We start from the raw sequence: 144,179 nt of genomic DNA on the forward strand, positions 1-144,179 counted from the left end.
GCTAGGCTCAGTGGTAAACTCTGCAGATCGGCGCGGGGAAGAAACTGAGGGATAATGTCGGCCTTTAAAACTGGGTTTGAAGGAATATTCTATGGAAATGATGTAAGAGGGAAATTTTCTACAGATGAAGAGTGATGTAAAGGTATGATCTTCATGATGGGAAAACACATGAGGTTCAATGTAGAGGTCCTCCAGGATTGAGGAACGGGGAGTATAGGGACAGTGAAAAAATGTTGTGCAACACGCCCTTGGGCCGATTCTCCGAATCGACCCTTGGGGCCGATTCCTAGAATCACCCTCGGTAGGTGAGGGAGAGATTTTGGGAATCACCCCCCTTGCTTGCTGGGGACGATTTTGGGAATTGACCCAGGGGTGATTCTGGGAAGCTACCTAGGGGTAATTCTAATTATCGCCCCCAGCAAGCCAAGTGGGGTGATTATGGGAAGGGGTCGATTCTAAGAATTGACCTCGATAAGCCAGGGGAATGATTCCTAGAATCGCCCCCTGGCCTACCTTATGCGATTATGGGAATCAACCCCTTGGCAAGGCAAGGGGCCGATTCTGAGAATCGACCCTTGGGCAGACCAAGGGGTCGTTTTGTGTTTTTCCCAGGGTGGGTAGGCCCACGACTGGGTGTGACACGACACTAAGGCACAACGACCCCCTAACAGGGGGCTTGCCAAGGGACTGGGGACAAATGAAAAAATAAATAATTTTTTTCTAAGGAATGTTTTTTTTTTGTTCCCTATATGAACCTAACATCCAACTTGTCATGGGGGTTGATGTGTATATTTCTGATCTTTTTTCGCTTTTAGATTTTTTTTGTTTACTTAAGTTATTGGTTTTTTTGTAATTTACTGATTTATATATATGTGTATATTTTTTGCAGGAAAATGGCATCAAGGAAGATTTATGTGAATCTTTCTGGACCAAAGACTACTAAAACTAGAGGTGGATCCTAAAAAAATATTGCTGAATGAACCAAACCTCAGCTAATAACTACAAATCTATCAAGTGCCTCAAAGGATAAGAAGTTGATTTCTTACTGGAAGAAATAACAAGAAGTGAAACATACATAACATATATGGTTTGTGAAAGATAGAGAAGGTGAATAACATCTGCAGATATATCTATATGTTGATATCCCTAACGATAGTGGAAGTTATGAGGTGCTGGGAAAAGTACTAGACATGTGTTTGATACCGGATACTGAAGTTGTTTATGTACTTACAAAACTACCCAAGTCACATGACAAGATTATATATCAGTTTGCATTGTCAATGTATGACACGACAAATGAATCTACAAAGATGTGTAAACAAATCATAAATGAGATTACACAAGATCTCATAAGTATTTCTATTTATATTTATGTGTTTTGCGTTATTGTAACTGTATCATTATATCTTTTATAACTTAGTTTTTATTGACATATGATATTTTGTTTGATAGAATTTTATTGAAAATATTTCAATTATGTTGGGAGGCATTTATTTTATAGAGAAAGATATTATGAATGTTGTTAGCATTTTCTACTCAGGGTCAGAAGAAGATATGGCAAACAAGCAAAAAAAATTAATTCATGATGCTACAAAACTACATCCAAGGGATCAACAAAGAATGCCTATAGTGGATAAATATAGCAAAGCTAGACATGTTATTTTTGAAGAGGATGAAGTTGAAACTGAAGCTGAAGAATATGTTGCCATTATTGAGGATGAGATTAGAATTGATGTTAGAAAGGAGAAGAGCCATAAAAGACCAAAAGTAAAAATGCCCAAGAATGTCTTTGTTCTAGTTGATGATGAGGATGTTACTTATCTAGAAGAAAAGAGGAGGAAGAAAATAAAATTTGATCATTCTTAAAAAGTCAAGGACATCAATGAAGATCCTAGTGAAAATTCAAAATAAGGTAGGGAATTCATTACACCAGGAGCTGATTTAGAGGATGGTATTCAATTAAAACAAAAAAAATGCCATTCAACATAACTTGACAAAGACAAAATTAATTGAGGGTGGTTGTAGATTTCAGCTTAATGTGAGACAAATATGTAAGCCAAGTGAAGGACAACTTAAATATCAAATTAGAAATCCATGCCACCTGCATGTTCACAAGTTGAAGACATTGATGAGTTACAGTCCATATGCTCATGTGGTTGATTATGTGCTTCTTGTTGATCCAGTTCAAGTTTCCAACAAAGAAGCATTTGAAAAGTCAAAATATAATTATTATGTGATTGGGAGGATCCAATCTGTATAAGCTCAAAGGAAATTGATGGAGGAATATCCCAATAACCCACATTTTGAAACAATGAAATGTATCATTTATGTTGGTTTATCAGATACAAAAGCAAATTTATTGGCATGGGATCATAATACAGATAATGAGTATAATATGTCTATGAATTTCATCCAAAAGGTTAGATTGATTCATAATGAATTTGAAAAAAAATATGGTGGGGATAAGACAAAGGTTAGTCTAGAATTTCAGAAGGAATGTTGTATGGAAATAGGCTATCAAATTGAGGAAAAAATAAATTCAAAAGGTGAAAAAGTACATTATGATATATTCAGAGGTATTGATAACATTTTCCAGTTGGCATTTAGAACTGGAGAGGTACGAGAATTGATTAATGAGATTTTTAGCATGTGGGAGAACATTGGCATTAAAAACCAGAAGGTCAAAAATCCTAAGCCATTGATATGTAGCAGTAGTAAATCAGGTCTTGAAATGAAGCTACTTCCAGAAGATATGACTATCACACCTTGGAGAGCATTTCAAGGAGTGAAGGATGAAAAACTTGTCAAAACAATATTATCTTGTGTGAAGGGCAATTATCAATGGACAAAATGTGTGAGGAATTTCAAAAGTAATTTTGTTGAATTATTTTTACTTATTTTTAGATTATAATTTTATTTTAAATATAACATATTGTTGTTGGTAGTATTTTTTATACATATCATTATATTAACTTTTTTTACTTTATCTATTTAGTCACAAGGTTTACATGAAAATACAAGAACAAATGGTTAAATTGTTGAATGAAGATAGTTGGGATGATGTTGTACGTAACTACCCAGATTCAAGTTCTACATCAACACTAAAATATTTTTATCTTGAATTTAAAAAGGTATGTTGATTTATACATTCATTTTTGTTCATTTGTATACTATTTTTATTTTATAACTTATACATATATTTGTTTATTTTATTAAAGATGAAAAAGGATGCAAATGGAGCACCAAATAGTTTCAGAAGCTTTATTGAAAAAATTAAGATCGAAAGACTGAGAAAGAAATGTCTTAGTAATGTTGAACTTTATCCAACTCTTACTCATTTAATTTGGAATGGGCTTGACACTATTCAATATCAAATAATACAAGGTGATTGTGAAGACATTTTTAAACTCATACCTAAAAGGGATTATTCCCTAGTTATTACAGATATGCCCCATGGTTTCAATATCTCAAAAATTGACTATGATAATGACCCTTATACTTATCAAACTCTTAGTAAAGTGGTTGCGGGATTTGTAGAAGTCACATCATCACCATTATGGAGATTTGTGACATTTAATTTAGACACACAATTGGCAATGTTATTGACAAGCTTCAAGGGGAAAGCAAACTCAAGGATGCAACTTACATGGTAAGATATTGAAATTGTATGTTTGATTAATGTTAAAAAATTCATTTATGTACAAGTTAATTGAACTTTTACTATTTCATGTTACAGGAAAAAGTCAAATCTTATTAATTGTGAAGATCAACCAATTATAAGTGATTGTGAGTTCATCCATGTTGAAAGTTGGACAAAAGATGATAGCTATAAGTCTATGCTTCTTAATCGAGTAGATGGAAAGAGTCATAGCCAAGTATTGGTTTATGATGCTGTTGTAAAAAAACTAACATATGAAGATAAAGAAGCAAAATGAGAGATAGTTAACATTTATCAAAAACCACAGTCATTGATTAACTATCTTATAGACTTATGTTCAAATGAAGGAGATTGGGTTCTGGATTTATTCTCAGGCTCAGGTAAGTTTTATTATATAAAATTGAATTTCAATATCTTCTTTCTTAATTTATATGTGATTATACTAATTTACTTCATTATTTATTTTTTGCTTGATAATTAGGTACAACACTAGCATGTTGCCTACAAAAAGGAAGAAATTGCATTGCCATTGAAAAAGACCTAGTACAATGCAAATTTATTCAACAAAGAATTAATGCTCTTCAATTTCTTCGAGATGCAATGCAATAAATTGGGTTGAGGAAAGAAGATTTTAATGAATCACGTGCGGAAAAAAAGGCAAAGGAACCTCAACCACCATTAGATGGAATGATTGGAAATGCATACATTGGGAGATTCACAAAAATCAAAGATCCATCAGAAGAGGAAAATGAGGAAACTGAAGTAGAAAATATTGTGGAAGAAGAAAAAGATGAAATTCTAGAAGATGAAGAGTTTGAATTACGTGGTATTATTGATTAAATTTAAGTTATGCTGGGAAATCAAGCTCATTTTTTGTAACTATTAATTAGTTATACTTGTAATGTTTTGACTTCGACATTTTATGAGAAGAATAAGTATTCAATTAATGTTGTTACATGTTCAATATTTGTATTAGGTGATTTTCGCTTTAATTTTTATGTGAATCATTATTTTTTGAAAAAAATTGTGATTATTATTATTTTTTGACATGAAATTCATTAAAAAAACTATTATTTAACCATTTCTTGTTAAAATTTTCCTATAAAAATTGTGATTTTGATATGTCATTTCAAGCAAAAAATTATCAAAATGTGTATTTTTTTGCTATATTTATGTTCAAAATGTTTATTTTTATGTCAATTGTTAAAAAATATTGTTTTTCTAGAGACAATTATTGGATGTGCATTGAAAAATTAATTAACGTTATATAAATATGTAGAATATCAAAACTTTAAAATATCGACCTTTTTCTTTAACTATGTAAAAAAAATAAATATCTCACTACAAAAAAATTAAAAGACAAACAAAAAAATATGAAGAAGAAGACTACAAAAATTGTTAAAGTTAGAAAATAATTATTCACAATTAATACATCAGAAAATTTAAAGTCAAAAAAAAAGTCTTCTAAAAAAGGGGCCAAATGCAACATCAACACTTTTTAAAATCAGCCTGCAAATCACTAACATTCTAAAAAATAATGTATATAAAAAAATTTAAAGTGTCAAAAACTATGTTATATATTCTGAATCAACAGTTTTCAAAATCGGTTGATTTTTTTTCTACCTCAAAAAAAATGGTAATTGTATCAATTCTCGTTTCAAACTTTACGTTGTTAGTGTTAGAAGTTGAAATTTTCTCCCTCATTATCTCGCATGTGAAATTTTTTTGAGCCGAAGTTCTGAGGTAGCTGGGGTCAAAATTATGGATTGTTGCTGGGGGCTGAAATGTTGAAGCTGCTGGGGGTCGAAGTTCTGAATGGTTGCTGAGCTATAGCTACTGAAAAAGAGACTACCAAATCTCGTTGAATCATCTTGGAAGGCTGAATTGGTGGAGGAGGAAGGTATTTTGGGTCTAAGGTCTTGGTCTATCTCAATTTGATTTACGGGTGGAAGAGTTTGATTGAGTTTTCCCCTATAGAGGGGTTTTAGCCCTAGCCGAGAGCCTACATCTGGTGTCGCTGATCTTCATGTTTTTGTTTTGATAATTTCTTGATGATACAAAGATAAAATACGAACATTAAAAAAAATAATAAGAACACAAGTAATTATCAACATTAAGGAAATATTTTTGCCTTTCTGATTTTCTAACATGGTATCAGAGCTAAGGTGAAGAAGGAAGAAATATACAACTTGAAGATCTATTGAAGAAAACAAGATAAAAGGAAGGTGATTACGGAAAATGATTATATAAGGAGAGAATCCTACCATCTATAGTAACTATGTCAACTATAATGAAGGGAGAAAATAAGCTAGAAGGAGCCTCCAACTATAGGGCATGGAAAAATATGACAGATATTATCCTCACTAAGCACAAAGTTTTGGATTTTGTTCAAGGGAAAGTCAAGAAACCTATAGATGATGAAGGAAAGGAGAAGTTCAAAGAAACTGAAACCTTGGCCATGAATTTGATAGTATATGGATTAAAGCATAACCTAATTCCATGCATATCCAACATAGAATCCACTTAAGAAATGCATGAATCTCTTTCCAATTTATTCACCATCAAGAACATTGGTCAAATAGCTAGCCTCAAGAATGAAGTAAGGAAAATAAGGATGAAAAGAGATGATACCGTGTCATCGTATTTTGTAAGGATATATAGAATAAGAAATGAACTCCAAGCGATAGATGAAGTAGTAACAGAAAAAGAATGTGTAATTTCTGCTCTTCTAGGTCTGCCAAAATCTTGATGTGCTTTTGCTTTAGGAATTGGTAGTTGGAAGAATACTCCAACCTTTGAACAAATGTGGAATGCATGCAGTCAAGAAGAAGCGCGAATATAATTAGTAAACAAGAAGGAGGAGGATGAAGAAGACAACGCATCTAATGCATATTCTTCTCATCAGAAGAAGAAAGGAACATTCAAGAGGTTCATTAGACCAAGGAAGAAAGTTGACCTATCCAAGATTGAATGCTACAGCTGTCATAAGATGGGTCATTACAAAGGTCATTGTCCTGAAGATCTAAGGAATAAGAAGAGAGTAAGATAACATGTAGATGTTGCTGATGAAGCTCCACCAAAGAAGAACAAGATTGAAAAATATGAAGTCAAAGACATATTTTCCAAATACTCTTAGGGAATACTATCCATCACATATCTTTCTATCTTAAGTTTTGCAATGTTTTCTTTTATGATTTTATTTCTAGAGTTTGTAGGTCTAATATGTCTTGTTAGAACAATGTTTGAATTATTTTGATAAGTTGTAGGTATCCCTCATGAATATTGGATTAAGAGGGAGACTTCACCTTTTTACCAAAATATAAGTATCTTTTTCCTTGTTTCCTCTTTTATGTTTGGTTTCCTCATCATATCGAGATTAATTTGTATTTTATGCTAATAACATTTTATTTATGTTTTCATTGGTTAGGAAATCTTGAAAAATAGACAAAGGTTATGGAGGAGACTTCAAAAGAAGACTTGAATCAAGAAAGAAGTTGTGTTGCAAAGGAAGCCCTTCAAGAATTGAATTTCTACAAGGTTTGATAAAGAACAACTCAAGGTATGTCTTAGACTATAAGTTGTGTCACCAGGGTCTCTCCATACAATATGTATGCTCATTCTCTTTTGAATTTTTCTTTACATTAATAACATCATTATGTCTAGGTTTTGAATCTTAAATATTCTTATTAGGGTGATTAATCATTAGATTGAATCTACCCTCGTTATACCATCTCTTGTTATTCTTCTGAAACCCTAACTTTTAGGGTTCACTATAAAAACCTAGCCTATTATTGCTAAGGGTATGTCAATAATGAAACCCTAGTCTACTTAGGGTTGTTGATAAATATAGAATGTATGATGAAATCCTATACTTTTGATGTTTAGGGTTTTGATAATGTCATGGTGAAAAACCTAGTGCTTTAGGGTTTGTTGTTAATGTCTAGGTTATATATTGAAACCATAGATCTTTAGGGTTTGGTAAATTAGGTATTATGATCAAAACCCTTGTAATAACTAAAGTAAGATCCTACGAATGAAATCCATATTCTTCCACATGATTGAAAACCTAGTCTGGTCAAAATTGTTGTATATCTAACTTTGATGTATTGCTGTTTGGGTTTACCCTATAGATAATGATATGAAATGCTAGTGCATTCTAGATATGTACATGCGAGTATGCAAATTTAATTGTTGATACACATGTTTTAGTTTTTAAAATCTAGGGTTTGTAACAAAACCCTAGTAGAGACTGATATTCTAGGATGTCATGATATTATTTTTGATATAGCTTTGATGATAAATTATAGGGTTTACAACATACCCTAGTAGATTATGACATATTTTTTTAACCATAGATATATATTACTATGATTGGATTATTAAAGTTTTGTGATGAAGTATAGAGTTTATGACAAAACCCTTGAAAGAATTTGAAGTCTAGTATGTAAAATGATGTGACCTTTCTAATTATGAACCTAACTAGGTTTAGGTATTTGATGTCTAAAGTTTGAATGTTTTGAAGGTTCCATTATAATGATATGGTTTTGATATAGTTAACTTCATACTTCTATATATTTGTATTTGGTTGTACTTGCTATTAAAATTTTGCAGATAAACAATCTTCAAGATGCTGAAGATGTTTTAAATTAAAGATGATGAAGGAAGATGATCAAGATGATCTTGATGCCATGAGAAAGAATGAACCCTTGAAAGGATAAAGGTACTCCGATATTAAAGAAGGAAGTTGTTGATCACCCAAAGTTGAGAGGGAGCTTGGATAGAAGAAAAGGTATATCTCCTCGGTTAAGAGGGAGAACATATTATGATAGTCACAAGTAAATACCTTGAAGAAAGAATGAAATCAAAGAATGAATTAAAGTACTACAGATGGATTTGCAAACAAAGGATCTGATAAGTACTAAGGCTGTATTTGGTGCTACTGAAGAAGAGAAAGAAAAAAGATTCTGACAAGCTGTATTTGGAAAACTTGATGTTGATATGAGTATTATTAGAATGATTGAGGACCCTAAAGGTTTGTGTTTACATGAATATATATTGAAATTTTATTACTCATTGGGGTTGTGATTGTGTGAGATTTCTCTGTAAAAAGATTGAACATTTAAAGCATGTTTGGAGTAGTGGATATATATCTGATTTAGTTGATAGGGAGAGATGAAGCATATTATGGAAAGATGCTTGGGAGGACATGTAGCCAACCTATGTGTTGAAGCATATTATGGAAAGATGCTTGGGAGGACATGTAGCCAACCTATGTGTTGGTCATGGAGCTCTGACCTTGGATACACATCTAGATCCCTAGGTTGGTGATAGAACTTAAAATCTTGATGATGCCTATAGTGGCTAAGTCTTGAGTTCGCATTATTCCACTACAAGGAAAAGACATTTTAGCGTAGGGTTTTGCGGAAGCCCCTATAAAAATACCCCAAAAATCCATCACTATCGTAGGGTTTTGCGGAAGCCCCTATAAAAATACCCCAAAAATCCATCACTATGGAGGTGGGCGGGTAGATGTTTTAAAAGATGTTTTTTGGACAATGCGTCTAAATTATAAGAATGCACCGATGCTTTACTATCCATACAAGCACCGATGCTGCATGTAACATGGCGCACTCTGGAAAATTTATTTTTATAAAATAAAAAAAACACGATGCACTAAATACCACAATACATCGGTGATTGAATCGTCGATAGAACCAATGTCCTTCATATATTCAAACATCCTGGTTCATACCACTAAAGAGCACCACTATAGTTTTAAATTTCAGAAAAATGTCGTATCATTTTCCAACAATGATCTGGTGTGGTAAACTTATCAAAATGCCCCAGGGCATCTTCTAAAGCTCACCGCTAGGGGTTTTTAATTTCTAAAAAAAGAGCGGTGCTATGGTCAAAACAAAGCATCGATGCAGTACCTGTATATAAATTCCCAAGGGCATCTCAAGAAAGCACCACAATATTTTTTAGTTCAAAAAATGTGGTGCTTTTGGATATATCCCAGACTAGTGCTTTTAGAGAAACACACAGAACGAGGGTTAAATAAGAAAAACCCTCTTGGTCATAATTTTCATTTTTACCATCTACAGTGCAAGAGAGATCTAAAGCACCGGTGCCACTCTTTCCACATCCAAGCACCCTGACATTGGTGCCTCTCTTGCTCACCATCCTTTCGCATCGTGGTCACTGTATGAGTTTCCAATTTTTTCAAACCGTTCTAAAGTTTGTTTTTCTCCATTACATGTCCACAATGCCTCCCCGACGACCAAATGTCTGGGTCATTTCTATGTTTCTTTCTAATTTAATTTTTTAGCGAATTATAATTGCAAAGTAGGTTAAATTTGCCACTATTTTTGAAAAAAAAACATTTAATCGCACGGTGTGCTTGATATGTTCGTCTCGCATCGACAATGGTGCGCCCTGTAAATTTATAGGGTGCACCACATTTTGATGTGTGAACATAACACACTACCGTTGTTGCGATGCCTTTTGTAAATGAAAATGCATTGGGAAACAAGTGTGCCATACCACTATCGGATGTTAAATTTGTGAACCAACAATGATGCACCATACTTATGTGCACACTGATATCAGTGCAATTATATTTTAAAGTGCATCGACGACGATGCATGTCTATGTTTTGAGCGCACCGATGATTTTTTTTTTAATTGAAAGTTATTTTTCATATTTATAAATAAATGTTTCATTTAATAAAGAAAAAATGTATTTTGTGTACGAGGCTAATGTATTTTATATGCCAATCATGTAGCAAAGATGTCAACAAAGGGAAACAAGTGTTCCACACCACTACCAGAAGTTAAATTTGTGAATCAAAAACAGTGCGTCATACTTATTTTCACATTGATATCGGTACAGTTATAGTTTAAAGTGCACCAACACCGGTGCATGACTTTGTTTTGACCACACCAGTGATTTTTTTATATTTTTAATTGAAAGTTACGTTTCCATATTTATAAATACATGTTTCATTTAATAAAGAAAAAATGTATTCTATGTATGAGGCTGATTTATTTTATATGTCAATCATGTAGCAGGGACGTTAATAGAGGGAGCAACAGTAGGAGCAGGAGCAACAACAGGAGCAGGAGCAACAAGTGGACCTATATAAAATGGTCCGAACATGACAGAACAAAGAGAATGAGAGGAATTTATACCCTCGCCCTATTACTGTAGTGACCCAAGAAATCTTGAGGAATGTAGGCCTCCTCAAGTACTATGATAAGGATACATCCCTGAAGGCGCACTCTGTCTTATTGGTGCATCTGATCCGCCAATGGAGTGCCCAGGAGAAGTATTTTCATCTCAGCCTTGGGGAATGGTATAGGTCCACTAAGGAGACATATACTTTTTCATTGGAATATCCAAGAGAGGAAGGATTTTCCCCAGTTCTATTATGCAACCATCTCATAGAACAGAAGAAGAAATAGATCAATGACTTCAAAATAAGCCTCTTAGAGGGGGCAACCTCGTTTACAATTCTTGGATGATACAAATGACAAGACCTCCTTTCTATATATAGGAGTCTTAGGGGTCACAATATAATCAGAGCCTACATAACAATAATATTGTAAGGGCACAACAATAATAATAGTGGGCTTCTATGGGGCACAATAATAACAATATGGGGACTGCATGGGCACAACAACATAATAAGGGGGTTGCACTATTAACAATGAGGGTATACACTAGTATTATAGGGACCTAACAAGTTCCTTGATGTCCCCCATGGGGTTACAACTGAGAGTAAACTTGTTTACACTCAGAGATATGTTGGGCTTCATGCAATCCACCCATCAGATTTTCAAGTACGTGGTGGATAGCTACATATTTCTTCTTTTGCTGCATAGGAGGTTAGGTGTCTCTCATTATTAGTCACCACCATTGCACACTGTAGTAGTGATGTGAAATGCATTAGTTTCCCTCTTTTGTATTATGTTGATTCTTTGATTTAGGTGCCATGTTGCAGATGGCCTGCCATTTTTTGAGGCAATTTCGCATGGCTTCAGATAGATGTCATACGTTGAGATATGGGACGGAGACCTTCCATTTTGCTTCCGAGATTTTATATTTATTTTTTGAGAGGTTTCCAGAGAGTAGGCCTACATTTTATTGTCATCCTCATAGGCTAATCACTGAGGTCTAGATGCACTTGTTGGGTAGATGACTCCCAAGAGGGGCTCGTCGGAGTATTAGCCAAGATTTCTCCCGAGGCACTAGTGCTACTGGCCAGTGAGGATGACCATGTGTTTTTCGTGTTGGTGTTTATGTACAGAATTGATTGGAGAGGGTGTTGCAACATATTCTTCGTAGTGAATGAGCCTTCATATGATGGAGGTGATATTAATGTTTTCTTTAAATTAATCTAGTTTCATTTTCTTGTTTTAATGAATTAGAATAAAATTTATTCTAGCATGTTCTTTAACTTGTTTTATTAAATTGTTTAATGAATTTGTCTAATTATTTTTGTGTACTATATATTTTATAGACATCGACTCATTTGATGGGGACATGCCTCCTCCCCCACCGCCGGATGGAGGGGATGAGGAGTTGCGTGAGGCCCAAGAGGGTGAGGCACATCTTCAGGGGGGTGTGGGTGTCCGGTGCCATAGGGATTGTTTGCGATTTTGAATGGAATACTGCAACAGATTGAACGAATTTTTGGTTTGGATAGGAGTCCGCCTTACAAAGCTTCGAGATATCAATGCATGTATGATGTTTGTGGATCTCTATAGGCACTGTCCGCGTGAGATGATGTCTCTTATGTGGCATATCATTAGAGATAGTAGGGGAAATGACAACGATGAGGGATGTAGATCGACATCATGAGGTGAAAAATACATTAGGTGAGGATGGTGATGATGATGATCAGGTTGATGATGAGGGTGGTGATCATGATGCTTCTTGTAACCATCTCTCCCACATCTATCCACTTTCACCAGCCTGCTAGGGTAAACATGAGAGGAGGAGCCGCCATGAAATGAATCAACCTCCCAAGTGTAGTTAAGGAAGTGTACATTAGAGTAAATTTTGGCCTAAAAGTGCCCATTAAATTTTCATGTAATTTCCATGTCATAATATGTAAACCAATCAAAATCCTTTAAATTTAAAAAGAGGTAAATGTAAATATTTTGGAGGGAAAAGAAGAAAAAATGTTTTTTTTTTTTTTAATTATATTTTTGACCTATCTCCTCATAGGTTTACTCAAATTTCAACTGTAGACACTCATTATATGCCTCATTATGCATACTTTTGAGAAGACCCACATTGATAAAAATTGAAGATACATTAAAAAATGTGTTTAACACTTTTTTTAATGTATCTTCAATATTTGCCAATGTGAGTCTTCTCAAAAGTATGCATAATGGATACTCATTGGATGCGAAATTTAATTCCACATCCAATAAGTGTCTACACTTAAAATTTGAGTAAACCTATGAGGAGACATGTCAAAAGTACAATTAAAAAAAGTCTTTTTCTTCTTTTCCCTCCAAAATTTATAGCTCTTATTTTATTATTTTAACTATTATTTTATTATTTTTCCTTAGGAGGCCACTTTTAGACTGAAATTTCCTCTAATGATTGACAAATCGAAACTTTATTGACCTTCCTCAGGAGTTACAAGACCCCCAAGAGCTAAAGAACCATTCTAGGTGCTCAAACCCTAAGCCGACTTTCCTTTTTAGTGATCTGGTCTCCTAGTTGCTTGCATAACAAGGCAATCCAGTACCTATAACCCTCTAGTCGCATGGATAACCCTACCTCCTAGTGACTGCAGTCCAGATTTCCCAGTTCCAAGCGTGCAACCCTAGAATCTGAGCCACTTTTTAAGGGCTAGTATCCATACCTTTGCCCAAAACTCAATAGAAAATTCTGGAATGATGAATGAAATAAGGACAAATCCATTAATGAAAACTTAGTGAAGAACTTGACCTATCCAGGCCTAACAATGAAAGACATTTCATCAAACACATTGTGAACATGTAATCTACATGTTATAAATGCATATTTGATTATGGGGATCTGATACTTATATGAGAATCATCAAGAAGGTCTAATGCCCTCTCATAAGAGCTGCAATAACATACATTAGGTCATGTGTTCAATAACCAATAATTTACCAATCAAAACATGATAAGATCCATAGCTAAAACCTGTGATAAAACCATGCTTATAACCAACATATAACTAGAGTATAACAATGATAAAACAACCATCAAAGCCATATAATAACAAGTGTAAATACTCATGAAATACAAGAGGAAAATAGCTCTTATTAACATATGCAAAAGTCAACCAAGTTAGGGACTTCCACGTACCACTCGAATATAGATTGGGGTGAACCAAATCTCTCTTTCAATTGATCACCCCCATGCCATATTCCAAGCATGAATGTGGGATTTGAGGGAATAAACCAAGCAAAACAGACTAGGGCTTACAGAGGCCAAACCACCTCAACCCTCAACCAATGGTTCCACCTCACAGTCAGACACCACTAACTATCACCAGATATTTATCTACCCAAGCTTTCTAGGGCTCTAGATCATTTGTTCCAACTTGAATCTAGGACTACTAACTCAACCCACAGTTGGCATAGGGCTCCAGAGAATTTTTCCAACCAAGGCTCTAAGACTAGTAGCTCAACCCACCAAGGGCTCTAGAGCGTTTTTTCAACCAAGGCTTCTAGGACTAGTAACTCAACCCAAATTGTTCTAGGGATTCTAAAGCATTTGTCCAACCAAGGTTGTAGGAACTAGTAACTCCACCCAAGTTGTTCCAGGGATTCTAGAGCATTTTTGCAACCAAGGCTCCAAGAATTAGTAACTCAACCCACAACCATAATAATCATGAGCACCAATCAGAAAACAATTGAGTGTGAAACTCACAACACCATGGCTATCTAAGAAATGGGAAGACTAGGAAGATAATCCTCCATGCTAATGACAGATCATAACCAAATAACTAAATGCATATACCATGCATTCCAAAACTAGCAAGGAAATCATTCATGCAACATGGTGCCCGTAAGGAAATCTAGCTGTAGCCGCTGATCCCGCTATCCCCTTGCACTTACCTGCTTTTCCTTTGCCTTCTTTCTCCAATCCAATGAAAACTAGAGTGCTTCAAGCATGCTCCAACAATGTTGTAACACCCTACTCCCACATTTACCCAAGTTAACCGGCTCGCTGGGGTAAAAAAGTGAAGAGGGGCTACTATGATGTGACTCAACTCCCCATGTATATTTTAGGAAGTGCAACTGATAAAGCCAAACCAATATGACTTTCCACACATGCTACAAAACCTTTAGGACTCAACCAACCCTTCCAGGTGACCAACCCCTGAGACAACTTGAAATTTCATTGATCTAGACCCCAAGCCACTCCCATGACAAGCAATGCCTGTGGTTGAGGCCTTACAGGAACTCCCACAACAAGGCATGCGAGTGATTGTGGAATTTTTCAGCTAGTTTTGAGCCAACGACTCCAAATGCTGTGCCATTTTTTCAGGGTCAGGATTTAGGCCACTGCCCAGAACTTCAAGAAACTTTTAGAAATGATAAATAAAAATGGAATAATGCTACTAATGCAAACACTTAATTAAGTACTTGATCTTAACCGTACTAGCCATGATAGGAATTTCGTCAAACATGTCACAAATATGTAATATATAGGTCATAAAAATAGATCTAAGCATATGGGTCTCATACTTATCTCAGATTCATAAAGAAGCATTGTTGCCATATCACAATAGCTGCATTATCAAGTATTAGGTCATGCATTAATTTTACTTTCAATTACTAATAAAAACATGATGAAAACCATACATCAAATCTACCATAAACATACTCATAACCAACATATAACCAACAAAAATAACAAGGATATAACAACCATAAGATTCACATATAAGCAAATACATTTACACATGAAATACCAAGGAGAAATAACTCTTATTAATGAATTCATAGGCCAACCATGGTTGGGACTTCCACGAACAACTCGACCATAGATTGGCTGAGCCAAATATTTCTTTCAACCAAACACCCCTGTGCCATATTCCAAGCATGAATGTGGGACTCACAACAAAACCAATCTAGGTTTCCTCAGGATTTACCATAACCGCCACCGTATCACTAGGCCCTAAACAAGCATGGATTCGAACGAATTTTCCACCTACATCGTGCGTGACTTTCTTGTCTCCTAGTCTCTGGGCTTTACTGTATATCTCGCCATACAATGGTCGAGGATTCCTAGGATTAATCAAGACTCCACCCTCTAGGGTTTATCGTATATCTTTCCATTCAACGGTTGAGGATTCCTAGGCCTGATTGAGGGCACACACCTCTAGGATTTACCATATATCCCACCATACACTAGTCGAGGATTCCTAGGCCCACTAAGGCACACAAAATTCAACTTTACCGTAATCCCACCTTCTCTAGTCTAGGGATTCCTAGGCCTTGTGTTCTTTCTTTCAGAGACCACCTCACTCAGTTTCGAAACCATCCAACAATCCAACTCAACCAAATACAAGAGAACCCACCACACCATGGACATTCAGAAATGGCAAGGCAAGGCTGGAGAACACTGTCACACCTGGAAAAACCCATGCCAATGACAACAATATAACAAATACACAAATGCATGTACCATGCATGCCAAATATAGCAAGGAAATCACACATGCAAATTGATACCTATAAATAATCCCACTGTAGCTGCTAGATGCTACTCTTACTTGCTTGATCTTTGCTTTCCTTTGCCTTCTTGGTCCTTCCTTTGCTTTCCTTGATTCAATGGTAGAATGCTCCAAGAATACTCTAAGTGTCCAAGAGTATGAGAGAGAGAGATCGAAGAGAGCTCCAAAACTAAAGTGGCAAAAGGTTACCAACTGATCCTTAGAAGCCTTTTTACTAATGAGGCCTCTAATTTCTTCAATTTTCCATTATTTTCCTTCAATTTCCTCCTCACATGCAACCTGTGACCTTTCATCTTCCTTTTCTCCTAATTTCCTTTATTTTCACAAATAAAACGCCAATTAATGCCACTTTGCATTTTCAAATCCTTTGTCATTGCCTTTGCCAATTTCCTTTAGCCATAATAATCGAAATGAATAGATTGTCCAACATTCAACTTGGAATATGTGTCCCATGGCCTTGGTCTTATTTTTCCTTTATTAACTTTATTACATATATTTTTAACCAAGGCTGTTACTGAACCCTCCCCGTTGGGGAACATCGTCCTCAGTTTTCAATGACACATATAAACTAGCAAACCACTGAAAACAAAACATACTGCCTATGGAGCTTTATAACCAAGCTCGTTGCAGTATTTACAATGACCATTGCTGAAAACATGACAACCATACTATTTACTAGAGATTTATAACATAACTCAGTACGATGTTTACAATAACAACCACATATAATTATGCACATGTTCTTCAACCAACAAATAATCATACTATTCATGGAGCTTTATAATTCTAGATTGATATAGTATTTACAAAAAGATACAAATATACACATTTTTTCAACAACAAATAAAAGGATATGATACCCGCCTCAACAAAAAGGGAATCTAGAGGCTCACACCTCCACCCTCAAAGTAATACCAGGATTCACCTCCTTCCCAGAAAGTCCAAAATCCATTGTCAAAATCAAATCTACATCCAATGTCCAGTGCTACAATCCTGCACCATTTTGCCCCCTAGTGAAAAGTTACCAGCTCTTTGATCCAGGGCACACTCCTAATGTGCATCTGATTCCATCAACAATGCTAATGACCAAAAAAAATCCATCCGTGGCCTTCCATTCTCTGCTACAGAGTCCCTCAGGCAATCCAGTCATCCCTTTTGTGGAGTCACTCACATTCCAAGTTCCCTCGCATTCCCTATCTCGAGCGATCCATCCCTTGGCAAGGTTTCCTTGCATCGAAAGGTCCAAAAACCAAAGCATATCCCTACCTCAAAACCATCATACCGGTCATAAAATTCTCATGGAGACCAATGGACACTATTGAGTACTAGTGTCCCACAATGGCGCTGCTCCTGAATGCATTGTTCCAATTCCTTTTGCTGCTACTACTAATTATTGCAATCAATTTCAATCACTGAACTGGGCATTTTCCATGCTTTCCTGTACCAAGAACATAATTTCCATTAGACTCAAAATGAATTGAAATAAATTCAAATCATACCTCATTGGTAGCTCCTCAATAAGGTACACTTGCAACTCTGTTTACTTCATGTCACAACAAGTGATGAGCCTAGGTATTGCAACAATAACGCTGCAACTCCTAAGGCCACCAGCTTTACTTATCAACCTGGGGTTCGTACAAACTTGGAGGTGACAGTGCTATATGCACAATTAGAAGTGAAGGTCTTACATGTTGTCACTATTTGTCTGGCAAGGGACCCTAGGGGTTCTAAGACAAACTTCTATAGAGTTAGAAGAAGCTTAATTCTTTGATGGAAGGAGAGCAAAACTATTCTAAGAGAGAGCTACTCTACTGCAGTAATGAAGAAAACATCATGAAATACTAAACTTACACCATAACCTAACTAACCAATTAAACAACTATGCTAAGCAAAATTGCTAAATTAACACTAACCTAATGCTAATTAGCTAAGTTGCAGAAGTAAAGAGCATCAAAACTAGACTAAGGTGTAACAAAGAAACTTAGGCTAAATCGAGTTTCAAGCAGAAAAAGCAATCGAAGGTCAAAATTAGTGAAAGGAAGACGTGAGAGATCAATAATGCATAAGAACCATTGGATCAGTCAGGTGAAAAGTAGATGAACGATGGAGATTGGATCACAGGAGGTTACGTAGATAGATGGGCGAACAAGGTTAATGAAATGATGAATGACTGAGGTCTTATTGCGAAGGCTTAAGCAACTAGATGGATGAACAGGATTTACGCACACGATGAACAATGGAGATCATATTGCACGGGTTAAGTCAAAGATAGATGGACGAGGCTAACAAGAGTGATGGATGGCTGAGATCTTATTGCACGAGTGAAGTCAAGAGATGGAAGATGGAGATCATATCACAGGGAAAAGAAACATGTGGAAATGAGGGATCGAGTTTCTAAGGCAGTAAGTATTTTCTTGCGTGCCCTTCAAGCTATAAGTAGTTTTTGGAAATTTCACATGATTAGCCTTACTGTGTGACACGTAGCACAAGAAAACCAATTTTCTTGTGTGCTCTCTGGTAGATAACGTTCATGCACTAATTTGCGTGACATTAATCAGGTGGGGTTGATCAATGGTGGAGATCAGCCAAGCTAGTTGGCAATCAGGTGAAGCAACAACCATCAGATTAGGAAAGGTAGATCGACGGTGGGGACTTAAAGTTCATAAAGTGAGTGGTGGACTCCATGTGAGGTAGCATTTGGAGAAAATAGTGAATCAGACGGTGATTGTGAAGGTTTGTTGGTGATTAGATGGTGATGAAGCGATGCATGAGGAACGTGCTGGAGGTAGTTTCAAATGAAAATGACAGAGAGAACTAGTGCGGGTGAACAAACAACTACTTTAAACAATGAACTCCATAGCCCATGCGAGAACCAGAGACCTGTGTTTTTGGGGCTGCTGAAGGGTCTTTGCCTCAAGTCATGGTCCTAGAGGGAGGAGATGAGGTCGAGACACCTGTGCACAACCTGATAGTAATCTTTTCCTCTAACTAACCTGTGAATTAAAAAAACACAAATGGAAGTAAACTTAAATCCAATGCAGCTACTAAAGAAAATGAGTAGAAACAAGAAGCTATTCAAACAAATGAATATAACCAGAAAGCTACTTCAACAAATGAATCAGAACCAGAAAACTACTTGAGAAAATGAATCATCAAACCATGAAACTACTTAAGCAAATATATAAAACAGAACTCATATGCTAGAATATATGTACAATGAAGAGGAGCTTTGGCTTCTTGGGTCGTGCCCTAACCCAAGATGTTAGGCCCCTATACTACTAGTGTAACCCCTTATTGTTATTAGTATAACCCACTTATTATATTGATGTACCCATGTAGTGCCCATATTGTTACTATTGTGCCCCATAGAAGCCCACTATTGTTATTATTATGCCCTTACATTATTATTGTTATGTCGGCTCTGATTATGTTATAACCCTTTAGACTCCTATATATAGAAAGGAGGTATTTTCATTTATATCATCCAAGAATTTTTCATTTATGTAATGTAAAGGAGGTTTCCCCCTTGAAGAGGCTGAATTCTAAGGCGTTGATCTATCTTTTCTATCTTTTCTTGTGCTGGTTTCATAACATTTGGTATTGGAGCTTTGGATTCTAGGGTTTCGCTGCTCCAAACAGGTCATCGTGGAATTTTCGCTATAACTTTTTTTCTGTAACGTTTCAGAAGTCGCAAAAAAACCCATTTGAGACAAAATCGTGCTGAACCTTGGGTCCGAATTTCAGAGCTTTTTGCGTGATATTTTCGGAGATATGATCTGAGGAAGTTGGTCTTTTTGCAGACTCCTGAATTACACTCAAAACGGGTGACTTGGGGAAAATCGTCATAAATTTCTTTCTGAGAATCGGATTGAAATTTTGTAAGAAGGTACAGAAAGAGGACGGACTTTAGTTTTCTTTTATATATTTTTCAGAGTCAAAGGTTGAAACAGTGACACGTGGCACTTCATACAAGTTCGCTCTACTGAACTAGTCTATAATCAGGCCACTGCGGGAGATTGTGCATAACTTTTTCTTGGAGAATCCAATTTGGATCAGACTAGTGGCATTGGAAAGAGGACACAGAAGGTTACTATAGGTTGAAATTTCAGAACTTAAAGATCCAAAAGTACAGAGTTACAGTTGTTTCAAGGTCGAGCTCCTAAAATCAAGAAAAAGAAAGATGAGGAAGTTTGATGGCAAGGATCCAGTAAATTGGATACTTCAGATGGAGCAATATTTTGATCTACATGGTGTACAACTGTTACAAAAGGTATGTATTGCATCTTCATATTTAGAACCAGATCAATTTTTATGGTACAAAGGGCTTTTTTCTCGTAAACAACTTGTTACGTGGTCAATTTTCATGGAGGAAATGATAGCACATTATGAGGATACAAAGAGCAACACCTTCTTTAGAGCAACACCACAACAATTGGAAAGAGTAGAAGGGCTTTGTGACATAGTGGAAAGCAAAATTATGGAAACCAGGAAGTGTATCCCTCACAACTATAAAGATGGAAGTGTTGTTTCTCCTAGCCTTCCACAACCTACAAGGGTTACACCACAACAATTGGAAGAAAAAAGAGAAAAAGGGCTTTGTTACAATTGTGATAACAAATGCACTAAAGGTCATAAGTGTGCTGAGAAGAAATTATTTTACATAGAATATGAAGAGGAGGAAGAAAAGGATCAAGAAACATCAAAAGAAGAAGATATACGCCAGGACCCCACCCTAGAGAAAGAAGAAATGAATCAAACCATATCTTGTAAAGCATTGGCAAGAATTACCACTCCTCAAACTCTCAAGATAGAAGGACATATGAAGAAGAAAAAGGTGCAAGAAGTGAAAGATCACATCGAGAAAGAAGAAATGAATCCAACCATATCTTGTAATTCAATGGACGAAATTACCACTCCTCAAACTATCAAGATAGAAGGACACATCAAGAAGAAAAATGTTCAAGAAGTGAAAGATCATATCAAGCATCAAGAAATGAATCCGACCATATCTTGTAAAGGACTAGAAGAAATTACCACTCCTCAAAAGATAGAAGGACATATCAAGAAGAAAAAGGTTCAAGTAGAGAAAGATCACATCAAGCATCAACAACAAGTTCTCCAACTTTTAAAGGATAACGCCACTTCGGTGCAAAATCAAACGAAACAACAGGTAGATCAACATCGTAGTGAAAAATGTTTTGATGTAGGTGATTGGGTATTTTTACTGCTACATCTCAAGCAAGCTATTTATGAGAAGGAAACGTTGGCAATACTACATGCACTTAAAAAATGGCGACCTTACCGAATGGGAAGACTCTTCAAGGATGAGGATGTGGAAGAATTGTTTTGTGCTATTTATATTATCCAACCAGATTGGATAAACGAAGCAAGGGATGAATGGAAGAAGGACGAAGAAGTATGGCCACTTATTCAAAAGTTGCAAAAGATCCCAATTCAAGCAATATTGCCAGAAATTGAAGAGGAAGGAAAAATCATATTGGAACCTGGAGCAGTTGCAGAAACAAGAACCCGACAGCTACAAAATCGATCAATTTCAGAGTATCTCATCAAGTGGAAGAACTTACCCGCTGAGTATTCCACATGGGAGGACAAGAACTTTATACAGAAGCATCAAGAACTACTCAAGTGTTGAGGACAACGCTTTTTGAAGGAGAGGGCATGTTAGGCCCCTATACTACTAGTGTAACCCCTTATTGTTATTAGTATAACCCACTTATTATATTGATGTACCCATGTAGTGCCCATATTGTTACTATTGTGCCCCATAGAAGCCCATTATTGTTATTATTATGCCCTTACATTATTATTGTTATGTCGGCTCTGATTATGTTATAACCCTTTAGACTCCTATATATAGAAAGGAGGTATTTTCATTTGTATCATCCAAGAATTGTTCACTTATGTAATGTAAAGGAGGTTGCCCCCTCGAAGAGGCTGAATTCTAAGGCGTTGATCTATCTTTTCTATCTTTTCTTGAGATGGTTTCATAACACAAGAGCTTCAGCCCTCGGAGTTAACTCAGAGCTGGCTTAAACAAAACTCATTCTTATTAGAAAAACCATGGATTACAGAGCAAACTCTCACAAGTCTTTGCAGCTCAGAAATAAAACAGAGTTTTACAAATGAAGTCCGAATCCTACTGAGGTCCTAAGCCTCTCTATTTATACATTTGAAGTCTCTAATGACTTCCTTCCCATTAGGGAGGCTTGGCCTCTAACTCAAGAAAAATTGGTTTGTGTCACTTTCACTTGCTCGATTGTCTTTTAGTCTTCAATGTGATGGCTATGTGCACTTTGAACTGATGGTGGAATATTCGAATGGAGGGGTAGTAAATGAGGAGGATTTACCTCCTATAGTTACTCTCCCTTGTCCCATTCGAGTCTTTACCAAGGTCTTTTCCATAGTTCTTTGCTTTTATCCTTTCTACCTACATTTTCCTTGCTTTTATCCTTTATTCCTGCATTTCATGCACATTAGACCACAAAGCAACATATCCAACTCTAACTCATTTCATAAACAAAATATAATCAAAAGTATGCAATAAGTTGTGAGAATAGTTGGTTTGACTAAGCTAGGAGGTGAATTAAGGCTAATTAAGTCCCATATAATTGCTCAATGATCAGGCTCGTCAACAGGTCAAACTATCTCTTGACCAAATCATCATGGATACACATATCGCATCAGGTTAGCTAAAAACACAACCATCATGGATCAAAATCATGAATCACATGCAATATCATAAACTAGTATCATAGATCACATATAACCATCATAAATAAGAATCATAAATCACATGCATAATAAAACTGAAATAAAATACTAATACTTATCCTTTAATCAATCATTTGTCCTTTTCATACCCACATGACATTAGTTGCCACACTTGGAAAATACCGAGTTCCTCTTATTTTCTTCAATCATGTACACATAGATACAATGTACATCACACGCATACACCCACACATAGTGTACAACATCGCACAATACATGCACCTACAGATGTCATGCAACATAACACATACAACTACATCCAGTGTACAACACAATACATAGACCTACATCTATCATACGACACAACACATACACCTGTTGGCATTATGATATAGGTGTTGTCCTTGATGACAACTCACTCAGATGAAAGATCACAATGCAGCAGGTCAACAACAAAGAATTACAGATCAGACTCCAAAAAATGAAGAAAGAGAGGTATACGTAGGTTCACCTTGTCCAAGCTGCGTATACACGTAGGTTTACTGAACAAAAGGAGTGTATACGTACACATGCATGTTCATAGAAGGAAAAGCGTGTATATCTTAGAAAACCAAAATTTTTTGGTCCAAGGTATTTGACCCAAGGTAATTAGTCCAAGGTATTGGTCCTAAGTAGTTTTGGTCCATGGTATTGAGAAAGGCCTAAAACTATATAAGGAGGAGAAGAACATTTGGCCAGTGTGGTGCAAGGATTTGAATATCTTATGAAGTGTTGAATCATATATGTAGGTTGATGAGATTTTGATGGTTTGCTTGATCTGATCTAAGGATGCACCTATATGGCTGATGAAGGTTGATGGACGGGGATCATAAAGGCTTAAAAGTATTATCATTATGGGGTTTGATCTTGAATAATCTAGATTTGAATACTAACGCATGTTTTATTTTGTAAATATGATGATCTGGGGATGACTAAAGTCTGAAATAATTGTGATGTTTTAAGTTAGAATTTACAGATCTGTATGCAGGTTCGCTTTAGTAAAAGAGCGTATACATGCTGGTTCAGCATATCAAAGTAGCATATACTTCATAAATTTGAATTTGCAGATCTGTACGCTGGTTCCTTTTGGTAAAAGTGCGTATACACGCTAGTTCGACACATGGAAGTAGCGTATACCTTATGAAGTATGTTTCAGTTGTTTCTGTTTGCTGTTGCAGAGTTCTGGGTTCTGCTTTGGGTTCTGGTGACAGTGTTCTGAATGATCAGAATGATTGATTGTGATTTGCTACAGTGATGATGGGTTGTCAAGTGATTGATTGATTCAGTTGTGGTTGATTCAGAAAGTGATGATTGAGTTTCAGTGATTGGTTGATGCAAATGTATTTGATGGTTGTATTATAGTTATGATTTTCTGAGTTTCAATGTTGTTGTGGGTCCAATATGAAAATTGGATGAAAGGTGGCCTTCAGATTGTGGTGTTTTGTTCCAAGAGTATCCAGTCTAAAAATTCATGAAATGTGGTCCCTGGTGGAAGACTGTAGTTTTTCTGTAGGCTAGCACCTATGTACTAGTAAACATATTGGCTCGTACAAGAGCTAGGGGGTTGTAGCTCCCTTCCAGTAGTAGCTAGAGAACGAGAGAAGGTTGTAGCCTTCTGCGGGTGGGTGCTCGCGTATTGGTATGAGTCTGCACCAGTACAAGATTGTAAATAGATTTTCTTATTATTAAAAGAAGACAGAGACGACAGTAGCAGGTGGTTTTTACCCACATTGGGTTTCCACCCTATATCTTGTGTTCAGGTGTGTTGCTTATGTGTGATGCTTTATTTTGCTTTTATTGCACTGTCTAATAAATATCTGATATACTGGTTTAAGCCCAATACATGATAAATTGTCTAAATCAAAAGTTCTCTTCATATATGTTGGTTGCTTTAAGTACAGTCGCGTGTACACACCAGTTCACTTCACTGAAGTAGTGTATATAAATCTGTTTGGGAAATTAATTTATAGATTTGATAACACTGGTTCACTCCCCTCTCAGTTTTATTTGCAACAATTGGTATCGGAGCAGGTCCTTCATAAGATGCTTGATTGCTTGAAGGGAGATCCATCATCATGAATAATCAAGAAAGCGTGGGATCCATCACACCGCCAATCTTTGATGGGAGCAACTTTCTTTATTGGAAAATAAGAACCATAGCCTATCTACAATCTCTTGGAACGTATGTCTGGGAAATTGTTGAAGGAGGATATACAAATCTAACAACAATCCCTACAGATACGGAAGGTAAAAAGCAATATGAAACCAATGCCAGAGCTGTCAATACTTTATTGGGAAGTCTGTCACAGCCAGAGTTTGTCATGCATCTCAAATCAGCCAAAGAAATATGGGACAAAATCATTCTGAGCTATGAAGGAGACTCTCAAGTAAAACGTGCTACACTTCAAACTCTCAGAATTCAGTATGAAACTCTTAAGATGCACAATGATGAAAGTATAGGTAGTTACTTCTTACGTATATATGAAGTTGTTAATTGTATGAAGAATATGGGTGAAGAAATAAAGAAGTTACCTTAGTTGAGAAAGTTTTGAGATCCTTGTCTGCTAAATTGAATCAAAAGTGTCTACCATAGAAGAAAAACAGGATCTGCAAACTATCACTATGACACAGCTTCACAGAATATTAACTTCCTTTGAGATGAGAAAAGGAGGACCATCAAATATGAGAGAAGCCGCATTTAAATCTTTAGCAAAAGGAAAGGAAGAACACAATGAATCAAGACATATTTCGGAAGAAGAAGATGAGGTAAACTTTGTCAAGAAGCTTCAACGGGGTTCCAGAAGATTTAGAGGTAAGCTACCTTTCAAATGCTTTGCCTGTTGCAGAGTCGGTCATTATTTTGCCAAATGTCCTCATAAAGATAAATATGAAAAAGGAAAGGAATATGCAAAATGGAATAGAAAACAAGTTGTAAATAAAAGGAGTTACTATACTCATGAAGATAGCGATGGTTTATCAAATAGTGATGAAGATGAAAATAGCAATGATTATAGACTTCTAATGGCTTATGATGATGATAATTGTTGGGATGCTTTAGAAGAGGATGACCTTGATGAAGAAATCTCTAAACTCAAAATCTATTTAGAAGAAAAGAATATGATTATAGATACCTTGACATACCCACTTGCTAAAAAAGAAAAACACAATGAAAAACTAGAATGTGAAATTGTGGGTCTAAGCAAGGATCTTGTGATCCAGGTGGATATTGGTGGCCACCCGCTAATTCCACTTGGATCCCCTCTAATGCTTCTTACAATTTTTTTTCAGTTTCCTTAATTATAGCACAGTTTACTATTTTTAGCAGTTTTTCGGGTCCTAAACTTCCGGAGCCGTTTTGAGGCCCTAAACGACGTTTTTTGGGAAATCCACTTCTAGCAATTTTTTTGATAAAAATCGCCTTTTTCGTTGTAGTCCTCGGAGAGATCTTTCCAACGGGCTATCATGCACATCAAACGGAGATAGTATGACCAATTCACGACCCCGGGAAGTTGATGTACCAACTTACCCAAAAAACGGGGCCCATAATTTGGCGTTTCATCTTCTAGGGTTAGGTTTTGGAATGTGAAGAGTTTTCCATTGTTTCTCAATAATAAATAGGCCTTCGAGCCTCATTGTAAGACAGTTCAGAGGCATGTAGCCACCACATCTCTTCTCAGAGATAAGCTACCATCGCCCTAGCTGGTTTATTTCCATTTCTGTTTGTAAGCATATTTCAGTATTTTACAGTAATGAATTGAGGTATTATTTCCGCTGCATATCTGTCTTTATGGTTATTTCTGTATTTTATTGCGTTCCTGTTTAAATCCGGATCAGTGGTATCAGAGCGGTCTACTTTTCTTCTCTGTTTTTCTTTGCATGTCCCCAACGAGGTCAGGATATAAGGAATTAGGGCTTGAACTGGTCGAACCTTTGCAAGACCAGCCTCGCAAATCTCGACGGCCTCCCATGGCGGATGAAAAGAAAGACGAGGGGGCAGGAGATCCTATCAAAATCTTGCTCAAAGAAGCCCTCGAGCGACAAAGGAATGCGATGATGGACAACTTTTCCCAAATCCTTCAGCGGCTACCCAGGGGCGACGCATCGGCTTCCAACAACAACTCTGGAAATGCCACACCATTTAAGGTACAAGTTAATTTTGAAATCCCCATATTCGAGGGTCAGATAGACACAGATGCCGTCGATAAATGGTTAAATGTGCTAGAGGGTTATTTTTCTGTTCATGATTTTTCCAGTCGGGAAAAGATTATTTTCGCTCTTCTCAAAGCAGCCCCCCACGTCAAGGATTGGTGGGAAACCTACTGCGAATAGAAAGATGAAAGTACAGGCTCACTATTTTCAGCCGCACCGACTTGGGATTCATTCCGAGATGCCATCAAGGAGCAGTACTACCCTGTCGGAAGCTATGAGGATCAATACATAAAGTGGACCACGCTACGGCAGGGAAGGGACCAAGACGTACCAGAGTTTACCAATATTTTCCATACCCTTCGCACAAAGTTGGGTATCAAGGATATAGAGCAGCATTTGGTACTAAAATACCGTGGCTGCCTGCACAAGTACATCCAAGAAGAAATAGAATTTCTGAACATCTCCTCGCTCGGCATGGCATACCGATATGCCGTCAAGGTTGAGCAAAAGTTTAAACAGAAGAAGCGAGACTTTGGGTCTGCGAATCCGAAACAAGGGAAAGGTGCCCCCAAACTGCAGAATAAATGACAAAGCCAAGGCGAGGCGGCCCAAGACAACCCGCCAAAGCTGCAAGTAAAGAACAGCGCCGCGAAGCCGAAAAAGGACACCGGGAAGTGGTGTGAGTTCCATAAGAGCTCCACTCACAACAAAAGTGAGTGTCGGGCCAAGCAGTCACTGGTGGCCGAGCTAAAGGTTTCAGAATCAGATGCATGTTCTGACTCTGAGTCAGAACTCGATAAGGGGAATGACAAAGGGAAGCATATTATCGATGCGGAGCCCAATGCCACTGTTGCCACCACGAAGATCCAGAAGGAGGAACCTGAAGATCCAGAGGAAGAGGAGCGTCTCTTCCACTCCCAGATGTGGGTAAAGGGCTCCCCGCTACAGTTCATTGTCGACAACGGGAGCCAAAAGAACCTCATTTCGGCAGAGGTTGTGAAACGGCTGGGCTTACCGACCACAGCGCATCGACAACCATACACCATTGGGTGGCTGCACCAAGGACGGGATATTCGCGTGAGCCAACAGTGTCGCCTTCCATACAACATCAAGCCCTTCACGGATGAGGTATTGTGTGACATTGCACCCCTTGAAGTTTGTGATGTGTTATTAGGACAACCATACTTGTGGAAGCGACATGCTGTGTATGAGTCAAGGCCCCGTGCTGTTATTGTTACTTTGGGAAATAAGTTGTACAGGATACCAGAGGTAGCACCGCCTACCACCATCTCTTTGGTTATTGCAAAACAATGCAGTAAGCTCATTTCCAAAACTAGGAAGTTTGTTTTCCTGATGATACACCCTCAAGAAAAGAAGAAGACGGTGGCCACGACCTCTAGACAGGGCCCCTCCGCACAACAACTACAGATGGACAAGGTCGTGGAGGAGTATGAGGACATCTTCACCTCCCCCGCAGGGGTTCCTCTGCACTGTCAGGTCAAGCACTCCATTGATCTAACCCTAGGTTCGCCGTTGCCCAATGGACCAATCTATCGGCGCTCTGTTCTGGAGAATGATGAAATCAAGAGGCAGATTCAGGAGCTACTGCAAAAAGGTCACATCCGTCCGAGTTCATCGCCTTGTGGGAGCCCGATCGTGTTGGTACAAAAGAAGGATGGGACTTGGAGACTCTGTATTGACTATCGGGCGCTGAACAAGATCACTGTCCGTAATAGGTACCCAATCCCACGGATTGAAGACCTCCTGGACCAACTTAAGGGGGAAAAATATTTCAGCAAGATCGATTTGAAGTCAGGATATCACCAGGTACCAATCGAACCCTCCGATGTGTGGAAGACTGCCTTCAAAGCCAAGGAGGGCCTTTTCGAATTGTTGGTTATGCCTTTCGGATTGACGAATGCTCCTGCAACCTTCATGAGGCTAATGGACGACATATTGTGGCCATTCACCAACTCATTTGTAGTGGTATACTTGGATGACATCTTGATCTTTAGCAAGACTTGGGAAGAGCACCTCCACCACATCCGGCAGGTTCTCCAAACACTGCAACAACACAAGTTATGTGCCAATTTGGAGAAATGCACTTTTGGCATGACCCAAGTTCAGTATCTAGGATACATTATTGATGAACGGGGGGTGCATGTGGATCCAGCCAAGATCCAAGTCATTCGGGATTGGCCATCTCCAACAACTCTGACAGAGCTTCGTAGCTTTCTAGGCCTTTCCAACTTCTACCGCAGGTTCGTGTTGGGATTTTCTCATATCACTTGGCCCTTGAGTCAGGTCACCAAGGGAGGAGCGAAAGCAAAATTTTTTTGGTCCGAATCTCAACAGAAGGCATTCACAGAGTTGAAAGATCGACTCTGCACAGCACCAGTTCTTGCATTACCAGACTTGCAACAACCATTTGAGGTCGAGACAGATGCCTCTGACTATGCTATTGGGGCAGTCCTTACTCAACACGGGCATCCAGTGGCATATCACAGTGAGACACTTTCAGACACAGTCCGGAAGTATCCCACTTATGACAAAGAGATGTATTCCATTGTGCAGGCCTGTCGACAATGGAAGCATTAAATTTTGGGAAGGAAACGGTCATCCACACAGACCACCGACCCCTACAGTTCATACAGACCCAAGGGAAATTGCAGAATGATCGTCATCAGAGGTGGTCCACATACCTGCAACAGTTCCATTTGAATATCAAGTATAAGAAGGGCAGCACCAATAATGTCACAGATTGCCTCAGTCGACCATCGATCATGGCATTAACCACTGTGCTCAACTCTTGTGGGCACGAGACTTCTGATTGGCCACTGCTCTACAAAAGCGACCCGGAATTCGGCCACACATACCAGACACTCTTGGAGGGTCAAAATGTTCAAGATTTTCACCTCCATGAAAACCTGTTATGCCACCTGGGTCACCTTTGTGTTCCTTCAAGCGAGCGTGCCAAGATGATCTGGGAAGCACACTACAGTCGGGCTGTTGGGTATTTTGGGGTTGAAAAAATGGTGGCTGTACTGCAGAAATATTTCTATTGGCCGAATCTTCGACAGGATGTCGGGAAGTACATCAGATCATGCACTGCTTGCGCCATTGCCAAACTGACCATCAAGAAGCAAGGCCTCTATACCCCGCTGCCTACCCCTAGTCGACCTTGGGAATCCATCCCCATGGATTACATGTCAGGCCTCCCTTCCACTAGGCATGGAAATGACTGTGTTTTTGTGGTCGTCGACAGGTTCTTGAAGATGGCCATTATGGCAGCCTGCAAGAAGAATATCACAGCAGAAGCCACTGCTAAACTCTTCTTTGAACGAGTATGGGTACACTTTGGGATCCCACAGTCTATCATTTCGGATCGGGACAAAAGGTTCCTCAGTACATTTTGGTCTAGCCTCTGGTCGATGCTGGACACCAAACTCACTAAGTCCACAACCTTCCATCCTCAAATTGATGGCCAGACTGAGGTCGTCAACAGGATGATCGTACACATTCTACGCATGAACAACTCAAAGCATCCACGCACATGGGATGAGAGCCTCCCCTATGTTCAACACAACTACAACCGGGCTCTCCACAGCTCGACTGGCCATAGCCCTTTTCAGGTGGGATTGGGATTCCAGACACTATGTCCCATCGATGTGGCCATGCCATTTGCAGCTACTCACGCAGATTCTGCTCATGTCCAGTATGAAACAGATAAGGCAAACAGCTTCATTGAGCACATCCAACATATTCGCCAGCAGGTCCATGACATTCTGGAGAAATCAAATGCCAAGTACAAGCAGCGACATGATCAACATCGGGTGCTACACAAGTTTCGAGTGGGCGACAAAGTTTGGTTGCATTTGCAAAAGGAACGCCTTACCGGAGCCTATCGGAAACTCAGACCACTCCGATATGGCCCTTACACCATTACCAAGGCTGTGGGAGAGAATGCATTTGAGCTCAGCATTCCCCCATTCCTTGGCCTGCACCCGGTGTTCAATGTCGACCACCTTCGGCCATACTTTCCACCATTACTAGACACGTCCGACATTGCAGAACAACTCACACCCACAGAGTTAAATCCAGCTTGCATGGAACAAGCTGCAACTGATCGGATCATGGACACACAGATCAAGCACACTCGCCAGCAGAATATCCAACTGTATCGAGTTGTCAAAGCAGGACAACTCCTTCACCAGGGCAAGTGGCTCACCAAGGACCAAGTGCAGCAGAAGTTCCCTCATCTCATGGAGGAACTCAACAGAATGGGGACCATTGCTTCCTAAGGGGGGAGGAATGATCCAGGTGGATATTGGTGGCCACCCGCTAATTCCACTTGGATCCCCTCTAATGCTTCTTAGAGTTTTTTTTTTCAGTTTCCTTAATTATAGCACAGTTTACTATTTTTAGCAGTTTTTCGGGTCCTAAACTTCCGGAGCCGTTTTGAGGCCCTAAACGACGTTTATTGGGAAATCCACCGCCAATGATTTTTTTGATAAAAATTGTCTTTTTCGTCATATTCCTCGGAGAGATCTTTCCAACGGGCTATCATGCACGTCAAACGGAGATAGTATGACCAATTCGCGACCTCGGGAAGTTGATGTACCAACTTACCCAAAAAACGGGGCCCACAATTTGGCGTTTCATCTTCTAGGGTTAGGTTTTGGAATGTGAAGAGTTTTCCATTGTTTCTCAACAATAAATAGGCCTTCGAGCCTCATTGTAAGACAGTTCAGAGGCATGTAGCCACCACATCTCTTCTCAGAGATAAGCTACCATCGCCCTAGCTGGTTTATTTCCATTTCTGTTTGTAAGCATATTTCAGTATTTTACAGTAATGAATTGAGGTATTATTTCCGCTGCATATCTGTCTTTATGGTTATCTCTGTATTTTATTACGTCCTGTTTAAATCCGGATCATCTTGAGAAAATGAAATTTCTCAATCTTAGATTTGCTAAAGGATCAGAAACTTTAAATGAAATTATCAAAGTTCAACATTCTCCTTTGATAAAGACATGTCTTGGATATACTGAAGAAGCATCTCAATCTCAGAAGCTTTCAACCTCCACCAAAAGCTATCTTGATGTAGCAAAGACTAGTGAACAATATGACAATCGTCAACAAAGGCATAAAGCAGATCACTAGGTAAATCAGACTCAGTTTACTCCAAGGATGAATAAAATCCACAACCAAACTTAGGTAAATCGTACTCAATTTTCTCCAAAGATGAATATCAATAGAAACTACAATCACTAGGTCAACAGATTCGATAGTTACAGGAACTTCTTTAATGGGCAATGTTTTTCATGTCATAATTTTGGACACAAAGCTACTCAATGTGTTGCTTACAAAACCATCATGACTATAGAAGCATGAAAGCAAAGGAATTTAACAGGTATCGAGAAAAGTTCCTATAATAACTTTTCTTTTCTTGAAAATGAAATAGAATTCTCAATCTGTAACAACTTTGGTCATGAAGAATCTGAATGCAAGAGAAAATTTCGGCAAACATCTCAAAAGGAGAAAACTCTGTTAAATCCCAAGATACGGAGAAGGAAAGAATCTCAAACAGAAAGATGTGGTATAGCCTTGTATGCAGAAGGACAAGAAAATCAGTGGTACTATTTTTGGGAAAACTAGTGTCTTTTCGAACGACTAGCCCTCTAGGTTTGGTAGCTACCCTAGAAACAATAGTTTAAATAAATTCACGATCTTCTATGTATAACAGATAAGAGAAAGACAAAGGGACCAACCTGGAACTTTTGCTTATTCCCTTGCTTGATCTCTCCCCCCTTGACAGAGCTTGGAACTCCTCCCCGTACTTATCCCGCTTGGAGAGTACTTGTAGAGATGTTATAGCTCCAAATCTCACTCTTATGGTTTGTGATGCTGCACTCATGGCCTAGGGCAACCCCTCCTTCCAGACCTGGTCCCAAAATTTAAAAAACGGTGTTTTCTCCCTTATACGCGACATTGCCCTGAGTTAAACGCGTGTATACGCGGGTAGGCATATACCCAACCCGCGTATATGTATTAAAACACTTAAAAAAATATAAAACTCCTTAATTTCGGGCGGAGATCGCGGGTTTTACCTGCTGATCACTTGTTAGTGCCCGTGGCCCAACTGTTCCCAACCAACTCCCAACTAAAAAACTACTTTGGGAGAAGTATAAAAAGGCTTCAATGGGAAGGCCTAAAGGAGGAGAGAGGAGAGAGAAAGGTTATTATGCTGAGATTTCCCTGACCAGGTCTGAAGATCCTTGTGCCTCCTACACTTCTCCCATTTGTACAGGAAACCCTTGTTTCCTTGTGTGTTGATGTTCATCCACTACTTGTGACATCATAGAGTACGTCATGGAAGGAGTTTGTTAAAGGCTTGAGGCTGGACGAATCCGGAAGGAAGCTTTGCTTGGAGCCTGCGAAAGGACGACTCAGGTGAAATTATTCCTTTTCTGTACTTTATTTGTCTATAATAAAAGAAACACATGTCTTGGTTCCTGATATAAATCTTCTTCATCTTTATGATATTCATGTTAGAATTCATATGTTAATGGTTGTTTAAATTTGATAACTAACTACCTTTCTTTATAACATGAAGATGGTTTCTTTATAAGGTTTAGTCCATATACTGCTGTGCTCTCTTGAATTGGTTGTTTTGCAGGACAAAGGAGCAAGAGGAACTCGAAGAAGGGTTTGGACCCTAAAGGACCTTCTCAAACGTAGGACCTAAGGTACGCCCCCTTATCATAGAATTTGCTTATAATAGCATAATGGCTGTGTGAATGTGTGTTTCTCTGTGTAGACAACTTTCAGTCTGCTAGGGTTTCAACCCAAAAAGCCCTAGGGGAACATTTCCCTTAACAGAATTGGCAACTCCATTGGGGACAACACTGTTGTTGTTCCTAGTTTGGGTGTTTTCAAGCCAATCAGGGCTCAGCTGCCTGTTTGCTTGCTGTTGCTGTGTGGTCTGTTTTTGAACTCTAAGTTTTGCCAGTTTCTTCAGTTTGTTTTTTTTATTTTTCTTGAAATATTTTGTATACGCTATTTTTCTTAGTTACAGAAGCGTATATACGCATGTTTCCTTAAGTTAACCCACGTATACGCCGGTTTCCTTAAGAACAGTCGCGTATACATGCAATCTGTACATAAGTACAGTCGCGTATATCTTGCAATTTTCAAGATTTTTAAATCTTTTTGTCTCTAAAGGTCTGTCTGGTGGTTTGATTCAGTCTGAAACAATCACTTTCCAGTATCAGTTGTTAGTTTTACAGCAAGCATCTTGTTCCAAATTCTCTCTAATTGTAAGAAGTATTGGTCTTGTTTTTGTTGTTGCAAGCGTCATCATTTTTTGCTTAAGCACGCAAGATTTCTTGCTGGGAATCTTGGCTGCTCTGATTCATCAGGGCAGGAAGATTGATCTCAATCTTTGTGTTAAATCTTGCTTTTGGTGACTTTTTGTTTGCTTGACAAAACCGCTTTTTGTGACCATCCACTTCTTTGTTTCATGAAAGTTGTTGATTGATACTTTCTTGAAATTTGTCTTTTTGATCTTTTTGGTCTTTGTTGCCAAATGTTATGAAACCAGCTCCAGAAAAGATAGAAAAGATAGATCCACGCCTTAGAATTCAGCCTCTTCGAGGGGGCAACCTCCTTTGCATTACATAAATGAACAATTCTTCGATGATACAAATGACAAAACCTCCTTTCTATATATAGGATTCTAAGGAGTCACAATATAATCCAGCCGACCTAACAATAATAATATAAAGCCACAAAAATAACAATAGAGGGATTCTATGGGGCACAGAAATAACAATATGGGGGTAATAGGGGCACAACAATATAAATAAGGGGTATAACTACAATAGTAATGGGGTAATCACTAGTATTATAGGGACCCAACATGCCCCTCTCCTTCAAAAAAGTGTTGTCCTCAACGCTTGAGTAGTTCTGGATACTTCTGCATAAAATTCTCATCCTCCCATGTGGAATCTTCAGCGGATAAGTTCTTCCACTTGATAAGATACTCTGAAATTGATCGATTTCGTAGCTGTCGAGTTCTTGTTTCTGTGACTGCTTCCGGTTCCAATATAATTTTTCCTTCCTCGTCAAGTTCTGGCAATATTGTTTGAACTGGGAGCTTGTCGCCTATAACCTTCTTTAAACATGAAACATGGAAAACTGGGTGCAATCGAGAAGCTGCAGGAAGCTCCAATTTGTATGCCATAGTACCAATCTTTTGCAACACCTTGTACGGACCATAATACTTTGGTGATAATTTATTATCCTTCTTAGCTTGCTTTAGGGACATTTGCTTATATGGTTGTAGCCGTAGGAATACCCAATCACCTACATCAAAACTTCTTTCACTGCGATGTTGATCTGCCTGTTGTTTCATTCTATTTTGTGCCAACACGAGGTTATCCTTTAAGAGTTGGAGGACTTGTTGTTGATGTTCGATGTGATGTTCCACTGCCTGAACCTTAGAATTTTCTCTTAAATATGATGTGATGGATGGTGGTTGATACCCATAAAGTGCCATAAATGGGGTCATTTTTGTTGCTGTATGGAAGGAAGTGTTATACCACCATTCAGCCAGAGGCAACCATTTGACCCATTGTGTCTGTTTATCAGATACAAAGCAACGAAGATATCCTTCCAAACATTTGTTTACTATCTCAGTTTGCCCATCAGATTGAGGATGATAAGATGAGCTATGAGCTAACTGAGTACCAAGACAAGAAAATAATTCTGTCCAAAAATTTCCAGTGAAAATGGGATCTCTGTCACTTACAATAATCTTTGGGTTTCCATGTAGCTTTTGAATTGTTTCCATAAATGCAGTAGAAACTGTACTGGCTTTAAATGGATGTGATAATGCACAAAAGTGTGCATACTTGGTAAGTCTGTCAACTACCACCATGATGACACTCTTTCCCTCAGACTTGGGTAAACCTGTGATAAAATCCATTGAAACCTCCTCCCAACGTTGGCTTGGAATGGATAAAGGTTGTAATAGACCCGGTGTCTTAATTGTTTCAACTTTATTTTGTTGGCAAACCAAACATTCCGCCACAAACTTTTGAATATCTGATTTAAGGCCATCCCAAAAAAATTCCTTCTTAACCCTGTGGTAAGTTTTTAAAAATCCTGAGTGCCCTCCTAAGGGAGAAGTGTGCAATTCCATAAGAATCTTTTGTTTTAGCTGGGAATTCTTACAGAGGTATAAGCGATCTTTGTACCATAACGAATCATTTTGCCAGCTAAATGTATCAGACGTACTGGAATCTTGTTGTAGCTTTCGAATAAGTGCCCACACTTCTTCGTCATTCTTCCATTCCTCCCTTGCTTCGTTTATCCAATCTGGTTGGATAATAGAAATGGCACACAACAATGCTTCCACATCCTCATCCTTTCTTGAGAGTGCATCTGCCACCACATTTTGCTTCCCTTTTTTGTAGATGATTTCAAAGTCATAACCCAACATCTTTGTGACCCACTTTTGTTGCTCTTCAGAGGATAATCTTTGTTCTAAAAAGTATTTAAGGCTATCATGATCCGTTTTTACCTTGAAGTGTCTTCCCATTAGGTAGGGTCGCCATTTCTTAAGTGCATGGAGTATTGCCAACATTTCCTTCTCATAAATAGCTTTGCTTAAAAACTTTCCCTTGATTGGACGACTTTCAAAAGCAATGGGTCTTTCATCTTGCATTAGAACAGCACCAATTCCATTTCCTGAAGCATCACATTCCACAATAAAGGTTTTTGTGAAGTCCGGTGTAGCTAAGACCGGTGCTTGGCACATTGCCTCTTTAAGATGTTCAAAGGCCTTTGTTGCTTCCGGAGTCCATGAAAATGCATCTTTCTTCAATAATGTTGTTAGAGGTGCTGCTATTCTCCCATAATTCTTAACAAACTTGCGATAATACCCTGTCAACCCAAGAAATCCTCGCAGATGCTTTATGGATGTGGGGATTTTCCATTCCTTAATGGCTTTAATTTTGCTAGGGTCTACCTTAACTCCTTCATGAGATACAATATGACCCAAATATTCCACCTCCTGGACTCCAAAGAAACATTTGGATCTTTTTGCATATAATTGTTTCTCCTCCAATAGTTGTAGCACCCTGTCAACATGTTCAACATGATCCTTCCAAGACTTGCTGTAGATTAGTATATCATCAAAAAATACTAACACAAATTTTCTAAGGAATGGTTTGAAAATTGAATTCATCAAACCTTGAAATGTTGAAGGTGCATTGGTAAGGCCAAAAGGCATGACCAAAAATTCATAATGACCCTCATGAGTTCTAAATGCCGTTTTCGGAATGTCTTCAATCTTCATTCTGATTTGATGATATCCCGAACGAAGATCCAACTTGGTGAAGTAAATTGATCCATGCAATTCATCCAGTAATTCATCAATGACAGGAATGGGGAACTTATCTTTAATAGTGAGCTTGTTGAGCTCCCTATAATCCGGACACATGCGCCATGATCCATCCTTCTTGTGCACCAATACTACTGGAGCAGAGAAAGAACTTTGACTCGGTTGAATTATACCAGCCTCTAGCATTTCTGCAACCATACGTTCAATTTCACTTTTTTGGACATAGGGATATCTGTACGGCCTGATGTTTGGAGGAACACTTCCTGGAATCAGATGAATAGCATGATCATGATCACGCATAGGTGGGAGACCTTTGGGAGTCTCAAATACCTTGGAATGATTGTCCAGGACTTTTTGGAGATCTGGAGAAATAGATGATTCCAATGTGGAAACATCTAGCGAACATAATTGTGCAATTACACCTCTTTGCTCCTTTTTTAGAAGCTTTGTCATACCATTAGAGCTGATTATCTTTCCTGGTTTCCCTGCAATACCCCTTAATTCAACTTCCTTTCCTTCCATAGAAAATTTGATGAAAAGTTCTTGAAAATTAAAAGCTATTGTACCCAAGGATTGTAGCCATTGGACTCCTAGTACAACATCAGCACCTCCCATTGGAATGGAAAGCATTGGGCTAGTCAATACATATTCTCCCATGGATAGCTTGATATTATGGCACTTTCCAGAGCAATTTATTGTTCCTCCATTTGCAATCATCACTTGACACTCTGGTGCTGGATATAGGAAGCAATTCAATTCTTTTGCTACCCTACAATGAATAAAATTGTGGGTGCTTCCTGAATCAATCAACACTATTACCTTTTTCTTCTTGATTTGTCCTTCTATCTTGATGGTTTGAGGAGTGGTAATTCCCGCCAATGCATTACAAGATATGGTCGGATTTATTTGTTCTTCATCTAGGCTTTGTTCCTGGAGTATATCCTCTTCTTTTGACCTTTCTTGCTCCTTTTCTTCTTCCTCTTCACAATCTATGTAGAATAATTTCTTCTCAGCACACTTATGACCTTTAGTGTATTTGCTATCACAACTGTAACAAAGCCCTTTTGCTCTTTTTTCTTCCAATTGTTGTGGTGTCAACCTTATAGGTTGTGGAAGACTAGGGGCAACAACACTTCCGTCTTTATAGTTGTGAGTGGTATGCTTCCTAGTTGCCATAATTTTGCTTTCCATTTTTCTTGCTAACCTGAATGCCTTCTCTAATGAATCAGGTTCCCAAAGGCGAACATCATGTTGGATATTATCCTTTAAAGACCCTATGAACACATCAATCCTATGCTCCTCTGGAATATCTTTTACCCTTATGTTCAATTTTTGGAACTCCTCAATGTGCTCCATTATTGAACCCTTTTGTTTGAGACTTATCAATTGGCTAAAAAAAGTGTTGCTTTTTGTATCCTCATAATGTGCTATCAATTCTTCCGTAAAAATTGCCCAAGTGATAAATTGTTTACGAGAGCAAAGCCATTGATACCATACAAACTGATTTGGTTCCAAATATACAGTTGCCATACGTACCTTTTGTGTGTTTTGCACATTATTGAGATCGAAGAACTGCTCCATCTGTAATATCCATGTGGCGGGATCCTTGCCATCAAACTTCCTCATATCGATTTTTGGAATATGGTGGGTCTTCGATCCAACATTAGAGTCTATGGAATCATGATTAACATTTCTTTTGTTCACATCATGAGTTTCCTTTACAACCTTTTCACCATTAGTAAGTATTTCTTGTAGAAAATTTGTCAAATCTGTCTTCAAATCATCCATCTTATCTTCCATGCCCTTTATCTTAGATTCCATGCCATTTATCTTAGATTCCACGCCATTTATCTTAGCTTCTGTTAGCTTTTGTGAGCGTGACATTTGTTGCACTTGTTCTTGTAATTTTGATATATCATGTAGCATTTCTTCCTCTTCTTCATGAGTCATGCTAGAGCTTTCAGGTTCCTTACTAGGTGTTTGCATTTTCTTTCCTCGGGGCATCAGTTACCGATAATAATGCTTTACTATGCCCTTTGAATTCTGTTAAACCAAGCTTACACAAAAATTTAAAAAAAAACTACACACCTTTTTTCACTTTATAGAAGCCTGATATTGAATCTGATGTATCTCTGTAATTTTGGATCATCCAGTTCTGAAATTGCAACCTGTAGTAGCCTTCTGTGTCCTCTTTCCAATGCCACAAGTCTGACCCAAATTGGATTCTCCAAGGAAGAGTTATGTGAAATCTCCCACAGTGACTTGCTTTTAGACTAGTTCAGTAGAGCGAACTTGTACGACGTGCCACGAGTCACTGTTTCAACCTTTGGATCTGAAAAACACATAAAAAAAACTAAGTCCGTCCTCTTTCTGTACCTTCTTACGAAATTTCAATCCGATCCCCAGAGAGAAAGTTATGACGATTTTCCCCAGGTCACCTGTTTTGAATGTAATTCAGGAGTCTGCAAAAAGACCAACTTCCTCAGATCATATCTCCGAAAATATCGCGCGAAAAGCTCTGAAATTTGGACCCAAGGTTCAGCGCGATTTCTTCTCAAATGGGTTTTTTTTGCGACTTCTGAAACGTCACAGAAAAAAAGTTATAGCGAAAATGCCACGATGACCTGTTTGGAGCAGCGAAACCCTAGAATCCAAAGCTCTGATACCAAATGTTATGAAACCAGCTCAAGAAAAGATAGAAAAGATAGATCAACGCCTTAGAATTCAGCCTCTTCGAGGGGGCAACCTCCTTTACATTACATAAATGAACAATTCTTGGATGATACAAATGACAAAACCTCCTTTCTATATATAGGAGTCTAAGGAGTCACAATATAATCCAGCCGACCTAACAATAATAATATAAAGCCACAAAAATAACAATAGAGGGATTCTATGGGGCACAAAAATAACAACATGGGGGTAATAGGGGCACAACAACATAAATAAAGGGTATAACTACAATAGTAATGGGGTAATCACTAGTATTATAGGGACCCAACACCAAAGCTTTCATTGTTGCTTTTGATTGTTAAGAGCATCTTTAAATACATTTCTTTTTGTTAAGTTTTCATCCATCGTGTGGTGTCAACTTGCAAAAGTGTTTGTTGCCTATTCTTCAATAACAAAGTTTCAGTCTTGTTGAGCATTTTTGAAAATACGTCTTTGTTGTTGCTTTTGAAGAAAACTTTTTGAAAAACTTAGTTTTGCTTTCTTGAACTTTGTTTTGATTCGGTTTCCTTTTAGTGAATGAAAAGTGCTTTTTGTTTGTCTTGGAACTTGTTTTTAGTGTTTAGACAAAATGAATGGTAGCATCTCATATTCCATCTAAACATTCTAAGTGGCAAAATAAAAATTGATAAGCAAGCAACTTTCATTTCTTGATTTTAGAGTAGTTTTGAGTCTTGCATCAGCATATACTTGTTGCATTAGGATAGATTTGCATATCTTTTTAGGCATCCATAGATTTGTTAACTTTTGTGCATGTGAAGTGTGAATTAACGAAAAGAAAAGAAAAATTTGTTTTATTTGAAGTTCCTCTGAACCCTGTAGAGATTTATTTTCATCGAAAAACGAAAACAAGTGCATTTGCATGTAGTTTGGTTTTTATTAATATCTTTTGCGTCAAAACACCACTAGTTTCACTTCTGTTCATCCTGTGACTTAAAGAACAACCTATTTTAAAATCAAGCGCTAATTAAAATTCACTACAACTTTTTTTTTATCAAGTTAGATACACCAACAAGTTTTAGGATTTTAGGGCCTTGGATTAGGTGAGTGGAGAGTTAACTCTCGAAGGCCATTTAAACCGTCAAACATAGGAGTTTGAATAGTGAGTGAAAATCCAATAGCGTTAGGAAGACCAGGAAAGCTCCAGATCTGGGAGTTAAGCACGAGGGTCTGTGAAGATAGGGAAGAGAGATACCCCCTCTGCTACTTTTCGAACTTACCTCACAACTGTTCCACCTGGCTTCTACAATGAGTTGGTATCCATAGTTGTTACTCCTAAGGGTCTACAGAGGTGGCTGTGGAGGGGAATCCCGTGGCACCTGAGGTTGACGTTGCATCACTCTCAACGGTACTACTGGAGGGCACCATTGAGAAGCTTGGGGGCTTTCACCGGCGCAGGCTATTGTTAGGAGGTCAGCGTAACTTCCTCTGTTACCTTCGCTGATAACACTGGGCCTTCATCATCCCAGACTATCTTCGGAAGGCCCCTTAATTCACTTTCTTGTATTTTGATGTCCGGTCCTAATCACCCGAAGCAGAAATACTTGGAAGCTGTTTGACTGGCTGATATCTTTAGGGACTTTATAGTGTGTGTTTTGTGCTCTTAGTTGGCCTAGCTTTCAATTTTTGAGTCTTTAGTTAGATCTTAACAAAAAATTCAAAGTGGCTGAATGATCACCTAGACGGTCTCGAAGACTTCGTGGTCTTTCACCACCAAGTTTTGAGCCTTATCCTAGAAGGCGCAGAGGTAATACTGTTGGTGAGTTTCGTCCCACATCAGTTGACACATCGGGGATTGAACCTCCTCTCGGGGGCATTAGTGTTCAAGCCAGGCCTGGCACTTTCGTGGAACAAGAGAGGGACACTCCAATTATTTCTCGAGTTCTCTTTCAAATAGAGAATAACATAGAGGTAGAAGAACTCTCAGAGTCGTTAGCGGCTTCAAATTCTCCCCTACCATCTAGCCATCCGGACGTGTTACAATACGTTAGGACTCTGACGCATAGACCGTCAAGTCCAGGTTATGCTACGCACTTACCGTCGATGACCACTACTGGAAGCAAGGCTTCTACTACAAGTGCTACAACTATGCAAACTCCAACATCGGTACAGGGGAGAGGAACGATTTCCATCTCCTCTACTTCTTTGTTTGGATCTTTTGCTAGCACGTCTTTAGTTGGGTCTACCTCCATTCCATCCACGAGTGGAAATTCCCAAACCAATGCTTTTAGTTCTGGATTCTTCCCATTTGGCGCCCATTCACAAGGTATTCCATCAGTTCTGTTTAGTGCCGCCACGTCCATGATGGGTGGATCAGCTTCATTCCAGGGTTTTCCTTTTAGAAGTGGTCATATACCACATTCCAACCTGACAATAGGATCCATGCCTTTTTCTTCTATAGGAAAAAGTAGAAATCCTTTCCAAGGTTGGACTAACCCTGGGGTTAGTGGCGCGGGAACTGGGAATCCGTTTTTCGGCCAACAAGGGAATAGGCCATACTCCACAGTCAATTTGTTTCAAAGTATTCCTCCCTTAGCTTCGGCTTGGAATCCATATCAGGGGTTATCAACTCCTTATAATCCTTTAGGAGGAAGCTTTGCTGTTTATGGAGGCTTTGCGGCCGGAGTTGGTCAAACTCCGAATTTTGCTAGATCACAAGGCTTGCCTTTTGGTTCAGCCGGTTCTACTGGTTACTTCAGGCAACATGGTGCCTTCCAAAATCCAGGCCAATCTTTTCAGAACTTTGGGAGTTCCACCCAGTCTGGGTGGAATCCCCAAGGTCCTCCTAGGCTTCCGTTTCTGGCAACGTTGAACTTGCCAGATCTCACTAAGTTAACAAACGATCCAATCAAATACAATCCGGCTTGGCCTCCGGTCCCAACCAAACTCCCTTCGGACATTCCAAAATTCAAAGGGAAGAGCGGTGAAGACCCAGGCGACCATGTAACCACATTCCATTTGTGGTGCTCATCTAACTCCCTTATCGATGACTCGATTAGGTTGAGATTATTTCAACGCACCTTGACTGGTAATGCGACCAAATGGTATATAGAGTTGTGAGGGGGCAACTTTACATCTTTCGCTGACTTAGCTAATATTTTCTTAAATCATTTCCAGTTGCCTGTTCGTTATGATGCCGGAACTGAACTTCTGGCCACTTTTTGTCAGGATAAGGCAACTCATATTTCTGACCATATTCAGGAATGGAGATGGAGAAAGAGGCTCATTAAAGCCAAAATCCCTCCGGAGTACCGTCTCGAATGGTTTTTGAAATCTTTACAACCCGAGATCTCCAAGGATGTCTCCGTGTTTGGAGTCTATTCTGAGGAGCAAGCCATTTTTAGGGCCCAGCAATTAGAATTGATCTACTCTCAGTCTGGGATCCTACAAAAATACTTGCTAGATGCTCCTGGGTCTAAGGTTGACATAGCTAAGTTGAAGCCAAGTCCCCATGCAGATGGTATCGTTGGGTCGGTAGACACAAATGCGGTGAACTTGTTGAACCAATTGCAGAAGTTGTCTTTACAAACTGCTTCTAACAACCAAGTCACATTGTCTAACCCTTCGGCTTCCCAAACCTCTTCGATTAATGCCGTCCAATCCGATAACCCCAAAGGAAATAAAAATTCCAACAGGAAAAAGAAAGGACAAGGTAAGAAAAGGAACCAGGATGGGAAGGCTGACGCAAATAAATCCGGCAATAATGCTGGTGGTGGTGGAAATGAGTGTAGAAAGAAAGTCAAGTTTCCATGCAAGTTATGTAGTGGAGACCATTTACTCATCTCTGCCCCAAGATTCAAGATGCTCAGTGCTTGTTAGGGCAGTAAGGGACTTCTAGTTCTCAGGCTATGTTAACCAACCCTTTTCCCTAAGGGCAGCAAATGCTTGCTGGCACGAGTTCAAATCCTGGTACCTCCGCAGGGGGCAACCAGGAAGGGGACAAGTCATCAAATTTTTTCATGATGGGTTCTCATGCTAATGTGGCCACACAATCACGTGATTATGGTGAAGGTGAAACTTCCAAGGGTAAATCAGTTCCCGAAACTAACAACCCACTTCATATTGAGCGACCTTCTGTTGAGACTATACCACAGGTACCGAAAGGTTCCGCTAAATGCGCGACTATCAACCCTAATATTAGGGCAGCCCATAATTATTCCATTGTTGAGGATCTAGCTCAGAGTCCATGTGCTATGTCCACTTTAGAGGTTCTCCAGTCATGTCCTGCTCAAAGAAGTGCCTTGCTATCGACAATGGGGGCAGTGGATCCAAGTAATTCCTTAGCTCTCACTTTTGATATGAATAATGTCAAAAAGAGACTTCCTCATCACATGGCTTTCCAGATAAAGTCTACCTACCAGAAAACGAATATTTTTCGGACAGTTATAGATGAGGGAGCTTCCACGTGTGTCATGTCTATGTCATGCTAGAAGGCCATTGGATCACCGTCGGTTGTTCCTTCACCTACCCTCTTGACAGCGTTTGATGGTCATTCTCATAGGCCATACGGGATTATCCCGGCCTTTCCTATATGTGTTGGAGGGAAGGTCGTTAATATTGAAGTAGAAGTCATCGATGCTAACCTAGACTACAATCTCCTCTTAGGAAGGAACTGGGTATACGAAATGGAAGCCATTTTTTCGACTCTATTTCATGTCATTTGCTTTCCTCATGAAGGGAAAATTGTTAAGGTTGATCAATTGGATTATTCTCCAGTCGATCCTCGAGCAACTTCGAACTCTACTATTCCCTTAGTAGATAACCCCTGTCCGCCTACTGAGAATCTAGGAGTCGGGATGTACTCTTCATTGATGGGTACGTTTAATCTTCCCCCTCCTACAGTTGGAATAGATACAATTTCATCCTCCAGGGACCCTTTATGGAGAGAGTTTGTTCAAACTCCTTATTCTTCGGATCCTGGAACCTTAGCTTCATCTGTGACCACATCAGATGACGATAAGGTGAGTGGAATAGAATCTATTATGTTTGCAGTAGAGCTTAGATGTGAATCTATCAATAACTCTACAAATAACCATTCTACTCCTTCCTCTGGGAAAGAGATAGATGGCGATGTGGCTCGTTTTCGGACCCTTGATTCCACCTCTGCATCAGATTGCTCGGATATTGTTTTTCCATCGGACGAAGTGATATTCGAAGCAATGACGGCTGTAGATCGACTTTTGGAAGATTTATATCATCGGTTACACTTTCATTCCCCTGTGCATGAAGTCGAATCCTGGTCCTCCAGTTCGACTAGCGATGTTTGTATGGTCCCTTTGGCTCCAACACAGTCATATGCCAAAGGAAGTATATTGATTGGTTCGATAATTGTACCTATAAACATCCCTAGGAGTAAGTTGGTGGAGCCCCCTGATGGGCTCTACCTCAGGAAGTACTTTGCTTAAGTAAGAGTTAGGCAATGGCTTCTTTGTACATTATGTATTTTTGTACATATATCATCGAGAGTTTTTGATATCAACACTTTTTGGTCTGCTGTGGCAGGTGTTGATGGATGATTTGGTCTATTTTGGGTTCGCCAATGGTACTAGTCGGCACACTCGGAATCTCGCTTCCGCAGCTTGGGTACTCTATTATCCAACTGGTCAATTGATGGTATCAAGAGGCATATGCATTGGTCCCGCTTCAAACAATATGGCTGAGTATACTGCCGTTATTAATTTACTATCTGAGGCAATTTCTCACGAGATCGACTCGTTGGTAGTTTATCTTGATTCTCAATTGATAGTGTCACAATTAAACAACATTTATCGAGTAAGGGATCCATGTTTATATCGCCAGTATTTAAGGGTGAGGTTGTTGCAAAGATCATTTACTTATATTAATTATTTGCACATTCCAAGATCTCATAATTGGTTAGCTGATTCTATCGCTAATCAAGCATTAGACTGGCACATCAATCATTCATCATAATAAAATCAAGCATCAAAAAGTCAAACTGTATATATATATATATATATATATATATATATATATATAGATATATATATCATAAAGCGTCTCAAGTGTACATATGTTTATCCAAAAATATACAAAATTGGGACTCAAATGCCCATAATCATGTCCGGCATATCTAATGCCCCGGCTCAGGATGAGCGGCTAAGTAGGTAACTATCGCATTGGCCACACGACGAAAAGTGTGAACCCAGTCATGTGGCATGCCAACCACATGACACTGCATATCCTCAGGAAGGTCCTCTATGGTAGCCATCGGTACTCGGCAGTTTAGTCTCGCCAAGTGTCACTGGACGTTATGTAGAGTTCGTTCTGTATCCGCAGCCGCCTCTTCGGCTCCTCGGCCGCGCTGTCCATGCCGCGGGAACCCATCTAGTCATACCGGTCCAATATCTGGAACATGATAATCATATTAGTCATTTGAATCCCATCAAAAATATTTTTCAAAATTCATCATTATATTTGAAAAATAAAAAAAAATCATAAAATCAAAAAAAAAATTCTTACCAATGTCGCCCCATGCTGCATTCGGTGGTAATGCTAGATCAAGATCTTCTCGGAAATCCAGCTCAGCATAGGGGTAGTCATCTATGGAAATGATCTGCTGATTCCACCAGGTAAAGAAGTCATCGTCAAATGCAGTCCGTGGGACCTCCCCACCCCCTAGACGTTTCATCAGGTCAGTCCACCGGCCCATGCGTGGATCTCGTGGGGTGCTGATGGAAACTGCTACCCTAGGGCAGAGTGCAGGAACCTTCTCGAAAAAGAAAGAACACAGGATGGTGCCATATCCAAAGTTTTTGGTCTGTCCCCTCTTGATAGAAGTGAGTTGGCTCTTCATGTTGTCCAGAAGAGGAGTGCACCAGTCAAATACAGTGGTAAGACAGTCAACTGCCACACTCATGGTTAGTCGTGATGCCTGATGCAGAGAGGCTGATCCGTTCACTCGAGCTATGGTGAACAAAATTATTCTCAATGATAAACTCGCCACATGTGTGATGGAAATTTGGCTCCCAACCTTTGGGATGTCTCGGGCAATATATCTGTATGTAGTCCTTGATCGTGAGACTGCTCTGTGTCCTACCCCGAGAATGTACTACCTCTCCCCTTCGGGAAAGGCCCATGATGAAATAGATATCCTCCACTTCTATCCTGAGTGGCATCTGGTCAATCATAAAGGCATCCTCCTCGATATCCCAATAATCAATGAGCATCTCAAGCAGACGTGTGTTTTGCTTTCATATTCGGCAGTTTGAATAATTTAAGCAAACCACATCCCCATAGGGCTTCCAAAGCATCAGGATCGTTCATAACTTCATTATCCACTGCGACATTCTCTCTTTCTCGCCAGGTGACCGGCATTCTGAGCAAAAAATGATTTTCAATTGTTAGTTTTTTGGTTAAAAATGTTCGTCGCGTATATGCGGGTCCCTGTGCACACATTCGTGTATAGGGCCCGCGTGTACGAGGGTTTCATATTACCAACCTGCGTATACGCCGCGGTGAAATTTTTGGCAAAAAATTCAACGACGAAACATTATTTAAAATTCCTAAAACTAGTCACAATCAATTGCAAGATAAGTATAAGAGTTACCTGGAGGTTTTTGAAGAATCTGAACGGTTGAATTTGGCGTACGGGAAGTTTGCTCCTTTTGCTCCAATCCTTTGCTCTCAAACTAAAATGGTGAAAATGGTGAGTCCAAAAGCTCTTTTATAGGTTTTGAAAATGCAAAATTTTTTCAAAATTTTATTTTGTTTGGCCTCATGTGAATTTTAACTTGGGAGCTTGGAATGTCGAGAATGGTTTGATTTTCAGGACATTTTGGACGTTTTTTCGACAGTTTCGAGACGGTTCCATGACTGCTGACTCGTCATGGCAGGTATCGTTTTCTCACTGGCATATAGGTTAGGGACACCATTTTTCCGTTGCATTATGCATACTAGCCTCCATTTGCCGATACATCTGCCATAGGGTCGACCCCATCGTGTTATGGTTCGTAAGCCATCTTCACTCGCCGATTCTTTAAATCATGACATGATGGTAGAGCCATCCTTTACATGGACATCGTAGTTAGCACCTCACTGACATTTGTTGCCCATGCTGCTCCAATTTGAGTAGGCTCGGGAGTCCTTTGTAGTCCGACCATGACTTATGCATTGAAGACTCATTCCTCTTTGCTTCTTCGCTTTGTTCTGGCCTTATACCCTAGAGGCTCCTTTGTGTTGAGTTGTACTATTGCATTGCATGTTGACCACTTGCACCTTTTGGCCTAGAGCTGGCTTCACTTGGACTCGTGTTTAAGCCAACTTTTGACCATGATGACTGCAAAATCAACCTTGCATACATTTGACTTCTGCAACTTGACACACCTTGACCTGTGGAAGGAACACACCTTTGAGTGTCACTGACCAGTTTTCACCTCCCTGCATTGAGCATAGGAACGTTCCATTCCCAGGAACTAGATCATCTGTTTCACCGACACTCTTTCTTTCCATTATACCATAGCATTCTTTTATTCTTTTTCAAGCTTAACAGAAAAAGACAAAAAAACTAAATATTCCAAAAAGAGCGGGAACAAGACAGTATTTCCATTTATTGTTGGCAGCTAGAGTCAGTCGTGTCGCCCTTGAACAAAGCACTAAAAGCAAAGTCTCCCCCTTTGGGCGGGATTTAGTTTGACTTAGGTATGCCTTAACCTTGTTATTGAGTAAGTTCTCCCCCGATTGGTTATCTCTTCCAATCATATAGAGAGTTCGTTCGTGCCTCCTGCATGACGAACTTATAGAGAGTCATCATATGCTGCCATATAGTCACATTGAGTCGTGCTTTTGTTCAAGGGAAGTTAGCATGAGTCGGCCTCTCTGCGGTGTCTCCTGACTCATTTTTTAGTTGGCCATCCCTAGTTGTCAGTATCATGTCTATCATCACATCAGCTATATCGGTCCTTTACTCGTGCCGGTTTGAGAAGGTCTCCATTGACTTCTTGCGGGCGGGTCTTGTCCTTATCAATGACGACATCTTGCTCTAAGGACAGGCTTAGAGCTGCACCCTGGCCCTCTTTTCATTATTGATATGTCACCTTGTGCTTAGCATCAATCAGTATCATGGGTCTTTGACTGAGTGGTTTCCCTTGTGTTCGACATCAGCTTACATTATCACACATTGGGATTCATGTAGTACCTTGGTTTCCATTTGACCCTATTGGTGGATACCTCGCCTCTGTGTCAACTTTCATTATTGGTTGGTTCAGAGGGTTTCTGTCGTGCGCTAGCCACATCTTGTGTACACCGGAAATGTACTTCGGTTGGGTTACTACATCTCTTTCGTCTGATTCCTTCCACATTATTGGACTACGGGTTACACTCGTTCTAGATTGATGAAGGATGCCTTAATGCCTTCCTTCTAGTGGATCTTTCCCTATCGACTCTGACTCATTGCTCTGGGGCAAAGATCTAGAGTCCATTTGGCAGTACCTTGGGGTTTGCAGTCATTAGTGGAAGATCATTCGCTATCGACAGTGGGAAACCACCATTATCTCCTGATCGATAGATTCTTACAGGTGTTCGACTCCAGCTCATCTATTCACACTTGTTGGATTGTACTGGGTACCTTGACGCTCATTATCATTATCGGTGAGTAGTCTCGCGTTTGTTAACTGTATACATCAATGACCGGTAATCAAATGATTTCTCACATGGTCAACTTTAGATCATTTATTCCCATGGTGTAAAAATGTACCACAACGGTCGGTTAATACCTCAGGTTGTATCAGCATTCATTGGTTCACTTGACAGTTGCTCCTGTTGCTGCTAGTTGATACGACTCCACCTTATATGTTGCAGTCAGTCATGGCGACATTCTATATGCTGGCACCTAAGTTTGCAGTGTAGTACCATCCTATTCCATCATGTTCAATTGGTACCTTTTGGGATCAGTCTTTGATATCAATGATCCGTTGCATCTTTCAGCATCATTGACAGTCTTATATGTGATATTCAGACATGTACTTGTTCGATCATGATCAGATGATCCATTATGTATTTTATAGTCATTTATACTTGTATACTTAGTGGATCCGCTTGTACTTGATATGCGGACATGCTTTACTTTTTCTGAGCATGGGTATGCCCGCCTCAGACAATGTTTCTTTCTGATCTCTTTTTGTGGCTTGGCAGGCTAAATTCTGGTGAAGTCCTTCTCGGTTTTTGTCAGATTTGCTTTCCATGTACTTGCTTAATACATTTCGGCCATCATGTACCCCTTCTGACCTCATATATTAGGGGACATCTGTTATAGCTCCAAATCTCACTCTTATGGTTTGTGATGCTGCACTCATGGCCTAGGGCAACCCCTCCTTCCAGACCTGGTCCCAAAATTTAAAAAACAATGTTTTATCCCTTATACGCGACATTGCCCTGAGTTAAATGCGTGTATACGCGGGTAGGCATATACCCAACTCGCGTATATGTATTAAAACACTTAAAAAATATAAAACTCCTTAATTTCGGGTGGAGATCACAGGTTTTACCTGCTGATCACTTGTTAGTGCCCGTGGCCCAACTGTTCCCAACCAACTCCCAACTAAAAAACCACTTTGGGATAAGTATAAAAAGGCTTCAATGGGAAGGCCTAAAGGAGGAGAGAGGAGAGAGAAAGGTTATTATGCTGAGATTTCCTTGACCAGGTCTGAAGATCCTTGTGCCTCCTGCACTTCCCCCATTTGTATAGGAAACCCTTGTTTCCTTGTGTGTTGATGTTCATCCACTACTTGTGACATCATGGAGTAAGTCATGGAAGGAGTTTGTTAAAGGCTTGAGGCTGGATGAATCCGGAAGGAAGCTTTTCTTGGAGCCTGCGAAAGGACGACTCAGGTGAAATTATTCCTTTTCTGTACTTTATTTGTCTATAATAAAAGAAACACATGTCTTGGTTCCTGATATAAATCTTCTTCATCTTTATGATATTCATGTTAGAATTCATATGTGAATGGTTGTTTAAATTTCATAACTAACTACCTTTCTTTATAACATGAAGATGGTTTCTTTATAAGGTTTAGTCCATATACTGTTGTGCTCTCTTGAATTGGTTGTTTTGCAGGACAAAGGATCAAGAGGAACTCGAAGAAGGGTTTGGACCCTAAAGGACCTTCTCAAACGTAGGACCTAAGGTACGCCCCCCTATCATAGAATTTGCTTATAATAGCATAATGGCTGTGTGAATGTGTCTTTCTTTGTATAGATAAATTTCAGTCTGCTAGGGTTTCAACCCAAAAATCCCTAGGTGAACATTTCCCTTAACAAGAGACACAGTTCAAAGAACCTGTTATAGACATTTTTGTGCCTTACATCATGAAGCATGAAATGTCCATAATCTAAGGGATCCAAAGTCCCTAAACATGTTGTTCCTACCCCTAGAGGAACAAGGTCAGCAAACCACAGCACTGAATAAAAGTTCTCCACCTGAAAACACTCAAAAACAAGGCAATTCTGGATCATGTCAACTGCTCCACTGAGCATCTGCGCTGAATGTCAACTGCTCCACTGTCTACCTGCGCTGAATGTCAACTGCAAAGAAGGCTACCTGCGCTGGGCGAGTTGGGACATGTGGCACAATCATTCCTCAAGGTGTCAATGCCCAGGAAGCTTCCAAAATGACACTTGGATCAGGGAATTCGACTGGTGATGAGTAAGAGGTTCTAGATCTCCAAGTGGAAGCAAGAACCTCCAAGTGGACTCAAGAACTGAAGAATAACTGAAGTGGGAGAGGACACTAGTCAGCTTCATGCCAGCTTCAAGCTGACTCATCCTTTCTCCAAAACTCCTATATATAGATCTCTCTCATGAGGTCTAGGGAGGCTAGAATCTTGTGAATGTAAGGAATTGCTGTTGGTTTGAGTTTAGAACTATTGGGTGATTTGCTTTGAAGGAGGTGAAGAGGAGATTTCTTTCTGCTGGGAAGGTGATGCTGGATTGGGTCTCTTATGGTTGTATCACTTCCTGAACTTTACTTCTTCCATTAATAAAGCATTTGAGGTTCTTCTATATGCATGTGTCTCAATGATGTATTGTTATACTTGTGTATCTGATTTATTCTAATCCTTGAATCAATTATGAATGTATGCTTCTTGTAGTTTCCCTCTCTTGTCATTTTGCAGGATCTTGGTGTAGCTGGGCCAGTGAAAGAGCAAGGAGATGGGAGCAAGCAGCAAAGAGAGAAGATTGGATCAATCATTAGCGGAAGACATCGGTTAGTGGATCTCTTTCTCCCCTCTTTTACATCTCATAAAGAAGTAATCTCAAATAGCTTTGCTTTGATTGTTGCTGAGGTACTATCACCCTTAGAGTGGGATAGGGTCATTCCGTATTGGATACTTTTCCCAACAACAAATTGGCGACTCCGCTGGGGATTGTATCTTGTTGGTTGTTTGTGTTTTTGATATTCATTTCTTAAACACAGGGAGTACCGAATCGAACTGCATTTGGATCTTTCAAATGCAAAGTAGAAGGCAGCTACTCTAGCTCAGTTTCTAGGCATTTTTATGATTTGAAGAGCTGATCCGCAAGGACTCTGAATAGCTCTTAGTGATAGCTTTTCATCCTCCTTTTCATCCTTTAGTGTGTACTTGATTGATAGCTTTGATTTGGCTAAAAACTGTTGATTGTTGAGCAATCTGTGACCCAGAACCTGAGAAAAACGAGAGTTTCTCTCTTCATTGCAGGCACTATGAAGGCAGTTTGCATTTCATCGCAGGTCCTGAAGGGGCTACCTGCGCTGAATGTCAAACTGACAGTGTACTACCTGCGCTAAACCAGTCTTGCCTTGTGCAACTGGGGTTATCTGCTTTCTGTTGCCCTGTTTTCATCCTTGTTTTTGCAGCCTGTTATCAGTCAATGTACCTATCTGAAACCACCTTTCTTTGCCACTATTCCGCCTCGGTTGTATAAAGAAACTGTATTTGTTCTTTGTGTATTTCTTACATCATTTGCAGTTTCCCATAACGAAAGTGAACTAGTCTTGCTGTGGCCTCTTAGATCTGGACCTGTGATAAGTGTCGTTCTGATCTTAAGAGTTAGTTTGTTTGCTGTTCATAGCTGATTGAGCTTTTGCTTTTGTCATATGGTTTGAATTTATATATTTCCAGTGTTGAAACAAGTAAATCTTAAGGTGTCTTTTGATTTTGGACAAAAGCTTGTTTGCTTTCACTTGAAATTGAATTCAAAGTTATACAACAGCTTTCTTTTTGCAGTACATCAACATTAAGAAAGAGAAAAGAAATACTTGCATTGTGCATGTGCATTTTGACAGTTTGCATGTTGATTTAGGGAAAAGTGCATTAGTGTGTGCTCGATGATCTGTGTGAAAAGATGATGTCTTTCGTTTCCCTCAGTAGTTAAGATTTTCAAAGTTGAAAGATTGAAAAGCTTGCTTATCATCTTAGACTGCATTTAGGAGTTGTATCATACATCTCGTGGTGATCCATAAAGGCAAACTGCTAAACAAGATCAACCTTAAAATAAATTGAATTTACATAACAACGCTTTGAAACATAACACAAACACATAGAGGTTTAAGCTAGAGACGTGTTCCGGCGTCGTTAAACGTGATATCTTAGCGTTGAGTGGTTGGGTGATTCCTCCACGGTGAAGCGATAAGTATCAATACGGACTTGTGCTCCCACGTACCGTCGCGTATATATTGGGAGACCCCTATAGGAACAAAGCCTTTATCCATAGGAAGCCGTGTCGGTCGCCCTACTGATCGGAATGCAGTGAACACAGCATTCACGAAGATCGACCACCCGTACCGTAAAACGTATTCTGTGGTTTTGCGAAAAGTTTGGCACACCCTCTGCCTAGATCTCCAGAGCAGTTTCTTTTGGCCTTTTTCAAACTCTATAACTGAAAAAGTCCATTCGAGCATTTGTCACTTCGGGCTCGTTAAAACATCGAAGGAGACTAGAGTCATCTTTAGCTTTTTCTCGACTCTTAAAAAGTGAAAAAGCAAGTTGTGTCTAAAGCGTCGTTATAAAATTTATTTTAAACGGAACATAATCACCTCCTATTCCTGCGTTGATCTGTAGGTCGAGAACATGGAACGCACCAACCAAGGAATTCCACATGATGGAAATCCTAGTCCTTTCTCCTCTTGGGGAGAAGTTGGTGCGCCCCACATGGCCACATTGTCGCTTCCAGGACTGACAATTGGCCTGCAAATTTGGCTATTCTCAACCAATGTAGTTCAGAACACCATGGTTCCTGAACAGTCGAGTCAACAGTTAGATCAGTCTAGAGCTGCCCACCAGCCTTCTACTTCCTATAACTCTTCCTCCAATCCTTCATCTTCACAAGGTAGAGCCGGCAAAAGCCAAGCTCCCATGGAGAAGAAGGAGAAGAAAAAGAGAGAGAAGAAGAAGAAGGAGCCTAAGGCGACTAGGGGCAAGCAAAAGACATCTGACAAAAATCCACACACAGCACAGACCGGGCCTAAATCGCCATGTGTCATATGTAGAGGAGACCACTTCCATAGAGATTGTCCCTATATTCCCTGGATACTAAGGGACTGGTCCCCTCGTTTGCACAGTTCGGGAGCATCAACCTCTGATAGCCATGTTGAATGCTTACCGTCAACCAGCGAAAGTGAAGGTTCAAGACAAAGAGGGGGAGCAAGATCCCCCTGCAGACTGTGTGAAGGCGATCATGCCATCCACCATTGTCCCTTCTTAGACAAAGCGAAGAGAGTTTTGGAAGATCGTCCGGTTTCACCGTTGAGACTTCCTCCTGGATACAAAAAACTCGTGCCAAGTCCTTCGTTGGTTGAGAATACAGCTGGCCCGCTCAAGTGGTTGGCTAAAGCGTCAGTCATTGAAAATGAACCTACTGAATCCAGACTGGACAAAAGTCCAAAGGTCGAAACGGCAGTTGACCCGGTTCTCCCCTCAGAGGTTTCATCTTCAAATGACACCGTCACTGAAGACTCATCTTCAAATGACACCCTCATTGAAGAGAATAAGGATGACACCATCCAGATTCTTTTCATCAACACAAACTCTGACGAGCATCAGGGCAATGCGCCCATTCCTTTATCGCAGGAAGGAACATCGTCAGGGTCATATCCGGCCGTGCATTCGGTCCCACCACCAAGCAACCTGGTTGTGTCCTTTGATTGGAACCAACTAGGCAGACCCCGGTTGCCAGCCAGTATACCATTCAGAATCATAGTCCAAATATACAGAATGGTAATGGCTGGCACTATCATTGATGAAGGGGCATCTGTGAGTATCCTTTCCTCTGTTGCTTGGAAAGCACTGGGTTCCCCGGCGCTTTTGCCTGAGATAAGAAATCTCTTGGGTTTTGATAAAGGAACCAGTCGACCATTAGGGATCCTCCCCAATGTGCCTGTTACATTGAAAGGGAAGACCGTTCAAATGAACGTGATGGTCGTTCAAGGACCCTTGGATTATAACCTACTCCTTGGACGAGACTATATATATTGCATGGGAGCAATAGTCTCCTCACTCTTTAGAGTAATGTGTTTTCCACACGAAGGAAGGATGGTCAAGCTCATAGACCAACTTTCATTTCCAGGATCACGCATCGCAAATAGTCACATACCAACCCTGAATGGTCTATTCAATCAAGAAATGTCTCCACCCCCAGTCCTTCTTCCCGATGAGTGCGAGTGATTCGGAAAGATGGGACTGGAACCCAGGGGGCATGCATCCTGGCCTGCTTTAGGCAGAGAAAACCTTGGGTATAAGGTAGAATTTCTGCGAGAGAATATGACTAGTCCGTACCCCGTCCGTGGATGGAAGAGGAGTTGTTCTGGAATAGGATTCTTTTGTCAAAGTTACGTGTTTGACAAAGGTCATTCACCCTTGTCTATTTCGGTAGACATTGCCGAAGAAGTGTTTTGTTTGAAATATTAACGAGACAATCTTTGGGTAACCAGAAAGAGGTAAGCCTCCCTCAATAACACCAATGTTTTGTCTTTGAGTAGTGTTCTTCTCTTGTCGCAAGTAGCTGCTCTCTTGTCGCAAGTAGCTGTTCTCTTGCGATCTTGCAGAAGATCTGTTAAAAGTTGGGCTGACGAGAAGACAAGTATCGCATAAGACCCGTTAAAAATAACGAGAAGACAAGTATCGTTAACATTAGACTAGCAAGACGACAAGTAGCTGTGAGCACCCAAAGAAAAGCAGAGGTGGGGGAGAGGAGGGGCAGCCTTGAAATTGTATTTTATACCTGGGGGCATGCAAACCTTTTGGAGTGCAAGCTAAGAGCGGTTATTTATCTGTTTTTGGGATTAGCCGTTTCCGAACTTGCATAAAGAAAGGAGATGGAGTAAAGCTTAGTGAAGATGAAACTCCTTAAAAAATAGAGATCTCACAGGGGACATTTCTTATCTTATGACTGGTAATATCGAGCAGTTTTAGCACACAGTTCATGCTCGTTAAAAAATAAACATAAGAATCAAGCAGTTTTACCGCGGAATTTATGCTCGTTAAAAAATAGAAAAGTGAGATCCGAGCAGTTTTAGCACATAGTTCATGCTCGTTAAAAAATAAACATAAGATTGAGCAGTGTTTTGGCACATTCAAGCTCGTTAAAAAATGAACCTATCTCGGTAAATAACCATTGTGATCGTAAATTTATCAGCCATAAAAAGCCTTGGTCGTATTTGCACCTGCCACCTCCACTTTCATTTGGCCGATCGTTCACCTCCATATGATTGTTTACCCATTTTGAGGAACAGCTGCGAAGAGTGATTTCACCTAGCCATCCTTGTGACACTGCCGTGATTGGAAAATTCCAACCTGTACCTGGAATCTGCTGCTATCCCTGTTTATCACTCGTTCCTCAAAAGACGAGTCTTCTTTAAGCTCTTTTCAACTGAATCGTAAAATATGAAAAGTTTGCCGAGTTTTAGCCTTCCAGCTCGTTAAAGTGACCGGAAGAGCTATCCCTCCTCTAGATTTTAATCTTTTTGGACCTGAGGGATTATTGCACAAAAAGGTCGAGCGCTTGTTTTATTCGGCTCGTTAAAGTTATCGAAAACTCATCCCTTTTGTATTGTTTTATACTTTTTTGGACTTAAGGGATTAGATGACGAAAAAGGAATTTTGGAGTTAACTTTATGTACCTTTTCAGACTCTCTAAAAATGAAAAGGACCGAGTTGTCTATGTCGCTAGACTCGTTAAAATGCATTAAATAGCGACAAACTTGTCTTTAGACGAGAACAAGTTTCCCTATCGCTAGGCTCGTTAAAACATAGCGATGGGCTTGCCCGAAGGGCAGGTTATAGAACAAGCATATGTTATCCTCCCAAGCTTGACAAAAATAAAGAGGTACTGGTCAGAAATGACTGGGGAAAAATTAGGAGAACCTCAAAGCTTTAATGGTAGCAAGTCGCTCTTGAACATGACAATTTTCTTCCGTACCACATCGGGTTGGGTTGTTTCATTCACCGGTCTCATCACCATGGTCTCGCCAAACCATCCACATTTGGGGTAATGCTACTGATCCATCGCATCAGTGTCGTTATATGTTCAAGAGATGTTGTTCAGAAAGAGTCAACCGTGTCCCATCCACTACCATACATCATCTTTCATCCTTTCATGACCACCACCCTGAATCATATTTCACAGATTGTTTTCACCTCCATTGAATTCATTAGCTCCGTTCCGTGTCACTGATGTGGGATTCATTAAGGCCCTCCTTTGACGGATCACTTCTTGTCGACTTCAGCTCATTATCCAAGAAGTTGATCTAGGAACACCCCCCTCAGTACTTTGAAGCTTGCATGCCTCAATGGCAAGTTTCTCACTTCCGGCGACAGGTATACATCAATGACCTTCGACCAGAAGATTTTGCGTGGTGTTCGACGCCAAGTCCTATATTCACCCCACGTAGATTGTACTGCTGTACCTTGAGGGTCATTATCATTATCGGTGATTCCTCTCGCGCTTGTTAACGGTTTACATCATTGACCGGTAATCAAGCGATGTCTTTCCATGTTCGACTTCAGCGCAATTCTCACATGGATAGACTTGTACTTAGAGTGAAGATCGAACGAGTTTGAAGACCCCGGGTCTAGTTTCATCCATCCGGGCTGCGATATATATTCAGGAAATATAAAGACATTTGACATGTACATCATCGCAGCAGATGATCATCCTACTCAAAGGATGATAATTTCAGTAGAGAATTATCAGTCTACCATCAGACGATCGTCTGTTCTATGTACCAAAATGAATTTATAAAGCTGAGCATGGGAATGCTCGCCTCAACTAGATCATGAAAACAGTATGAAAAATAATGTATTGTATTGTATCTTATTACAGGTCACCTCTCAGCGATTGAATGAACTTTGGATCCTCCTGATAAAGCATTTCACCTGATAAACGACCTCATACTTTAGGGGGCAACTGTTATAGACATTTTTGTGCCTTACAACATGAAGCATGAAATGTCCATAATCTAAGGGATCCAAAGTCCCTAAACATGTTGTTCCTACCCCTAGAGGAACAAGGTCAGCAAACCACAACACTGAATAAAAGTTCTCCACCTGAAAACACTCAAAAACAAGGCAATTCTGGATCATGTCAACTGCTCCACTGAGCATCTGCGCTGAATGTCAACTGCTCCACTGTCTACCTGCACTGAATGTCAACTGCAAAGAAGGCTACCTACGCTGGGCGAGTTGGGACATGTGGCACAGTCATTCCTCAAGGTGTCAATGCCCAGGAAGCTTCCAAAATTACACTTGGATCAGGGAATTCGACTGGTGATGAGTAAGAGGTTCTAGATCTCCAAGTGGAAGCAAGAACCTCCAAGTGGACTCAAGAACTGAAGAATAACTGAAGTGGGAGAGGACACTAGTCAGCTTCATGCCAGCTTCAAGCTGACTCATCCTTTCTCCAAAACTCCTATATATAGATCTCTCTCATGAGGTCTAGGGAGGCTAGAATCTTGTGAATGTAAGGAATTGCTGTTGGTTTGAGTATAGAACTATTGGGTGATTTTCTTTGAAGGAGGTGAAGAGGAGATTTCTTTCTGCTGGGAAGGTGATGCTGGATTGGGCCTCTTATGGTTGTATCACTTCCTGAACTTTACTTCTTCCATTAATAAAGCATTTGAGGTTCTTCTATATGCATGTGTCTCAATGATGTATTGTTATACTTGTGTATTTGATTTATTCTAATCCTTGAATCAATTATGAATGTATGCTTCTTGTAGTTTCCCTCTCTTGTCATTTTGCAGGATCTTGGTGTAGCTGGGCCAGTGAAAGAGCAAGGAGCTGGGAGCAAGCAGCAAAGAGAGAAGATTGGATCAATCATTAGTGGAAGACATCGGTTAGTGGATCTCTTTCTCCCCTCTTTTACATCTCATAAAGAAGTAATCTCAAATAGCTTTGCTTTGATTGTTGCTGAGGTACTATCACCCTTAGAGTGGGATAGGGTCATTCCGTATTGGATACTTTTCCCAACAACAGAACCATCAAATCATCTTGATATATTATATCATAAGCATTACAAAATCAGACGTATAATGAACATATAATAACATTCACAAATAAGAACATTTATGATTGCACAATCATATTGAAAAAAACTTGAAGAACTTTATTAAATAAAAGGGAGAATTACAACCTAGTTGTCTGATCCAGCATCATCCTCCCAACGTCAATCCCTCTTCATCTCATGAACTAGCAAGATCACACCAACAATACAATGCTCTTTCCTCAAATACAAACTATCAGCACTTCCTTGCAATTCACAAAATTCCAGCCTCTAGATATCTTAGATGAGGGATCCATCTATAGATGTGTGCAAGGGTGCGAGTCATCTCTAGGGTTTTGATTAGTGCCATTCCACTTGTTACATTTGGTTCCACTTGGATATTTCTTGGATCTCTTACTCATCCCTAGGCGAATTCAGAGAGGCAAGTGTCATAGGACAATTTTCTAGAAGATTACATGAGCATCCACTTAGCAAACTGTCTCAAACATTTGTCCATCCTCACCCATCACACCCTACAGAAGGCCTAATCAATATGCATCGCACTTGAGTAGTGTACCACTTTGTATGCATCGTACATGGGACAGTGTAGCAGTTAGTATGGTTCAGTTTGTGCCATTTCTGGATGGTTTTAAGGCAGAACTTTTGGGGAATGATGTAATCAGATGACCATGTTCTTTTAGGGTATGAAACAACTCTTTTAGGGGTTGATGAGCCCTAGTTTATCGACATATAAGTTTTGGGTTGAAGTGCCCAAATATGTCTATAATAGTTGCCCCCTAAAGCATGAAGTCATAAATCTTGATGTTGGGTTAAATGCTTTATCATGAGGATCTGAGGTTTCGAATTGGAAGGTGACCTGTATAAGATACAATACAATACATCATCATAATATAATTTTCATGATCTAGCTAAGGTGGGCATTCCCATGCTCAGCTTTATAAATTCATTTCATGTACATAGAACAGATAGTCGTCTATATATGCAGACTGGTGATTCTTCAGATGTAGAGTCATCATCCTTGGTTCGGATGACCATCTGTGTAGCTTCTTTGTACATTTGATGTCTTTATATCCCTGAATATATCGCAGCCCAGATGGATGAAACTAGATCCAGGGTCTTCAAACTCATTCAATCTTTGCCTGATGTACAAGTCAATCCATGTGAAGAGATGTTCTGAAGTTGAACATGGAAACACATCGCCTAATTACCAGCCAATAATGTGAGCTATTAATAGACGTGAGAGGAATCACCGATAATGATAATGACCCTCAAGGTACTACAATACAATTCACGTGGTGTGAATATATGATCCGATGTTGAACACCACACAAAATATTTCGGTCGAAGGCCATTGATGTCAACCTATCGCCGAAAGTGAGAAACTTGCCATTGAGGCATGTAAGCTTCAAAGTACTGAAAGGGGTGTTTCTAAGTCAACTTCTTGGATAATGTGTTGATGTTGACAAGAAGTGACTCATCGTAGGAGGGCCTTGATGTATCCCACATCTACGACACGAAACGAAGCAAATGATTTTTTGGAGGTGAAAACGATCTGACGACACAAGGTTTAGGAATGGCGGTCATGAAAAATGAAGGTTGAAGGTATTGCAGTGGATGAGGCATTAACTGGGTTTGTGGTTTCTCAACTGAATGACTTCTCTTGAACATGTTGGCGACACTGAGATGGATTGGTAGCATTAACCCCAAAAGATGGATGGTGTGGAAGACCAATGGTTAGACGACCGGTGAATGAAATAACCCAACCCGACCCAATAATGGTGATGGAGTGAAAGTGTCATGTTCAAGAGCGACCTGCTACCATAAATTTCTTCAAGTTTTTTCCCTTTTTCCCCAGTCATTGCTGACCAATACCTCTTTATTTTTGTCAAGCTTGAGGAGGATAACATATGTTTGTTCTATAATTTTCCCTTCGGGCAAACCTATCGCTACGTTTTAACGAGTCTAGCGACAGTGAAACTCATTCTTGTCTAGAATGGACAAGTTTTTCGCTATTGTTTTAACGAGTTGAATGACAAGGATAACTCGGGCCTTTTCATGTTTAGAGAGTTTGAAAAGGGGAAAAAAGGGGACTTTGTCTCGTCTAGAATGGACGAGTTTGTTGCCATTATTTTAACGAGTTTAACAACAATGATAACTCGATCCTTTTCATGTTTAGAGAGTTTCAAAAGGGACGAAAAGGAAACTCCAGAAGTTATTTTCGTAAATTAATCCCTTAGGTCCGAAAAGGGATAAAATAATATGAAAGGGATGATTTTTCTGATCACTTTAACGAGCTGAAAAAGACAAGCACTCGAACATTTCATGAGATAATCCCTTGGGTTTGAAAAAGATTAAAACATACAGGAGGGATGACATTTCAAATCACTTTAACGAGCTGGAAAGGCCGGTGCTCGACAATCGATTCATATTTAATGAGTCTGAAAACGGTTTAAAGGAGACTCGATTTTGAGGAACGAGTGGTGTCTAGGGTAGCAACTGGTTCCGGGTAAGCTTGGAACTTCTCAAAACATGGTTGTTTCTGGGAAGAGGTTGGCTAATAAGACCACTCATCGCAACTGTTCCTCAAAAAGGGTAAACAACCTAGTGGAAGCGTATGATCGGCCAAAAGAATATAGGTGATGGGAGGTACACAACCAAGGCTCAAAAGGCTGATATCATGGCAATCACAAAGGTTAATTACCACAGGTGGGTTCATTTTTTAACGAGCTTGAACCATGCGGGAACTATGCTCGGTTTTTGGTTTCGTGTTTTTTGGTAAACTAGAAACGACAAAACTAAAAAGATAGAAATGAAAAAAACTGCTAAAAATTGAAAATGAAATTGAAAATAATTTGCATGCCCCCAGCATGAGGAAAAGGAGAGTCTCTAGTAGCCATATGGAAATTACTGTGGTTAGGCAGGACAGTTTTGTCCAGGAGACAAAACACTTCCTTGGCTTTGTCCCAAGCTTCATTACATTCACCCAAGTAGACTACTCATGGCCATCAGGTGGGTGGAATGAAGGTTCTTTTACGAGATCAAGTGAAAGATTCGACTGAAATTTTACGAGATCTAATCAGAGACTCGACTTGGAACTTTGCTCCAGGGGTCCTTGTTTCATTTTTTAACGAGCTTGACACAAGACAAGGAACTTTTCTCATGTCCTTGGTTTCATTTTTTAACGAGGTTGACACAAGACAACGAACTCTCCTCTTCCTCCTTCGATCACAACTCATAAGTGGTCATGAAGGAAAGATCTGGTTCCAATGCCCCCAGTACATAATGTACAACATCACTGAATTGATCGTCAGTCGATGTAGGTATGGAATAGGTTGCCACATAATTAATCCATGGCGGGGATAGTACCATTGGTATAAATAGACCATTTAGGGATGATGGTTGACTAGGAGCTATATTTGGACCGGGAAATGGAAGCTGGTCAATGGTGACGATCCTGCCTTCATACAGGAAACAAATCACTCGAAAGAGTGTTGAAACAATAACTCCCATGTGATAAACATAGTCACGCCTGTTATAGACATTTTTGGGAACTGCAACCCCAATCACATATGTCGATAAACCAAGGGCTCTTAAACCCCTAAAAGTATTGTTTCACACCCTAAAGGATCATGGTCAAATGATTACATCATTTCCCAGAAGTTCCACTTGAAAAACCACTCAGAACTGGCAAAAATTGGACCATACAGACTGCTCCATGCTTAGGGTGTGATGGATACTGGCTACTACACTAGCCAGGTGTGATGCATACTGAAAGAGCCTTTTGTGGAGTGCGATGGGTGAGAGTAGACAAATGGCAAAGACAATTTTCTAAGTGGAAACCCAGAGAATCTTCTAGAAACTTCTCATATGACACTTGCCTCTCTAAATTCGCCCAGGGATGAGTAAGAGATCATGAAATATCTAAGTGGAACCAAGAACTATCAGTGAAATGACACTAATAAAAAACCCAGAAGCTGACTCACCCCTCTGCAAATATCTATAAATGGGTCCCTCACCTGAGAGATCTAGAGGCTGGAATTTTGTAATTTGTAAGGAAGTGTTGTTGGTTTCTCTCTAAGAAAAACATTGTATTGTTGGGTGATCTTTCTTTTCATGAGGTGAAGAGGGCTTTCATGCTGGGAGGATGATGCTGGGTTAGACAGCTAGGTTGTAATCCTCTCTTCTACTTCTACTATCAATAAAGTTCTTTGAGTTTTCCTCCATATAATCGTGTATTTATGAATCTTGTTATTTGTAGATGCAATTATATGGTTAATTTATTTCTGATTCTGCATTATTTATGATATCATAGATCGAGATGCTTTGATAGTGTTTTGTTGCTTTGCCTCTATAGGTATTCTCTAAAGCGGGACAAGTAGGAGAAGAGTGGCGAAATCTATCAAGGGAGAGAGGAAACAAGCAAGGAGCCAAGTGGAAGATACAGGTTGGTGCTCTCTGCTTCTCTCTTATCTATCATACATAAAGGAAATCTTGAAGTGCTTTGAATTGTTTGTTTCTAAGACAGCTACCTGTCTTAGTGGGACTAGCAGATCAAAAAGACACAAGTTTTCTCGCAAACAAAATGGCGAATCCACTGGGGAGTGAAAAGTTTGTTTGTTTGTTATTGTTGTTTGCTTTATAAACTACAGACGGAGCCTGAAGTTAAGCCAGCTAGCCTTCGAACTGCTCTTGCTATGCAAGTGCAAAGTAGATCAACGCTGCTTCAGTCAATCTCCGGGTTGGTTTATGAACTGAACATCTAACTTGAAAACATCCTAAGTGCCCTTGTGGTAGCTCAATAACCTCATAAGATCATACCCATGTACTTTGTTGTTATTGTCTATCATAGCTCAGCCTAAATCACTGAACTTAGCTGCAAATTTTGAGCAAAAACCAAGCTCAGTTTCGTTCCCTAGTCCATCGCACTGTCTGTAACTAGCAGCCTAGATGCATCACACTTCCCGTGTGTTGCAGGTGAGATGCATCCCTATTTCCCTTAAGGACAGGTGCGATGACTGAATGATACTATTTCCTTCTCTGGAATTTGGTTTTTTCTTCCTTGTTTTCAGCTCTATTCAGTAGTTTTGCTGCTTATGATTAGTATATCATTGCTGAAGCCTCCTTCCTTCACATTATTCAGCCTCCATTGATCAGGATTTGTGAATGTTTTTATGTATTTTTCATCATTTACAGTCCTCCTTTGTCAAAAGTAGCTTAATCGAACTGTCGTTTTTGATGAAAAGAAGTGTTGCAACTGTCGTTTTGAGTCAAAAATAAGAGTGTCGTACGGTCTTCCTCTTCTAGATAGTCAATTGTACTTTTGCCATTGTATTTGATTTGAATTATCAATATTTGAAGTGTTGAAAGTAGTTTTCCATTCGAAATTGAAAGTGTCGTCTTAGTCTTCCTTTCATTTTGAAAAGAAATCGTTGAAGTGTTGCTTTGAAGAAAATAGTTCAGATCTGTACTTGGTTTTCCTTTTTAGCATTCTAACATTAAGGAAACGGAAAAACAAATACGTGCATGTGCATTTGCATTTAGACTGCATGCAGAAAATGATTTAGGAAAAGTGCATTTAGTGTGTGTTCTCTGCTCTCTGTTGAAAGAATCGTACTCTTCTTTCCTTAGTAGCTAGGATTTTCATTGCTAAAAGAAAACAAACAACTGTTTATCATTTTAGATTGCATATTTAGGGATTTTACATCTACATCATGCGGTGAACCTTGAAAGACAAACTTCTAAAAAAGATCAACTCTAAAATAAACCTCAATGAACATAAAAACGCTTTGGAACCTAATGCACAACATCTAGAAGTCTAGGCTAGAGACGTATTCCAGCATCATAAAACCTGGTAACTATCGTTTTCATCAAAGGTTGGGTGATTCCTCCTCTTTGATATGGCAAGTGCCAGTACGGACATGTGCTCCCCGTACCATCGAATATATATTGGGAGACCACAATAGGCTGATATCCTTTATCCTTAGGAAGCTGTGTCTGCCGCCCTATCGATCGCAATGCACTAGACACAACATTCAGGAAGATTGACTACCGTACATAAAATCCTTGGTATTTTCTCTTTAATTTACCACCAAGGTGTATATTGCAGTTTTGCGATTGGTTTGGTAATCCCTCTATCTATATTTCCAGAGTAGTCACTTTCGTTCCTTTTTGACTCCTTAAAAGAAAAGGTCCATCTGAGAACTTGTCACTTCAGGCTCATTAAAAATTGAAGGAGACTAGAGTCATCTTTAGCTTTTTCTCAACTCTTAAAAATTGAAAAAGCAAAGTTGTGACAAAGCGTCATAAAATTTATTTAATTCGGAATAACATCCATGTTTCTTCGTTGATCTTAGGTTGAGGTAATGGAGTCCACCAATCAAGGATTTCCCCTTGGGGGGAATCCTAGTCCTTTCTCTTCTTGGGGAGATATTGGTGCTCCATATATGGCTACATTGTCCCTTCCAGGAATCACAATTGGCCTGTTGGTATGGCTATTCTCAACCTCTGTCGTTCAAAACAATGTAATTCCTCAGCAATCAAATCAACAACCAGATGATAATGGAGTTTCTCCCTCACCTTCTACTTCATTTATTTCTCCCTCTCCTTCTTCCTCTTCGCTTGGTGAAACTAGTGATACTAAAAACCAAGTAACTGAGAAGAAGAAGAAAGGGAAGGAGAAGAAGAAGAAGAAGCCAGTCAAGCAAGGGGGCAACCATGCATCATCCGGTGAAAATCCGCACACTGAACCTTCCAAACCCAAATCTCCATGCATAATTTGCAAAGGAAACCACTTTCATCGAGATTGTCCTTGCATTCCGCGGATCTTGAGAGACTGGTCTCCCCACTTGCACCATCCAGTGTCATCAACCTCTACTGATCATGTTGAGAACACACCATTGACTAGCGAAAATGAAGTCAATGGACAAAAAGGAAGATTCAGATTTCCTTGTGGGTTGTGTGAAGGTGATCATACCCTTCACCGTTGTCCTTTTCTGGACGAAGCTAAAAGTATCTTGGATAACTGTCCTGCTTCACCGTAGCAACTTCTGCCTGGATATAAGAGACTCTTGCCAAGTCTGTCACTAGTTGAAAACCCGACTGACATGCCTCAGTTGTCGCTCAAAACACCTATCGTTGAAGATAAACCCTCTGAGTCCATACCGGACCAAAGTCAACAAGTCGAGATGGCAGCCGACCTAGTCTTGCCTTCAGAAGGTCCACCTTCAGATGACACAGTTTCCAAAGAGAATAGGAATGACACCATTTAAATTATTTTTGTTAACACAGAGTTTGATGAACATGGGGGAAATCTACCTATTCCTTTACAACAAGAGGGAAGTTCCCCATTTCAAGAGATTCATCCAGCCATTTATTCGGTCCCCCCTCCAAGCAATCTAGTCATTTCCTTCGATTGGAATCTACTAGCAGGTCCTCGCCTTCCATATAATGTATTGTTCCGAATCATAGTACAAATTTACAAAATGATCATGTCTAGCATTATCATAGATGAAGGGGCTTTCGTGAGTATCCTTTCCTCAACTGCTTGGAAAGCTCTTGGTTCGCCATCGCTTCTGCCTGAAAATCGAAACTTGTCAGGCTTCAACAAAGGAACCAGTTGACCATTAGGGATCCTTCCAAATTTGCCTATAACTTTGAGAAGGAAAACCATTCACTTGAATGTGATGGTAGTCCAAAGGCCACTAGATTACAATCTACTCCTTGGGCGTGACTACGTTTACACCATGGGAGCTATTGTTTCCACACTCTTTCAAGTGATGTGTTTCCTGCATGAAGGCAGAATGGTGCAGCTTGTCGACCAGCTTTCATTTCCCGGTTCGAACATGGTTATGAGTCAAATGCCATACCTAAATGATATCTTTGCATCAAGAATGTCTCTTCAACCTCCAGTTCATCCACCTAATTACCACGAGTAATTCAGTGAATGTAACGAAGCTTAGGGGGCATGCACCGTGGTCTACTTCGGCAGGCGAACCCAGCTGAAAAAATAGATTTCCTTGTAGGTTATATGATCAGTCTGAAATGCCATTTTTGTGTAGGATATGGGATCCGTCTGAAACATTTATCTCCTCGCACGTTATGTGATTGGAAGCTCACACCATTCACCTTTGTCTATTTTGATGGACAGAGCCAAGGAAGTGTGTTGTTTGCTTCGTAGACAAAATAATCCTGCTTAAATGCAGGAACTGCCATAAGGTAACTGGAAATTATCATTTTCTCAACACCTAGGGGCATGAAAATCTTTTTTATGCAAGTGAAAAGCGACTAGTTTAACTATAACCTCATAGTGTTTTAGCCTAACTTTTAGTTCAACTGCTTAGGTTAGGTGAATGGTCTGATCCACCATTCACCTTTGTTGGCGACGCGCAGGCAAAGCAAAGGAAATGTTTTATCTAGGTGAAAGACAAAACTATCCTACCTAACCTCAGTAGTTCATTAACTCTGAGTGTAGTTAGTTCTGTAGCTCGATTGTTTCTAGCCTGCATACAAAAGGCAATGAGCAAAGTTTCGCATGGGGAAAGCTCACTAAAATTTGAACCTACTAATAAGAGACATCTTTAAGACGATTGGATGAGCAATGTTTCCATAGGGTTCAAGCTCGTTAAAAAATAAACTCGCCACTGAGCATAGTTTCTTCAGATTCAAGCTCATTAAAAAATGAATCCACCCTCGGTAAATAACCTTCGTGATTGCCTTGCTATCAACCTTTTGAGACTTGGTTGTGTTCTTACCGTCACCTCCATTTTTTTGGCCGATCATACGCTTCCACTTGATTATTTACCCTTTTGAGGAACAACTGCAACGAGTGATTCTGTTAGCCACCCTCTTTACACTGCCGTGTTTGAGAAGTTCCAAACTTACCTGGAACCAGTTGCTACCTGAAAACATCACTCGTTCCTAAAAAACGAGTCGCTTTTAAGCTCTTTTTAGACTCGTAAAATATGAAAAGATTTCCGATCTATTGGCTTTTCCAGCTCATTAAAGTAAGGGGAAGTGCCATCCCTTCTCTACATTTTAATCTTTTTGGACCTGCAGGATCATTCCACAAAAAGATCGAGCGCTTGTCTTATTCGGATCGCTAAAGCAATCGAAAAGTCATCCCTTTCGTATTATTTTATACTTTTTCAGACTTAAGGGATTATGACACAAAAAAGGACTGCTAGAGTTTCCTTTCTGTCCCTTTTCAAACTCTCTAAACATGAGAAGGACTGAGTTATCTTTGTTGTTAAACTCGTTAAAACAATAGTGACAAACTTTTCCATCCGGACAAGAGCGAGTTTCAATGTCACTAGGCTCGCTAAAACTAGTGACAGGTTTGCCCGAAGGGAAAATTATAGAACAAGCATATGTTATCCTCCTCAAGCTTGACAAAAATAAAGAGGTACTGATCAGCAATGATTGGGGAAAAAGGGAAGAAAACTTGAAGAACCTCATTGGTAGCAGGTCGCTCTTGAACATGACACTTTCACTCCATCACCATGATTGAGTCAGGTTGGGTTATTCTGTTCACCGGTCACATCACCAGTGGTCCTCCTTACCATCCATTTTTGGGGTTAATGCCACCAATCCATCTCAATGTCACCAATATGTTCAAGAGAATTAATTCAGAGAATTCACCACCCAGCTAACGCCTCATCCACTACAATACTTTCACCCTCCATTTTTCATGACCGCCATTCCTGAACCTTGTATCATCCAATCGTTTTCACCTCCAGAAAATCATTTGCCTTGTTTCGTGTCATAGATGTGGGATTCATTAAGGCCCTCCTACGACGAGTCCCTTCTTGTCGACATCAGCTCATTATCCAAGAAGTTGACTTAGGAACAACCCTTTCAGTACGTTGAAGCTTGCATGCCTCAATGGCAAGTTTCTCACTTCTGGCGACAGGTTTACATCAATGGCCTTCGACCGAAAGATTTTGGGTGGTGTTCGACATCAAATCCTACATTCACACCACGTGAATTGTACTGTAGTACCTTGAGGGTCATTATCATTATTGGTGATTCCTATCGCGCCCATTAATAGCTTACATCATTGGCTGGTAATCAAGCAATGTCTTTCCATGTTCGACTTCAGAACATCTTTTCACATGGATCAACTTGTACATCAGGCGAAGATTGAACGAGTTTGAATACCCCAGATCTAGTTTCATCTATCCGGGCTGCGATATATTCAGGAAAATGAAGACATCAAATTTACACCATAGCTGGACAGATGATCATCCAAGCTAAGGGATGATGGCTCTACAAGAATCACCAGTCTGCAACAGTGTCTGTCCTATGTACATGAAAATGAATTTATAAAGATGAGCATGGGAATGCCTGCCTTAGCTAGATCATGAAAATAATATGAAGATAATTTATTTTATTGTATTTTATACAAGTCACCTTCCAATTCGAATACCTCACATCCTCATGATAAAGCATTTCACCCGACATCAGAAGATTTACGACCTCATGCTTTAGGGGGCAACTGTTATAGACATATTTGGGCATTGCAACCCCAATCACATATGTCAATAAACCAAGGGCTCTTAAACCCCTAAAAGTGTTGTTTCACACCCTAAAGGATCATGGTAAACTGATTACATCATTTCCCAGAAGTTCCACCTGGAAAACCACTCAGAACTGGCCAAAACTAGGCCATACAGACTGTCCATGCTTAGAGTGTGATGCATACTGGTTGCTACACTAGCTAGGTGCGATGCATACTAAAAGAGCCTTAAGTGGGGTGCGATGGGCGAGAGTAGACAAATGGCAGAGACAGTTTGCTAAGTGGAAACCCAGAGAATCTTCTAGAAACTTCTCATATGACACTTGCCTCTCTAAATTCGCCCAGGGATGAGTAAGAGATCATGAAATCTCCAAGTGGAACCAAGAACTATCAGTGAAATGACACTAATAAAAAACCCAGAAGCTGACTCACCACTTTGCAAATATCTATAAATGTGTCCCTCATTTGAGAGATCTAGAGGCTGGAATTTTGTAATTTGTAAGGAAGTGCTGTTGGTTTCTCTCTGAGAAAAACATTGTATTGTTGGGTGATCTTGCTTTTCATGAGGTGAAGAGGGCTTTCATGCTGGGAGGATGATGCTGGATCAGACAACTAGGTTTTAATCCTCTCTTCTACTTCTACTATCAATAAAGTTCTTTGAGTTTTCCTCCATATAATCGTGTATTTATGAATCTTGTTATTTGTAGATGCAATCATATGGTTAATGTATTTCTGATTCTGCATTGTTTATGATATCATAGATCTAGATGCTTTGATAGTGTTTTGTTGCTTTGCCTCTACAAGTATTCTCTAAAGCGGGACAAGTAGGAGAATAGTGGCAAACTCTATCAAGGGAGAGAGGAAACAAGCAAGGAGCCAAGTAGAAGATACAGGTTTGTGCTCTCTGCTTCTCTCTTATCTATCATACATAAAGGAAATCTTGAAGTGCTTTAAATTGTTTGTTTCTAAGACATCTACCCATCTTAGTGGGACTAACAGATAAAAAAGACACTAGTTTTCCCAGAAACAATGCCCAAGAAGTAAATTGTAATCTAAAGGTCCTGGGACTACCATCATGTTCAGATGAACGGTTTTACCTCCCAAAGTGATAGGTAACTGAGGAAGGATCCCTAACGGTCGATTGGTTCCTTTTTTAAAGCCCAAAATATTCTGTGTAACAGGCATAAGCGGTGGTGAACCGAGTGCTTGCTAAGCAGTTGAGGAAAGGATACTCACTGATGCACCTTCATCTATAATAGTGCTAGATACAATCATATTACAAATTTGTACTATGATCTGGAAAGGCACATAAGAAGGAAGGAGGGATCCTGCCAGTCGATTCCAATAAAAGGAAGTGACTAAACTACTTGGAGGGGGTACTGTAGAAACGGGAGAATTAACCCCTTGAGTTACGAGAACTGGAGGATTTTCTTCCTGTCTTGATGTAATAGGTGGACTGCCCCCAAGCTCATTTGAATCTGAGGTAACAAAAATAACTTGAGTGGTATCATTTTCACTCTCTTTGGGAAAGGTACGATCAGCTGAAGGTGAAATTAGGTCAACTGTTACCTTGACCTATTGATTTTGGTCGGGTATAGACTCATAGGATTCACTTTCAGAGAGAGTGGTTTCGACCGACGGTTGATTTTGGTCAGTCAGTTCATCAACTAGTGAAGGATTTAGGGATAGTTCCCTGGAGCCAGATGGAAGTCGCTGCGGTGAAGCAGGACGATTATCTAACACTCTTTTGGCTTCATCCAAAAAGGGACAAAGGTGAAAGGAATGATTACCTTCACATAACCTACATGGAATCCTGACCTTTCCCTTCTGTCCATGAACTTTACTTTCACTAGTTGATGGTGTGTTACCAACATGATCTCCAGAGGTTGATGACACAGGATGGTGTGAATGGGAAGACCATTCTTTCATGATCCGAGGAAATTAAGGAAAATCTCAATGAAAATGGTCTCCCATACAAATTATGCATGGATATTTGGCTTTGGGAAGCTTAACAGACGGATTTTCATCAGATGTTGCATTCAGAGAAATGGTTGCCTGGTTGCCCCCTTGCTGAATTGGCTTCTTCTTATTCTTCTTCTTCCCTTTCTTCTTCTTCTTAGCCACCTGGTTTCTAGTACCAATACTTTCACCAAGCGAAGAGGAAGAAAGTGAGGAAGAAACAAACGAGGAAGAAGGCGAAGGGTCAACTTCAGCATCAACTGGAGGTTGATTTTGTCCAGTTGAAGGCGTATTCGATTGTGGAGGAATTACGGTATTTTGAACCACAGAGGTTGAAAATATCCATACTGGCAAGTCGATGGTAATTCCCGAAAGGGACAATGTAGCCATATGAGGAGCACCAATATTTCCCCGAGAAGGAAAAGGACTAGGATTCCCCTAAAAAGGGATTCCTTGATCAGTGGACTCCGGATTCATCACCATATATCTCAACCTAAGATAAACTAAGAAATGGGGATGTTATTCTGAATTCAATTAATTTTAAAGAAACTTTGATGCAACTTTGCTTTTTTCAGTTTTTAAGAGTCGAGAAAAAGCTAAAGATGACTCTAGTCTCCTTCAATTTTTAATGAGCCTGAAGTGACAAGTGCTTAGATGGACCTTTTACTTTAAAGAGTTGAAAAGGAAATAAAGTGGCTACTCTGGAGAATCTAGATAGAGGGATTACCAAACCAATCGTAAAACTACAATATACACATTGGTGGTAAATTAAAGAGAAATTACCAAGGACTTATGTACGACAGTCAATCTTCCTGAATGTTGTATTCAATGCATTGCGATCGATAGGGCGACAAAATTGACTTCCTATGGATAAAGGATATAAGCCTATTGTGGTATCCCAATATATACGCGATGGTACAGGGAGCACAAGTCCGTGCTAGCACTTGTCGTATCAAGGAGGAGGAATCACCCAACCTTCGATGAAAACAATAGTTACTAGTTTTTATGACGTCAGAACACGTCTCTAGTCTAGACCTCTAGATGTGTTGCGTTAAGTTCCAAAGCATTGTTAGGTTCATTGAGATTTATTTTAGATTTGATCTTGTTTAAAGTTTGCCTTTCAATGGTTCACCGCGTGATGTTGATTTGAAATTCCTAAAAATTCAATTTACAATGATAAACAATCGTTGTTTATTTTGATCAATGAAAATCCTAGCTACTAGGGAAAGAAGATTACAATTCTTTCAAACAAAGAGCAAAGAGCACACACTAGTGCATTTTCCTAAATCATATTTCGCACACAAACTAAATGAAAATGCAAATGCATGTATTTTTTTTCATTCTCCTTAATGTAAAAATGCCAAAAAGGAAAATTGAATGCAGCAAAGATCTGAAATATTTCTTTCAAAATGACATTTCGACAATTTCTTCTTCAAAAGAGAAAGGAAGACTAAACGACACTTTTCAATTTTGAATGAAAAAATTATTTCGACACTTCGAATATCAATAAATCAAACCAAATACACGACGAAAAGTTCAATCGACTATTCAGGGAAGGAAGAATCAATGACACTTCTCTTTTTGACACAAAATGACAGTTACGACACTTTTTGTACCAAAGCGATAGATCGATTTAAGCAACTTTTCGACAAAGGATTGTAAATGATGAACAAATACATAAAAAATTTACTAATCCTAATCAATGGAGGCTGATCTATGTGATGCAAGTAGGCTTCAGTAAGGAAGCACAGCTCATAAGCAACAAAACAACTAAATGAAACTAAAAACAAAGACAAAAACCCCCAATTTCTAGAATGGAAATAGGTTCAGTCAGTCATCGCACCTGGGCCTCACAAAATTAGGGATGCATCACACTTCACACACTCGGGAGGTGCGATGCATACTGGTTTACAGTGACAGATAGTGTGATGGATCAGGGAGTGCAACTGAAGAAGGTTTTGGCTCAGATGAGCAGCGATTTTCAGTGAGTTAAGTTGAGCTATGATGGACAGTAAAGAGAAAAGTATAGAGGAATGACTTGAGAGGTTGCTGAGCTACCAAAAGGGCATCTAGAATTCTTGTAAGTCAAATGTTTAATTCATAAACTAAACCAGAGATTGACTGAAGCAACATTCATCTACTATGCAATTGCATAGCAACAGCAGTTTGAAGGCTACCTGGCTGACTTCAGGCTCTGTCTATAGTTTATAAACAAATAATAACAACCAAAAAACATCTATTCGCTCCCCAACGGAGTCGGAATTTTGTTTCTAGGAAAACTAGTGTCTTTTCGAACGACTAGCCCTCTAGCTTTAGCAGGTACCATACAAACAACAGTTTAAAGCAATTCATGATTTCTTCTATGTATAATAGATAAGAGAAAGACAAAGGGACCAACCTAGAACTTCTGCTTATTCCCTTGCTTGATCTCTCTCCCCCTTGACAGAGTTTGCAACTCCTCCCCGTACTTATCCCACTTGGAGAGTACCTGTAGAGACACAATAACAAAGAACCATCAAAGCATCTTGATATATTATATCATAAGCATTACAGAATCAAATGTATAATGAACATATAATAGCATTCACAAATAAGAACATTTACGATTGCATAATCATATGGAAGAAAAATTGAAGAACTTTATTAAATAGAAGGGAGAATTACAACCCAATTTTCTGATCCAACATCATCCTCTTAGCATAAATCCCTCTTCACCTCATGAAATAGCAAGATCACACCAACAATACAATGTTCTTTCCTCAAATACAAACTATCAACACTTCCTTGCACTTCACAAAATTCCATCCTGTAGATCTCTTAGATGAGGGATCCATTTATAGATGTGTGCAAGGGTGTGAGTCATCTCTGGGGTTTTGATTAGTGTCATTCCACTTGTTACATTTGGTTCCACTTGGAGATTTCTTGGATCTCTTACTCATCCCTAGGCGAATTCAGAGAGGCAAGTGTCATAGGAGAAGTTTCTAGAAGATTCCATGAGCATCCACTTAGCAAATTGTCTCGGACATTTGTCCATCCTCACCCATCGCACCCTACAGAAGGCCTAATCAGTATGCATTGCACCTGAGCAGTGTACCACTCAGTATGCATCGCACCTGGCTAGTGTAGCAGTCAGTATGGTTCAGTTTGGGCCATTTCTGGATGGTTTTTCAGGTAAAACTTTTGGGGAATGATGTAATTAGATGACCATGTTCTTTTAGGGTATGAAACAACTCTTTTAGGTGTTGATGAGCCCTATTTTATCGACATATAATTTTGGGGTTGAAGGCCCAAATATGTCCATAACAGGTAAATCGACAGTGGATGCTCAAAACACATGATAGGTGACAAAGAAAAACTTCACTCATATAATGCCTTAGAAAAGCAAAAGAATCTCTCATTTGGAAACGACACTCCTGCTATCATAAAAGGTAAAGGCTTTGTTTTCTTGAAAGAAAAGGTTAAATCTGGAAATGTTATGTATGTAGATGGTTTAAAGCATAACATGTTGAGTGTCAGTCAAATGTGTGATCAAGGAAATAAAGTGGTGTTTTGATCAAATGGATGTGTTTTTCATGAGCTTGATACAGAGAGACTCTGATCAAAGGTAAAAGAACTCCAAACAACTTATACATACTCAAGGGAGGACAACAACAATTTTATCTAAGCAATTATGATGAAAACTGGCTGTGCCATAGAAGATTGGGACATCTAAGCTTTTCTCAAACAAGAAAAGCATGCAGATTCAAGGCTATTCGTGATCTTCTAGATATCAGCATCCCTGCAAATACAATATGAAAACCATGTCAAATTGGTAAGCAAACCAGAGCTCACTTCATGGAAAAAGAAGGGTCAGCTAGTAAGCCTCTTGAACTTGTCCATACTGATTTATGTGGATCATCAAGGAAAAAGTCACCTCGTGGAGAAGAATACTTTATTTTGTTCATTGATGATTTTTCCAGAATGTGTTGGATAGGTCTTCTAAAGCATAAAGATGAAGATTCGAAAAGTTCAAAGCCTTCAAAGCTTTGGTTGAAAATGAATAAGATCGAAAAATCAAATGCCTCAGATCTGATCGAGCAGGGGAATTTACCTCATATGAATTCTTTGACTTTTGTGAACAACACGGAATAAAAAGGCAATTCTCCACCGCAAGGACTCCTCAACAAAATGGAGTGGTAGAAAGAATGAACATAACTGTTCAACAAATGGCTCGAGCCATGCTAGATGAATTTGGAACTCTTGCAACCTTCTGCGGTGAAGTTGCATTCGCTGTCGTAACTATTCTCAACCAAGAAAATGTTTGGGTAAATAGCACTCAAACTCCACATGAACTTTGGTATGGTAAGACTCCTACTCTAAAATACTTTAAAGTTTTTGGAAGCAAATGTTATATCAAAAGGACTGATGAAAAAATTGGTAAGTTTGAGCCCAGAGAAGATGAAGGTATTCTTCTTGGTTGCTCTTCCTGAAGTAAAGGATATAAATGCTATAATAAAAGATTTGGGAAAATTGTTAGAAGTATTGATGTTGTAGTTGATGAAGCATGCAAAAATCGAAAACATATAAAAATAGAAGATTATAACAATGAAGAAGATGGGGATTATTTTCCCACATCAAATCACAATGGTATTGAATAAGGAACCAATGAAGCACCAGAAGAAGAGATAACGATAGAAGAAAAGACTCCGTCCGAGTATGTTCAGAAAAGTCATCCAGAAACTCAAATTTTAGGGGAAAAAGAGGTAGGTGTACAAACAAGAACTATTACAGAGATATCAAGCTATATAACATTAATATCCCCCACCAAACCTCAAAATGTAAATGAAGCATGCAAAGATGAATGTTGGGTCAAGGCCATGAATGAAGAGCTTGAGCAAATTGAAAAGAATAATACTTGGGAATTAGTTCCTAGGCCTCATGATAAAAATATTATAGGAACTAAATGGATATTCAAAAACAAGCTGAATGAAAATGGAGAAGTCATTAGAAACAAGGCTAGACTTGTTTGTAAAGGGTATGCTCAACAAGAAGGTATAGATTTTGAAGAGAATTTTGCACCTGTTGCTAGACTTGAAGCCATTCTTTCTCTCTCTAGCTTTCAAAAATTCAAATTATACCAAATGGATGTAAAATCTTATTTCCTTAATGGGGATTTAGAAGAAGAAGTTATATTGAACAACAAGAAGGATTCATTCTTGGAAATGATGCAAAACTTGTATGCAGACTCAAAAAGGCTCTCTATGGTCTGAAGCAGGCTCCAAGGGCCTGGTATTACCGCCTTGACAAATATCTACACCAACAAGGTTTTTCAAAAGGGTCAGCACATAACAATCTATACACAAAGATTGACACTGATAAATTGCTAATTATTGTTGTTTATGTTGATGATATCATTTTTGGTAGCAATGAAGAATCCATGATTCAGAATTTTGCTTCAGTAATGCAGCAATAATTTGAAATGTCCTTGCTTGGTGAACTTACCTATTTTCTTGGTCTACAAGTTCAACAAAATAAAGATGGTATTTTTCTTTCACAAACCAAATATCTCAAACAGATTTTGAAAAGGTACAGCATGGAAGATTCTAAACCTGTATGTACCCCAATGGTAATAGGATGCAGTCTCATCTCAAATGATGAATCAACAGTAGTACATCAACCAACTTACAGATCCATGATTTGTAGTCTTCTTTATCTAACAGGTACTTGACCTGACATCATGCATGCAGTAGGAATAGTTGGAAGATTCCAAGCAAATCTAAAGGAATCACACCTTTAGGCAGTCAAAATAATTTTCAAATATCTTCAAGGAACACAAAACTTTGGTTTATGGTATCCTAGAGATACAGATCTTACTCTTCATGCATATACAGATGTAGATTGGGCAGGAGGTGTTGATGCCAAAAAAAGCACTAGTGGTGGTGCATTCTATATGGGTTCTAGGTTAGTGTCTTGGTTCAACAATAAAAAAAGTTCAGTTGCGTTATCTACAACTGAAGCAGAATATGTGGCTGCTGCATCTTTCTGCACACAACTACTTTGGATGATGCAAACCTTGCAAGACATTCATATCACACTTAATCCACCCATCTCCATTCTATGTGATAATACAAGTGCCATCAATATTTCAAAGAATCCAGTCATGCACTCCAAGACCAAGCACATACCCATCAAATACCATTTTATATGTGAACAAGTGCCTGAACAAAAGGTAAAATTGGAGTATGTTCCCTCCAAATAACAAGTTGCTAATATATTCACTAAACCACTACCCAGAGAGACATTTGAATATCTCAGACAAAAGTTGGGAGTAGTTGCTGCATCATCCTACTGTTAAATCCAATTTTTCAAAGAAAGGTTATTATACATATGTTTCATGAAGTATAGTCGCGTACACACGTGGGTTTCTGTGGGTCAAGGAGCATATATGTTTTTCAGACAAGAAAAACAGTGGGGCAGGCTCTGATATGGGTGCTCTGACTGATATTGATGATTAATGTCTATCGATATGCTTTGTTCATTAATTTTATCTGACTGACAAAGATGCCTTGATCATTGACCTGTTAACAATGCACATGTAGCACAGGTTTAGGGGGAGCATTAGCCTTCACATACATTCAACATTGTTGGCATTATGGTTGCTGAGTCCAGCTATGGCTTCAGATATTTATACCATTTGTTGCTCAAGTCATGTAAAAGTCTAGGGTGTGATATGTCTTCTCATACATTTGAATGAGTCCTCTTGGACAAATGATGTAATTTGTATCCCCACTTTACATGGGATGGATGATGTAATATTTCTTGTTTCTATCATGTATAAACAATTGGTATATCCCCACTTGGTTGGGTGGATGAGTCAAATTTGGTATATCCCCACTTGGTTGGGAGATGGATGTATGTATGAGTCATTGGTGATAGGAAGGTCATCCTCACATAGTTGAGTTATAGAGTCATGTTATTATTTTAGAAAATATTTTTGTAGACTTTGCTTGTGCTCAGGGGGAGCATGGAAAGTTTCAGTGCATCTCAGCATGTATAGAAGGGGAGCTCAATCAGAGAATAATGTACTCAGGGGGAGCATGAACATCATAATGTATGTCAAAGGGGGAGAGTGACTTGGTGTTGTTGTTGCCATCAAGTCCAAAGGGGGAGATTGTTGGCATTATGATACAGGTGTTGTCCTTGATGAAAACTCACTCAGATGAAAGATCACAATGTAGTAGGTCAACAACAAAGAATTACAGATCAGACTCCAAAGAATGAAGAAAGAGACGTATATGCAGGTTCACCTTGTCCAAGCTACGTATACATGCAGGTTTACTAAACAAAAGGAGCGTATACGTACACACGCATGTTCACAGAAGAAAAAGTGCGTATATCTTGGAAAACCAAAAGTTTTTGGTCCAAGGTATTTCTTGGTCCAAGGTATTTGACCCAAGGTAATTGGTCCAAGGTATTGGTACTAAGTAGTTTTGGTCCATGGTATTGAGAAAGGCCTAAAACTATATAAGGAGGAGAAGAACATCAGGCTAGTGGGGTGCAAGGATTTGAATATCTTATGAAGTGTTGAATCATATATGCAGGTTGATGAGCTTCTGATGGTTTTCTTGATCTAATCTAAGGATGCACCTATATGGCTGATGAAGGTTGATGGAACGAGATCATAAAGGCTTAAAAGTATTATCATTATGGGGTTTGACCTTGAACAATCTAGATCTAAATACTGACGCATGTTTTATTCTATAAATGTGATGATCTGGGTATGACTGAAGTCTGAAATAGTTGTGATGTTTTAAGTTAGAATTTACAGATATGTATGTAGGTTCGCTTTAGTAAAAGAGCATATACACGCTGGTTCAGCATATCAAAGTAGTGTATACTTCATAAATTTGAATTTTCAGATCTGTACGCTGGTTCCTTTTGGTAAAAGTGCATATACACGCTAGTTCGACACATGGAAGTAGCGTATACCTTATAAAGTATGTTTCATTTGTTTCTGTTTGCTGTTGTAGAGTTCTGGGTTCTGCTTTGGGTTCTGGTGACTGTATTCTGGTGACACTTTTCTGAATGATCAGAATGATTGATTGTGATTTGCTACAATGATGATGGGTTGTCAAGTGATTGATTGATTCAGTTGTGATTGATTTAGAAAGTGATGATTAAGTTTCAGTGATTGGTTGATGCAGATGTATTTGATGGTTGTATTGTAGTTATGATTGTTTGAATTTCAATGTTGTTGATGGGTCCAATATGAAAATTGGATGAAACGTGGCCTTCAGATTGTGGTGTTGTGTTCCAGGAGTATCCAGTCTAAAAATTCATGAAACGTGGTCCTTGGTGGAAGAGTGTAGTTTTTCTGTAGGCTGGCACCTACGTACTAGTAAACATATTGGCTAGTACAAGAGCTAGGGGGTTGTAGCTCCCTTCCAGTAGTAGCTGGACAATGAGAGAAGGTCGTGGCATTTTGTAGGTGGGTGCCTATGTACTGGTATGAGTCTGCACTAGTACAAGATTGTAAACATATTTTCTTATTATTAAAAGAAGACAGAGACGACAACATCAGGTGGTTTTTACCCACATTGGGTTTCCATCTTATATCTTGTGTTCATGTGTGTTGCTTATGTGTGATGCTTTATTCTGATTTTACCACACTGTCTAATAAATCTCTAATATACTGGTTTAAGCTCAATACATGATAAATTGTCTAAATCAAAAGTTCTCTTCATATACGCTGGTTGCTTTAAGTACAATCACATGTACACGCTAGTTCGCTTCATTGAAGTAGCGTATATAAATATGTTTGGGAAATAAATTTATAGATTTGATAATACTGATTCACCCCCCTCACAGTTTTATTTCCAACAACATCTACATCAGGTGTACAACACAACACAATACATACACCTACACCTAGTGTACAACACACCACATATACGTACACAAAGTACAACACAACGATTACACTTGTCATGATGCCACAACTACACAATGCACATGTGTAGTACCACATGTACACAACACAACATGTACAACATGCACAAAATACCACATGTACACCAGTACCACATGTACATAGTACCACCTTTACAAAACACCACATGCACAACTGTCAACATGTACAAAACATCACATGTACACAACACCACTTACACAACGTGTACACAAAGCCACATGTACACCGCACCACTTGTACAATGTGTACACATCACCACATGTACATAACATAATATGCATGACATGTACATGACACCACATGTACACAACACCACTTGCACACAACACCACATGTACAACATGTACACCATGCCACATGCACACAACACCATGTGAACATAACACCACATGTACAACATGCACACAACACCATATGTACATATCATTGCATATACAACATATACATAGCACCATACACACACAACACCACATATCCAACATGCACACAACACCATATGCACACAACAACACATATCCAACATGCACACAACATGATATGTACACAATACCATATATTCAACATGTACATAGCACCATCTATACCCAACACTGTGCATATTAAGACCATGCTATCCTTACCAAGAAACCTTGCTTCTAGTGTCTTATCCATGCTTGTCCCAACATGCTACAAAACACACTACTTTCATTCCACTGATGTATCCCTTAGCATAGTCTATCCATAACATAAACATAGTATAATCACATAATATCAACTCATAACCACGTGATACTGGCCTCGTATATTTTTCAGGACTACTCTTCCAACTTGATTCCTCATATCCAGGAACCTCTTCATGCCATTCACTTACATAAGTAATCATTCCCCCACAAGAATGATCCCTGGCAACCCTATTAGACAGTGACATATATACATAGATATATACATATATACAAACATTAGCATAAAACAATCATGATCCTGTCAGAAAACGACATACATACATACATACATACATACACACACATATATACATATATACATATAAAAATTAGCATAAAAACAATCATGATCCATGATGAACCTGTTAGACACGACATACATACATACATACATACATACATGTATACACATATAAGAATCAACACAATCATGATCAAAACATAATTACCAGATACCATAAGGTTGAGGTTAAGATAACTCGCTTTATCCATGCACAACATTGAGAACAACAGTTCATAAACATAGCCAAGTCATATGAAGCCTCAAATCCATTTACTCTACCTTTCCTGTTACCTTTCTAATGACTGTCGTGCCACCATCCATTTACACCAATGGAATCAACCAATCCAACCAACTGTGATACTCTTGCCTTCAACTGCCCTTACTCATGCACCAAACTTCATCCGAGTCTTTCATTACCTGTTGGGTTCCACACAGCTCTCCCTGAGCTCCATTAACTTTCCTCTTTTCCCAACCAATTCCCAAGACCCTCAAAACATAAAAGACAAGAGAAAGAAAAAACAAGAAGAAACCATGAAAGCCAATTATAATATGACACCACTAACAAAGTGGCATGATAAAGCACTAAACACAATCAAGACCACTAATCAAGCATAAACAAATAAAAAAAGACCAAAAACACAAGACTAGCAACAAACACCATGATTCAATACCCATGGTTCCCAAGATTTCAAGGGAAATCTCTATTAGTGCGTGTCAGTCATGTCAGTCACCAGTGATCAAAATATGCTCTTTCAAAGTTTTGCTAGGGTCTCAGGTCAAATTTTTTATGGTTTCAATAGATCTTCAAATAAAAAAATTTGGTCATTGGTTGTTCAGTCTAGGTCAGTGCTACTCCCTTCAATAATCATGGTTCTCATTAGTTGTCATGGTCATGTCATGGTTGGTGTCAGATCTGTTGAAATGTTAGCGTATAAGTCTTGGTCTAGGGTTTTCACTGATGTTGTCACTACTATGTATAAATTCAAGGCATAGAGCCATCCTTATTATGTGTCTTAATTCTTCACACCAAAGGGAGATAACATGTTAGGAAATAAAGCTAATAAAGGTACCAAGCAACTTTTATGAAGATATTGCTGCAAAAGGAAAGGTATATTTTCATCCTTTGACATGTATAAGAAAAGGTAGTTTTGTATGTTTCAAAGACATTCCACACATTTATTTTCATCATTTCACATGTAAAAAGACTCCCATAGATCATTCACAACCCACAAGACTCACTCAACATCAATTCCTACTCTCCAAGTGCATTTTCCACAATTTCACTACGTTTTCTACCATTTCGGTGTGTTTTCAAGCCTGCTTGCTACATTTTGTGCATTTTGTTATGCTTTCTGCCCTCCACACTACATTTTCATCTCAATGCTACATTTTCTAAGTTGTGAGGCAAAGGAGCAACTCCCAACATTTTCTGCAGCAAATGAAGGCCTCTCCAGCTCAGTACAAGTAAGTTTAAAATAATCAACAACTCTAACAAGTGATTTTTTTTAATTTTGGGTGTGGAACTCTCTCCTAGGGTTTCCACGCTACGTTTTCAGTTTTCAACACTATGGTTTGATTTTCACATAGCTAAACTAGTTTCCCTATACATCCTACCCTTCCCCACACTAATATACATCCCCTCTATCATTTCTAACCCTTCCCATTCATCCCCATAGCTTCTAGGGCAAAACCAAAACCCCACGCTACGTTTTCAGTAGAAAGGGTAGCGTGGACTGTGTAAAAATTGTTTTCTACCCTTCCTATCACTCCCTATCCTATTTATCACTTCCCTAAGATCCCTAAGACCCCTACCCACCTCCCAAAAATTTCCCATTGCTTAATTCCCTCCCTAACTCCTCTTTCCCCTCACTTAAAATCACAGAACCTAAATCCCCAATTTTCCCCCATTAAAACCCTGCTTTTTCCATTCCTCATAGCTTAGTTTGTTGTGCAACATCTAAACATGGAAACTGAAAATAAAACCTACAGAAAGGGAGGAAAGGTGTCAAGAATTAAACCCCTTAACACTCATGAGTTGATCTCCTCACAATTTTCTAAGCAATGTTTCCAGAATGTTGGTTTCCAAAGGTTTTGTGAACAAATCCAACAAGTGGGTTATCATGCTAAACTAACTAGCCTATTTTCCACAAAACTTAGAGGAGATATGGTCAAGATTTCAGGGGTGGACTTCATCATTTCATTAGAGACCATAGCTTCTTCCACAAGGATACCAAACAATGGGGAAGAGCGGTTCAAAAACTCAGATGTGGACATTTCAAATTACAGGGATTTCATCAAAATTCAGTTCAAAGAGGCTCCCAAGAGTGTTTTTCCTTTTGGAATGTTGCTTGAAAGGTTTTCTCCATTAATGAATTTCATCATGAAATATTTTAGATGTGAGGGCAGGTTTTCAGAAGTATATGAGTATCATGTCAGATTGTTGATGCACTTCACTGGTGTAAAGCCTCTCAACCTATCTCACTACCTTTATAGAAATTTGGGCAAGATGGCAAAGAAAGTGAAAAACAGAATGGTTGACCACCAAGCTATTCTCCACCACCATGCTTTGATTAAAATATTTTTCATATACCATCTTGGACATAAGAACATCTCTTGGGAAACCTTCATGCAGTCCACAATATTTTTTCCCTCTACTAGCCAGCCTACTAGCCACAGTACACCACCAACATCGACCAAACCAAAGGAGGTTGGCTCATCTAGTAGAGTTCTAGTGAAGAAGACACCTAGGGCAGAAATCACTCAGACCTACATCAGAGGGAAGAGGCTTGTATTTTCTCCTAGAGGAGAGGAAAGGGCCAAGCATACTTCAATTGATAGGGAATCATCTCCACATCATCATGAGACATCACTCCATGAGCATGTTCCTAAAAAACAGGGTAAACCATTGAAGAAACATGTTATCGAGAAAGAGGCTAAGATTTTTTGGGTGTGGAGCCTGATTATCTTCTGTATTCAAAGGTTTCAGCTAGATGTATACCCCAGGAAGACTGTACACCCCTCCATGCGGGGGGGACTTGTCCCCCCCGCTGGGGTCCGGGGACTAGCGGTCCCCCAGCGGGGGTTCAGGGGCAGCGCCCCCGAAGCTAAAAATAGATGTAAATTTGCCTTGTAAATGTCTAGTAATTTTTAGTCAATCTGGGCCATTCATGAGGCGGATGATCTGACGGTAGAAGTTATGTTTAATTTAGGGTTTTTTGCCCTAGAAGGCAACCCCTCACTATCTATGAGGGAATTGTATTGCGTCTATGTAGATTTGTATTCTGAGTGAGGAAGAGAGAGGAGATTGAGAACGAAGAGGGTGTTACAGCGGATTTGCTGTAGGTTGTATCTATTCAGTTTGGTGGATAATATAATAAAAGAAGTGTTAGCGCTTGGAATTCACCTAGGCTGAGATAGACAAACTCTCAAGGCTACATCAAACCATTTCACCTCGTAGCTAGCCCTACGAGGTATGAGAAGGCTCTCTCGGGTCAGATTCGATAGATCTTTCAATATGATTAGGCTGACCAATTAATAATAAAGATTTTAGGCTAGTAAATTGATAAGGGGGTTGATTTAATGATTTTTGGGGTTTTTGGTGGCAATTGGTGGAAGTGCAATTCAAGGTGTGGGGATTGAGCACAGTTTTCACAGGGGGATCTAAGGGGCAAGGTAGGAATGAGTGCTGATGCCTTAATCTGAGATGGATGATCAGAGATGATAGAGGAGAAGCTAAAGAGGGCAAACACACAATTCGAATCCTCTCTAGACAGTAGAAAACATTAAAATTGAACAAACTAAAAAGCTGAGCATGTCAAAACATGAGTTCAAACTTTACCACTTCATCTGTCCAATTTAGAAGCATAAGAGAGATGTGAAACACATAAACAAACTTACAAGAACATGTAGAGAACACACCATCAACAATCAGATCCACAAGAATCCTCAAAGATGTCTGTAAAACCCTGGCTTTCCTTGCCTTCAATTGCAGAAATAGATGCACAATATACAATAAAGCTTCCTTACACAAGAGTCCAACCATGAAAATGAGAAGGAGAGAGCATAATATAGACCATCTAGACCATCTAACTCCTTTCCCCACCTCTAGGGGTCGAGCTCAGCTTCCTAGGAGCAGTTTGAACTAATTCTAAACTAAGAACTAGAAAATAGGCAGCCCAACAACTTGCCTCTATTACTTAGCTAACTCATCCATGCATTAATTTTTCACTTTTTACATAATGGAAGCTTCTAGAAGGGTAAAGAAAGATAAAATCTACCAAAGTGCCATGAAAATATTACATTTATCCATCATCTACAAGTAATAATAGTCAACCATAGTCAAAACAGTGTTTTTTGACCGAAAACGTGAATTCTGGCAAATCTGGAAGTTCTGGTCGCGCCCCTGGAAGTTCTGGTCGCGCCCCTTCACAGCTGTTTTTGAGTGGGTTCCACTGGTCTAAATCAGGTGCAAGATGGCTCATTGGACAGCTTGGCCTGTCTACTTTCCATCCCAAGTGGAATTTCTGAATTTGGAGTTGTTTTGCCCCCTCAAAAACCATTTCTCCCAAGGTCACTTTCTGCAACTCAAAAAGTGGGCAGAAAGTCATTTTTTTGATGTATTTTGAGCTTTTGGAGGCTCAAATCTCAAAATCAGGCTTCTCCCAAGTATTGGTAATTTTTCTTTTTGAATGCCCTTTCCAAAGATGCCAAGTTTTCAAAATTCCGAGCAGCCCTTCAAACTGGTCTCACCCGGGGTGAGACCAGTTCTTGGGAAAAACCTGTAATTGGCACAAAAAATTCACAAATGACAAAATTTTCTCCAAATTTCTTGAAATTTGGGCTGGGAGTCCCCAATCAAGTACCATGCTTAGTCAAAGAGGCTTTGGCCAAAATTTGGAGTGGATCGGGCGTTTTCCTTCGTTTTTGTGCTTTGGCCAACCGTCCTTGGAGCACCTTCGTTCTCGCCGGTATTTTTGACATTTCTCTCAAACCATGACACCTGTGTAAAAAGTGAAGGAGGTTTTTCTTCCTTGGCATGTTTTGGACAAAAACCTCTCTCAGTTTTCCAAAATTCATCTTTGATTGCTCAGAAACAGCTTTTGAGTGAAACTTGTCCCGATGTGTGAAACAAGGGATTTTGTCGAAATGGAGCGAAATGAAGGGGATAGAGGGCTTCTAAATTCTTGGGGAAATTTTTGGGAGTGGGGAGGGATGTTAGAAAGCAGGGGAAAGTGGAATCTCAGAGATTGAGTGAGGGGAAGGGGTCAAAAAGGACAAAACACAGGTCAAACCTAGAAAATTGCCAAGTTGTAGCTAGAAACTAGGGTTTGTGGAAAAATGAGGAATTTGGCGGATCTGAGTGTTGGGAAGTGTTTGATAAGGTATTTTAAGGATAGGGGAGGGTGTATGAACATCAGGAAACAAGTTTTTCCGGTGACTTGACCATCCAAGAGAAATTGGCTTCAAAACCCTAGGAGAGGGAAATGAGCTTGCCTAGGCACAACTGAAGCATGAACATGGTGTAAAATGACCCATTAGACACTGACATGACGATGACAAACCTCTGAATGATGATAGGCTCAGCTGAATGATGACATGGACTGACATTTGGGCAAACTTTGAAAAGAGTGAAAGCAAACCCTAGACCTAATACCTAGTGACCAAATTTTGCTTGAAGACTCATTGAAATGACAAAATTTGACCTTGACACTTCAAAATCACTTTGTAAGAGCATATTTGATCACTGTAGGAAGGCTGGAAAGACTGACACTAACAAGAAGGACTAGCTGTTTCTCCGTGGACGTAGCCCAAACTGGGTGAACCATGTATATCTGTGTCTCTCTTGTTTTATGTGTTTTTTGTGTTTATATTTCTGCAATATTTTATGTGTTCCATTGCTCCGTAATATATAATTTTCTAACAACTGGTATGATAGTCGAAGGTCTATTTGGCTAATAAACTCATAGGAGAGAAGGGTTCCTGGTTCGAGTGGGAGTAATGGCAGAAGATGGTAGATTTAGGGTCGAAAAATTCAACGGCCAAAACTACCAGCAGTGGAAGATGCAGATGGAATATTATCTGTATCAGAGAGATCTATACCTACCATTGAGTGGAAAGACAAAGAAGCTGACGAGTATGACAGACACAGAATGGGATATTCTCAACAGAAAGGCACTTGGAACAATACGGCTGTGCCTAGTGGCGTCGGTAGCATTTAATATTTCAAAGGAAATGACAACAGAGGGTTTAATGTCGGCACTGGCCAAACTATATGAAAAACCCTCGACCTCAAATAAGGTATTTCTTATGAAGTGTTTATTTAATATGAATATGTCAGAAGGTGGATCTGTTGCAGACCATTTAAATGATTTTAATACAGTTACAAGTCAGTTAAGTTCTGTAGGGGTAAATTTTGATGACGAAGTTGGGGCTCTGTTATTTCTGTGCTCATTGTGAGAAAGTTGGAATGGATTAGTTATGGCCATTAGTATCTTTGTCGTTGGATCTAGTTCTTTAAAGTTTGATGATGTTGTCGGTGTAATCCTTAGGGAGGAAATGCGACGGAAAAGCTCCGGTGAGACATCAGGGAATGATTTGACTGTAGAGACTAGGGGAAGAAAAATGGAAAGAGCAAAGAACCCAGGATATCACAGTAAGTCATGAAAAGGTAGATCCAAGTCCAGATTGGGGATAGTGTGCTAGAAATGTGGGAAGAAAGGACACCTGAAGAAATATTGCAAGTCTCGGAAGGGAAAAGAAGGAGACGCGCAACAAGAAAATAATCATGAATCGAATGTAACAGGTGATGTGTTGCACGATTCTTTGATTCTTTCACTAGAAAATATTATTGATGCTTGGGTGGTAGATTTAGGGGCCTCATTCCATGCCACACCTGATAAGAAACATTTTCATGATTATGTTCAAGGAGATTTTGGACAGGTTCAATTGGGTGATGATAAACCCTGTAAAATCATTGGAATGGGTACAATTTTCATAAAACAACAGAATGGAAATCAATGGCTATTGAAGGAGGTAAAGCATGTTCCAGATCTGAAGAAAAATCTGATTTCAACAGGGCAGTTGGGAGGTGAAGGTTGCATAAGTACTTTCATAGCTAAAACCTGGAATTTCACTAAAGGATCCTTGGTAATAGCGAAAGGAGGAAAGGTTGGTACATTGTATTTATGCAATGGTATTTCTAATTCTGTTAATGCTTTAACCTCTATAGGAGAAGATTCGACATTGTGGCATCATAGGCTCGGGCACATGAGTGAGGATGTAGATTCTTCACTCAAGAAATTTGTTGCCAGGTTTGAAGCATGTTGATTTAAAATTCTGTGAAGATTGTGTTTATGGAAAACAGAACATACTCAGATTCCTTAGAGTTAGGGAAGAAAAGAAGAGCGAAAAATTAGAGCTTGTGCATAATGATGTATGAGGACCTGCTCAGGTATCATCTCTTGGTGGCTTTTGTTATTATGTTACTTTTATTGATGATGCAACCAGAAAAACCTGGATTTATTATATTCGAAATAAATCTAATGTATTTGATACTTTCAAGAAATGGAAAGCTTTGGTTGAAAATGAGACATGAAGAAGATTGAAGTGTCTCAGATCAAATAATCGAGGTGAATATTGTAGCAAAGAGTTTGATAGGTACTGTTCAGAGAATGGAATTCGCAGAGAGAAGACAGTTCCAGGAACACCACAAGAAAATGGTGTGTCAGAAAGGATGAACAGGACAATCATGGAGCGTGAAAGGTGCATGAGATTGCATGTAGGATTGCCTTTACAATTTTGGGCAGATGCTGTAGACACTACTGTTTATCTAATAAACAGAGGGCCTTCAAGTTCCTTGGATGGTGGTATTCCAGAGGAGGCATGGATAGGTGAAAAGGTAAACTACTCTTTTTTAAAGACTTTTGGTTGTGAAGTCTTTGTCCACATTAACAAAGAAAATAGAACAAAGCTTGAGGAAAAATCAAAGAAATGTACCTTTATTGGATATGGTGTTAATGATTTTGGTTATCGCTTATATGATTATGAAAATCAAAAAATCATTAGAAGCTGAGATGTAATATTAAATGAAAAGGTCTTGTATAAGAATCAGTTGCAGGAAAAGAAACAGGAAAAACAAAATCGAGAATACACAGTGCTTGACGATATCACAGGAAAAGTAATGGTGCCTGAAAATCATAATGACCAATAGCTAGAACAACAACCAAAACAGCAACAAGCACTTCAAACACCTGAAAGTGGTGTTAGAAGATCTACCAGGATAAGTAGACCCCCTGAAAGATACTCTCCTTCATTATATTATGTATTGTTGACTGATTTTGGTGAACCAAAATGTTATGAAGAAGCAGTGCAGGTAGAAACCAGGAAGAAGTGGGAGCAAGCCATGAAAGAAGAGATGGACTCCTTAGCACATAACCGGACTTGGGACTTAGTCAGGTTTCCTGCAGGTAAAATAACATTGCAGAATAAATGGGTTTACAAGTTGAGGGAAGAAGATGGAGGTAGAAAAAGGTATAAAGCTAGACTTGTGGTGAAAGGGTTTGCACAAAAAAAGGGTATAGACTTTGATGAGATATTTTCTCCTATTGTGAAAATGACTTTAGTCAGAACTATTCTAAGTCTAGTAGCTGTTGAAGATTTACATCTTGAGCAGTTAGATGTAAAGACAACCTTTCTCCATGGGGATTTGGAGGAAGAGATATATATGCAGCAGCCATAAGGATATGAGGTAAAAGGGAAGGAGAAACTAGTGTGCATGTTGAAGAAGAGCATGTATGGCTTAAAACAGGCTCCAAGGCAGTGGTATCTAAAATTTGACAGGTTTATGTCTGAACAAGGTTATACTAGATGTCACTCTGACCATTGTGTTTATCTCAAAAGGAAAAATGATGGCAACTATATTATATTGTTATTGTATGTAGATGACATGCTTGTTGCAGGTTCTAACATGCAGGAAATAAATGTGCTCAAAAGGAAATTGGAAAACTCATTTGCAATGAAGGATTTGGGTGCTGCAAAACAAATCCATGGTATGAGAATAACTAGAGACAGGAAGAATCACAAATTAACATTGTCTCAAAGTGAGTACATAGAAAAGGTGTTGAAAAGGTTTAATATGCAGAATGCAAAACTAGTTGGTATATCTTTGGCTAGTCATTTCAAATTAAGTAAGGAGGCATGTCCCAAGACTCAGGAAGAAATGGCTCATATGTCTAAAGTTCCATATGCATCAGCAGTTGGAAGCTTAATGTGCAATGGTTTGCACAAGGCCTGATATTGCACATGCAGTGGGTGTTGTAAGTAGGTACATGAACAATCCAAGAAAGGAACATTGGATGGCAGTGAAATAGATTCTCAGATATTTGAAAGGTACCACAAATCAAGCATTATGCTTTGGTGGTTCAAACATTTCTCTACAGGGATATGTTGATGCAAATATGGCAGGTGACAAAGATAACATAAGGAGCACTACAGGATATGTATTTACTGTAGGTGGAACAACTGTTAGTTGGGTTTCAAAAATTCAAAGTGTTGTTGCACTTTGAACAACAGAAGCAGAGTATGTTGCTACTACAGAGGCTAGTAAAGAAATGATTTGGTTACAAAGGTTTATGGGTGAATTGGGTAAGGAGCATGATATGGGCACGTTATACAGTGATAGCCAAAGTGCCATTCATCTTGCAAAGAACTCAACATTTCATTCTAGGAATAAACATATACAGCTCAAGTACCATTTCATACGGTCAGCATTGGAAGATGGATAGTTGAAGCTAGAAAAGATACACACTAGCCAAAATCCTGCAGATATGCTAACAAAAGTTGTAACCAGGGAGAAAATGAGAATCTGCTAAGTTTCAATTGGTCTTCAAATATGATGAAGAAGATGAGAAACATCCAGGTCCAAAGTGGAGTCATTGTCTAGCAAATGAAGCAGCGATGAAGTTGCTATAATCAGTCTCCAAGTGGGAGATTGTTTAGTGTGGAGCCTGATTATCTTATGTATTCAAAGGTTTCAGCCGGATGTATACCCTAGGAAGACTGTACAACCCTCCACGTGGGGGGGTGCGGGGGGGGAGGGGGGGGGGGCTAATCCCCCCCGGCTGGGGGGTCTGGGGGCAGTGCCCCTGAAGCTAAAAATAGATGTAAATTTTCCTTGTAAAAGTCTAGTAATTTTTAGTCAATCTGGGCCGTTCATTAGGCAGATGATCTGACGGTAGAAGTTATGTTTAATTTAGGGTTTTTTTCCCTAGAAGGCAACCCCTCACTATATATGAGGGAATTGTATTGCATTTATGTAGATCTATATTATGAGTGAGGAAGAGAGAGGAGATTGACAATGAAGAGGGTGTTACAGCGAATCTGCTGTAGGTTGTATCTCTTCAGTTTGCTGGATAATATAATAAAAGAAGGATTGGCTGTTTCTTCATGGATGTAGCCCAAATTGGGTGAACCACGTATATCTGTGTCTCTCTTATTTTATGTGTTTTCTGTGTTTATATTTCTGCAATATTTTTTGTGTTCCATTGCTCCGTAATATATATTTTTCTAACAAGATTCGATATTTAAAAGATGATTTGGCTAAAGCCAACTACATGATTTCATTTCTGCATCTGGAAAATAGGCAACTCAAAGTGAATCAAATGCTAATGTCAAAACCTAGAATGGGTGTAGAAGATGAGCCAGGCAAAGGTAAGAAATTTATCGATTCATAATAAATGGAGGAAACTTAGGTTCAAGTCAAGCTAAAGAGGCCTAGAACCAAGGGCATGAAGAGGAAAGGAGACCAAATGAGTAAGCCATCTACACCTTTGGAGTAGCCAGACATTAACCCATCCATTGAACAAGATGTTGAGAAAGACAGAGAGTATTTGCTGGATAAGGTTAATTTCCACTTGGAGAAGCTTCTTGAGAAGGCCAATAGGGCCACCAACTTGCAAAGGCACATGGCTAGGCATTACTACACCTGGAACAAGATTTTTCAAATTAGGGTTAAGAGCATGAAGGCAAAACTCAAGAAAACCCTAGAGAAGCTCAAGGAGAAGGATAACTTGGAATTGCTTGTTGATGCATCCTTGATAGTTTGAATTATCTTTCAAAGGGTCAATGGAGCAAATTTTGAGCAATTTTGGCAAATTTTTGAGATTTTGGGAAATTTTCCAATTTTTATCAAGTTTTGGCCAGAAAAGGTAGCGTGGCCCATGCTACGTTTTTTATGGGGGCCTCTATTTGACAAATGGATTAGTGTTCTGGATGCAATTTTACCTCTACACCAATCCTAGAAAACCGAACCTCCACTACAACATGATTTGGCAAGTTAAAAATTCCAAAAAGTGTAGGAATTTACAGGGTAAGTTCCACAGAAAGAATACCAAAAGGACACCGCTCACAACCAGATCTCAAATCAATACACCTGTATTTTTGACGTGGTTAAAACCCTCAGAGTGCAAGGAGGGAAACAGTCCACGGCCTGTCCCAACGTGGGTACTACAGACAATTTATTAATCAAAGAATGAAAATTTACATAAGCTTCTCTCATGCACGGATTACCCGAACAATGACCCTCCATGCGCTTTAAATAGAACTCATGGACCAATCGGGTGTCAAGCCACGGATCAAGTGTCGGTAATACCGAGGTGAGAGTGAACCATCAGATCACTACATATCGTGACCGTCGGATTGTAAGTTACAAAATGTACAACGGTAAAGAAACACACTTTACCTAACTCTATACTAGACCAAGTTGAACTTAACTATATCCTATGTGTCGGAATATCCTAACATCCCCCCTTAAGAACAACTTGGGATAGGATTGAAGGATTTACAAATATGACACAATAGGAGAAGGAAGGAGGCACTAGAGCCTATCCCCCCTTAGTGACAACTTCCTGAACTCCAAGCATATATCGAAGTTTAGTGAACTTCGCCTCTGTGAGAGCCTTTGTGAAGATGTCTGCAACCTGATCATCCGTTGGACAATATTGCACTTCAAGAACATGGTCATGAATGAGCTTTCTGATGAAGTGCATGTGTAGTTCAATGTGTTTGCTACGCTGATGCTGGACTGGATCTTTGCATAGCTGAATGGCACTTTGATTATCACACCAAAGTGTGGTTGGATGCTGCTGCTCAAAGCCAAACTCTGATAGGATCTGACGAAGCCACAAGGCTTCCTTACTAGCTTCCACGGCACCACGATACTCTGCTTCTGCTGACGAAAGAGAAATGGCAGCCTGTTTCTTACAAGCCCATGTAATAGGTCCTGAACCAAGAGTGAAGACATAACCGGCAGTAGACTTCCGATCATCAGGGTCACCAGCCCAATCAGAATCAGTGAAACCAACTAACAGAGGAGCTGCTTTGGCACTGTAATGAATCCCAAACTGTATTGTACCTCGAACATAATGAAGTATTCTTTTAGCTGCTTTCCAATGACTTTCACGGGGGTTTTGCATAAAACGAGCAACAAGGCCAACAACAAAGGAAAGATCAGGACGAGTATGGGTTAAATACAAGAGGTTTCCGACAAGTTGACGATATAAGGTAGCATCAACTTCAGGAGAAGTACAAGAGACTGAAAGTTTGACTCCAGACTGAAAGGGAGAAGGGGCTGGCTTACAGTCTTCCATGTGAAAATGACGAAGAATATCACAAGCATACTTGGACTGGGAAAGGAAAATACCCTCCTGGGATTGCAAGACTTGAAGACCGAGAAAATAGTGTAAGTGTCCTAAGTCTGTCATTTCAAATTTCTTTTTAAGGCTGGACTTCACATGGTTTATAAGGTTGGGATCACTACCAGTAAGAATAAGATCATCAACATAAAGAACAAGGATGATAAGGGACTTGCCCACTTTCTTGGTGTAGACAGTATTGTCAGAATGACACCTAGAAAAGCCAGATTCTAAAAGAAAGCTATCCATTTTGGCATACCAAGCCCGAGGAGCTTGCTTGAGGCCATAAAGGGATTTCTTAAGTCGACAAACAAGGCTGGAGTCTGTTTGTATGAAGCCAATGGGTTGTTCCATATAGATTTCTTCCTGCAAGTCCCCATGCAAGAAGGCAGATTTAACATCCATCTGATGGACTTCCCATTTTAAAGAGGCAACAAGGGAAAAAACAAGGCGGATAGAGTTCATTTTGGCAACAGGGGAGAAGGTTTCAGTGTAGTCAATGCCTTCAACCTGTGAAAAGCCCTTAGAAACGAGACGAGCTTTATGTTTATCAACTTTCCCATCTGGTCCATACTTGGTTCTGTAAACCCATTTACATCTAACAAGTTTGCGTCCCTTTGGTAGAGGAACAAGATCCCATGTATCATTTGTCATTAATGAATGATATTCTTCATTCATAGCTGCTTCCCAATGTGGATGGCCTGAAGCTTCTGCAAAAGTGTCAGGATCATGATTTACTGGAGCTTGAGCCAGTAAAGAAGAGGCTCTTTCAAACTGAGAACGTGTACGTCGTTGATCTGTAGGATCACCGGCAAGATCACCTGCTGCATCCCGAGTAGCACGGACCCATCTTGGAAGTTGAGGATCCTGAGAAGGTGGGGGAGGATTATCATCCTCGCTTTCATCATCTGAAGAAGAAATGTTTTCAAAAGTAGAAGAGATAGGAAGAGGTGGCACATCCGCCGGACTAGGCTCGCAGGCCGATTTATTTTCATCAAATTTTACATCTCTTCTAATGATAACATTTTTGGACTTAAATGGAATAAGTCTATAACCTTTTACATCTTCAGAATATCCAACAAAAGTACATTTCTCACTCTTAGGTTCTAAAGCTTTATGCTTTTCATATGGAATATGGGCCCATGCTTTACTTCCAAACACACGAAAGTGACTTACATCTGGTTTAATGGAACTCCAAGCTTCTTCTGGAGTGATATTCTCTAGAACCTTAGTAGGAGTGCGATTGATTATGTAATTTTCACAATTAATTGCTTCGGCCCAAAAACTAAGACTGAGTCCTTTAGATTGCAGCATACAATTAGCCATTTCCTTTAAGGTGCGATTTTTCCTTTCAGCTACACCATTTTGTTGTGGAGTGTATGGAATAGTATGTTGCATTTGAATTCCATTTTCAGTGCAAAAGTTGATGAATGTGTTTTTAACATATTCTCCACCATTATCAGTTCTTAGCTTAAGAATTTGATGTCCAGATTGTTTTTCAACAAAGGCTTTGAAGGCCAAAAAAGTGTTAAATACTTCGCTCTTGAGTTTTAAGAAGTATACCCAAGTGCGTCTGGAGAAATCATCAATGAAAGTTAAGAAGTACTTGCAGCCAGAGAATGAAGAAACAGGAAGAGGACCACATAAATCACTGTGCACAAGATGTAAAGGGGCTGAGGCGTGCCAAGAGGCACGTTTGTCAAAACTGTCCCGATGATGTTTTCCGAGTACACATCCGGAACAAACACCATCTCTGCAAGATAACATAGGAAGACTTGTCACCATATTTTCTTTACATAGATGCTGAAGGGAGCGATAGTTTAAGTGACCAAATCGCTCATGCCAAAGTTTGCTCACTTCATCATTATGAGCAACAAATACTGAGGGAAGATTGGATGACCCAAAGTTGTGAAACTTATACAACCTTTTGGAATCACCAGCAAGACCAGTAGCTAGAATCTGTTTAGGATCTTTTAGATCCTTGATTACAACATCATGAGGTGAAAATTCAACAATTTTACCTTCACCTGAATGAGTTATCTGATAGACAGATAGAAGGTTGCAGGATAAGGTTGGAACACATAATACATCATTAAACTGACCATTGTCTAGATGAACAGTTCCAGTCCCTACAACATTAAGAGATCTATCATCACCAATATATATATTTTTGGTGTTACAATCATTTAAAGAAGAAAACATGGCTTGGTTTTTGGCCATGTGACAAGAGGCTCCAGAATTAATGAGCCACTCATGAGAATGAGAAGAAGAAGAAGATACATTTAATGCATAACCAGACTGAGATGATTGACAATGACATGCAGAAAGTGCCATTCCAGAAGTTGAAGTTGAAGTAGGCTCCACATGGATGTTATGTTTCTTCATTGCGGCTTCCAAGGCTTCCATCTTCTTAAAGCATTTAGATTCTAAGTGGCCATCTCGATTACAAAAGTTACAATGTCTATCAGTCTTCTTCCATTTGTTTTTATTGGTCTTATCATTTTGCTGAAATGATCTTTCATTTTGAGGCTGAGATGGTTTAGGACCATTCTTTTGAGGATATGACTTCTTAGGATTCTTTGAATTTGGTTGCTGCTGGGCGGCTAACGCTTTCGTGGAAGAGTTTCCAAGATTAAGAAGACCAGGGTGTAAGAGTTTTTCTTGTTCTCTTATTAAGGAATCACAAAAGGAGTCAAAGGAAGGGGCCTTGTAGTCTTGTCCTTGACAAATGAAAGCTTCCCTTGTAGAATGGAAAGTGGAAACAAATACAGAGTAGGCTGGTCCCAACTTAGTAAGGATGGAATAAATAAGGTTACCATCTTCTTTCTTAACTTTAACACCTTCCAAGAGATATCTAAGGGTCTTGAATTTGGACAAGAAATCTTCAATGCAAGAAAAATTATTAGGATCCAAAGTAAGCAGCTCATTTTCAAGTTGATGGGCTCTAATTTCATTTTTAATCCCAAAAACTTTAGCAAGTTTTTCTAATGCTTCATGAGGAGTCTCAAGTCCTGCAATGTGGAATCTAAGATCAGGAGAAATAGACATCCCTATCAAACCACGTGCTTGATCTTGTCTATTTTCCCATTTTGTCGCCTTGTCTTCATCTTTTGGTTTCTTCTCTTGGTCTGTGGCTATTCTGAAGAGACCTTTACTTCTAAGTAAATCTTCCATGTATTCTACCCATTGGAAGTAGTTAGTGCTGTCAAGAATGACTTGGCATAGAATTTCCATTTAAAAAAAACTGAAGCTGAAGATGCTGAAAGTAAGTGTTCCAACGGATAGATCTCGAAAAAATAGGCGGTTTTAAAAAAAACGGCTCTGAAAAAGGCTTCTGGATGAAGAAGTTATGGCTTTTTGAAAAAAAATTGTTGACGTTGCCGGCAAAGTGCGCGAATGTGTGGGAATGAAAAAATCCGCCCCCACAAAATGGAGACTTGAACCCAAGACCTCTACTCTCTTAAAATAGCTTTGAACCAATTGATCTATACAAAAAATTTGAGAGAGAGAGAGAGAGAGAGAGAGAGGGGGGGGGGGGGGGGGGGGGGGGCTTGGTTTGCGTGCTTGCCTTGAGAAAGCTCTTTTTCTCTAAAAAACACAAAACCCAACACGAATATGCAAAGAAAAACGAACCTTGCGACTCGAAGTTAGCTTTAGCCAAAAAACTAGAAATTAAAAAAAAAAAAAATCTCAAAGTTAGCTTTAGCCGAAAAACTAAATATTTTTCTCAATGTTTCTGATTTTCCGAGATCACACTAAGGTGCAGGGAAAAGAGCATACGCATGAGAAAAATCCTTCCTTTCTGTTTCTGATTTGCCCAGATCGCACAGAGTCGCAGGGCAAAGAGCATACGCAGAAATGAAAGGTATAGATCTGGTTAAAAAAAAAAGGCTAAATAAACTGAGACCGAAATAAGCAGAGAGAAAATAACAGTAAACTGCAAAAAAAAACACTGTATACCTCCCGATCTGAAAAATGACGCAGCTAGGGCTACCGAAAACCTTTTTGCGTGAAACGAAAGGGGTTCCTCACTGGAACAGATGCTCCGAACGCAACAGAGCAATCCTCTCAGCCCGAAAGTAGTCAGAAACAGCAGATCTAGGAAACGACAGCCGCATGCAGTTCTACCGGCTTCAGATTTGGATCACCAACGGATGCGGCCCTCAAATAGCTTTGATACCATGTAGGAATTTACAGGGTAAGTTCCACAGAAAGAATACCAAAAGGACACCGCTCATAACCAGATCTCAAATCAATACACCAGTATTTTTGACGTGGTTAAAACCCTCAGAGTGCAAGGAGGGAAACAGTCCACGGCCTGTCCCAACGTGGGTACTACAGGCAATTTATTAATCAAAGAATGAAAATTTACATAAGCTTCTCTCATGCACGGATTACCCGAACAATGACCCTCCATGCGCTTTAAATAGAACTCATGGACCAATCAGGTGTCAAGCCATGGATCAAGTGTCGGTAATACCGAGGTGAGAGTGAACCGTCGGATCACTACATATCGTGACAGTCGGATTGTAAGTTACAAAATGTACAATGGTAAAGAAACACACTTTACCTAACTCTAACCTAACTCTATACTAGACCAAGTTGAACTTAACTATATCCTATGTGTCGGAATATCCTAACAAAAAGTTCCTAAAAAACACCTTTCTGCCCTCTTTTTGAAGAACACATTATGTTTTTGGAGTAGTTGTGGGTGAATTGAGTTTTGGAGGGCTAGAATCAGTGTTTTTCAGTGCTTAAGGACTCTATGGTGTACTAGATAGACATAGTTTTCAATTAGCTATCATGATCTAAATTTGGAGCACAGGAACCCCTTCAAAAATCACTTTCAAGCTGCATGCTGGGTTTTCTCCATGCACGCTGCATTTTCATAGAAATTAGTTACGTTTTTTCCTGGAATTCCTGTTTCTCAGTTCTATCAGCTAGTTTCAAGTTTTCATGGTGTAATTACTTGTGTTTGATGTAATTATGATGCAATGAGAGGTAAATAGGATTGTTAGAGTTATTTTCATGTAAATTTAGGCCTCATTAATGAGGAGCTGTTTAGTCAAAGTTTACAAGGAGGATTTGTTTTAACCTCCCAAGACATTAGGGTTTTGTTGAGCACTTCATGCAATCAGTTCCTAAACTAAAGGATTCGACCTTGAGACATGGGAAGATTGTTTTGTAGTCTATATGTATCTATTTTTCAGTCACAGAAGAGGTTGTACATCAGTGAGTAGAACTCTTGGAGCTTGTACTTCATCACTTTTGTAGAAAATCAAAGGAAAATTGTAGCTATTATTCAAGAATTCTTGTGTTGTGAGTTTGTGATAATGTTTTCTCTCTGTTATAGTTTTATATGAATGATAAATCCATCTTCTTTCCATGTCTATGCTTTTCAGTGATTTTCCTAAGAGGTTTTAAACATAATTCTTAGTTTTAAGCTCTGTTTTGTTAGGAACTTCATGTTTATGTCACTTGTCTTCTGATAAATGAATTCATGCTTTCCATGCTCATTTTGATATTTGATTTTCCACCCTACACTACATCGAAAAAACCCCAAAGTATCACAAAGGCATACCTACCCTGCTCCTTTATATCTCTTGCAGCTGAAACCTTTGATCCCCTGACCTAGTTCCTTGATTTTCACTCCTGATCTAGCAAAACCCTAAAATATTCAAAACCATAGAGATGAACATATCTAGCCTAACATATTTCCTACTCTAGTCATCATTGGTTGTGAGCTCATAGAGAGATCCCTCTCTAGTTTAGCAGGGCTAGCTGTTGAACCCTAAGTGGTTTGAGGTTACCTCCTTTGATCTCCTTTCTTAGCCTTGGGATATTGTGGAGGATAACATTTTGGCGTTGTTGCCAGGAGATGAATGATATATCTTTCCTGGGATTAGTTCTACAAGTGCATTCAAGACTGGTCCTGTGGGTGACAGGTTCCAGTACTCAAAGAAGGCTGATCTAAATCACATCAAGTTAAGGTGTTAAATTTTGGCTCCTAAAAGACACACGAGGTCAAACCTTGACCCAAATCCACCTCCTATTGTTGATGATTCAGAGAAACTGCTAAGGAAACTCAAATCTCCTCTTCCTGAAAGTGGAGCTCATAAATTGGTAAGAACTACTTCTTTTCTTGATCAATTGTTTACTATTGAAAATATTTCTTTTGATATCCAATTTGAGCTATCTCTTTTCTGATCAAAGTATGAATCTTTCCTTTCAGAAGTAGTATTTGAACCTATCAAGTTTGATTCTTACTTGCCTTCTTCTAAATCCCTGTTTTCTAAAACTGATCATGAGCTTTGGTCAAACTTTAATAAGCTCCAAAGTCTAGCTGACCAACTTCAGATCACCACCGAAAAGGCCTACATTCAATATCAACTTGAAATTTTGTCTGCTGCTACTTCCTCTACCATACCACCAAATACATCAGCCACCACATCTGTCATTGTTAATCCACCATTACTTCCATTGATATCATCATCTCCATCAACACAACCAGTTGTAGTTCCTGTACAAATTCCTCTAGCAGTCATGGCAAGATTTTCCCCTCTAGCATTACTTGGTCAACTTGCTGCCCTACCTCAAAACTATGGCCAAAGGCTTCCTCTTTTTGATGGAAATTCAGAAATCACAGCTCAACATCATGTTGACAAATTGGTGGATTTCATTGATCTTAAAGAAGTTGATGAAGAGGATGCTAAAATGAGAATTATAGCACAAAGATTTTCTAGAGAGGTTAAGAAGTGGTTTCGTAGTTTGGCAGCTAGTTCCATAAACAACTCTCGGCAGCTAACAAAGTTTTTCTTAGCCCGGTGTGAAGAAAATAAGAATCCATTACAAATTCTGGCTGAATACAATTCCATGAAGAGAAATCTGAATGAAACAGTGTAGGAGTTCACAACTAGATTCAATATTGTGTACAATTATATCCCTAATGACATGAAACCTCCCCCTGGTCTAACACTCCTCCACTATCTTGATGCCTTTGACCCGGACATGGCTTATCAGCTTAGGGAGAGAAACCCTTACACTTTAGAAGACATGCAGATAAATGCAGTGAGTGTGGAGGCTAATTCACTGATCAAGAAGTCAAAATTAAAACCAGAGAAGAAAGTTACCATTAAGGAGGAGTCCTCCTCTTCTTCTGATGGTAAACTTGACACTCTTAAAAAAACCCTGGAAAGAATGGTGGAGAGAATGACCATTGCAGATCGACAAGCGAAACCTTCAATAAGGAATCTGCATTATAGGGGACAACAACAGTCACAATTTATAAATAAGCAGAAAGAGCAGAAAAATCAAGATCCTTAGGGACAAATCAGAACTCCATTTCAGGAAAATTACACTCAAGGCCCGGAAGAAGACGAAGAAGAGATTTCTGAAGCAAACCATTTATTTGAGGAAGATCAACTACCTATTTTTCTAACTGAGGAAGATCAATTCTCTCAGGATTCTCTTGCACCAAGTGATCAACAACTTGTCCTAGAAAATGATGATTCATGGGTAGTGCAGACCAAAGAATACCAAAGGGGTTATCATAATTCTCTCAGCCATTTGCAAAAACAATACAATTTGAGGAGCAGGAATGTGCCTATTACATTGAATCAGAAGAGGAAAAATGCTCAGAGAGATATGCAAGACAAAGAAACAACCCCTATAGATCAAAACATAGATGAGGAGATTGTTATTCTAATTCAGGACAAGACCAATGAAGCTTCTACAACAATGTAAGGAAGGATAAGGAGACTCCAAGTGAATGTCAAAGAAAGGAGTCCCATACCAAAGGACAAACTGAAAAGAAGGACACAACTTCAAAAGAGGTAGAGAAGAAATCTAATTTGTTTAGTTTAGAGAATGAAATTTCTAAGTTGAACGTTTCTATCCCTTTAACTAAACTAGTCAAGAATGATAAATATAAGTCTAAGATTTCTAATATGTTAAAGGTAGATTAGATGTCAGATATGGTTAATGTTGCTGATGATCAACCTGCAATTCTGTTTGGTCCAGCTGTAGAGGGAAGTCCAGAATATAGTGAAGTCCCACCTTTCTACCTTAGTTTGAACCTCCATGATTTTATCCTCCATAATGCCATGTTAGATTCTGGGACCTCACACAACCTTATGCCTAAAGCCATTATGGACAAACTGGGATTAGATATCACCCAACCATACCATGACGTCTATTCTTTTGATTTGAGAAGAGTGAAATGCCTCGGTCTTATTAAAGACTTGGTAGTGTCCTTGGACCAAATTCTAGCCAAGAGTGTGTTGATGGATGTGGTTGTTGCTGATATTCCTCCATGGTTTGGCATGTTGCTCTCATGGTCTTGGGGAGAAAAGTTGAAAGGAGCCCTACAACTTGATCATCCGTATGCTACTATACCGGTATTTGGGAAGCTTAGAAAAAAGTACCAAGATAAAAAGATGAAATTTATGATTAGTAGCAAAGAAAGGCCTAATAATCACCCAACCCATGCTGTACATACTGACCTAGAGTATTTTATTTTATATGGTCATATGAGTCCAATAGATAATGACAATTAGATTGTTGAAAATTCATAGGTTTAAGAAGTTATAAGTAGTGTACAAGAAGATTTGATTGAAGAAGAAAATAAAAAGGGTGTAGACTATTCGTAGTTGGAAAGTTCACCTCAAAGGATTGTTGAATTAGTGCCAAAAACATAATTTGTTGAGACAACGAGTCATCCTCCCAAACTTTAGACAAATCAGCCCTCCAAATTTCAGTTTTCTAGTGAAGAAGATGGTCTTTGGACCTTGCAGTTTGATGGAGCATTGGGAAAAGAAGGAGCTAGGATTGGCCTGTGGATTCATGGTTGTTGGGCATGGGATCCCCTAAGGGAATTTTTGGGGCTTAGAGCCCAGATTTTGGTCAAATATTGTAATTCCGATGTAAAGACTCCGCATTTTGTGGGTGCGGAGTGCGTAGTTTGTAAAAGAGTCATAGGGTTGTCCACCCTTAGTTTTGTTATTGTAATGTCGGCTGTAGAAATCTACCCATGGTCCGCGAACCATGGGATTGTATAAATAGAGCGAGGCTCTAAGTAGTTAAGAGATCAATTGAAAAGAAAAGATGAACATATGATGTATGCGAGATAGATCTGTGGAGTAAAGTCTAGTTTTTGGGTCGTAGAGTAGGAGAAGGCTTTGCAGCTGAGTGCGCAGAGGCCTAATAGTCTGCAGCTAAGTGCGCGGACCCTTGCAGCTGAGTGCACAGGGCGAGTTGAGTCTGTAACAGTTGGAAGTATTAATAAAGAGAAGTTTCCTATCATTTCTGTGTATTTATTTCCTATTTTATGCATCTGTTCTCTTGGGTATGAAATTCACTTCTATTGCTTATATGATGTGAAAATGTGTATAATTGTATTTATTAAGTGAATGCAAGATATAATATTTGTTTATGTGAAGTTAACTAAGATCTTTTAAGAAGATAAGTAAGATATGTGGTGTAGTTTGGGGAAATAGTGTAGTTCACTGCCCTAGCAGTGCAAAAGCATCTCAGCCCCTGGTTAGGGTTGCACGAAAGATGATTATAATAGATCGCGAAGATATTGAAGGTTGGGACAGTGCGCGAAAAGGCCTACACAAAGACAGATCTAGTTGGACTAAATCAACATCTTAGACATTTCAAGGGTGCTAAAACTTGGTTCCAGCATCCCCCCATACTACTTCGGGTGAGACTTCAGTCCACGCTCCGCGGGTTGATCCCGAAAGGGCCAGTAGTGTAGGGATTTGTTTGGCTAAATAACTCCAAACCTGGGTCAGGCCCCCATAAGCCAACAAATGGTTCCATTGTAGGGACTGGAATCTGCATAGAGGTGTATGATGTTGTATCATTGGAATCCAACTAAGAAAGAAATTTAAGGCTGGTTGGATAGAAGAATTCATGAGTTCGCGGCGCATGAAAATGGGAACCCACGACTATCAAAAGAAGAGTGGTTAGACTACTACATGTACACGGAGATCCATGAAATCTTCTTTACATCATTCTCTACTGAGCTATACGAGTGGATCATGTTAGGATTCCAAGAAACTCTCCTAGGTTGTAGCTCGAAGATCCCTAGTAACATATAAATTCAACTATTGTTGCAAGTTTAATGGAAGGAATGATGGGTTGGTTCAAGCTAGATAACCACTTCTACTTTGTTTCACTCCAGACATGCATGAAAACCCTCAAACTACAAGGCTTTAGACCACTAATGCTCACAGTTTGGAGATTAGGTGAAAATGGAGAATGTTAGTGCCTAAATCTACCTCAGGCTGAGAAAGGTAGGATCGAGGGCCAACATCAAACCATGCTTAACCTGGTAGCTAGCCCTACCAGGTCGGGAGAGGGCTCTCTCTGGGTTAATCTCAGCAAATTATAATCACTAAAGGCTTGAGATGACTGATTTAACTTCTGATATTAGGCTAGGTATGTGTATGCAAGAGTTTGATTGAATAAAATGATGTGTTTGTTGGTTCTAATGGAAAGGCAGATTTTGGGTGTAGGGAATGAGGCTCAGTCTTGCAGAGATCTCAATGGGTCAAGGTAGGAAACTGATTTTGGCACTTAAAATCAAATGAGGTGGAGGGAATAGACAGGTGAGGAGTTGAAGAGGGCAAGAGAAGCCATGGATCCTCTCCAAACAGCTGAAAACATCAAGAAACTAAAGCAAACCTAAAGTAGAGCACTGCAATTTCAATGGATTCTTCTTTCACTCTTGTTTGATTTAGTTAGGAAGAAACAAGATAGATAATGTCATACATAACACTTAATTAAATTCATAATTACAAGGAATAGCACTATACCAAAACAAAATGCCACAGGGATCCCAAAGAGTGCTGCAAACCCTGGTCTCAATTCCTTAGCCAAAATGCTGATATGAGTGTACATGAAGCTCAAGGATTTCTAAAAAATCCAACCTTCTACCAAAATCCAACCCATACACTATGAAATTCGTAAAATATATACATTTTCTCATCCTTGTACTAAGGGATTGAGCTCAACCATTTTCTTCAAAATAGAATCAGTTACATTAAACTTGGGTCGAATTTATGAAAATAGGTGTTGAAGATGAACTTGTATCTCCTAAAACATAGCACTTGTTACAAAAATGAAAGATTTTTTTGTATATAAGGTCATTTTGGAGAAAAAACTCTCTCAAATTTGGGAAATTTTTTTCCAGTTGCTTGCAATCTATTCCACGAAAGCATCTCTAAAACATAAAATCATTAAAAATTTAAATCTGTGAAAATGAGCTATAAAGATCCAGTCACATATCCCAATCCATGACACCTGTGAATAAACTGAAAGAGGGTTTTGTTTTATGGCTCGTGGTTAACAAAAAACTCGTTGGGTTTTACAAAATTACTTTCCATCTGTTGTAAAATTACCCCGCACTAAAATGACTAAAACAGTAAGAAATATGAAAAAATTGCTTTGTTTTAATGTAGGCTCAAAATATCACTGTATATCTCCAACATAGTAGCACCTGTGCATAAACTGAAGGAGGTTTTTGTTATTTGATATGTAATGAAAAAAAACCTCTTTCACTTTTGAAAAATTCCTTACCATTATTTCAAAAACTGATTTTGTACTAAACTTGTCATTGTGTGCAACCACTGACCTCAAAACATGCATAACCAAGAATCACTCATTCATTTTGATCATATCTTCTAATCCGGGAGCCAGTTATGGGAGTTTGATATACCATTGGAAAGATTTTTCCGAGTTTCTTCTGATGGACACACTTGTGACATGTTTTATGCTGAAAATCATGTGCAAAACATCTAACCATACCAGACATAATAAGAGCTCATGTTGATCCCTGGTGACAGGCTGCGATGACTGGAACTAACATTGGCTCCATTGGGGATGGAAGATCCTTGGAGGTGTCAAGAACACCATAGAACAAGTGCCTAATCCATTGGGCAATGGAGTCAAACAACTGCAGACCCAAAACAACTCATACCAATCCAAAAACATATACATACTGTAACCTGTACATAAAGAAATACCGAAAACTGAAATGTTGCCTCAGGTAGCTTATTTATGTACAAATTTAACCTACTTTGCTGCAAAATTGATAGATCAAGTAACGCTGTAATGCCAGATCAACCAATCAAGTAACAATGACAAGGATGCTGCTTGAAAGTGCTTAAACTAGGACACAAATGTAAATGATGACAACCATACATGCACATAATGAGGCTGGTTATGTAAAAGACAACTTGATTTATCATTCAAACTGAAAAAAGTTCCATGTACGTTGCAATAGGATTGAAAAAAACAGGCTCTATTTGTTGTCCCAACTCCTCAATACATGCTTCCAGCTGCAAACTGTCAATGCAAATATCCACAGGCAGCTCTATTGTTTCTTGTTTTGAAGGGGGGAGAGTTTCCAAGAACTTTTTGGGATCTTGGGATCATTTAAATACTGAATCTCCTTCTCAACTTTTTCAACAACTAACTCAAAGAAACCAGTTTTAGCTTTAGGAGGAAACTTTGGAGATCTCAAACATTGAAGCACGACAATGAAAAATACTTCATCAATTTCAATATCCACTAACTGATCTCTAACTTCTTTTAAAGCTTCACAAAACACAGGGTCTGCCACATACCCTACCATTTTATTTTAGTGCATGAACGGATCAGTGAGCGCTGGAATCTCTGGATTGAGTTGGAGTCGCCAAGTGAATGTTTCAACCTTCATATGTGTCTGACTGTTGTCCACCATCAACAATCAGATCTAACTTGATACATGTACTAGGGCAATTTGCAAGTCAGATGTTCAATTCATAAGACTAGACCGGAGATTGACTGAAGCTGCTTTTATCTACTTTCGCTAATTCAAAGCAAGAGTGTTTCGAAGGCTACCTGGCTAACTTCAAGCTCCGTCTATAGCCTATAAAGCAAAGAACACTAACAAAAAAATACACTTTTCTTCCCCAGTATGGCCGCCACTATGTTAGAGCCGAGATTTACATCAAGCTGAGAAAGGTAGGATCCAGGGCCAACATCAAACCACGCTTAACCTGGTAGCTAGCCATACTAGGTTGGGAGAGGGCTCTCTCCAGGTCAATCTCAACAAATTATAATCACTAAAGGTTTGAGATGACTGATTTAACTTCTGATCTTAGGCTAGGTATGTGTGTGCAAGAGTTTTATTGAATAAAATGATGTGTTTGTTGGTTTTAATGGAAAGGCAGATTTTGGGTGCAGGGAATGAGGCTCAGTCTTGCAAAGATCTCAATGGGGAAAGGTAGGAAACTGATTTTGGCACTTCAAATCAAATGAGGTGGAGGGATTAGATAGGTGAGGAGTTGAAGAGGGCAAGAGAAGCCATGGATCCTCTCCAAACAGCTGAAAACATCAAGAAACTAAAGCAAACCTCAAGTAGAGCACTACAATTTCAATGGATTCTACTTTCACTCTTGTTTGATTTAGTTAGGAAGAAACAAGATAGATAATTTCATACATAACACATAAGTAAATTCACAATTATAAAGAAAAGCACTATACCAAAACAAAATGCCATAGGGATCCCAAAGAGTGCTGCAAACCCTGGTCTCAATTCCTTAGCCAAAATGCTAATATGAGTGTACAATGAAGCTCAAGGCTTTCTCAAAAGTCCAACCTTCTACCAAAATCCAACCCCTACACTATGAAATTCATAAAATATATACATTTTCTCATCCTTGTACTAAGGGATTGAGCTCAACCATTTTCTTCAAAATAGAATCAGTTACATTAAACTTGGGCCGAATTTCTGAAAATAGGTGTTGAAGATGAACTCGTATCTCCTAAACCATAGAACCTGTTACAAAAATGAAAGATTTTTTTGTAGATAAGGTCATTTTGGAGAAAAACCTCTCTCAAATTTTGGAAATTCGTTTCCAGTTGCTCGCAATCTGTTCCACAAAATCATCTCTAAAACAGAAAATCATTAAAAATTTAAATCTGTGAAAATGAGCTGTAAAGATCCAGTCACATATCCCAATCCATGACACCTGTGAATAAACTGAAAGAGAGTTTTGTTTTCTGGCTTGTGGTTAACAAAAGCCTCCTTGTGTTTTGCAAAATTACTTTCCATCTGTTGTAAAATGACCCCGAACTAAAATGACTAAAACAATAAAAAATATAAAAAATTTGCTTTGTTTTAATGTAGGCTCCAAATATCACTGTATATCTCCCACATAATAGCACCTGTGTAAAACCTGAAGGAGATTTTTGTTATTTGATATGTGATGAACAAAAACATCTTTCACTTTTGAAAAATTCCTTACCATTATTTCACAAACTGATTTTGTACTAAACTTTTCATTGTGTGCATCAACTGACCTCAAAACATCCATAACCAAGAATCACTCATTCATTTTGATCACATCTTCTAATCCGGGAGCCGGTTATGGGAGTGTGATATACCATTGGAAAGATTTTTCTGAGATTCTTCTAATGGACACACTTGTGACAATTTTTTTTTTTTTTTTCTAAAAAGCATGTGCAAAAGATCTAACCAAACCAGACATAATAAGAGCTCATGTTGATCCTTGGTGACAGGCTGCGAAGACTGGAACTAACAGAAAAGACTAACCACAGCAGTAGATGCACAAGACCATGTGATGGCTGGCTACAACTAGTAAAGAAACTTGTAAATCTAATATAATAATGCAAAGATATGATGACAACTCTCTTGCATTAGATAGAAAGAAACCTGGGCAACCTATTCAATGATGCAATCAATGCTTTAACACAGAGATAAGATGACAATTATCTAGCGCTAAAGACCATGAGCTCGAGAATACAACATATCAAGAACAAGACTAGAATAAGAAGAAAATGGACAGTGAGCAGTTAACAACAAAAGAAGCTTGTATTAGCTGAAAATAAAGACGAGACGCTGCAAGTGAGAAAATATCTACAGTCTCCAGAAGTTGAACCTTACATCAAATGCCAACTGTGATTACATCTTGCTTCTGGGTATTTATAAGTTTACAATGCTATGGCACTTGGCCATTTGGGTATGGAGGGGTCATAATTGACCACCAACCGCATTGAATCACCTGATGGAGTCTCTTAACGTGTTTGCTTGCTTCAGTGAGTGAATCCAATATGTTCAGGTGCTGTGCTGTCTTTTTAGGCAGTTGGAGTGCTCGTACCAGTGGAGTCCATGACTGATAAATTTAGTTACAGGGCCATGTTTGTACTTTTCTCCCTTGGCCATGCTTTCTATTAAATATGGTTTTTGGGGGGTCTGACAGTGACTGATGATGGCAGAACTGGTCATCTCCTTCTTTGGGCAAACAGAATGGTCGAGGATGTGGAATGCATGGGCAGGTGGATGATGTGGGTGAATGGGAAGGATGACCGTCGGATCGGGAAAATGGATGGTAAAGATGGCTCGACGGAGTTTGTCAGTCGAGGTGAGAGCGGGGTGAGTTGGAGCCATTGGATCTTCAGCAGACAGATGAGACGGTCATCGGGCTATGGAGTTGCACGGTCATTTAACAGGCGCGAGCGGTTTGGTTGGGTGGTAAAGGTATTTATCGCACCGCTTTTGGGAACTAAGCGATAAATTCCCGAGGTCACGCGATTCCATTCAGCGATCGTCACGTAGCAACGGATGAGAGAGAAAAACTGCTCTCATCACACGCTAACACTCGATTAACTTGCTGGCACAATGAGAGCGAAGACCATCAGATCTTGGTGGAGATGATCTAATGAGAGCGAAGACCATTCAGAGGGTTTAGTTAGGGAATGGAAAGGGTTTAGAGATGAGAAGGGTGGAGGAAAAAGGGAAAAAATTACCAATGTGAGCTTCCCTTTGAGCGTAGCCAATCAAGTCGTGATCCTTTCTGACCTTGGAAAATCAGCATTGCATAGCAGAGCTAACACTGGCTCTTTCTAGGGATGAAATCCTCCCTGTGAGGTTTCAAGAACCGTAGACCACTGCCTTTCATAAAAAACAAGATCAGCAATATTTCCTAGCGTTCCATTGGGCATGGAGTCTAATTAAGCCTACACTAAAACTTGTAAAAATAACATATTTACAATGTTGAGGCCTAAAGGCCTTAAACAACATAAATCTTCAAAAACCACCCATTGACTGGGCTATCCAAAATTGTTTCTCCTTCCATACTTCGCAGCATGAAAGCATTGTTCCCCTGGACCTTTAATTTGGAAACTTCAGAGGCTAATGACTCTATCATCTTGGCCATTTTCTCAATCTTGGGATCTGAAGATGATGGGGGATCAACCCTCTGTCTTCTTATATCAACATTTCCTTTGAGCTTTTCTGCAGCCATGATGTTTGATTCTACTTCCAGGGTTGCATCTTGCATATCATCCAGAGAAGCACATCTTCTCTCCCTCAATAGTAAACAGAAATAAGAATCGAAGGCATTGGCATAGGTGAGCTTAGCAGAGGTAGGGGTGGGTTTCACTTCAGCTGGTATCTTGCTGTACATGCAGTTAAATCTCTTATTAAAATTAGACAACAGCTCACCATTTTCCCTCTATAAGTTCCCAAACTCAGTATGATAGTAGAGCAGATCTTTCTTATCCCCCCAATGCTTTAGGAACACATCATCTAGGGCCTCAATGTCTGCTATAGACCTAGGGGTTAATTCTCTTAACCGTTTTCTACTCTCTCCATCTAGGCTTTAGACAAATACCGTCATCCACACATCATCTTCACTGAAATCTAGGTTATCAGCATAACTATAAAAAGAATCAAGGAGTTCTTCAGTTGTAACTTCCTATGTACTAGTGAACTTAGGCATGTATTTCTGATATTCTCCTGCAGGCATGGAATTCAAAGGAACAGGCAGGACCAGGGGTCCATACCTAGCAGCTATGATTCTTTCCATTTTGGTAGGTGCTTGTGGGCCTGCCATGACTGGGGTAGATGGAAGAGTACTGGCAGTTTGAAAGGTAGGGAGTTGAGAAATGACTGACAAGGCTAAAGGAGTATGATGGACTAGAAGGGAGGCTTTCTTTGGACTGAGATCCAAAGGGGAACTGATTAGACAAGGAGCTTTATGAATCTCTGAGATTATTTCTTCACTGAGAGTGTTAGGCTCTCTATTTTCAACATGTACATGCTCAGTTACAAGTCTTTCTTGCAGAGATACATAAGATTGTTTAGGCTTACCTGATCCTTATGCTCCTTTTTGTGATGTCTTTCTCTACCTAACAATCTTCTCAGGGTCAGGTACTAGGTCAGCTGGTGATTTCTGAGGATTTCTCCAAGTATGTCTCACAAACTGAGCCATAACTGTAATGTGGAGTCGCCAAAAGGTTCAGATGATTACAACCAAAAATGTGTCCAGACTTTGTCTATCATCAAAACTCGATCTGTGTCATTCTTCCAGGGAAGTTGAGCTTCAATCTCCTCTCCCCGACAACGACGCCAATTATGTTAGGATTCCAAGAAACTCTCCTATGTTGTAGCTCGAAGATGCCTGGTAACATATAAATTCAACTATTGTTGCAGGTTTAATGGATTGAATGATGGGTTGGTTCAAGCTAGATAACCACTTCTACTTTGTTTCACTCCAGACATGCGTGAACACCCTCAGACTACAAGTCTTTAGGCCACCAATTCTCACAGTTTGGAGATTAGGTGAATATGGAGAAGACTAACCACACTAGCAGATGCACAAGACCATGTGATGGCCAGTTGCAACTAGTAAAGAAACCTGTAAATCTAATCTACTAATGCAAAGATAGGATGACAGCTCTCTTGCATTAGATAGAAACAAACCTGGGCAACCTATTCAATGATGTAATCAATGCTTTAACACAGAGATAAGATGACAGTTATCTAGCGCTAAAGACCATGAGCTCGAGAATATAACATATCAGGCACAAGCTTAGAATAAGAAGAAAATGGACAGTGAGCAGTTAACAAAAAAAGAGGCTTGTATTAGCTGAAAATGAAGATGAGACACTGCATGTGGCAAAATATCTACAGTCTCCAGAAGTTGAACCTTACATCAAATTCCAACCCTGATTACATCTTGCTTCTGGGTATTTATAAGTTTACAATGCTATGGCACTTGGCCATTTGGGTATGAAGGGGTCATAATTTACCACCAACTGCATTGAACCGCCTGATGGAGTCTCTTAACGTGTTTTCTTGCTTCAGTGAGTGAATCCAATCTGTTCAGGTGCTGTGTTGTATTTTTAGGTAGTTGGAGTGCTTGTACCAGTCGAGTCCATGACTAATAAATTCAGTTACAGGGTCGTGCTTGTCCTTTTCTCCCTTGGCCATGCTTTTTGTTAAATATGGTTGTTGGGGGGTCTAACAGTGATTGATGATGGTGGAACTGGTCATCTCCTTCTTTGGGCAAATAGAATGGTCGAGGACATGGAATGCATGGGTAGGTGGATGATGTGGGTGAACAGGAAGGATGACCATCGGATCAGGAAAATGGATGGTAAAGATGGCTCAACGGAGTTTGTTGGTCGAGGTGAGAGCGGGGTGAGTTGGAGCCGTTGGATCTTCAGTGGACAGATTGGACGGTCATCGGGCTATGGAGTTGAACGGCCGTTTAACGGGCGCGAGCGGTTTGGTTGGGTGGTAAAGATATTCATCGCACCGCTTTTGGGCACTAAACAGTAAATGCCCGGGGTCGCGCGATTCCATTCAGCGATCGACACGTAGCAGTGGATGAGAGAGAAAAACCGCTCTCATTGTGTGCTAACACTCGATTAAATTGTCGGCGCGATGAGAGCGAAGACTGTCAGATCTTGGCGGAGATGATCTGATGGTGGGGAGTCGTAGGGCGAGTCACCTTTACCCGGTGTGACAGGAGCCATTGGATCGGCGGGGGGTTGACTAATGGCGGGGATTCAGCGAGGGGTTTATGAGCATGTGAGGTCATATGGGTGAGTTTTTATGGTGGGTTTGGGCTTTTGTGCTTAGAACTGGGGCTAAAAGGGACTTTGTCGAATTTCAGAGGGATTAGTTAGGGAATGGAAAGGGTTTAGAGATGAGCAGGGTGGAGGAAAAAGGGAAAAAATGACCAATGTGAGCTTCCCTTTTAGCGTAACCAATCAGGCTGTGATCCTTTCTGACCTTGGAAAATCAGCATTGCACAACAGAGCTAACAGATCACAAAGCTAGAAGATAGCCAAGGAAGGTGGAAGCTTGACGGTCCTATTGTGTGGACACCAGAGTTAGTGCAAAGGTTGCAAGCATGGGAGGATAAGATCACACATGCCATTGATCATTGGTTCAATCTTAAATAGGAGGATTCATTACTAAGTTTGCGGTTGACACCTCAGTTAGCTACAACAAGGTAGAGCGATGCTTTCTCGAAGGACCGCGAGGTAAGTACGTAAATTCTTTGAATACTTGGATTAAAATGTTATTGTGCGAAAAGAGGGTTATGCAGTTACCTTGATGTTTGGGGCTACGCGAAGTGGAAAAGCTTACAAGAATAAAGGAAATAAGGGACCAGAAACTAGCCCCTTGATTTCATCTCCACGAGGGGACGAGGAAGAGCCCGCGAAGGTCTCACCAAAATGTGCGATCCATATGATAAGGCAAAGAATTCCACGAATACTACCTCCACCCACACCACCACCAGCTTCACCACCATCACCTCCATCTTTACTCATACCACCTCCACCACCACCGTGATTCAAAATGGAAAGCACAGTGAAGTTGCCTATGTTCAAAGGTTTGGGAAATGAGGATCTAGATCAATTCTGATTCATGGTAAGGGTTGTATGGGAAGCACAAGGAGTTACAGATGACAATATAAATAAAGCGAAATTGGTTAGCACCCTGCAGGACCATGTGCTGACCTGGTATATTAAGAACTCCAATGATAATCCAAATGCAGGAATCGTGGATATCCAAGCAACACTAAATAGAGAATTTAGCAGGCCAAAGTCTAAAGCATAGTCGATCATTAGATTCAAAGAAATCATGATGCTACTAGGTGAGACTCCTTGGGAGCTAGATCAGAGGCTAAAATGTACGATTCACGAAGCTAATATGAATCTGACAGATGGACAACATCGTGAATGGTTTGTAGCTTCGCTAATGCCACATTTAAGGAGTGCGCTATCGCAATAGAAGATAACGACTCAAGCAGAGGCCTTAGAGATTGCTATGAGGCTACATGAGACCCTGATGCAGGATCCTAACTTAGGAGTTCAGCAGATCCATGCGCAGCTGAAGAATTTATGCCTTGAGATGCAGAGTCTGAAACAGGATAGGACAACTCGACCAAAAGTGCGTGAAGAGGTATGGTGCGTAAAATGCAAGGGTCAAGGTCATGACAAGGACCACTGCTCGGTTTTCACAAATTACCTTGCAGGAGGAGGACCAATGCCCTTAAGGCCGGAAGCACAAGTAGGACCTAGCGCGACACCTACTTTGTGGTGCATGATTTGTCAAATAACAGGAAAACATGCCACAGACAATTTTCACTTGTTACAGAAGTATACGCAAAATTCACAATAGTTGTTCTGCAACTTTTGTAGGTTAGTGGGACATGATGAGTGCACTTGTAGAAGCTATGAGTTGATGATGGATAGAACTCCCACCTACAAAGTTCAGGCTGAAATGCGGCCCCTTGACCAAAATGCAGGAATGGCGCGAACAGGATTTCAGGGGTGCGGACGAGGCTGAGGCGGAGGAGGACCTGGAAGAGGTTGCGAACAATTGATATACTACAATTGCGGAGGGCCAGGAAATTATAACCATGATTGCATGAATCCAACGTGCCCGTCGTGTTTGTATTGCACCTTGTTTGATCACGAGACAGAAGATTCTCGTACACTGATAGCTAGGATATGCGACAAAGGAGCGCTACTGCCTCCCCTGATTCAGAACCTATAGATGATGAGGTCTGATCCGTGCGAGGAATATCTGAATGTGAACATTGTGCTCTGAAGCTGAATCGCGATGGGAGATGACAAAGGAAAAAAACCAGAAGATAGTACTTGGGTTTTCAAAGCTAAATCGAAAGAAGCAAAGTTTGATTTGGAGCACACTCAAGAAACCTTCATGGAATCTAAGAAGAGCTTCACTGATGCCTCCACTTCAGGAAGCAAAGATAAACCAGAGCCAAAGATGGACCCATCTATGCTCACAAGATTCCTGGAAACATGTATGAAGCTACTGCACGACAATAAGGCAGTGAAATTGTTATAGGAACTCATCAACAGATGCACTGGGACTGCATTAGGAGAAACGCGCGTAGTCCGGAAGATCGGAAAGCATAAGACAAGAACAAGAAGAGAGATGAGACTAACCACGCAGATCAGAGAATATGAGATGGACCAAGTAATTATGGATTTGGGATCAGATGAAAATGTTCTGTTGAAGTAGACATGGGAGCGAATGGGGTGACATACGTTGCAGTGGTCTCCAATTCAACTAAGGATGGCGAACCAGTAGAAAATAATACCCATGAGGTGATTGCAGGATATAATTATGGATATTGAGGGAGCAAGTGTGCTAGCAGACTTTGAAGTGATAGAAATTGTTGATAACAACAAACCCTACCCTGCTCTCTTAGGAATTGATTGGGCCACTAACATGAACGGGGTGATCAATCTGATAAAGTGAAAAATGATTTGTGAAAGGAAGTCACTACGCATAATTGTACCCCTGGACCCTTCTGAAGGATCACGCTATATAGAGCAGTGCACGACTATGAAAGTGATGATGATTTGCACTGCATCTATAAGATAACAGCGTGAAACCAAGACTGGGTGAATCCCACTGCAGATGGGCAAATTGCATGGGAGCGCGAAAGCTCCTGTACTTCGGATTCGGATGAGGAAACGGAGCGATGGTAGAATCAGTTACATGAGGTAACTGCACTGAATTGTAATATGATGACAAGGTCCCTGTGCTGCGTATCGACAAAAGTAAGAGACCTACCTATTTATGATGGTTCAAGTGATGTAGATACCTTCTTGGATAAATTTGAATGAGAAGTATCGAAAAAGAAACGATTGTAGGCCTTGGACTAGGTACTGCGCGCTACACCCGCGACATGGTGGGGTACGCACAAAGGGAGCTTTGATGTCTAGCGCAAATGTAGGGGAATGATGTGAAAATGATTTGGGAAGCCTAGGGTGCAATTGATAGATAAGTAAAATGGGCAAGATGATCCGTGCACGCATCTGGCCAAGTGGACGCAGGCCTATGGAGAAAAGCCACAACCTGAGTGGGTGCACCTGTTCCATCATGCCCTAGATGTTATACCAATGAACTGGTATATAGAAACAGAACTCCGCCAAGGGACAAGTGAATGGGATGTCCTATGCGAAGGGTTCGTGATGACCTTCAGTTTTGAGGATGGGTGGGACAGTATTGATGAAGCACTACAAGAGGTAAAATCAACCATCTTTAGGATACCACAGGAGCCGGTAGAATTGATTCAGCCTAAATGGGCTACTCAGCTGAGTTACATGCTAGAATGTTATAATGTAATTGCTGAAGAAGAAGATGAAGATTCGTGGAAAATTAACATTCCAAAGACAGAAGGCCACCGCGAGGTTCAAGGACCATAGGTTGAGAACGCTGACATAACCGCGTTGGTGAAGACTAAGTAGGTGAATATTGGTACGGAGGAAGAACCTAAATTCACGGAGATTTGAGACTACTGGGACAACATGACGGTGGATAAGGTCGATGAATTACTCTGCGAATATCAGGACTTATTCCTGACCAAGTTTACGGATTTGAAGGGAATAATTGGAGATTTAGGGGTAATGAAGATCACATTAAAACCCGACGCGAAGCTAGTTAAGCAGAGACCATATCGTTTAAATATGAAATACAAGGAGAAGGTCTGCGTAGAACTAGACAAGATGCTCGCGGCAAGCATCATTGAGTCTGTGGAGGAATCCGATTGGGTAAGCCCGATGGTGGTACAAGAGAAGAAGTAGAAGTACAAAATAGGAATATGTGTGGATATCAGAAAATTGAATGACGCGTGTGGACATGAACCATTCCCAACTCCGTTCACGGATGAGGTGTTGGACAATGTAGGAAATCAGGAAGCATATTCTTTCACCGATGGGTTCTCAGGGTACCACTAGATCAAAATCGTGCTGGAGGATAGGAGCAAGACAACCTTCGAGACTGAGTGGGGTTCCTTTCAATATACTATCATGCCATTTGGATTGAAGAATGCCCCTACTATGTTTTCGTGCGTGGTTGTTGCGACATTCAGGGAATATATTCATAAGTTCTTGGAGGTCTAGTTTGATGACTGGACTATATTTGGGCTAGTTAGGTGCCATGTAGCGAACTTGTGCTTGATGTTGGATACATACCGAAGATACCAAATCGCGCTCAACCTCAGGAAGTGTCTTTTCCTTGTTCCTTTTGGGAACCTGTTGGGGCATGTGGTTTGTAAACAAGGGCTGATGGTAGACCACGTGAAAATCATAGTGATTATGAATTTGGAAGTGCCACGGAGTGCGAAATATCTGTGTTCTACTTTGGGACATACAGGGTACTACAGAAAGTTTATCAAAGGCTATGCCCAGATCACCGCGCTGATGGAAAAGATGTTGAAAAAGGATGCCATGTTCTACTGGAATGATGACTGTAAGAAAATCCTGGATGTATTGAAAGAAAAGATGGTTACTGTGCCGATTCTGGTCTTCCCGAACTGGAAGAAAGAGTTTCATGTCCATGTTGACACATCGTGTATAGCGCTGGGGGCAGTACTAACACAGGATGGTGGAGAAGGCTTGGATCACCCTATCGTGTTTGCGAGTCACAAATTATCTAAATCAGAGAAGAGCTATTCCATCACTGAGCACGAGGGACTAGCTATGGTGTATGTGCTTTAGAAGTATCAACACTACTTGCTAGGAGGACATTTTAAGATGTATACAGATCATTCCATGCTGAAGTACTTGGTCAATAAGCCTGTGTTGGGGGGGGGTGCATATGCAGATGGCTTTTATTGTTCCAAGAATATGATTTTGAAGTTGTTGTGAAGCCTAGACAATTGAACGCAGGACCAGATCACTTGTCGCGCATTGAGACAGGGGAGGAACCTACTAGTCTGGAGGAAGGATTACTCGATGTGAAACTCTTTGTTGTGTGCATAGCGGATGGACATTTTGAAGATATAATTCACTTTCTAACAACTGGAACTGCGCCAAAAGAATACTTTGTCCAACAGAAGAAGGAATTAGTGGTGCACACGGCAGATTTCTCTGTCATTGTTGGGCATCTATATAAGATGGGGAATGATGAAATACTGCGAAGGTATGTACCTAAATTTGAACAAAGCAGCATCCTCGCGGACACTCATGGGGGTGCCATGGGAGGACATTATGCAGGAAGAGTGACCACGCAGAAGATTCTATGCACCGAGTTGTGGTGGCCAACCCTTCATCAGGATTCAAAAGCATATTGCAAGGCATGTGATGTATGTCAAAGAACAGGTAAGCCATCGTGGAGGGATGAAATGCCTTTGAATCCAAAAATGATGTTGCAACCTTTCGAAAAGTGGGCAATAGATTTTGTAGGACCTATCAAACCTCAAGGAAAAACAAGTGCGAGATATATTATCACTACAATAGAATACTTGACTCATTGGGCAGAAGTGCAGCCGATGAAGGATTGCATGGCCGCAACTGCCGCAAATTTTCTGTTTGAACATGTACTGATGTGATTTGGATGTCTAAAGATCTTAATGAGCGATCGCGGTACGCACTTCCTAAATGAAAAAATTAGCACGCTAACGGAAGAGTTTCAAGTGTATCATAAGAAGATCACACCGTATCACCCACAGGCTAATGTGATAGTAGAAGTTTTCAACAAAGTATTGGAGATCGCACTTACCAAGGTATGCAATGCACATCGAAGTGATTGGGACCTGTGCATACTTGCAGTGTTATGGGCTTATAGGACGACATGCAAGAAACTGACGGGACAAACACCTTTTAGGCTTGTCTATGGAGTAGAAGTTGTAATGCCTATGGAATACATCGTGCCTAGTCTGCACATAGTAGCACTCACAAGTATGATGGATTGTGGAGCCCTAGAGGAGAGGCTCGCACAGTTGGAGGAGCTCGAGTAAGAACGATTTTTGGTTAGATTTCACCAGCAGGTCCAAAAACATCACGAAAAGTCTTGGCATGATCAACATATTAAGTTGCGCACCTTCAAGGTGAATGATTTGGTGTTGTTGTATGATAGTAAGTTCGATAAATTCCCAGGGAAGCTTAGAATGCATTGGCTGGGACTGTATGTTATTAAGGAGATCACAGATGCTAGCGTGGTGCAGTTGGTAAAGTTAAATGGAGAAATATTCCCAGGAAAAGTCAATGGAAGTCATTTGAAGACATACACAGGGGGCTCGGCCATTTGACTAGCCGACAGAAGCACAGTCTTAGTGCTCCAGGCAACTGAAAGGAGGTGCGTGACTATAAACTACTTTGCCCAGGGACTGCGCGATGTTAGGACTATGTGCAGTAGTGAAATTTTCCAGGGTATGCGATAGTGCAAAGGTAGCTGTGCTGCCATGCGGGTCGGCTGGAAAGTGACCGTTACAGTCACTATTCACGATGTGATGCTTGGTTTGAGACTAAATGGAGCGGGCGATAGGCATTTAAGGCGAACTTTATGGGCTAGATTCTTGAAAATATGCCGCCAATCGAGCATTAATGGACTGAATGTGGGGGGAACAGTCGAATTCAAATTCAAAAGGCACTATAAATTACAAAGGGCTGTCCAGGAAACAACACTTGGAAATTTGAGGACTAAGTTGTTGTGTGCACAGACATTCATGAACCCAGACTTGTTCGATCTTCTGAAGGCGAATTCATTACTTGAGCAATTACCAGAGATGTTGAGAGAATTGTGGAATCGCACTATGAAAACACCTGAAGAAGCCATGGATACCAGAGTAATGACTGCTAAGGAAGCCATGCATGCCATTATGGAAGTGGAATCCCTAGAAAGTGCCTGGATAGTCACATAAATCCCTAAATCTCCGTGCGTGCCGAGACCCAAGAAAGACAAGTAGGCCATGGTACCGATGCGCGTATCACCTAGAAATCCACTGAGGACTAGGCTCACCATGAAAGAAAAGGGAAAGGCTATCAATTTGGATGCCGATGAGGAGGAGGATGTAGAAATGGAGGTTGAAACCCAGGGTGCGGACCCTCTTACCAGGTTGCCTGCTTATGTTACTCCGTGGAAGGGTAAAGAAAAGGTGCCTAAAGATATAGATGAGAGCAAGATTTCTCTGTATATTTCGCTACTCCCTGATGAAATTATTTTTGAAGGAGCGCACTTGGGACGAGTTCCCATGCTGAAGTTTGAGGATTGGGATCTCGCAGACCACGAGAAGTTCCCGCATCTCGCGACTATGTAGCTCATGTGCCAGAAGAAAGACGCGTCGACTAGAATCATAGAATTGGAGCTGCGTAAATGGCTGAGAGGAGTTGAGAAAGTAGGGTTGCTAAACCTGCTCTGGGTGTCGCATTACCATCATGCCCCAGTGACCATTTTTGTCATCAGGCAATTGCTCTGCCTGGTACATGATGGGTGCTTATGGTTGGAGGAGCCCATCCCCATCACAGACCATTTGATTCATAGAATTACCTGACTCCCTTGCAAAGGGGAGGACCCAACAAACATCTCGGAGGGAAAGAGTGATGATTTGGCCATTGCGGAGGCCATGAAGAAGAAGTTTAAGCTAGAGAAGAAGAAGAGAGGGTACACCATTTCTAGCATCAACAACCCTGCGGTTAAAGTCATGACGCAAATATTGGTAGGGAAGGTTATGTGTAAGTGCCATGCAGATGAGGTGCCCATGCCGGTGGTTGCACTAGCAGCGTAATGTGTAGAAGGGGTCCAGTTCAACTGGGAAAACTATTTATGCAGAGAGTTCCTTGAGAACTGCCGTGAGGCATAGGAGCAGGGAAAAATTTTTCACTATGCGTGGCTTTTGTTGTCAATAGTACTGGTGGCATGGGAATTGCTCGAAGATAGCCAGTTCTTGACGATCGCGCAGGACCTTCCGGAGGTAGTGAAGTACGCTTCACTGTGGGAAACCAGGGATGCACAAAGGATAAGGGACAACAAAATATTCTGGGTGCTCATGGAGATGAACATCAGAATGGGGATTAATCGCAAGCCGCGGTTATCGCCCATGGTCTACAACAGTCTGCAGAGCTTCATGGAGTTCAAGGCAGATTTTCACCATGTCTACATCAGGGTGTGGAAGGACCCCGTGAAGACATGGCGCAAGTTACCCTATCTGGCGACAGATGATGTCATCTTCGTGGTCCTGGAGTCATGGCCGCCAGAGTGGCGTGCTCCAGCTAGCTCTGCGGTGGAAGCAGAGAAGTCTGCTGCACAGCGGAAGAAGGAAGAGGTGAAACTGTGGATGACGTAGTTGGCAGAGAAACATAGGAAGGAAGAAGAAAATGCTAAGGCCCAGGTGGGGCGCGACACTACGAAGTTGGTAGAAGAGTAGTAGAAGACAACAGAAGAAGCGCACGAAGGACATGAGTCACCTTTACCTAAGCCAGAGACCGATACAGAGCAAGGTGGCATGGATTTGCAGACAACGTCCACCCAGCTAAAACGTTCGTGCTCAAGAGAATAGGTAGGGCTATGAAAGAAGTCAAAGGCTTCAAAGACTTCATTCGACCCGATCACCCTCACTGAGGGGGATCTCCATGATATTGGCGAGACGGTGAGGGACGTCACCGCGAAGGCCCTCCAGCAGTTTGAGGAGCAACACCAGATGGTGTTAGGGGGTCTCCGAATGCAGATACAGGAGTTGCAGGTGCGCACTCCACAGGTTGGCACTGTGTCCACTAGCCTCACAGTAGGCATGTCCGCGGTGGAGGAAATGCTGCGTTCCCTGATGACTAACACAATAGTGCTGCCAGATGGCGCACTCGTTACAGAAAATGAGGCCAACAGGCCTATGGTCAGTGGGTTGAAGGGAATCAGATTAAACGTGGCTGCACTCCCTCGGGAGACACTCTATATTTTGTAGGATGGAGTCACTACAGAACTACGAGCCAGGGAGACTCACACGTTCCAGGAAATGAGAGAGCAGCACATCAACATGGAACAATTGAGCCTGCAATGTGACAAGGTAGTGGCGTAGAACAGAAAAATAGTGCAGGTGGTAGAGGAAGCCTGCCAGATGGTCCCGGAGTTGGCCATCCAAGTAGAAGAACCAATGGAGGTGCACGTCTGAAAATTAGCAGTAGGGGTGTGCAAGGCAAAAGAGGAAATGGCCAGGGTTCAGCTAGAGCTGAACCTTCATATAGTAGAACTGCAGTTGAAGGTGCAACCTTCAACTCCGCCAGAGGTTGAGCAGCACGTCACTGTGATTACCATAGCATGGTAGTGGTAAACACTACAGTTGAAGGTGCAACCTTCAACTCCACTGGAGGTTAAGGAACAACGTGCCACCACGATTACCACAGCTTGGCGGCGGTCAACACTACAGTGACAAACTGTACAAAGTTGTTTGAGTAGTCGTTTGAGGTCCTCACCACCCTGCAGGGGGACCTAAACATACAATGCCTAGAGACAGAGACGTGTGAGCTGCAATAGAGATATGATGAAGTAAAAGGAACTGCGCAGATGGTTTCCCTTACATAGAGACTCACCAGGATGTAGCAGGCTAAAGCACTCAAGGAGCAGGTGGATGCTGCTCGGCATAAGGAAGCAGTTTTGGAGGCGTGCTTACAGCCATGGATTGATGAAGTGTACACCATTTATCCTCCGTTAAAGTAAAGCTCATGCAGTTGCAAGAAACACAAGAAAGGATCCAGGGTAGAAGTTCAGCCACAATAGTCACTGAACAGTGCATCGAGGAAGTACAATAGGTAGCCACTTAGTGCACTGCTAAGCTTGTAGCGATCCAGTTACAGTTGGGAGGACTTCACAGAAAGATCTCCGTACCAATAGAGTAACTTGAGGGTGAGTCACAATGTTTGCGTTGGGGGCATGTTGGGCATCGAATACCCCAAGGGAAGTTTTGGAGCTTATAGCCCATTTTGGTCAAAGGTTGTAATTCTAATGTAAAGACTCTGCATTTTGTGGGTGCAGAGCGTGTAGTTTGTAAAAGAGTCATAGGGTTGTCTACCATTAGTTTTGTTATTGTAATGTTGGCTGTAGAAATCTACCCATGGTCCGCGGACCATGGGATTGTATAAATAGAGCGAGGCTCTAAGTAGTTAAGAGATAAATTGATAAGAAAAGATGAACATATGATGTATGCGAGATAGATCTATGGAGTAAAGTCTAGTTTTTGGGTCGTAGAGTAGGAGAAGGCTCTGTAGCTGAGTGTGCAGAGGCCTACTAGTCTACAGCTGAGTGCGCGGAGCCTTGCAGCTGAGTGCACAGGGCGAGTTGAGTCTGTAACAATTGGAAGTATTAATAAAGAGAAGTTTCCTATCATTTATGTGTATTTATTTCCTGTTTTATGCATCTGTTATCTTGGGTATGAAATTCACTTCTAATACTTATATGATGCACGAATGTGTATAATTGTATTGATTAAGTGAATGCAAGATAGAATATTTGTTTACGCGAAGTATCTGTTAAGAAGATAAGTAAGATACGCGGTGTAGTTTGGGGAAATAGTGCAGTTCACTACCCTAGCAGCGTGAAAGCATCTCATCCCCTGGTTAGGGATGCACAAAAGACGATTATAATAGATCACAAAGGTATTAAAGGTTGGTGTTGGAAATAATACTGAGCGGGGGGTGAATCAGTATTATAAACTCAAACACTTTTTCATTTTCATACTCATATAAGCTACTTCAGTTATGGTAACCCGCATATATATGCAACTTTGTCTAAAGCAACCAGTGTATATCAGTAAACTTATGATTCAGTTAATCCATTAAATGTTGATCTTTAATCAGTGCATCAAAACTTCATTAACCATAAGAACAGTAAATAGGTGCAGTAAAACAGAACAGATCATCACACACATGAACACAAGATATAAGGTGGAAACCCAATGTGGGTGAAAACCACCTGCTGCAATTTGTCTCTATCTTCTTTTAATAAGAAACTTCAAACCAGCAACCATGTTCTCCCTCTACACCTGTTCCACCTGAAATAAAAAAAAACTGTGAACTTGAACCAAGATCTTCTAAGATAATGCCAACAATGCATTATTAGAAGTATATATGCTCCCCCTGAACCTGTGCCAGATGGTCTCTGTCAGACCCATATCAGACTCTTTTCATCCTGAGCATGGCCCACTGTTTGTCTTCAAACCAACATATACATGACTGTATCCACAGAAATCGGCGTATGTACGCGGAGGCTTTTCATGAAACTCGCGTACAACCACTTTTCTCTGAAACAGATAAGTTTCAACAGCAAGATGATGCATCAACTACTCCCAACTTCTGTCTGAGGTATTCAAATGTCTCCCTGGGCAGTGGTTTGGTGAGTATATCAACAACCTGTTCCTTGGAGGGAACCTACTCCAATTTGACCTTTTCTTCAAGCACTTGTTCACGGAGAAAATGATATTTGATAGTTATGTGCTTGGTCTTTGAATGCATGACAAGATTCTTTGAAATACTGATTGCACTTGTATTATCACATAAAATGGAAATAGGTGGAGTACAAGTGATTTGAAAATATTGCAAATTTTGCATCATCCAAAGGAGTTGTGTGTAGCAAGATGCAGCAGCCACATATTATGCTTCAACTGTATATAAAGCAATTGAACTTTGTTTCTTGCTGAACCAAGATACTAATCTGGAACCCATAAAGAAGGCACCACCACTAGTGCTTTTTCTGTCATCCACACTTCCTACCCAATCTGCATCTGTATATGCATGAAGTGTGAGATCTGTATCTCTAGGATACCATAAGCCATAGTTTTGTGTTCCTTGAAGATATTTGAAAATCTTTTTAACCGCCTGAAGGTGTGCTTCTTTTGGATTTGCCTGGAATCATCCAACTATTCCCACTGCATGCATGATGTCTAGTCGGGTACCTGTTAGATAGAGCAGACTACCAATCATGGATCTATAGGTCGGTTGATGTACTGCTACTGAATCATCATTTGCGCTGAGGCTGCATCCTGTTACCATAGGGGTACATACTGGTTTCGAATCTTCCATGCCATATTTCTTCAATATCTGCTTGAGGTACTTGGTTTGTGATAGAAAGATACCGTCTTTGTTTTGTTGGACTTGTAAACCAAGAAAATATGTTAGCTCACCAAGCAAGGACATTTCAAATTCTTTCTGCATCACCAAAGCAAAGTTTTGACTCATGGCTTCTTCATTGCTACCAAAGATGATATCATCAACATACACAACAAGTATTAGCAATTTATGATTATCAATTTTTATATATAGATTGCTATCTGCTGATCCTTTTGAAAAACCTTGTTGATGGAGGTATTTTTCTAGACGATAATACCAAGCCCTTGGAGCTTGTTTAAGACCATATAGTGCCTTTTTAAGTCTGTATACAAGTTTTGGATCATTTCTAAGGATGAATCCATCTAGTTTCTCAATATACACTTCTTCTTCTAAGTCTCCATTTAAAACGACAGATTTCACATCCATTTGAAATACTTTGAACTTCTGAAAGCTAGAAAGAGCAAGGAACATTCTTATGGCTTCAAGTCTAGCAACCAGTACAAAAGTTTCTTCAAAGTCTATACCTTCTTGTTGAGCATACCCTTTACAAACAATTCTAGCCTTGTTTCTGATAACATCTCCATTTTAGTTTAGCTTATTTTGAATATCCATTTGGTCCCTATGGCATTCTTATCATTAGGTCTAGGAATCAATTCCCAAGTGTTATTCTTTTCAATCTGCTCAAGTTATTCATTCATGGCCTTGACCCAGCATTCATCTTTGCATGCTTCACTTACATTTCATGGTTTGGTGGAGGAGAACAACGCTAGATAGCTTGAAGCTTCTGTTATAGTTCTTCTTGTTTGAACACCTACCTCTTTTTGCCCCAAAATTTGAGTCTATGGATGGTTCTTCTGAACATACCTAGATGGAGTCTTTTCTTCTATTCTTATCTGTTCTTCTGGTGCCTCATAGGTTTCTTCTTCATCATTAGTTCGATTTGACGTTGAAGGATAGTCCTCTTCATCTTCAAAACCTTCGGTTTTTATCTGCTTTGGATTGTCGCCTGCTTCATCAACCACCACATCAATACTTTCAACAATTTTTCCAAGTCTTTTATTGTAACACTTATATCCTTTACTTCGGGAGGAGTAACCAAGGAGAATGCCTTCATCTGCTCTAGGTTCAAACTTGCCAAGGTTGTCGTCAGTCCTTTTGATGTAACATTTGCTTCCAAAAACCTTGAAGTATTTTACCGTAGGAGTCTTACCATACCAAAGTTCATGAGGAGTTTGAGTGCTATTTACCTGGACATTTGTTTTGTTGAGAATAGTAATAGTAGCAAATGCGGCTTCACCCCAGAAGGTTGCAGGAGTTCTAGATTCATCAAGCATAACACAAGCCATTTGTTGAACTATTCTGTTCATCCTTTCCACTACTCCATTTTGTTGAGGAGTCCTTGATGAGCCCCGAATTGGGTAACTTATTGGGCTCATTTCGCCTACTGTTCTTCATCAATCCACCTTTTTTCATAGATTATGCATGTTTTTTGAGTATGTTTATGTTATTTGAACGAATAAGGGTGGTCACTTTAACAAGATGGCTAATACGTGGTTATTTCAAGTTTTTTGGACAAATTTTGGAACAAAGCCAAGCAATTATGAGCCAGATGACAGCCAAGCATGAAGGAAGAGGGGTGAGGATTCGTAGGGAGGCTTTCTCTTGCATTAAATGGCCCTTCCTCGAAATCTCCACCCTCAACTCGGAGCTCAGTAGGCCACCAAAACGAATCCTAAAGGCAGTCGAGCAGCTTTGTGAAGAGTGACTGTCCACTGGCAGTTTGAACAGCTGAGTCCCTTGAGTTAAGGAGGGATGCTAGGACCCTCGTAGGGCATAAATAGGAAGGCTTCAGCCTTCATAGTTTACTTTTGGAACTGTTGGGTTTTTCACTATAGTGCTATCATTGTTTCAGCTCATTTTTGTAGCTACTGCTGTATAACTTCTTTGTGACATGATTATTTTTGAGGAATGAAGAGCAGCTTTACTTGGCATCAGTTTTGAGTTTTCTTTAGGAGCCTGTAGCTCTTGGGTTGGGCCCAACCCAAGTGCCAAGGCTTTCTTTATGTACTGTTATTTTCTTTTTATGTCTTTGCATGTTAAGTAGATTAAAATCTTGCTGATTACCTAGGTCATTGTTGATGATTAGTGTTACACAGTAATTTGTCACCATTTGTCACCGTCCCTGTTACCCCTTTCCCGCACTTTGGAGGACTCATTCCGGGACCTGTGAGAAGTGACATAACTTGAAAAAACTTGCATTATGTTCCCCTAAGTATGGACTTCATATGCCTTGAAGACATCTCCTGCAGAATATCCTTAAAAAGTCCCCTTTTTCCATTAGCGCGGATCCACAGTGTATCACCCGCGCCAATGGGGGAAATTCTCCAAAGAGGGTGCGCCCGTTGGCGCTCTGTCTCAGAGTCTTACCTACGCCAACCAAGTTTGGGAAAGATTTTTAACAAATGCACGCCCGAAATTTTTTTCTTTCGACTCATGAGGCTTTTCAAGGATAATGCCAATCTCATGGATGTCGAGATTCATCGTATCTCTATCCATAATAGCTTTTTGAGGATAATGCTAATCCCATGGATGTCTGGATTCATTGTGTTAGGCCCCTATACTACTAGTGTAACCCCTTATTGTTATTAGTATAACCCACTTATTATATTGATGTACCCATGTAGTGCCCATATTGTTACTATTATGCCACATAGAAGCCCACCATTGTTACTGTTGTGCCCTACAATATTATTGTTATGTAGGATTTGATTGTATTGGGACCACTTAGACTCCTATATATAGAAAGGAGGTATTTTCATTTGTATCATCCAAGAATTGTTCATTTATGTAATGTAAAGGAGGTTGCCCCCTCGAAGAGGCTGAATTCTAAGGCGTGGATCTCTCTTTTCTATCTTTTTGTGAGCTGGTTTCATAACATTTGGTATCAGAGCTTTGGATTCTAGGGTTTCGCTGCTCCAAACAGGTCATCGTGGCATTTTCGCTATATATTTTTTTCTGTGATGTTTCAGAAGTCGCAAAAAAAAAACCCATTTGAGAATAATTGGGGCTGAACCTTGGGTCCGAATTTCAGAGCTTTTTGCGTGATATTTTAGGAGATATGATCTGAGGAAGTTGGTCTTTTTGCAGACTCCTGAATTACACTCAAAACAGGTGACCTGGGGAAAATCGTCATAACTTTCTTTCTGAGCATCGGATTGAAATTTCGTAAGAAGGTACAAAACGAGGACGGACTGTAGTTGCTGTTTATATATTTGTCAGAGTCAAAGGTTGAAACAGTGACACGTGGCACTTCATACAAGTTCGCTCTACTGAACTAGTCTATAATCAGGTCACTGCGGGAGATTGTGCATAACTCTTTCTTGGAGAATCCAATTTGGATCAGACTTGTGGCATTGGAAAGAGGACACAGAGGGCTACTACAGATCACAATTTCAGAACTTAAAGATCCGAAAGTACAGAGTTACAGTCGTTTCAAGGTAGAGCTCCTAAAATCAAGAAAAAGCAAGATGAGGAAGTTTGATGGCAAGGATCCGGTAAATTGGATACTTCAGATGGAGCAATATTTTGATATACATGGTGTACAACTGTTACAAAAGGTATGTATTGCATCTTCATATTTAGAACCAGATCAATTTTTATGGTACAAAGGGCTTTGTTCTCGTAAAAAACTTGTTACGTGGTCAATTTTCACGGAGGAAATGATAGCACATTATGAGGATACAAAGAGCAACACCTTGTTTAGAGCAACACCACAACAATTGGAAAGAGTAAAAGGGCTTTGTGACATAATGGAAAGCAAAATTATGGAAACCAGGAAGCATACCCCTCACAACTATAAAGATGGAAGTGTTGTTTCTCCCAGCGTTCCACAACCTACAAGGGTTACACCACAACAATTGGAAGGAAAAAGAGAAAAAGGGCTTTGTTACAATTGTGATAGCAAATGCACTAAAGGTCATAGGTGTGCTGAGAAGAAATTATTTTACATAGAATATGAAGAGAAGGAAGAAAATGATCAAGAAACATCAAAAGAAGAGGATATACGTCAGGACACCACCCCAAAGAAAGAAGAAATGAATCAGACCATATCTTGTAAAGCATTGGCAAGAATTACCACTCCTCAAACTCTCAAGATAGAAGGACATATGAAGAAGAAAAAGGTGCAAGAAGTGAAAGATCACATCGAGAAAGAAGAAATGAATCCAACCATATCTTGTAATTCAATGGATGAAATTACCACTCCTCAAACTATCAAGATAGAAGGACACATCAAGAAGAAAAATGTTCAAGAAGTGAAAGATCACATCGAGCATCAAGAAATGAATCCGACCATATCTTGTAAAGGACTGGAAGAAATTACCACTCCTCAAAAGATAGAAGGACATATCAAGAAGAAAAAGGTTCAAGTAGAGAAAGATCATATCGAGCATCAACAACAAGTTCTCCAACTTTTAAAGGATAACGCCACTTCGGTGCAAAATCAAATGAAACAACAGGTAGATCAACATCGTAGTGAAAAATGTTTTGATGTAAGTGATTGGGTATTTTTACTGCTACATCTCAAGCAAGCTATTTATGAGAAGGAAATGTTGGCAATACTACATGCACTTAAAAAATGGCGACCTTACCGAATGGGAAGACGCTTCAAGGATGAGGATGTGGAAGCATTGTTTTGTGCTATTTATATTATCCAACCAAATTGGATAAACGAAGCAACGGATGAATGGAAGAAGAACGAAGAAGTATGGCCACTTATTCAAAAGTTGCAAGAGATCCCAATTCAAGAAATATTGCCAGAAATTGAAGAGGAAGGAAAAATCATATTGGAACCTGGAGTAGTCACAGAAACAAGAACCCGACAGCTACGAAATCGATCAATTTCAGAGTATCTCATCAAGTGGAAGAACTTACCCGCTGAATATTCCACATGGGAGGACAAGAATTTTATATAGAAGCATCAAGAACTACTCAAGCATTGAGGACAACGCTTTTTGAAGGAGAGGGGCATGTTAGGCCCCTATACTACTAGTGTAACCCCTTATTGTTATTAGTATAACCCACTTATTATATTGATGTACCCATGTAGTGCCTATATTGTTACTATTATGCCACATAGAAGCCCACCATTGTTACTGTTGTGCCCTACAATATTATTGTTATGTAGGATTTGATTGTATTGGGACCACTTAGACTCCTATATATAGAAAGGAGGTATTTTCATTTGTATCATCCAAGAATTGTTCATTTATGTAATGTAAAGGAGGTTGCCCCCTCGAAGAGGCTGAATTCTAAGGCGTGGATCTCTCTTTTCTATCTTTTTGTGAGCTGGTTTCATAACACATTGTATCTCTTCCTCCTCCTCCATCTATAAAAGCTTGTTCCAGTGCATTTGACAAGCTAGTTTTGAGCATAGGGAGAATTATACTGTCAGAAGTCTGAGAGATTGTTGTAAGAGTCTTCTTTGCATTCATAATCAAAGAGAGAGAGGCTTGTTCCCAATCTCGGCAAGCTTTGAAAGACATATGTAGTTGATCACCCAGCCAAAGGAGGATTTGACGTCAGAACTATGGTTGTATACTCCTTTGTTGATTATCAATAATAGATGACTATCATTATGGTTCCATTCTTGTTGTTCATTGTGATGATGTTCGAGTTATTGGTTCAACAATACCATGTGCATTCTTACCCAAGCCATTTCCTTCATAACCCATCTTGGAAATTAGCTTGGAACCTATGCCTCTGGTATGCTTTTTAAAAGAACCAATATAAGCATTCCTAGAAGAATTTGAAGACAAACTAGAATGGTTTTCCTCTTCATCAAGCAGATACTTGACCAAGGCTTCTTTGGCAACAAAGAGATGTGATTCCAACTCATGCATCCTTTTCACGTTCATATTTGCAATATGAAGTTGCCTCTCCATTTCCTACAATTTGTTGGAAAGCAACTACTTCTCTTCCTTCATGGAATTCAACTGCTCTCTAAGTATGCTATTGTTCCCTCCATCCTCATACATTTCCCTCACCTTTTCCATCATGATGAGCAAGTCTTGCTTCATGTCTTCCTCAAAGAATCTTGTGATGAAGGAGGAATTTGAGGACTCACTTGTAGAAGTTGTCATTATGCCAATGAACAAAAGAACTTCAAACAAGATTAATAAAGAGCTTATTCAAGCAAACTTTTGCAACAAAACTCTTGTGCTTCAAGGATTGCCTTGAGGTCCTTTGGGATAGAAGAATGCCTTCAGCCCTTATTCCTTCTTGTCCTTCCTGGATTGAGCTATCAATAGCTTTCCCTTCACCTCTGCAAACTCAAACAATAGTTAGTCTGCAAACAAGCATACAATCAATCAGACAATCAATCCTTGGCTGCCTAAACACCTTTCAGACAAGCAATCTTTGCTATGTCAATCAAGCATTCTGAGTTGATACCACTTGCTTTGATGTAACCAGCTTTGATATCACCTTCTTGAAGGAGGGGTTAACTAATCTCAAGCTCCGATACCACCTGATCTAAAAATGGGGCACTAAAGGCTTCTTGTCAAGCTTACAAGAACCTCTCCCACTCCCAAAGCTTATATATTCCCAAGACCCAAATGATTAACCAATTGTGGAATTAATAATGTGCTTGAAAATAAGGTGTATGCTGGTGTTTATTTTTGACTATTTATGTGCTTTAAAATTCTGTTGTTTATGCTGATATAACATACATATAACAGTAAAATATTACAGCAAATAACAAACACATAAGACAGCAAGTTTAATATGGAGTTCACCCAAAACTCTTGGGCTACGTCTCCTTGAGCTCTAGTCAACTCAACTAGGCTCTCTGGGATTATGGCAGCAGTTCTTTTACAAGCTCCATGCTCAACTCCATTGGTTTACATAGAACATAATGGGCTTAGAACACCATCTTATCCCTGGCTCTGAAGCTCTCGAGTTTCTAGCTCTGGATTTCGCTCTGGCTCTGCCTCTGGCTCTGACTCTTCGCTCTCAGCTCTGGCTCTAGCTTCTCTGAGCTCTCTCTCGGCCTCTACATGCATCAATGGTTCGCTCGACCTCCAAGCGACATTTAGCAACCTTCCAGGAACCTTTAGCAACCTTTAGCAACCTTCCAGCGACCTTTAGTAGCTTTGCTGCCTGTCAATTGTGCTCTCTAGATTTTCGCTCTCATAGCTAACAACTCTCCTTCAGTGACCTCCAACTCTCGCAAACAAATATGTCAATTGGGCCTTCTGGCTCCTTTGAGGCATTTTCCTGGCTCTGCGGCTTCCCTAGCCATTTCTCTGTGTGCCATTACTCCCCTGAGGCTCTGTGGCTTCTCTGCGCGTTATTTGTTCTACTAGCCATCTGGCTCTGCAGATCTGTGGCTTCAAACACATCATTGTCTACCAAAAACACCCACTTCTAGTGTGGCATAGTGATCAGGGGTTGTTATAGAGGGATCGAGGCCTTCTTCTAGGCAAAAACTCGAAAATGGAGAAAAATCCAATACACAGAGATTTTTCTGAAATTACACTATCGGGCGTGAATTCCGGACTTGAAATTTCATTAAATTGCCCCTATAACCCTATCGGGTCTGCCATTAGTTGCAATATCGCTATCGCATCATCGCATGGCCAAAATCCGAAATACACGGGATAACACAGAAAATCTGAATTCCCGGACTTCAAAAATTATGTAATTGGGCTTATAATCCCCATCCCGACCGACCCTTGTCACTTATAGCAATCACAGTTGTATTAGCCCTGCTATCGAGGATCGCTAATTGTCGATCATTGATTTAATCCAGACCGTTGATCTAATCCCCGATCGGACAGTCTAGATCGCATTGCATATTGCTGTCACATTGGCCCTTTGTGTCGGGGATCACCGATCTCCCGATTGTCGATTTAATCCTGTCCGTTGATCTCATTTCCTATTCGACAGCTGAGATTTCACGCTGCAGATCGGCAATCGCATGTCGCATATGGTATCAACCCCTTTTATATCACTGCGATATGATGTTGTGATGTGATATATCACAATCGCATGTCGCATAGTCCCAGGGTTCCTTCCCTTATCTCATAGCATTGCCGGTGCTGATATCGGCGATTGCAATGTTGCATTGGCCCGAGGTCCTTTCCTTATGTTATTTACATATGCCTACCTCCGACCCAATATGTCAGGCATTGGTAATCAGGGGTCTCTTTCGCCTCCACTTTAAGCCCTCCTCTTGGACCATTCCGATGTGATTTCCTTTATAAAGCCTTTTAGGCCATTTTTTTGAAGATTTTTCCTCTTTTTCAAAGGAAAAAGGGCAACTTCTTTCTGCGATAACTTCTGCATCCAAGGTCTATTTTAGTCCATTCAAATTGCAGTATATTCAAAATGAAAATATCTACGCAATGAGACTATTTCCAGGAGCATCCTTAGACTTTCATTTTCCTCTATGAGGAACACTTAGACTTAGAAGTCTATCAAAAATCCATTTTGGATCAATAACCTTTTGCGCACTTGGTCTTTCCATACTTCATGGTTCCAACCGGAGGGGTCATTCGTGCCATTGCCTTGCCTGCACTTGCTTATTGACTTTTTCTCCTAACATGAAGACTGTGTGCATCCATGCAGGTTTCACACCATATGCTTGCATCCATTAGGAAAGGTGGGTGCATGGACCATTTCGTCTGGAAAATCTTGTTCGTTAATCACATCTAAGGCTGCCCAAACTACATGTGCATAATCCTCCTACATTCATGCCAGTCCTCAAAACTTCTTTGGTGTGTACCCCACCACCTCATGAGTGAAGCACAATACCCATTTCAAAGCTTTGAAACGTTGTTGTTTCGACACTTCTCTTTCAAATTGTCTTAGGAAGTCATCCACCTCACTTAACCCATCATATGTAGGCAGGTCCCTCACCTTTGTCGATACATGGTGCAGGGAGCTCATCATCATGTTACAGTTTAGTGTGGTTACCTCGTGTAACCAGTTCTGCCATCGTTCTATTTCCTCATCTGAATCTGATGTGCAGAGCTTTCGCGTTCCCATGAGATTCATCCATCCGCGGTCGGATTCACCTAGTCTTGCTCTCACGCAACTATCTTGTAGATGCAGTCCATGTCATCGTTGTTGTCGTAGTCATGCACCGGCTCCATGTAGCATGACCCTTTTGCAGGGTCCAAAGGTACAACTACGCGCAGAGACTTTTTCTCAAAAATCATCTTGCGCTTCTCCAGATTTATCACACCATTCATGTCAATGGCCCAATCTATTCCTTATAGCGCGGGGTAAGGATTGTTATCATCAACAATCTTTATCACTTCGAAATCTGCTAGTACGCTTTCCTTGAACCCAATGATCGACTGTGCCTCTAACTTTGGCCTGCTAAATTCTTTGTTTAGTTCAGCTTGGATATTCGCGAACCCTACATTTGGATTGTCATTGGAATGCTTAATGTACCAGGTCAGTGTGTGATCCTGCAGAGCGCTGACCAACGTTGCCTTCATTATATTGTCATCTATGACTCCCTGCGCTTCCCATACATCTTTTATCACGAACCAAAACTAGTCTAGATCTTCATTCCTACTCCCTTGAACACTAGCAACTTTATCGTGCTTACCATATTGCTTCACGGTGGTGGCAGAGGTGGTATGGGCAAAGAAGTGGGTGAATATGGTGAAACTGGTGGTGGCGTGGGTGGGGGTGGTATGCGCAGAATTCTCTACCATATCAAATTGATCGCACTTCTTGGTGAGAACTTTGCGAGCTCTTCTTCACCCCCTCGCGAAGGTGAAATCAAGGGGCTAGTTTCTAGTTCTGTATTGCCTTCATTTTTGTATATTCTCCCACTTCGTGTAGCCCCAAACATAAATTTATTAACATAACCCATTTTTCACACAGTAGCATTTTAATCCAAGTGTTCAAAGATTTAACGTACTTACCTCACGACACTTTGAGGAAGTGTCGTTCTGCCTAGCTATAGCTGATTGAAGTATTCGCCACGAACTCGGTGATGAATCCTCTGATAATTCGATCGAGCTAGTGATCAATAGTGTGCGCGATCTTATCCTCTGATGCTTCCAATCTGTGCACCAATTTTGGAGTCCACATAATAGGTCTATTGAGCTTACACCTTCCTTGGCTGTCTGCTAGCTTCGTGATCCACTCGTATAGCTCAGTGGGGAAATATGCCAAGAAAATTACGTGGATATCTATATATAAGTAGCAGTCTAACTACTCTTCCTTTGATAGTTGTGGATTCCTATTTTCCTGCGCCGTGAACTCGTGAATCTTTCTATCCAACCAATCTTCAATTCCTTTCTTTGTCAGATTCTAGTGATACGACATCAGACATCTCTATGCAGATCCTGGTCCCAACAACGGAACCATTTGTTGGCTTGTTGGGGCCTGACCCAAGTTCAGAGTTAATTAGCCAAACAAATCCCTGTACTACTGGCCCTTTCGGCAACAGTCTGCAGAGCGTGAACTGAGGTCTCACCCAAAGTAGAATGGGGGTGTGCTGGAACCAGGTTTCCGCACCCTTGAGATGTCTAAGAGGTTGAGCTGGCCCAACTGTTAGGCCCTTCGTGCAGGTTGCTTCGCGCACTTTCTAGGCCTTCATGCCCTGATCTGATTGCCTTCGCGCAGCCCTAACTAGGGGCAGTGGAGCTTCCGCGCTACTGGAGTAGCACTTTGCGCTATTCCATTAAGTCGCACCTGAGATCTTACTTATCTTCCTATTAGGATTCCAAGAAACTCTCCTAGTTTGTAGCTCAAAGATGCCTGGTAACATATAAGTTCAACTATTGTTGTAGGTTTAATGGAAGGAATGATGGTTTGGTTCAAGCCAGATAACCACTTCTACTTTGTTTCACTCTAGACATGTGTGAACACCCTCAGACTACAAGGCTTTAAACCACCAATTATCACAGTTTAGATGTTGGGTGAATATGGAGAATACTAACCACACCAGTAGATGCACAAGACCATGTGATGGTCAGTTGCACTAGTAAAGAAAACTGTAAATATATTCTACTAATGCACAGATAGGATGACAACTCTCTTGCATCAGATAGAAAGAAACCTGATAACCTATTCAGTGATGCATTCAACAATTTAACACAGAGATAAGATGATAGTTATCTAGTGATAAACCTCAAAAGATCAAGAAAACAGCATATCAGGCACGATCTTAGAACAGAGGTAAATGGAAAGTGAGCATTTAACAGTGTTGAAAATGTAACAAGATGATGGAGCTTAGTGGAAAGGAGTCGCCTTCACTAAGTGGGCCCGTAGGCTATTTTTGGCACAAAGTCTATTTTTAGACTATGTCTATTTTTAGACATATGGATCATGGTCTATGAGTTGCAGGATGCTATTTGTAGATGATTGGTCATGTTGGTAAAAATAGATGAACTTCTATTTTTAGACATATGGGCGGTTTCTATTTTTAGACTGCCAGGCAAAAAATAGAACAGTTGAATATTATTAGCTCATAATAATATTTGGACTATAAACATTATCTTATCCTCTTGGAGCACTTCAGTTCGAGCTATGGATGTGGCACATGCAACTATCAGAAGGAAATAGGATTTTCTTATGGGTCAGTTGAGCTATTGCATGATGGACTTTAGTTAGAACTCAAGTGATTGAGTTTGGTGGAATTGATTGAGGAGTTGATGGAGTTGTGTTCAGTTTGACTTGGTTGAACTAGTTGTATTTAGTTTAATTGCAAATACACTAGTGATGAGTGATGTGAATTAATTTTTAATTAATTCACTAATTATTAACTCATAAAGCAACTAAAGAATACATCAGTTAACTCAGTGCATGGACAGTTCAGTGGAGACAGGTGTTAGAGGTTGAGATTGCTATCAGTTGTGACTATAGTTGTGCATGAGATTTTGCACATGCATGGATTGAGTATTTCCAATGAGGATTTCATGGTTAAGCCAAGGAAATACGAGTTTGGATCAGCGATTCTCATCTATTCTCATGTAGGATTGCGCAGTGGAGGAGATTTGAACCTATGATTGATTCAGATCTGAGCTAGTTTGTGTGTAGCAGGTGGAGATAGTACTGAGTACTTGTGAGGAGTATTGTACTATGTATTGTTACATGTTCTCAATCAATATAATATACAGATAGTTGGGGCTTTTCAGCTGTATGCTTTCCTCGTGATATACTGTGTTGATATGTGTGATTGATGCTTCAATGTGCGCATGCGATTGTTTCTGAATACTGCAAATTGATGATCAATAGTAGAGGAGGTTATGTATTATGCATGCATTCCGCAAATAGTGTATAATAGGGATAATCTCTGTGAATAAGTGTCATATTATTCAAAATTTCTACATGGTATCAGAGTTGTTGATCATCAGATCTATTATTCAGAAAGTGTTTACATTTTATTTCTTCTGGCAGAGTCTGTAATTGGGCCAAGTAGCCTCTGGATTGATCCTTCCTTTGGAAGGTGAGATATCCAGTAAAAGCCCATACAGTCAATCTCTGTACGAGAAATACTTTTTTCTCATGAATTTTAGATTAGAGGTGATTGAGTTTTGAGCTAGTGGAATTCGAATTTGCATCAGTGTTTTCCTGGTGTCAAAGTTGAAATGTCTTTCAACGAATTGCGATTGGAGTATGCTCTTGAGGGCAGCTCGAATTATATTGCATGGAAAGACAAGATGGAGTCTGTGTTAGATGATAATGGGCTGAAGGAGTTCATAGAGGCTGAGGTCCCAAAGCCTACTGATACTGCGCAAGTTGAGGCTTGGCAAAGGAAGACAACAAAGTGTCGAAGGATTCTGTTGGAGGGCGTGAAGGATCACATTGTGTCCAACCTGCATGGAAAGGCTTCTCCATACTTGATGTGGAAAGCGTTGATAGATCTATTCCAAAACAAGAGTGACAAGAGGAAGTTTGCGCTCAAGGATAAACTCAGAAACATTAAGTGTGAGAATGAAGACAGTATGCCCAAGTATCTCACGAAGTTCACTCAATGCAGGGATGAGCTGGGAAGTGTGGGGGTGACTGTCGATGATAAAGACTTGGTGAGCTTGGCTCTACTTGGTCTTTCAAAGAGTTGGAATTTCTATCAGGACTCTATCAATGGTCGGGAGAAATTGCCAGGATGGGAGAGACTTTGGTCTGATCTTGTGCAAGAGGAGATCAGGCGGAATACCAGGGATGGATCTTCATCAAAGGCATCTGATGAAGAAGATTGTGCTTTCGCTACCAAAGCAAAGAAGGGGAAGGAGAAGGATTCTCTTTCTCAATCCAGTTCTTCCAATGATGGGAAGAAGGTTGACAAATCGAAAGTGCGATGCTTTCGTTGTCATGAGGTGGGCCATTATGCTGCAAATTTTCCACGGAGGAAATCCAAGAAGGGATCCAGGGAAGGATCTGAAGGTGAGGCACTTGCTTCACAGTTCAAGTTGGATTTCACACTCTTCACATGCATGGTTTCATCCATGGTGGGAAGTGGTTGGTTTCTTGACAGTGGAGCTTCTTTCCACATGACCGGTGATAAGAGTTTGTTCAGTACTTTGGAGGAGAAAGATCTCCAGATACTCATAGCGATGGGTAATGATGAGAAGTATAGTGTCTCAGGTGTAGGCATGGTTATTTTTCAGAGGGAGCATGGAGCTCGTCTTATCTTGACCGATGTCAAGTATGTACTAGGACTGAAGAGAAACTTGGTGTCGATCGCGATGCTGGAAGATGGAGGCTATGATGTAGTCTTCAGTAAAGGAAAGGTTTTCTTTAGACACATCATCACTAGACAGGTGAAGCAGATTGGTTCACGGGTCAAGAACCTGTATTCTATTGAGGTTCAATATGCATGCAAAACCTTGAGCAGCGAAGCAAGTGATGGAGACTTGGTGGTTGAGAGGGAGCATATATTACCTCTCAACATGCAGAGCTAGAAGAAGTCTCAGACGATTGTGGAGGAGCCACGATTGGTGCAGCAGCTTTAGGAGGTTGTGGAGCAGCCACAACAAGGGAAGCTGAGAGGAGATCGAGTAGAGACATCTACTCATGCAGAGACCTCTAGTAGGGGGAAACTTCGAGCCAGGTGGGCTGAGGGATCACATGCAGCCATACCTCTAGGTAGGAGGTGGGGCGATATAGAGTGATCGTCCTAAGGAGGAGGGGCAGGATCCTTGAGGTACCCAAACTCTTGGATGAGACCTTGCTACGGGAGCCCCAATGTGGAGTAGCAAGAACTGACTGATTGGGTAGAGACAAATGCGGATGGAGCAGCAGAGAGAGCAACAGTGTAGGGAATCCCAAGACAGCGCATAGCTAGCAGGCTGCAGCAATGCGAGAGGCACAAGTGTTTTGCACAATGCTAGGTGGCACAGAGAAGTGTGCAATGGTGCGAGATGCATGGACATGTTGCAGTAGCGTAGATTTCAGAGAGGGAGCACTTGTCAGTAGCTGGTAGAGCTTCAACATCAGAGTATGTTCCTAGCCCAACAGAGTGGTCAGTTGGGAGTGTTTTTGTTCCAAGTGTTGTTGGAGCAAGTGGACTGGGCAAATGTGCTGCATGAAGAACATTCCAGAGTTGCAGGATAGGGGTTGCATATAATCCATATCTTGTTGAGAGGGAGTGTTGAAAATGCAACAAGATGATGGAGCTTAGTGGAAAGGAGTCACCTTCACTAAGTGGGCGCGCAGGCTATTTTTGGCGCAAAGTCTATTTTTAGAGATATGGATCATGGTCTATGAGTTGCAGGATGCTATTGGTGGATGATTGGTCATGTTGGTAAAAATAGATGGACTTCTATTTTTAGACATATGGGTGGTTTCTATTTTTAGACTGCCGGGCAAAAAATAGAATAGTCGAATATTATTAGCTCATAATAATATTTGGACTATAAACATTATCTTATCCTCTTGGAGCACTTCATTTCGAGCTACGGATATGGCACATACAACTGTCAGAAGGAAATAGGCTTTTCTTATGGGTCAGTTGAGCTATTGCATGATGGACTTCAGTTAGAACTCAATTGATTGAGTTTGGTGGAGTTGATTGAGGAGTTGATGGAGTTGTGTTCAGTTTCACTTGGTTGAAATAGTTGTATTTAGTTTAATGACAAATACACTAGTGATGAGTGATGTGAATTAATTGTTAATTAATTCACTAATTATTAACTCATAAAGCAACTAAATAATACATCAGTTAACTCAGTGCATGGACAGTTCAGTGGAGACAGGTGTTAGAGGTTGAGATTGCTATCAGTTGTGACTATATTTGTGCATGAGATTTTGCACATGCATGGATTGAGTATTGCCAAAGAGGATTGCGTAGTTCAGCCAAGTAAATATGAGTTTGGATCAGCCATTCTCATCTATTCTCATGCAGGATTGCGCAATGGATGCAGGCAAGCAGTGGAGGAGATTTGAACCTGTGATTGATTCAAATCTGAGCTAGTTTGTGCGTAGCAGGTGGAGATAGTACTAAGTACTTGTGAGGAGTATTGTACTATGTATTGTTACATGTTCTCAATCAATATAATATACAGATAGTTGGGGGTTTTCAGCTGTATGCTTTCCCCATGATATACTGTGTTGATATGTGTGATTGATGCTTCAATGTGTGCATGTGATTGTTTCTGAATACTGCAAATTGATGATCAATAGTAGAGGAGGTTATGTATTATGCATGCATTCAGCAAATAGTGTATAATTGGGATAATCTCTGTGAATAAGTGTCATATTATTCAAAATTTCTACAAATAGCAAAAGAAGCTTGTATTAGTTGAAAATGAAGACGAGACGCTGCAAGTGACGAAATATTTACAACCTCCAGAAGTTGAACCTTACATCAAATGCCAACCCTAATTACATCTTGTTTCTGGGTATTTATAGATTTACATTACAAGGGCACTTGGCCATTTAGGTATGGAGGGGTCATAATTGACCACCAACTGCATTTAACCACATGATGGAGTCTCTGAATGAGTTTTCTTGTTTCAGTGGTTAAATCCGATCTGTTCAGGTGTTGTGTTGTCCTTTTAGGCTATTGGAGTGCTCGTATCTGTGGAGTTCCATAACTGGTAAATTCAGTTACAGAGTCGTGCTTGTCCTTTTCTCCTTTTGGCCATGCTTTCTATTAAATATGGTGGTTGGGGGGTCTGATAGTAACTGATGATGGAAAAACTGGTCATCTCCTTCTTCGGGCAAATGGAATGGTCGAGGTCATGGAATACATGGGCAGGTGGATGATGTGGGTGAACAGGAAGAATGGCCATCGGGTCACGGAAATGGACAGCGGAGATGGCTTGGCGGAGGCTATTAGCCTAGGTGAGAGTGGTATGAGTGGGGGTCGTCGGATCTCCAGTGGACAGATCGGATGGTCATCGAGATATGAAGTTGCACGAGCATTATCGGGTGGGGTAGATTGGTCAGGCGGTAATGGTTTTTATCGCACTACTTTCGGGCGTTAAGACGTAAAAGCTTGGGGTCGTGCGATTCCATTCAGCAATCGACATGTAGTAGCAGATGAGAGAGAAAAACCGTTCTCATCACGCGTTATCATTTGATCAAGTTGCCAGTGCGATGAAAGCGAAAACCATCAGATATTGGTGGAGATGATCCGACAGCGGAGAGTGGCAGAGTGGGCCACTTTATCGGATGTGACGAGAGCCATTGGATCAGCGGGTGATCAACAGTGGGGACGAGGTGCGATGAGTTCTGAATGCGCGGAGACATATGGTAGGTTTAGGGTTTCGCGCTCAGGGCGAAAGTAAAAAGGGGTTATTTTGCCTGGTTTGAGAGGCAAATAGGGAAACAGAGATGGACAGGAATAAACGGGGTGGAGGAAAAAAAGGAGAAAGTAACCATTGTGAGCTCCTTTGAAGATGCCACTAAATAGACCAAGCCTTTTTCTGACATTAGAAAGTTAGCACTGCATAGCAGAGCTAACACTAGCTCCTTCTAGGGATGAAAGCCTCCCTGTGAGGTTTCAAGAACCATAGACCACTGCCTTTCATACAACAACAAGATCAACAATATTTCCTAGTGTTCCATTGGGCATGGAGTCTAATTAAGCCTACACTAAAACTTGTAAAAATAACATATTTATAATGTTGAGGCCTAAAGCCTCAATTAACATAAACTTTCAAAAACCTCCCATTCACTGGGCCATCAAAAATTGTTTCTCCTTCCATACTTTGCAGCATGAAAGTGTTGTTCCCCTGGATCTGAGCAATGACAAAAGGTCCAGTCCACAGAGCATCGAACTTCCCATGATTGCCTTTCTTTTCCTTCATTGCATCCCATTTAAGTACCAAGTCTCCAACTTGAAGTTTTTCCATCTTTTCCTTTCTTTCAAAAGCTTCCTTGATCCTCTTTTGATGTGCTACAGACTTTTCAATCAACTGATCTCTGATTTGATGCACTTCAACCAAGTCATTGATTCTTTTTGCCATGTCATTTTCCTCATTCTGCTCTTCCTGCAAGAACTTGGCTATATGGAGGGTCAACTGGATTGGGAATACAGCCTTAATGCCATATACCAGCTTGAATGGAGAATTCCCTATGGACTTCTTGGTGGTCACCCTGTCAGCCCACAATGCATACTTCAGTTTTGAATCCTAGTTCCTTTTGTCGTCTTCCAGCAGCTTTTTGATTATCCTTATCAGACTCCTATTTGATGATTCTGCTAGACCATTACCTTGAGGGTAATATGAGGTGGAATGCACAAGCTTAATACCCATTGAGTCACACATGTCGACCAACTCTTTTGCCTTGAAGGCTATTGCATTGTCTGTAATCAATTTGTGTGGACAACCAAACCTGGTGAAGATGTTTTTTGTCAAGAAATTCATGACCACATGGTGATTAGCTTTCCTAGTAGGGATGGCCTCAATCCATTTAGTGAAGTAGTTAGTGGCTACTAAGATCCATCTGTGCTGGCCACTGGAATGTGGATTAATTTCTCCTATGAAATCCAAACCCCACTGCTGAAAAGGGCCACT

Source organism: Pinus tabuliformis, chromosome 1_2 (genome assembly GCF_031772625.1).
Source record: "Pinus tabuliformis cultivar Carrire ecotype Pingquan chromosome 1_2, CPIR1, whole genome shotgun sequence".
Taxonomy (NCBI): Eukaryota; Viridiplantae; Streptophyta; class Pinopsida; order Pinales; family Pinaceae; genus Pinus; species Pinus tabuliformis.